Genomic DNA, 144,179 nt, shown 5'->3' on the forward strand with positions numbered 1-144,179 from the left:
GATGGCCTTGTTACGACCAAGAGCAGGCCATATGGATTTTGTACATATGTTTTTGTTTTGAAGGAGAAGCTTTCATTGTCGGTTTTGGCGTCGTCTTTCCCCCCTTCCCCCCTTTCTTCTTTGCTCGTCTCCAGGGTGTGTGGTGCCGGTGTGTGTGAGCGTGTGCATCCCCCCGGGCCCCCTGTGTGTGTGAGAGAGAAAGAGAGAGAGAGGTGTTGAGTTATGGAAGAGCTGGAAGCAGGCAAGATCGGTGTGATAGCTGTCCGAGGATTGTGCCGAGCGTGTGTGCGTTGGGCGAAGTGCAGGCGAGGCCCTGCTAGTGTGAATGGTCTTTTTTGAAGGTGTTTTCAAGAGGACAGGGGTGCTGTGAATACGGTGAGCTATATAGGGGCAATTGTTTGTGTGTCGGGTGTGTTTCCTATTCCCCCTCTCCAACTTCTGGATCCCCCACGGAGGAGCACATTGATTGATCCCTGGTGATACGTTTGTAAGGAAAAATGTGGCAGAGTGTTGGTCCGATTTTCAATGGTGATGAAGATGTGAATGAGTGGCTGGCAGATTTTGAGTTATTTATGCTCTCATTGCAAATGTGAAGTGATGAAGAAAAGTTGGAGACAGTTCCGTTGGTGCTGCGAGGAAAAGCGAAGGCATGGTTCGATGGTCTCGAAGCTGCAAGTAAGCAGGATTGGGTTGGTTTTCGAGAGCGGTTTCTCTAAAAGTTTCACAAAGTGGTGTCAGTTGCTGAAGCGGATGCAAAGATTAAAGGGCTGCGACAAGATGTAAGTGGAAATTTTGATGCTTTTGTTGATAAGTTCGAAGCTTGTTGGAGTGATCTGGTTGCTGCCACCCAAGTGGTCAATGCGGATGGTTTCAAGATGGAGAAATTCCTAGCTTGCCTGTGTCCTCAAGTTCGAGATAAGGTGGATGATGAAGAGCCAAAGACTTATGCCGAGGCAGTCAGAGTTGCCAGGGTAAAGAGCAAGAAAATGAAAAGAAAGCTGGAGTTAAGCTTGTTAAAGCCTGCAGATTGTGTGCATGTTGAAGCAGCAGTTTGTTCTATGGCCCCGTCGAGGATGGTGCCATTGATGCGAAGTGTGGAGCCTGTTAGGGTAAGGCCTATGATTGACTATGTTCCTTGGGAATTACCTGTTGTTGGTGAAGCATCTATTCCATTTGTGGAAGAGCTTGTCAATGAAGATGAGCCTTTTATTGAAGAGAGCCCATGTGTAGAGGAGTTAGCAGATGCCAAGTGTCCAATGCAACTTCAAGAGGTGGAGCCTGTTCTCGTGGAGTGCTTGTATGAAAGGGTAACAGATCGTGGCCAAATGGTTGGTGCCCATAGCTTGGGATTGGATGACGATGGTCCAGCTTTTGTGGAGTAGCTAGAGGATGATGATGCACGTGCCGAATCGGCCTATGGTAAAGATGATGATGCTACAAGCTCAATTTTCTAGGAAACGAGTGAGGAGGATAGAGATACAAGCTAGGAGATAGAATCAGAAGGGTCTATGTTGGTAAAGGTAAAGTTACCTTGTTATATGCATGAAGATGTGGTGGTTTCCACTATGGATGAAGAGCAGGGAAGAGTGTCAGAGCTTGGGAATAGAGACATGCAGGTGAGGGTGCTATGTGGCACCATGCTAATGACGATGCTCATCAAGGTAGCGATGGAAGGTGCTTTGATTGTACAGCAGATACAAAAGTTTCCCAAGAAGGAGAGTGTTGTTGCGGCTAAGGAAGAAGAACAGGTTGAAGAAGATGGCATGCAAGAGATATTGGACGCTCATAAAGAAGAAGATCATCTCTAGCTAGACATGGCTTGCACGAGAGATGCCTTGGATACGGGTGCTTTTGAGCAGGTATGCTTGGATGATGAGGTTGATTGGGGGTTTGATGACCCGGTGGGTCACATGGATGACGAGACACAGGTGCTTGCTGAGAAATCTTTGACCAGAATGCAGGTGATACGAGGGTCAGCCCCTCTACAGCTGACGATTCCTTTCGGAGAGCAAAAGTCTGCTGCTATGGTGGTGCCGACAGAGGCAGGTATGGAGGTGAATATAGAATTGATGGTGACTGGAGTGCCTATATTGAAAGAGTTGACCGTTAAGCGGAGTGGTCCTTTTGAGCATGAAGAGGCATCCAAGGGTGTGGACTTGTTCGAGCTGTCAAAGGAAATTTGCATATGGTGGTTGAAGGGGATGCTGATAAACACAACTGTGTAGTGGGCTGTCGAACAGGTGCAAAATTTTCTCGAAGAGGATCTCGCTTTATATGGCTGGGAGGGAGGGCATGGTATATTCAATGTGAATATGATGATGTACACTCGGAGAGTGGTGATGCTTTTGGTGGTGTTTTTTGGGAAGTGGACAATATTCCTATGGATGCTTGGAGCAATGGAAGAATGGAGAGAACAACTTATGTGGATTGTTGGCTAGATGCCTTGGTGCGGCAATATGTGAGCATGTTACAGGTGGATGGACATGATCAATGTCAGGTGTTTGACTCTGGTCGATGATAGTGGAAAAAGCAGGGGGTTGGGCAACCCGCATGAACAAAGGCAGCGGGTAGTAGATACCAGGTTTTGTACATATGTTAGGTGGTTTTGTGGTGTACAGAGAGTTTGTTTTGGTGGGGCAGTTTTTTTAGTGCAATAAGCGTGTTTGTGGTTGAACATAAATGTTCAACAAGGGGGTGGGCAATGATGGTACAGCCAAATGCTGTCGACAGTAGAAGATGGCCCACGCAGTGATATATATGCAAGCTGGTGCATGGTATGGTGATAGTGCGGCTATGAAGTGTGGCTGCAGCGAGGTGGATGTGGAAATGTATGTTTGATGTGGCTTTCTAGGCCGATGGTATGCTGCCAAGTGCTAAATTGGATGGTGGCCTCATGTGTTCGAAGTGATGGTTTTGTGTGCCGAAATGTGGTATTCAAGATGCTCTAGAAGCTTGTCCAAACAGCTTATCAAACGGAGCCCGGATGTGCCAAATATGGCAAGTGGAAGTGGGATGCGTTTGCAGATCCTCGCCGGATTGGGCGAGCACATGTGGTTAGTCAAGGTGGGTGTGAAATCATACACGGGAAGTGCTCGAGTTGTGGAGCACACCGGTCTCTTTGGATTGAGAATCGGGCTTATGGATGGAAAGTTATGGACAATCAAGTTTTGACAGGGGCCAGTTTTGTGGCAGTTGGGAGCCGCATGGGTAAGCGTGCCTACTGGGAGATTTTGGGCCTCGACTAGGTTCTTGAATTTTGGATGCACTGCATGGAGTTAGCCGAAATTTGCGGCTCACCGATCGGAGTCATGGTCACCGTGATGCGCCCACTTCAAGTTGACAAACAATCGCGACAGAGGGAAAACTTGGTTTTTTTCCATTTTTGCGGCGGCTGGTTATTTAGGGGTGTGAAGTGGTTGAAATGCGATAGAGCTCAAAAGGTTCAAAGCTGGCAAGGGGTATCTGGATGAGATGGGTGTTTGGCCAACTCGAGCGCACGAAGCACCAACCACATAGAAAACCGGCACTAAGCCCCCTTGGCTATAAATGCAAAGGAAAAAGCTGGAAAAAGGGAAGGAAAGTTAACTCATAAGGAGGAGGTTAAAAAAACAAAAGGAAAGCTTAAGTAAGTGAGGGCAGTGGCGCCGGGCTTCACTGCCAAATAAAGCATGTTTTTTCTTGGCCTTGGAAGAAGAAGGGAGAAAAGAAAAAGGCGGCAGCGTTTTCGACGAGAGGAGGTTTTTTCTTTTTTTCCTTTGGCTTGGGGAGAAGGAGGAAGGAGCTTTCGGGTGTGCTCGACAGTCAGAGCCGACACAAGATGGTGAAGTGTGGTCCGTGAAGTGACCCGAGAGCACGAGGGCTCGGAAGAAGAGGGAGCCAACGAAGGCTACCAAGAGGAAAGGCTGCTATCGAAGCGAAGCCAGAGTTGAATTTTCTCGTCGATGTGTGTGCCGACGTAGTCAAGTGGCGAGGGAGGTGTGTGCCCCTCTGTGTGAAGTAGGTGATGGCCTTGTTGCGACCAAAGGCCATATGGATTTTGTACAGGTGTTTTTGTTTTGAAGGAGAAGCTTTCATTGTCGGTTTTGGCGTCGTCTTTCTCCCCTTCCCCCCTTTCTTCTTTGCTCGTCTCCAAGGTATGTGGTGCCGGTGTGTGTGAGCGTGTGCATCCCCCCGGGCCCCCTGTGTGTGTGAGAGAGAAAGAGAGAGAGGTATTGAGTTGTGGAAGAGCTGGAAGTGGGTAAGATCGATGTGGTAGCTGTCCGAGGATTGTGCCGAGCGTGTGTACGTTGGGCGAAGTGCACGCGAGGCCTTGCTAGTGTGAATGATCTTTTTTGAAGGTGTTTTCGAGAGGACAGGGGTGCTGTGAATACCCTGAGCTATATAGGGACAATTGTTTGTGTGTCGGGTGTGTTCCCCATTTCCCCTCTCCACCGTCTCATAGAGCATCCCAAAGTACATCACCTTCCAAGGAATCATTCTTGCACTTTGGGCACCTCAACCTACCATCCAAATTGGCCCTTTTGGGATCCCTCATGGCCTAAAAAATTGCACCAAGCATACATTTCAACCACCACTTGCATATCGAGGTCCTTCATACTTGCTTTAGCATCTTGTCAAGCACGTGTATACACCCATAGCACTACTCTATACTTCTCGCAGCATTGACCAACTTTGGTTGCACCCACGTTGGTTATGGTTTTGGTTATATCCATGTGTACTCACTTTTGGTTTTGGTTATGATTATGAACATTGTTATGGTTATGGTAATGGTTTTGATCATGGCCATGGTTATGGAATTGATGTATGGTTTTGGTTCTGAAAATTTGTTATGGTTATGGTTATGGCTTTAGAATCTTGTGATGGTTATGGTTATGGTTTTGAACTCATGTTATGGTTATCATATGGTTTTAGAATCATGTTATGGTACAAGAGCAGGGCCAGTAAGCTCTAAGACATTTTTAATGGATGCAAAGCATTGGATTGCATTGGTCGCAAGATATGCACAACGATAGTGGGGCTAGTTGTGGGATGTGTGCAGCAAGAGTAACACTAGAGGGTGTTGAAAAAAAATATGGTGCTTACTATTGTCTTGGTTGATATGCATGTTGAATGTGGTGCACTTCAAAAAAACACAACAAGTGCTTGATGAGCTTCCTAGTAAAAAATGTCCCCTCTTGGAATGCACTAATTGTGAGATGTGCACAACAAGAACAACGCTAAAGTTCGAAGTGTGTACTACATGTATGGGGGTAACGCATGCAATGAAGAGGATCCATCTCTTTAATCCCACAACAGAGACCGTTTCCGACCGTTTCCATCCACTCTTCATGCACAATATCACTATCAGCAGCCCTGCGGCCCTCACAACCTTTTTCATCAAAGCACCTATTATGGAATTGATATTTACTATTTATTGCAACCGACACGTTAAAAAGGCTTGATCGATTCAGGCCTATGCAAATGGATATATATATTATGTACATCTTATTATTTAAGTGCTCTTATATGAGCTTTGGCCATTTATGACCGACCAGCCAGTTTGTACTCACTTTGAACATTCAAAAAATCTATAAAGTAAATGTGTGCAAGAGGGAAATGGTCACTCTTTTCGGGGGAGAGATTGCACCTAGTGTCTGTGTTATTCTTCTCTCCTCTCCACTCTTCTCTCTCGTCGTGCCCCCGTAGCACTCTGCTCTAGGAGGTGCACCTACATGTGCCCTCTCACTCTATCTTGCTCTTTGTCTCTCTTTGTTCACGTGTGACATTGATTAGGTACTACGATATTTGCTAGGTAAGCAGAGTTTTGCATTTCATGGACTGCAATATGTTTTTTTTTGGTATTTTGCAGGGACACCGTGCCTCCATTTGTAGAAGTGGTATCAGAGCTGAGGATACGCTCTTTGTAACAAGAAAACACCTCGTGTAAGATTTGGCTTTCAACAACATAGCTCCTTACGATTGTGTAATATAGATAAGTCTAATTATATACTTCTATTTTTTTAATGTAAATTTTTTGTTTAATCTTTCTTCTTAATGCTGTATATCAGTGGAAAATTTTGCGATGCAATTAATAGTAACTCATGTCGAGATTGTGATTATAGAAAGCCTACCTGAAAAGGACGACAAGAAAAATGATATTTATATAATTGGGAAATCCCTCAAGCATGTACTCAATAAGGCTCAATCTCAAAAAGGTACTGAACCCCTGACACAATACACAAGATAGCACTTCTTTCACAATGATTAAGACCCAAACCTCCGAAGCGAGTTGAAAATATGGTGGTGAAAGGACCACATTATCATGAATGCAAGAAACAACCCCAAGAGGGTTTCAAAAAAAAAAGGGAAGAAAGAAAAATCAGAACATTTTAGGCATGTGTGAAGAGGGTGCACGCAAGAAGGTCACAAATCATGAGCACCGACATGAGAAGTAGGTAACAACAACGACGGCGGGAAGTAAAAGCTGACAAGGGACAATGAGTTCTGATTGCAACAGTCATCGACGAAGCTGGCAGCTCCTTTGGCACCAAGCACAACTCTCTCTCTCTCTCTCTCTCTCTCTCTCTCTCTCTCTCTCTCTCTCTCTCTCTCTCTCTCTCTCTCGGCAAGCTACTATCACCAACTGTAACTCATAACAACCACACCTTTTACAACCACGAACTGCCCATAGCTGGAGATCTCTAGTATGTGAGACTAGTGTGATAACTAGCTATATCATCCACATGCGGCCCCTGTAGCGCAACACTACCAACCCACATGCCCTTCTCTTTTGATTCTCTATCACCAAACACATCATTCTTATCTTTCCCTCACACTCTCTTTATCAAAAAAACAGCCACAATGCAAAACTGCACAAGGAGCGGCCTCACCTGCAGTCCCACAGCCCCGCCACCTCATGTCACAGATGAGTTGCACTATCTCTCACTTCTACTATGCTAGCCAATCAACCCACCTTTTGCACTCTCTCTCTCTCTCTCTCTCTCTCGTAGAACATATGGCCGCCATTGAACTGTCTCTCTCCCTATGGCTAGCCACCATTCAACATGGAATCTTCTCTCTCTTTTGGCAGTCATCCAAGCGTTTCCCTCTACCTCTCATTAGGTGCATGCTGCCAGTAAAACAAACTCTCTCTTAAGCTGTCTCTAAGTTGACCTCACTCACTCTCTCTCCCTTACAACCCCACCTTGGTGATGCACTCCGTCATCCACACTTCCCAACCACCACATGGCCTTCTAATTTTGTGGCCACCCTTGCATGACCTGCAATTGTCGTTTCTATATCATCGTTTGCAGGCATAATAACCGCCATGCCATACTATCTCAACCACCACATCCTGGTGCCATCCACTTGAGAGCCGCAAAGCATCACCAACTTTAGTCTCACTTTTGTCACCACAAACACTTGTGCGTTCATCACTCTTCACTCAACCTAGAATCCCCCTTGCGTAGCAATTGCAGATACCGCCCCCATCCAACATCAAAGCCGCTCCACAAGACTCATTTTATTTATTTATTTATCTCTCTCCTTCTCTGTGTGTTTGCGCGCGGCCACTTTCTTATGAAGACGAACCACTCGCTCTTCCACACAACCACATAGTCTCGTTTGTTCTCAAACCAATTGAAACTCTCTCTCTCTCTCTCTCTCTCTCTCTCTCTCTCTCTCTCTCTCTCTCTCTCTCTCTCTCTCTCTCTCTCTCTCTCTCTCTCTCTCTCTCTCTCTCTCTCTCTCTGCCGCGGTTGTCTAAAGAGGAGAAGTGCAAAGTTGATTTGAGTACTCTTGTACCACAAATAGGAAGAAACTAGAAAAAAATGTGTGTGGAGGGTCTCATCCAGTACTTCTCTGCACTTCTAGAAGCAACACACGAGCTCAGATGTGTGTGCCCTCAACTATTTGGGGAGGGGCAATGGGAGGGCCGATTGCAGAGGGATTGATGCAAGGGTTTGCATGAGCACATGACAAAACTCTCAACAAGTCTACATGACTGCTTGCGAGGTAAGCCGCAGGGCAGAAGGACGCAAACAAAGCAGGAGCCCTTGGTTATGTGTCGGGATGCAGAGCTCCGGGGTGTCAGTAAGATGATGCGCATGGGGGCACAGGACCAAGGAATCCTGAAAATATTTGTGCTAATAAAATGTAATTGAACCAAGTCTGTCTTAAGTTTTTAGTATTTCACTTTCCTTGATTTTATTTTTGTACCCAACCATTGGAGTTGGCACACAAAGATTGTAATGAAAATTTAATTTTGGCCTTTTGAAGACGATCAATTTAAACTTTCATTTCATTTCTCTCTCTCTCTCTCTTCACACCACCCCAACCCCCCCCCCCCCCCCTTTTTTTTTAAATCCTGGCTATGATGCACACTGGGTGACATTCAAGCTCACCACCAACACTGTCTACCTCATCAAATATTTGCATGGCAACGCATTCTCTCCACCTTCATATAATTCTTTAAATCTTGACCTAAAAACTGTGAGAATTTCAAGTTTGCACTTATTTTCATCGGTTAGCAAAAAAATGTATTTTTCTAGCCCTGTCCATGTAGCCACCAAGATGGTTGGCCTCAACACCATACAACATGGAGACCATAGCTGGGCATGAAAATTCAAGATATTTGTTATACCACAGCTAGAGACCGTCCTCAACATAGTATTTTTGAACGTAGAACAAGGTATAATTCAAATCAAACACGGGAGAAATTGTGAGACAATTGGCTTAATTTGAACGTTTTACACTAAGTTTTCTTTAAATTATCTAGGGCTTCTCGCCTTCAAATTTCAAATGTAGAGGTAAATCTCACTTTTGTACATGAGATTACACTAACCCTAGTTTTTACTTCACGCATTGCTAATTATTTTACCTGGTCTAACCACCCCCACCAACTCAATCATGACTTTTTTTACTCTTGTTATGGACATAAACCTAGGGGCAGAGTTCCCAATGCTAAAGGAATCCCCAAACAAACCACTATCAATTGGACTAATATTGACACACACTATTCCTAAACCTACTAGCATGATTGGCACGCAGAGATAGACTTATCCATATCTAAGTTATATGTATTTTAGGTCAAAATTCAAAAATAATAATAATAAATAAATAAATAAGTTCACACACTATCACTGTATATTGAGAATAGAAAAGTCTTGAAATTTCTCTTGTTGATCATTGCATTAAAAGTGGTTGAACATTTATCCTTTGGTTTAGTTTACAAATTCTTTTTAGATAATCTAATAATTTATCTTGAATACCATTCATCAAATGATGGGTTTGCTACTGCCATTTATTTTTAAGAACTTTTGTAGCATTTGACAGTTTGCTACAAGCCATTTTTTTGATCCACCTCTAGTTAAATATAGGGGGACAAACTCATGCAGTTTGCAATAACAATGATACCATTGGACAATTTGAAATAAAAAATCTCTTTTGCTTATCTATATTCTCTTATGACATTTTGTGAATTAACCATCCCTAAAGTCCTAGCTTACGCTCACGCTGAATGTATTTTCTAGTGAGAGGATTTGACATTAAGCTATGCAGCTACTCACATGAGCTGAGGTGATTTGGGTCACTGAACAACATTTTGTATGTACTTTGCTACTCCAGTATACTCCAATGTGGTGTAGATTCACCGATTTAGGCAGCACCGATCACGAAATCATTCTACAGTGACTGTCCACCATTGTCCTTAATATGATTTGTTACCCAGGTATAGAAAATGAAGGATATTTGGATTTGTATTTGAAATGGGTATCTACATGTTGGCAGATATTGGGATTTGGACTTATATTTGAAATTGAATTTGGACTTGGTATATGATATTTTCCTATCACGACAATATTTATGGAATCCAACTTGAGATTGATGAGAATTGATTATTGAATGATGAGTGTGACCAATGATATCCTGATACATCAGGGTATGCAATATACTGCTTATTCTAGTGGTATGGGATGCTAGAAATAGGTAGTACGTGGATGACGACAGGCACACGGAATGTTGTTTAGTTTAATGAATTTTCTTTTACTATGTGATATTTCGACAAAGAATACTTAACACTGTTTTTGACAAATATCGTTTGCAGATTCTTATCTTTGCAACTGAGGACAATTGCTTTCCAACGGAGAGGTATGTTATATTTTACTATTTATTGCAGCTGACATGTGGAAAAGGCTTGACAGATCTAGGCCTATGCGAATGGATGTAATATATTATATACATTTTATTATTCAAGCGCTCTTTTATGAACTTTGGCCATTTATGCGCCGGCCGGCCAGTTTGTACCCACTTTGACCATTCAAGAAACTATAAAGTAAATACGTGCAAAAGGGAAATGGTCACTCTTGCACCTGGAGCGATTGCACCTAGTTTGTACGTTATTCTTCTCTCCTCTCCACTCTTCTCTCTCTCTGTGCCCGTGTAGTACTCCGCTCTAGGAGGTGCACATGCACGTGCCCTCTCGCTCTATCTCGCTCTTTGTATCTCTCTGTTTGCGTGTGACGTTGATTATGTGCTACGGTATTTGCCAGGTAAGCAGATTTGTGCATTTCATGGATTGCAATATGTTTTTTTTTCGGCATTTTGCAGGGACATCGTGCCTCCATTTGTAGCAGCACCAGCCATTGTTCCCCTGCACGACTAAAGACACCCGCATCATGGAAACAGACTGATAAGAGCTCTTGAGAGAGGTGGTGAGAGAGAGGAGGAAAGGGGACGCTGACTTTGAAGGAGCCCGAGGGCAGCTGGGAGAGATCAAGCTCTTGGAATCATTCAACAATGGCAGGGGAGTGCAGGAAGAGGCCATCATTTGCTTGGGACAACACTTGCAAGATACTGTCCTGAGATAAAATTGAAAGCGCCGTAGATTTAGCACTAGACCTAATGGAGGATCTCTCTAAGCTAGCGCAATGCACTTGCTCTTGGGATATTCTTCTGTGTTTGTGCCGATCCCGACTCAAGGTCTAAAACGAGAGAGAGAGAGAGAGAGAGAGAGAGAGAGAGAGAGAGAGAGAGAGAGAGAGAGAGAGAGAGAGAGAGAGCGAGCTACACACATTAGTGATGCAGAGGAGAGGTGATGTACGAGCTATATTACAAATCTTGCAAATCTGCTTCCTCCTATAGAGAGTCACTCACCCATCCACTCTACTCCAAAAGAATCATGTTTCCACGCACGAACGTCTTTTTGTGATGACCCAAAAAAGTGTAGTGCGTCATTTATGATTTCAAGAGAAGATTCACCACCACTTCGGTGCATCTGAAAACCTTTACACACACCACACTGCTCCCATAGACTGCATGAAAAAAGAGGACTATGTTTTTTAGCACATTGTAATTGAATAATAGAATCCTGAAAAAATCTCTTGTGTGAGTATTTTTGAAAGAAAACAATCCACCACTGCCACCCATAAATCTCTCTTGAGTGCTCACTATAACACTCACAATCATTTTTTTTAAATTTTAATTTTTTTTTCTATTTTTAGCCGACCAAAAAAAGAACTCATGTGAACTCTCTCTACACAAGACCAGTATTAACAATTCAGTAAAAGTTTACTTAAGGCAAAAGTTTAGTTCAAACTTCAACTTCTCATGCTTTTAGCCCAAAATACTTTCTGTGGTCAATAAGCGTTCACTTTTTATTTCAAAACTAAAGACACTTTTTAAGTCTATCATTAGATTTACACACTAGTCGTCAAAACGAGTGCCCACTATCCTATTTCAACCAATAGACCTTTTCAATCTATAAAAAAAAATTAAAAAAAAATATATATTTTTAAAAATTTTAATCAACAAAAAAAAAAGCATCTTTATAGCCTTTGCCTTTTGGACAAGCCGAAAAACTAAACCAAACACTAAGATCTTCGCCACATGCATGCCCCAAAAAACAATCATTTAGTGCTTCACATGAAAGGTGGAATTTATGGTGAGGGTTAGTTTAGAAAGGCAAAAGCAAGGGGTCGAACCATGAACAAGCGCCATCAATGGTCAGCCATGTGTGAAGGAATTATTATACATAGTATTCAGCAAGAGAAAGGTAGAGTGGAAGAATTGACAAAGATGGAGATGTACGAGGATAAGATTCTTGAAGGACAAGGTTGATCGAAGAAGGCTTCCTTTTTGGCGTGTTTTGTTTTTGTTATTTTGCATAATAGAGAGGACACTCATGTACACCACACTTTTTCCTTAGGTTTGCAACAATCGGGATAGAATCGGTGATACTTGGACCCTCAACCTTGACGAACCCTTAGCAACTAAATGAGCTATGACACGATTGTTATTGAAGAAGACTCAGTGCGAAAAGAGAACCGGTTCTTCCAAAAACTTTAGAAACCTATCTGTGAGAAATAGTAGAGGTAAATTGATTAAAATTGTCGGTATTTACACTAAATCTCTTTAAGTTTTGTAGATTTTCTCACCTTCAACAGAGGAAAAGCTCAAAATTTGTAGGTGGGATCACTGTGAGAAAAAAATTGGGTACAATGTATTTTAACCGGCTAAAAATCCTAAAATCCCCGTTATATTTTGAGCTTGCCTTCAAGAAAACCGGCAAATTTACACAAGTTTTAGTGTAAATACCGACAAAAGCTTCAAATTTTGACCTAATAAAAACGGGTAGAATTTCAAGTTTTCCCTTATTTTCTTTGGTTAAAGGAAAAATGTGTTTTCTAGCCCTGGGTGGGATTACACTAGGCCCAGGTGGCGATTCAAGCACTGGTGGTTAAAGTAAGACTAAAATCAGGAGGAGAGATGTGCAAATGTCAAAAGGTTCGAAAGCTATTTTCCTGAGATAAAATTGAAATAGACAGAGTTAGCACCTTTTAGATGTCAATTCTATCGATTTTGTCTTGAGATAAAATTGAAAGCGCCGTAGATTTAGCACTAGGCCTGATGAATCAAGGGTCTATGAGCTAAAATACTCTTGCAAGATATTGTCCTGAGATAAAATTGAAAGCGCCGTAGATTTAGCACTAGGCATAATGGAGGATCTCTTTGAGGCAGCACAATGCACCCGCTCTCGGGTCTTTCTTCTCTGTTTGTGCCGATCCCAACTCAAGGTCTAAAACGCGCGCACGAGAGAGAGAGAGAGAGAGAGAGAGAGAGAGAGAGAGAGAGAGAGAGAGAGAGAGAGAGATTAGTAATGTAGAGGAGAGGTGATGCACGAACTATGCTACAAATCTGCTTCCTCCTACGGAGCGTCACTCACCCATCCACTCTACTCCAAAAGAATCATGTTTCCATGCACGAACGTCTTTTTGTGATGACCCAAAAAAGTATAGAGCGTCATTTATGATTTTAAGATAAGATTCACCACCACTTCGGTGCATGTGAAAACCTTTACACACACCACACTTGCTCCTATAGATTGCAAGAAAAAAGAGGACCATGTTTTTTAGCACATTTATAATTGAATAATAGAATCTGAAAAAATCTCTTATGTGAGTATTTTTGAAAGAAAACAATCCACCACTGCCACCCATAAATCTCTCTTGAGTGCTCACTATAGCACTCACCAATTAATTTTTTTTTGTTCCAAAAAACATTACTTCTCTTTTTAGCTGGCCAAAAAAAAAACTCATGTGAACTCTCTCTACACAAGACCAATATTATCAATTTAGTAAAAGTTTACTTATAGAAAAAGTTTAGTTCAAACTTCAACTTCTCATGCTTTTAGCCCAAAATACTAGTTCAAACTTCTCATGCAACCAAGCACAGTGCACGGACACAAAATCTCTCTCTCTCTCTCTCTCTCTCTCTCTCTCCCCCCCCCCCACCGTCTTTACAACTGTCAACAAAAGTCTCATTTTATCTCTCTCTCTCTCTCTCTGTTCCTTTAGCACGTCCACTTTTTCTTGAAAACAAAAGGGGATCTTTCAAGATATCCCTTAAAACGCCCCAAAACCAAAATTGGCCCGGCCTACTCTTAACCCAAAATACTTTCCGTGGTGAATGAGCATTCGCTTTTTATTTCAAAACTCAAGACACTTTTGAAGTCCATCGTTAGATTTACAAACTAGTCATTTAAACGATTGCCCACTATCTTATTTCAACCAATCAACATTTTCACTCTATAAAAAAATGCTTGAAAATATAACTTAATTTTTTCTATTTTAGTCAACCAAAAGAGAGAGCATCTCTGTAGCCTTTTCCCTTGGAGCATGCCAAAAAACTTAACCAAACACTAAGATCTTCGTCACATGCATGCCAAAACAAAAACAATCATTTAGTGCTTCACATGAAAGGTGGAACGTATGGTAAGGGTTAGTTTAGAAAGGCAAAAGCAAGGGGTCGAACCATGAACAAGCGCCATCAATGGCTAGCCATATGTAAAGGGACTATTATACATAGTATTCAGCAAGAGAAAAGTAGAGCAGAAGAATTGACAAAGATGGAGATGTACGAGGATAAGATTCTTGAAAGGACAAGGTTGATCGAAGAAGGCTTTCTTTTTGGCATGTTTTTTTTTTTGTTTTTTTGCATAATAGAGAGGACACTCATACACACCACACTTTTTCCTCGAGTTTGCAACAATCGGGATAGAATCAGCGATACTTGGACTCTCAACCTTGGACAAACCCTTAGCAACTAAATGAGCTATGACACGATTGTTATTGAAGAAGACTCAGTGCGAAAAGAGAACCGATTCTTTCAAAAACTTTAGAAACCTATGTGTGAGGAATAGTAGAGGTAAATTGATTAAATTGAAGGTTTTTACACTAATCTCTTTAAGTTTTGTAAATTTTCTCACCTTCAACAGAGGTAAAGCTCAAAATTTGTAGGTGGGATCAGTGTTAGAAAAAAATCAGGGTACAATGTATTTCAACCGGCTAAATATCCTAAAATCTCGGTTATATTTTGAGCTTGCCTTGAAGAAAATTGGCAAATTTACACGAGTTTTAGTGTAAATACCGACAAAAGCTTCAAATTTTGACCTAAAAACCGGTAGAATTTCAAGTTTGCCCTTATTTTCTTCGGCTAGGAAAAATGTATTTTTTCTAGCCCGGGGTGGGATTACACTAGGCAACTCAAGCACTGGTGGTTAAAGTAAGACTAAGATCAGGAGGAGAGATGTGCAAATGTCAAAAGGTTCGAAAGCCCTTATCCACCTATGGACAATCAAAAAAGAATATTCCAATCTCCACTGGACGCAACGTCAGTGACAGCTCATGGTAGAATGGAAGGCGTGGCGTCAGTGCTTAGATCACTGTGCAATGATTGGCAGGGATGCTAATTTTGCGTGGTGCGTTCTGATTGGTCAGCTGTAGCGACCCAAAAGTCGTGTTGATTGGCCGACCCACATGCTTGCTCGCCACCTTCTGGAAGTTCTGATGACATTAAGACAGAGGTAGCTTGAGCCTTGGAAGGAGTCTGGAAGCCTCGAAGGGGCCCTTGCTGTTGCAATCACATTGCCACCTAATTTGCCTCTGATCGCGGAAGGATCTGGAAGCCTCGAAGGGGGCCCGTGCTGTTGCAATCACATCGCCACCTTGCCTCTCATCGCTAAAATCATTCATGTTAGGCCAAACGCCTCTCCTTTTCATACGTCTATTGCTCTTCATTCCATCCTAAACCAGTATCATTTTGGGGCACTATCCTTACACCTTTTCAGTTTTAAGCGTCAAATATAATATTAATTCTCCCTAATAAATAATACAACAAAGACTTATCATTCATGAACCTTCCTCGTGTTCACATAAAAAAAATCGTTAGAATTGACATCTAAAAGGTGCTACTCTGTCCTTTTTCCCCGTCTATTTCTTTATATATGACTTATAGATGACTCGATGGCCATATAATTTTTTTTAAGACCATTTTAGGTTCCATAATTTTGGAAAAAAAATGACAAACCTTGCAAAACATGTAAAATGCAAAAGTGAAGGGTGATGGTGTAAGAAATGAGAAGCCTTATATCCCGTATTGGAAATTTAAAAGAGTTTATATATCGTATTTATTATTTTCCCCTGATTTCTTCACCTTTCATTGTCTTCCAAGTTCCTTCTCCTTGAAGTTGCTTACTTCAGGGCCGGTGGTCAATGGTCTTATGATTTTTTCTTTGGCATTTGGTTTCCTTTACGGTGACGGAGTCGGAGGCTTTACCACTTAAACAAGCTTCCTTATGAGAGAGAAATAAAAAGTGACACTACTATTTTTAAACATGTGGTATCAAAATTATTTTAATTTTTTTGCAAAAAATTGCAACAAAAAAAAGCAAAGAAAATAATGTTTGACACAATAATAAATGCTCCTCTTCAAACTTTTTAAAGAAACAGAGACACAAATGTTAACACCCTCTTATAAGGGTCCGACAGAACTAACGACTACATATGTAGTCCACAGATAGTCTAAGATCATTCTCTATGAACACGGAGACTCAATCTTGTTCACATGTTTAGGTAGCATCCTTTGGGTTTAGTATTTTTACAAGATGCAATTGTAATCTTTGCCACATAATACAATACTTGCTCCATGGTTTTGTCTGCTTATAAATTTTAGTAGAGTACAACTACACTCAGCTCGTTGCATGTGAATCCATTGGTGCTTTCACCAAACAATCTTTCCTCGTCTCACAAAACAACATATTGATTGACCAAGCTTGTTGGAGGTGTGAATTGAATATAAGGAAATGGAGGGGGAGAGAGAGAGAGAGAGAGAGAGAGAGAGAGAGAGAGAGAGAGAGAGAGAGAGATCACGATGATGAGAAATTTGGCAAAAACATGCATTTTTATCCTTAACACTTATTTTAGAGACATTAGCAACATATCTTCTATTTAGAGCAATAACTTACAAGGTAAGCCTCCTGTAGGCTAATCTTCAACAAGGAGTTCTATAGCTTTGGGATAGATGTGGCGCGATCAACAATAGGCCCAAACTCATGCTCCCTTGCGCCAAAACAACATTTGATGACATAGGAGAAGCGAACAATATAACACTCAAACCCATAATGTTACTAACCATAAATTGGACTAACCACCGTGAATGGAGAGTAGCTCATAGACCCTTGATTCATTTGAATCCACATATCGTACATTATCACCAGATCTAGATACATTTTCAGACATAGTATCCATCATGGGATACGTAAGAAATAACCTCTTTGACTCTTTTGGGAATACTTTTTTGAGAGAACTTTATGGCACTCTTATTTGAAGTCCACCTAGTAGATTCTAAAAACATAATAGTATTTTTCCAACCCTTAACCAATACCTCTGATCTAGCCAATGAATCTCTCTCCCTCTCTCTCTCTCTCTCTCTCTCTCTACATTGTGGACAAAATCAAAGGACACACAAAATCTCTCTGTGTATCTCACCCCCACTCCCCCCTCCTCTCTCAATCTATCTCTCTATCCCTCTCTCTTCCTCTATCTCTATCTCTTAAGACCTTGCATTATGGAAAGCATCATGAGAACATATACCCTCTCTCTCTCATACACTTAGTAAACCCCTATGCCTCCACCTCTCTCTATCTTACTCCTACAGTATGGAGAATATCAATGGAGAAATATCTCTCTCTCTCTCTCTCTCTCTCTCTCTCTCTATACAATATGGACAACATCAAAAGGGACCCCCCCCCCCCCCCCCCCCCAAAAAAAAAAAAAAAACCACAAAATCCCTGAAAGATAATTAGGGAAAAGCCCCATTAGGACTCAATCAAAATACTACTTGGTAAGAAGAACTGTTAAGAGGACAAAGGCATATTTTTCAAATGATAAAACCTCTTAAAATGTTCCACAAATGGAAAGGGGTAAATCGGAGGTACTTCCATCACATTAAACCATGATTACTTCCTCCCTCAAAGAAGAAAGGGTGCATGCAAAAAACCATATAACGTGTTTCTTGGGTACCTTTTGTGCCACCATTCCACCTCTAAAATACACATGGAGAGATATATGCAAGGGATACACATACTATATAAAATTTGCGAGTAGGACGTACTTCAAGCATTAGGTAAAGAAAGGTCCCTAGGATCATACGGTCTAACTACTGAGTTTTTAAAGAATTATAGGACGAGCTGAAGTCTTCTATCATGATTATGGCCAACCAAGCCTTGCTTGATGGGGTCTTAGACCCAAAATCATTAAAAGAGGCCTCATTAAACCGTTCCCGAAGCAAGTGTGTTGCTCCCAACTGAAACACTGGAGGCTCATAACCATGATGCCAGTAGCCTACAAAATTATTGCCAAAATGGTATCCATTAGGCTTTCTCCCCCTCCTAGACATAGTTATCACTCCCCACCAGCATGGATTTATCAAAGGAAGGTCAATCTATGATAATATTCTGGCAGCAACAATCGGCATTGAGTATGCCACCTTCATTAAGCAAGAGTGTATCTTACTCCAATTGGATTTGGACAAAGCCAATGACAGGATCACATGGTCATTTTTATAGAAGAGGCTATGAAAGAACTGGGGTTTGGGCCTTGGATCTGTTAGCTAGTAAGCACACTTGGTGTAGGTAGCCAATCGGAGCTCCTTTTCAATGACAGAATCGTGGGAGCATTTGAGGTCAAGCAATCCATCAATCAGGGGTGATCACTTGCCCCTCTAATGTTTGCCATTGGATCCCATCCTCTGGTAACATTGCTCGATGATCGTGTTGTGAGAGGGGAGATTCAAGGACTGTCTCAACCTAATAACAACCAATTGCTTGCTAAGCTATTTGGGGACGACTCACTGATCTTTCTCAAAACTTGCCCCCAGGTTCTTAGAAATGCGCTAGAGATTGTGAAAATCCTTGCCATTGATTCAGGGAAGTGTAGTATTGAAAATCAAGGTTGATGTCTCTTACAGAGAGCGACTTGTTTGATCCCTCAATGTAATCCCGGGAAGTTGTGTCAAAAGGGAAACTTTTTTTGGCACCTGGGGGCCCATTGGGTATTGAAGTAACCCATAAAAAAAAATTCACTTGGGTCATGGAAAAGATTAGATGCAAGATGCACAGATGGGAGTATGTGCTTCTTCCCTTCTCGAGCAGAGTGAAAGTGATCAACTCATTCATGCTCCCCTACATAGCTTTTAATGATCCGCTACTTAAACTATCCAAATGCAATTGGAAAGATTTTCACAAACCGGTAAAAAGATTTCTATAGAAGAACAACACCAAAGACTTGATGTCATGGAAGTGGGCTAACTGGGAAATAATGGCAAGACCTATTGAGCATGGCGGTCTTGGGATTCTTAACCCTAGTGCCCATGCGCGAGCCTAGTGTGCTAAGTTTAAGGGTGCACTCGCTAAGAAAAGGCAGTCTTGGACAATAATGGCCAAGGCAGTCAGTGGAAAGGGCTAGAGATCCACAACAAACTGCTTGCCCCTCAGTGGGCTGGCTTAAAGCTCGGTGTTCGACGAGAGAGCTTGCTTGCAAATGCAAAAGTGTAGCAGAGACTTTGGAGTGGGGTGAGCTTGCAAGGTACTTCCATAACTCTTCAACTCATTGGTCCCCTTGGCTTTCTAAGGTAGGAAGCATCTTTCTTAACCCATATTGGAGGAAGGCTGCGAAAATATTAATAACAAAAATCTTAGATATCTAGGCCAACTATGGAATTATAATAGTAACCACTGGAAAGAAACAGAACAAGTGGCACGCTAGTACAACCTTAATGGTAGTGAGAGACTTTTGATTAGTAGAGTCCTAAAAAGGATTGACAGATGGGCTCTCCTTGTTAGGAAATATGAAGTAGCTAAGTAGATAATTGAGTAGATTACTTAATGGAGAGAGAGAAATTTTCACACGCGAGAGATTAGAGAGAGAGAGAGAGAGAGAGAGAGAGAGAGAGAGAGAGAGAGAGAGAGAGAGCACGATATATGTGGTTCACCCAATGTGGGCTACATCCACGAGAAAGCAGCCACTCAATGGATTTAGTATTTCAAACAGAAGTAGGTTACAAAGGAATTATACCCTTAATAGAGCACACAATATATGTGGTTTACCCAATGCTGGCTACATCCACGAGAAAGTAGCCACTCAATGGATTTAGTACTTCAAACAGAAGTAGGTTACAAAGGGATTATACCCTTTAATAGAGCTCCCACCTTGCTTCACTCTCACCACCTCACACCCACCTTGTTGCATCAACTTCACACTACACCACAATGCTTCACAATCCCCTTTTTGTGTGTAGAAGAGGCCTCCTTTTATAGGCCAAAAGGGTTGCCCCTTCTAATGAGAGGCAGTCGTGTGTAGCCTCTCTTGTGTTGACGAGTCCAAACTGGACCCTCCAATCTACCCCATGTGTGGCCGCCCTTGAGAAGACAAGTCCGTCTTTGAAATCGGCCACTGGCCATTGAATTTTGACCACCGGCCACCAACAATTGACTACTGGCAACCGGCCAAACGATCAGCCATTTTTCGACCACTTTTTGATTGCCGTCCGGCCATCATTATATTTCGACAAATCCAGTATCGAGCTTTGCTTGAGAGTGGCCGTGAAAATTTTGGTTTTCGACTAGTGATTTTCTTCACGCACGATGGCTTCTCCTTATAACAGGGGCCTTACAAATGTGCATTTTTAATACAGAAAGTTACAAGGGGTATCAGGCTCCATACTTAACAATCTTCCACTTGGAGACTAAGCTCCAAACCAAACGTGTAACTGCTTTCCATCCTGGCTTCTTGTCCTTGAATGCCGATTGAAGATAAGCAAAAGCTCAACTTCTCCTTGTTGACCACCCTTGTAAACATGTCTGCAGGATTTTCACTTGTATGCACCTTCCTAGCTTTAGTTGTCCCTCTTTCAAAAGCGTGCATATGAAGTGATATGATATATCTCAATTCGATATTCTTTGTCCTTGAATGAAAGGCTGAGTTCTTTGCAAGATGGATAGCGCTTTGGCTATCACCATACAAGACACAATTTTCTTGTTTGAATCCAAGCTCTTTTAAGAGTCTATGAAGCCACAAAATTTCTTTGCTTGCCTCTGTCATTTCTACACACTTTGCTTCTGTGGTAGAAAGTGAGACCACTTTCTGCAGCTTTGAAGCACAACTTACTGCTATGCCTCCAACCGTGAAGACATAGCTAGTACATAGATAGTAGTGCTCCTTTGAGTATCTTTGTCACCTACCGTATCTACATGAGCATACCCTTGAAGAAAAATATTAGTTCCTCCAAAATACAAAGCATTTTTTTCTGTCCCTTTTAGATACCTAAGTCTCCACTTCACAGCTTGCCAGTGCTCTTTACCCGGGTTGTCCATGAACCTACTTACAACTCCCACTGCATGTGCAATGTCTGGCCTTATCTAGACCATAGTACACATAAGAGAACCTCTTGTTGCTGCAGCATAGGGAAATTTAGACATATAGGCTATCTCCTCTTGTGTCTTTGGACACATATCCTTGGTTAGTTTAAAGTGACCGTCTAAAGGTGTAGAAATCGTTTTTGCATTTTGCGTTGCAAACCTTTCTAGTACATTCTTGATGTAATCCTCTTGAGATAGCTTTATTGTCTTCTTCATCCTATCCCTTGATATCTTCATATCAAGTATCCTCTTTGCAGCACTTAAATCTTTCATTGAAAAAGATTTAGATAAATCCTCTTTTAGGTCTTTGATGTCCTACATGTTAGCACTTGTAATCAACATGTCATCAACATACAACATTAGGATGATGAACTTCCCATCTCCCAAATTCTTTGTGTAGACGCAGTGATCTGAGTTGAATCCATGATCCAACATCCATCGATCGAGTACCACTTTCTTGATGCTTGCTTTAAACCATACAAGATCTTCTTTAATTTGCAAACCATTTTCTCCTTACCTTTTACTTCATACCCCTTTGGTTGAAGCATGTAAACTTCCTCTAGTAAGTCACTGTGAGGGAATGTCGTATTTACATCCATTTGCTTGAGGTTTAAATCATGAGCAGCCACAAGGCTTAAGACAAGCCTAATTGAGTTCAGTTTTACAACATGAGAAAATATTTCATTGAAGTCAATACCTTTCTTTTGAGAAAACCCTTTTACCTCAAGCCTAGAGTTGTATCTTTACTTCCCACCTTCTTCTTCCTTTAGCTTGTACACCCATTTGTACTGAAGTTCCCACTTACCTTTAGGCAATTCAATCAACTCCCATGTTTGGTTGCGATGTAATGAGTCCATCTCCGCTTGCATGCTCTTTATCCATTCTTCTTTGCATTCTTGGGGGGTTTACTATATGTAAACTATCTATACAACGTGCGTTCAAAGGGTATTTAAAAAAAACCCTTATCTGTGAATCTTGAACTAATAAAATAACCCCTCTTTCTTTATGAACTTATGGATTTTTTTCAAAATGAAATAAAAAACCCCTTATTTAAATATATTTATGTAAATTTACCCAAAGTTTTTGAATTAAAAAACCCTCATGTTGAACTCTCATGGTATACTTACATACATAGAGGTGGACCCCCCGAGTTTGGATTTGAGTTTCATAGCTTTCTCGTATGATTCCGGCTCTCCAGAATTTGAGATTAAGAGATGGTTGAAGGAAGGAACAAAACTTTCTGGAGGTCTACTTGCTATTGTAGATCTTCAGGGAATAGGTTGAGGCTCCTCATTTGGTTGACGTTGTTGTATGTTGTCACCGTTTGCACTCCTTGAGTCTTCACCATCCTCAAGATCCAAGTACTCATCACTTGTTTCTTTTTTTTGTTTTCTTTCCAAATAGTCTTTGTACATATTTTGTTCATTGAGAATTACGTCCCTACTTCTAAAGATTTTACCATAGGTGATACCCAAAGTCACCTTCTCCATAGCCAATGAAGAAACACTTTTTGGACTTTGCATCTAGCTTTAATCTTAGGCTTCTATCTATGTGAATGAAAGCCTCACACCCAAATACTTTAAAAAATCATCAGTGTACCTATCCATGCCTCCTCTGGAACTCCCCCATCCAATGTTGCTGAGGGTGACCAGTTGATCAAATACACAGACGTACTCATTGATTCTGCCCAAAGCTCAAGCAAGGCCTGCATGTAGCCGCATGCGTCATGCTCGCTCCATGATTTTCTTGTTCACTCTTTCCGAAATACCATTTTGTTGAGGTTTTCCTTAGGGTTTTATTCTGCATCCAAATGCCATTGCTAGCACAAAAGATTTCAAAAGCTTGGCTGCAATATTTGCCTCCATTGTCGGATCTGAGGTATTTAACCTTGGTACCTACTTCATTCTTCACAAAGGCTTTTCACCTTTGAAATATGGAAAACACATCAAATTTATTCTTCATGAGATAAACTCGTGTTTTTCTAGTTGCATCGTTTATGAATGTTACATAGTACAATGAGCCACCAAGGGATGGTATACTTGCAGGACCCCAAACATCAGAATGAACCAATTCAATTTTTTTATTTTTTCTTTCATTTATTGAATTTTGAAATTTCACCCTCTTTTGTTTACCAAACACAATCTTCACAGAACTCTGAGTCCACTTCTTTCAAACCTGGTAGAAGATTCTTTGACTGAAGGATTTGCATTCCTTTGGCACTTATATACCCAAACCGGTAGTGCCACACTGCACTGTCGACTTCTGTAGTTGTTGCACAAGCTGAAGGTTGTGTGCTAAAAGTACACAAGTAAAGTGTACCAACCTTTTCTCCTTTGGCAACCACCAAAGATCCCTTTGAGATCTTCCATTGCTTGTTTACGAATGCAATGTTGTGACCTTCATCATCCAATTGTTCTGGAGAGATCAAATTTTTGCAAAGAGAAGGAACATGCCTAACATCTTTAAGCTTCCATTCATTTTGATTAGCAATTTTGACACAAAATGTACCTTTGCCAACAATTTCACAAGCTTTGTCATCTTCCAAGTATACATATCCAAAATTAACTTTGGTGTAATCTTGGAAATGTTGCTTGTGTGGTGTCGCATGGAATGAAGCCCCGGAATCTACTATCCAAGAATTAGACACATTATCTATTGAGAGAATTAGAGCATCTTGCTCTACTTTACCTACCACATTGGCCTTCGATGTTGGCTTGTTGTCTTGAGACTCCGACTCCTTCTTCTTCTTGGACCAACAATCCTTCTTGACGTGGCCCTTCTTGCCGCAATTCCAACATTCAAGAAATGACTTTGTGCATGACTTGCTCCACCTTGAGCGATCACGACCCTTTTCGCTTTCCTCTTGTTTCCACTGAGAATGCATCACTTGATGATTCTCCTGTGCTTCTCCTTCACATTTCCTTGCTTAAGAGAACACCCACAACATCATCAAACTTAAGAGTATTGGTGCCAGAGATAGAATTACTTATAGCCATCACAAGGCTGTTACAACTATCTGGATAGAGATGATAGTATAAGGAGAGCTCGGACTTCGTCATCGAAATTGATTTTCACTGATTGAAGTTGACTTATGTTGGTGTTAAATTCATTTAGGTTTTCTACAATTGAACCATTCTCTGTCATCTTTAAATTGTAAGTGCTTCATGATAAATGCCTTATTGGATGCCGATGGTTTCTTGTAGAGTCCGTCAAGTGACTTCATCAAGTCCTCTGTGGTCTTCATCTCCAAAACATTGAAGGCCACTGTTGACGCCAAGCTTAACCGGATTGTTCCCAGTGTCTTTTGGTCAAGGAAAATCCATGTTTCATCTGCCATCATTGCTGGCTTCTTTGCAAGACCGCCTAGTGGCAAATAGAGGTCCTTCTGGTAGAGATAGTCTTCAATCTATATCTTCCAATGTTGGTAGTTTTTGCCATTGAACTTATCGATCTTGAGCTTCCCTTCCTTTGTCATTAATCCCACTCAAAAAAGGAATCCTTTGCTTGAGATACTTTTAGCTACGAGAAAACCTTGCTCTGATACCAATTGTTAGGAAATATGAAGTAGCTAGGTAGATAATTGAGCAGATTACTTAATGGAGAGAGACAAATTTTCATACGAGAGATTATAGACTAGAGAGAGAGAGAGAGAGAGAGAGAGAGAGAGAGAGAAGAGAGAGAGAGAGAGAGAGCACATGATATACGTGGTTCACCCAATTTGGGCTATATCCACGGGAAAATGACCACTCAATGGCTTTAGTACTTTAAACAAGAAGTAGGTTACAAAGGGATTATACCCTTAATAGAGCTCCTGCCTTGCTTCACTATCACCACCTCACATCCACCTTGTTTCATCAACTTCACACTACACCACAATGCTTCCCAATCCCCTTTTGTGTGTAGCCGCCCTTGTGTTGACGAGTCCAAACTGGACCCTTCAATCCGCCCATGTGTGGCCGCCCTTGAGAAGATTAGCCCGCCTTTAAAATCGATCGACCGGCCATTGAATTCCGCCCACCAGCCATCGGCCATTGACTACTGGAAACCGGCCAAAGATGGGCCATTTTTTGACCACTTTTTGACCATGGTCTGCCCGGCCATCATATTCCGACGAAGCTAGTCTCGAGCTTTGCTCTAGACTGGCTGTGAAAATTTTGGTTTTTGGCGAGTGATTTTCTTCATGCACGATGGCTTCTCGTCATAATGGGGGCCTTACAAATGTGCATTTTTTATACAAGAAATTACAAGGAGCTTGGCGCACTGGCCAAAGGAAAGCCACTTCTTTCAGCCTCATACTAAAGAAGTTCCCACACACTTATGGCATCGTTGGATTGGTTCTCTCCCTTGAACAAACAATGGGGTATGGACTGGCCAGAATCAAGATGGGTGACTATCACTAAGAACATTTGGTGCCCCTAATGGCTGCAGGTGATGAAGGTCTTCCTCGGGAAGGTACTTTGGGGAGCTTATCAATTGGGATTAAGGTCCTAGATAGGTGGATTGGCCTTCATACATGCTCTCAATGTAAAATGGCCAGTGAAGACCTCTCACATCTCTTCAAGGATTTCCCAACGATTTGCGGTCTGGTAGAGAAGGTCTGCAAGTGGGTCCAAAGGACTTGGAAGATAGGCTTCTTAAAAAACGATCTTTTCTTGGGAGGAAAGGCCTATAAGAGCCACAAGATAATCATTGAAACTCAAGTTTTTATATTTTGTTACTTCAAACAGATCTAGAAGACCATGAACAATCGGGTATTTTGTAATTTCATGGAAACAACTAGTTTCGTGTTTTCCCGGCGGGCCCGTAGGGAAAATTATAATACCCGGCCGGCCCACCGGGGAAACATAAAATCCCGGCGGGATTTTTGTGGGTTTGCAAGTCACCCTAAACCGGTTTATGTGTGATCATGTTTACTGTGATCATGGAAATGTGTCAACAAGACCTTGTGATCACACAAAATTTGACGTAATTACGTAAATATTAAATCCCTGGTGTGGAGCCATGTGCAAATGAGGGATCCTTCTCACTACAATGCTAGTAGTGTTTTGTTAACCTCCACACATAGTTCTCCTATGTCGAGTGATGAACTGCAGAGATGGAAGAATTTCTTCATCGATAATCGGTAGCTACTCCACAAGGGGAAAGTTTATGTACCGACAAACACGGACATTCGACGCCAAATTCTTTATGAATGTCATGACAGTCCAAGTGTAGGGAACTTGGGCATTAAAATGACTTATGCTCTCGTAAGACGACATTTTATCCAAGACCATATGGATATGTTGAAACTCGATCGTCAAAATGTTCGACAAGCACATGATCGGCATAAGAAGTACGCTGACAAGAAACGTCGGCAAGTTACCTTTGAGGAAGGGGAAGAGGTGTTTTTGTGTGTGCTAGAGCATTTAGAAAGTCTGAAGACTGGGCCAACACCGAAACTATCTCCAAGATATTGTGGACCTTTCAAGATACTCAAGCGAGTTGGTGATCGTGCTTACAAACTCTCGTTACCGACACACTCTCGTGTCCATCCGGTATTTCATGTAAGCTGTTTACATAAACATTTACACGGAGATGACAACGTCATTGACCAACAGATTCTAGTCTATTTGGTTGAGCCTCCTACCCCACCGCATGAACCTAAGCGAATTCATGACTATCATGATTTACGTACGCGTGATCATGTATGTTGTCAAGCTTTAATCAAGTGGAAAGATCGACATGAAGAAGGTGCCACTTGGGAAAACATTAGTGTTCTTAAGAAGAAGTTTCCCACTTTTTTTTTGAGGATGAAAACGCTTTCAAGTGGGGAGTATTGTCATGCCAAGGCCATACCCAGAGGGGTCACGGACCCAAGCCAAGAGGCCGTCTACCAATGTGGAATGGGGATTCAGAGGCCAAGGGCTATATATGGGAGGGTTGGTTGGTGAATCCATACAAGGCAGCTCCCTAGGAATTATACTCTGAGTTAATGTGAAGGAAAGCAAGACCTTCGTCTAAACTTTCTAACCTCGTGGGATGCAGTTCTGACCCTCTTTGGGATGGAGCTGTCAGTCAGTCACTCTCTCTCTTTCTGTGTCTCCTTCTATTTGGTAAGGAGAATCTCTGTCTCTCTCTCTCTCTCACGATGAAGGATACTCTATCTCTCCCTTTCTCTTTTTCTCTCTGTTGTGCTAGACTAAGAACGCCACCAGAATGTAGTACATGCAATAAAGTGATAATTTTACTTCTTTATTGAAACTGTGCAACACATCAAATGCTCACTAAATATAATTATAACTTTCACACCTGCAAGGAATGTATTTGTTAAAATAGCATGCATAGCAACAACGATTACATGATTGACTAGACTATCACACACACACACACACACACACACACACACACACACACACACACACACACACACACACACACACACACACACACACACACACACACACACACACAGACATACACACACAATGGGAAAAAGAGAGACATAGAGAGAAAGAGAGAGAAGGTTTGATTGGAGGTACTTCTTGCAAGGAAGATAGATACCATGATAGAAGTGTTCCAAGGGTACCCTTGAAGTGCTCATCTTTGCAAGGTAGACACGCCAAGCCCGGGAAAAGGTAACAAAAATGTATGGCTATGTAGAAAAATTTTGCATGAGGATTTTTATGTATATGATAGATACCTATGAGGTTTCATTTTTGTCTCACAGCACACGTGGATGCACATAGTGTTGATGTACTCTTCTACATGCATCATTGGAGTAAATATTGAGAGAGAGAGAGAGAGAGAGAGAGAGAGAGAGAGGAGAGAGAGAGAGAGAGAGAGAGAGAGAGAGAGAGAGAGAGATAAAGACACACAAACACAGACACAATGGGAAAAAGAGAGACAGAGAGAGAAAGAGAGAGAAGGCTTGATTGGAGGTACTTCTTGCAAGGAAGATAAATACCAGCATAGAAGTGTTCCAAAGGTACCCTTGAAGTGCTCATCTTTGCAAGATAGACATTCCAAGCCCGGGAAAAGGTAACAAAAATGTATGGTTATGTAGCAAAAAATATTTTGCATGAGGATTTTTATGTATATGATAGATACCTATGAGCTTTCATTTTTGTCTCACAGCACACATGGATGCACATAGTGTTGATATACTCTTCTACACGCATCATTGGAGTAAATATTGAGAGAGAGAGAGAGAGAGAGAGAGAGAGAGAGAGAGAGAGAGAGAGAGAGAGGTTCCCTTTTTCATCCCATGGTGCATGTTGATGCATTTACAATCCATCGATTGTCTTGCACACACACTATATATATATATATATATATTATATATATATATATATATATATATATATATATATATATAGAGAGAGAGAGAGAGAGAGAGAGAGAGAGAAGAGAGAGAGAGAGAGAGAGAGAGAGAGAGAGAGAGAGAGAGAGAGAGAGAGAGAGAGAGAGAGAGATAAAGACACACACACACACACACACACAATGGGAAAAAGAGGGACATAGAGAGAAAGAGAGAGAAGGCTTGATTGGAGGTACTTCTTGCAAGGAAGATAAATACCAGGATAGAAGTGTACCAAAGGTACCCTTGAGGTGCTCATCTTTGCAAGATAGACACGCGTAGCCCGGGACAAGGTAACAAACATGTATGGTTATGGAGAAAAATTTTGCATGAGGATTTTTATGTATATGATAGATACCTATGAGCTTTCATTTTTGTCTTACAGCACACGTGGATGCACATAGTGTTGATATACTCTTCTACACACATCATTGGAGTAAATATTGAGAGAGAGAGAGAGAGAGAGAGAGAGAGAGAGAGAGAGAGAGAGAGAGAGAGAGAGAGAGAGAGAAAGAGAGAGAAGGCTTAAAAGTATATGTAGGCCAACAAAACAAGAGACCAACACCTTGCTAATTGTCCAAAGATATGAACTCCCACCTAAGGCATAAACAACAGTAAGCTATGCTCTACCTAATTTTATTTGAATGCATTTATGTTTATTTTTATATGTGTGCCTATGGTATGTTGGTGAACCTTCTTAGTCCAAATAATTACCTATTATTGCATGCATTATGTATTTGTCAGGATTAAGATCTCACAGAAGGAAGAGGCCAAGAATAGATCTAGAGACTCTCTTTGGTCGACAAGAAGCACAAGAGAGACCAACTCAGTTACTTAGAGGTTTCTCAAAGAGAAATGTGGACTTTGCAGAGCCCAAGGATATATTTCTTGGCAAGGATATTATTGGGATTGCGGAACCTCCCAATGACTGAGAAGCATCAAAAATGAAGAAGTCCCTGTAATCTTGAAGCTTCAATTGCCTTGCACCAAAAAGATTGAAAGAGAGAGAGAGAGAGAGAGAGAGGAGGTTCCCTTTTTCATCCCATGGTGCATGTTGATGCATTTACAATCCATCGATTGTCTTGCACACACCATAGAGAGAGAGAGAGAGAGAGAGAGAGAGAGAAGAGAGAGAGAGAGAGAGAGAGAGATAAAGACACAAAAACACAGACACAATGGGAAAAAGAGAGACAGAGAGAGAAGGCTTGATTGGAGGTACTTCTTGCAAGGAAGATAAATACCAGCATAGAAGTGTTCCAAAGGTACCCTTGAAGTGCTCATCTTTGCAAGATTGACACGCCAAGCCCGGGAAAAGGTAACAAAAATGTATGGTTATTTAGCAAAATTTTGCATGAGGATTTTTATGTATATGATAGATACCTATGAGCTTTCATTTTTGTCTCACAGCACACATGGATGCACATAGTGTTGATATACTCTTCTACACGCATCATTGGAGTAAATATTGAGAGAGAGAGAGAGAGAGAGAGAGAGAGAGAGAGAGAGGTTCCCTTTTTCATCCCATGGTGCATGTTGATGCATTTACAATCCATCGATTGTCTTGCACACACACACACACTATATATATATATATATATATATATATATATATATAGAGAGAGAGAGAGAGAGAGAGAGAGAGATAAAGACACACACACACACACACACACACACACACACACACACACACACACAATGGGAAAAAGAGGGACATAGAGAGAAAGAGAGAGAAGGCTTGATTGGAGGTACTTCTTGCAAGGAAGATAAATACCAGGATAGAAGTGTACCAAAGGTACGCTTGAAGTGCTCATCTTTGCAAGATAGACACGCCAAGCCCGGGAAAAGGTAACAAAAATGTATGGTTATGTAGCAAAATTTTGCATGAGGATTTTTATGTATATGATAGATACCTATGAGCTTTCATTTTTGTCTCACAGCACACATGGATGCACATAGTGTTGATATACTCTTCTACACGCATCATTGGAGTAAATATTGAGAGAGAGAGAGAGAGAGAGAGAGAGAGAGAGAGAGAGAGGTTCCCTTTTTCATCCCATGGTGCATGTTGATGCATTTACAATCCATCGATTGTCTTGCACACACACTATATATATATATATATATATATATATATATATATATATATATATATATATATATATATATATATAGAGAGAGAGAGAGAGAGAGAGAGAGAGAGAGAGATAAAGACACACACACACACACACACACACACACACACACACACACACACACACACACACACACACACAATGGAAAAAGAGGTACATAGAGAGAAAGAGAGAGAAGGCTTGATTGGAGGTACTTCTTGCAAGGAAGATAAATACCAGGATAGAAGTGTACCAAAGGTACCCTTGAAGTGCTCATCTTTGCAAGATAGACACGCGAAGCCCGGGACAAGGTAACAAACATGTATGGTTATGGAGAAAAATTTTGCATGAGGATTTTTATGTATATGATAGATACCTATGAGCTTTCATTTTTGTCTCATAGCACACGTGGATGCACATAGTGTTGATATACTCTTCTACACACATCATTGGAGTAAATATTGAGAGAGAGAGAGAGAGAGAGAGAGAGAGAGAGAGAGAGAGAGAGAGAGAGAGAGAGAGAGAGAGAGAGAGAGAGAGAGAGAGAGAGAGAGAGAAGGCTTGAAAGCATATGTAGGCCAACAAAACAAGAGACCAACACCTTGCTAATTGTCCAAAGATATGAACTCCCACCTAAGGCATAAACAACAGTAAGCTATGTTCTACCTAATTTTATTTGAATGCATTTATGTTTCTTTTTATATGTGTGCCTATGGTATGTTGGTGAACCTTCTTAGTCCAAATAATTACCTATTATTGCATGCATTATGTATTTGTCAGGATTTAGATCTCACAGAAGGAAGAGGCCAAGAATAGATCTAGAGACTATCTTTGGTCAACAAGAAGCACAAGAGAGACCAACTCAGTTACTTAGAGGTTTCTCAAAGAGAAATGTGGACTTTGCAGAGCCCAAGGATATATTTCTTGGCAAGGATATTATTGGGATTGAGGAACCTCCCAATGACTTAGAAGCATAAAAAAATGAAGAAGTCCCTGTAATCTTGAAGTTTCAATTGCCTTGCACCAAAAAGATGGACATCGATTTTTCTTATGCCAGTGAGCCAAGTACAAAATGTAAGGAGGAAAGGGTGAAGAAAAAGGAGGTATTTGTTGTTTAAGGCCCTGCAATTATCGATGAAAGGTTGTTTGATTTTGTAGTATCTACATGAGCTACTGATATGTTTGACAAGGTCTCTTCTATCTTTGATGACCCATTCATTCTTGATGACCTTATATCTAATCACAGTGATTTCTTGAAGTTTGAAAGAGACAAGTTTGAGCTTGAGGTCCAAAAGGGCAGGGTGATTCTTATTGACATGGTGGTGTTGCACTTGAAAGATTGTGATTGCAAAAGACTGTCATCGTACAAAAAGTACCATCAACTACCTCTCTTTTATAGACCCTCATGGTGTCCCATGCATGAACAAGAGTGAAAGCTTATCCAAAAATCCTTTGGCTTCCTACTATTCTTGTATTCTCTATTTGCAAGTCTCATGAAGGAGCCTTTAGAGGTCATGGAGGAAGAGGATCTACCACCCGATGAACAGAAGGAGGAGGACATGGAGTTCAATGAGGTGGCTGAGATTGAGGAGGCTATTAATCTCAAGGTAGAGGCTAAAGAGGTGGGACAAAGAAAAATCCTCTCAGTTAGAACATTTGAAATCAAGCTACCTTTAGATGTGAAATATTAGTTGGATGTTGTTTAAAGTATCGTGTATTTAAAACTTGATAGCATGCTACAAAACCATGACCAAGTATTTTGTTATACATGGATTAAGGTCACCAAATTATGACAAGAGTGTTTAATAGTATTTGCCTTTATATATTATCTTTTTTAATTGCTGTAATCAATCTATATGCTGCTTTAAAATCATATCAATATATTGGTTTTTTTGACACCTCATTTTTTGAGAAGCTACTTCTAGAAGCATTTGTTGAATTTTGAAAAGCACTGATGTCATACAAATCCTCTTTCCAAAAACTATATTGGAGGTTTATTCTTAAATTTTATAGTAGAGAAATTAAAATAGACTCATACAATCATGATAGTTTATCTAAATTAAAGGCAACTAGAGCTTAAAAATCATTAAATAACACAATCCTAGCATACACATTTAGACTTTGGGAAACGGGATTTTCCCAAATTATCTAAAATGGTGTTAGATAACCTTATAGCTTTAGGACTAAAGGATGCACCTCTAGATTGGCACCAAGTGGACCAAGAGCCATATGATGCTCTTTGAGAATCTATGAGAGCTTAGAACATGACTCTCTATGGACTTAGGTCCATAGTGATAGGGTTCATATAGATATGAAAACAAAGAGAATTGTATAGCTTTGGGAATGTAGGGTGCTCTATAAATATTGACACCCTATTTCCCTAAGGCCATATGGGCCTGTATGGTGTACCTTATAAAAAATCTAGAATAAATTTACAGCCTTTAGGTAGTAGCAAGATGCAATTTAGTGGTATGAAAATAACTGCTTGGCCTATTTAATTAACACTACATGCATCCTCCGACCAAAGGTTTCCATCTATGTTAGTTAGGAACCCTATGATGTGCTAAAATTGGTGTGTTAGGATCATGCTATTCTACAATTTTTAAGCTCAATTTTTAATTAATTTAGATAAGTTGTCATGATTTTAGCACCTAGATTTAATTTTTCTATATTGATATTTATAAGAAAAATTTCAATATAGATTTTTGCAAAAGGATTTGTATAAAATAAGTGCATTAAAACATCAATTAAAGCTGATAAAGATGGGTTCTAAAAAAAAAAGGTGTCAAAACACACCAAATGATGTGACTATTAGGAAATATATATATTGATTATTCCAACCAAAAATATAGTATCTAGACACAAAGAGAACCAACAAATCTTATCATAGAATCGGTCATCTTAATCTCAAGTATGGGAAAACATCTAGTTGCATTTTAAAAACACTATCAAGTTTCAACTACACTACAGTATGTACAACACCAAAATTAACATTTGATAATCAAAAAACCTAATTAATATTGTGGAGTAGCATATGGCTCTAAGACCATAACTTGTCCTCTATGGCACTTATAGAGCCTATTAGTGTCAAAGAGTTTATGTTTGTGCCAAAGAATCTATATTAACATGCCACATTTTCATCAATACATGCTGTAAAACTTCAAAAAAGCTTTTAGATATGGTCTCTCAAAACTTTAATGCATGCTTTAAAACTTCATAGAGATGGTGTCTCAAAAAAAGGAGGTGTTTAAAAACACCGTTGATGTATAAGCAGCCTATGAATTGATTACACAAAATATATATTGGTTGTACTCAAAGATTACCAACAACTCATTCTATAAAATTTATGGCCTTTATCTCATGTACAACAAAGTACTGAGTGCAAGAAGTATAGTATCTTCAAGATAGAGGGTGTTCAACAAACACCATTTTTTGTAGTACTATCAAGTTTCAACATCATTTTGGTAGTTTCCATCACCTCACAAAAGACAAGTACTAAGAAGAAAATGATAGGAGCATCAAAAAATTATATTAGCAATGTTAATTTAGTGAGAGATGTCTCAAATAGGATGCACTTCATAAACCCAAAATTTAATAATTTTTTGAAGCTATTTTTAATTAATATGTTTTCTTTTTTTTGAAAGTAGTTGGTAGTTGATCAAACCATTGTTCCACTTTGAATGAGATACTTGATGTAATATGAGAAGAAAATCTTATAATTTATGAATTAAAAAAGCAAAACTTTTTTCGAAACACACCATGGAATGACAAAAGAAATCACAAAAAATCAAAGTGTGTTTAAAAACCAATAGACAACAATATAAATATAAGACTTAGTGTGTTTGAGATCATAGGATACCTTCTATGGTGAGTTATAATTAGAGAACCTTTTTGTCTTATAGATTGAAGATCATATGGTTATGATACCATATGGTGTGTTGGATTTCTATGCACCTGATTCTAAATGACATAAATGCTCTATAAGATTCTCTTGTACTTTTCTTTTCTCTTGAAAGTCTAAGATCTTCCCTTGTTGTCAATTGATGGAGCCTACGTGTGGCCTATGAGATTTATACTTTTCTTTATAGCTTAAAATTAAGAGGCTTGTTATTTTTATCATGTAGCCTAGAGATACCCTCCTATGATATCAAGGCTAAAGGGTTCTAATTCCAATCCACACATGGTAAATGATTTTTGGAATGACATAGGTGAAAATAACATCACTACATATGACCAGAATGAATAAAAATCTTGTAGAATATGAGATACCAGCCTTTGGCTTTAGGGTCATAGATTTTTGTGTGAATAAACTAGTGTGACCATATGTAGGATCATACAATGCCAATAGTATGACTTTCTTATGGCCACACTTTGTTAAAGTGTGTCCAAATATCAAGCGGATCCCTATGACCCATAGGCAATAAGGTGACATTTATTTTTGGAATAACATATGTCAACTTATGACCTTGTGGTCATAGGAAGCTAATGCCATAGATGCAAATTACACCGCTTCTTATGACCACAATTAATAAAAGTCTTGTAGAATATGAGATACTAGTTTTTGGCATGAGGGTCATATAGCTTTTTGTGAAGAAACTAGTATGGCCATATGTAGGATCATATAGTGCCAATAGTCTAGCTTCATATGACCACATTTGTTAAAGTGTGGCAAAATATCAAAAGGATTTCTATGACCCAAAGGCAATAAGATGCCATTTGTAAATAACACAAAGGAACCTTAATTACAATATTATTTGTGCTAAAAGGCCCATGGTTTTTATTAAAGCTATTCAAGGGATCTTTTTTTATTGCTGAAAAACTTGCAATATGTGAGTGTATTGAAGAAAATTCAAAAATTATACATACATCAAGATTAGGTCGTACCTTGAGGGAGAACATACTACAGCAAAGCTACATCAATCCTCAAATAAAGAAACTCCATAACCCACTTTGAGGTTAGTTCAACCTCGTTATAACGATTGTGGTGGTCCAAGCCCACATGTTTGAGTCCTTCCCTTTACCAAGGACTACAATTGAATCTTTGATTTCTTGTAAAATCTCTATAAAGCTAGCAGCTATGCAACATTCTCAAACACACAATAGTTTGTGGCCTTCCATATTTTCTTAAAGTAGGAAAATCTAACTATTTGAGTGCAGACAAGAAGAGCTTGGCTTTTTCTTACGCTCCCTCCTAGGAATAAATTGTTCTTGAAGAACACTATTCCCTAGGTACTTTAAACCCATTTGCATATTTTCCCTACAAGGCCAATGATAGCTATTTAGATATAGGGATCCTAAGCACTTTTTTGAAAACCTTAGCTTATTTTTTGACACCATTAGTGAGTATCTTGTGGAAGAACAAAAGCCAATTTATGGTGTTAGTCTCCTAGGGTGTTGATACAAAGGGTGCAAATTCCCTAAGCTCATAGAGTAACATATGGCCTTATGGCCATGTATATTTTTCTTGATGCCAATGGACACAAATTGTAAAACAACAAATATCCCCTAAGCTCATAGAGTAACATATGGCCTTATGGCCATGTAGATTTTTCTTGATGTCAATGGACGCAAATTGTAAAACAACAAATAATTGAATGTTTTAATAAACTTAATTAAGCATTTGTCACATCAAAGTCAATAGCAACATATACCATTGAAAGAAAAATTTGTATACACACTCTGAAAAATACACGTAAAGAGTCTTTATAGAGTTCATAATACTACAAAACTATACTCCCTCATCTCCAAAATGGAGACCTATTTGAGAGTACACTAAATTTTTAATTGTTTTATATAATTCTTGGCTTCATGTACTTTGATAGTAGGCTCCTTGTCTCCTGTGTTTGGGGAAGCATAATTGCTTTAATACCTTTTAAGGCTGTTAAAGGTTTCATATTCTTTAAAAGCCTCACTTTTTCTTTATCAAATGTTAGGATTTTCTTATCTTATCTTTGAGTGGACACTCCACTATTGCTAGATGTTGCACCTTTTTCATTGTCATGAGGACAAGAAGCTTCTGGTAGTCTACTTGTGGAGCTCGTGTGGAATAGGTTTCTTGTCCATACAAATATAAGAGCTTGTAATGGTGTGAATGTCGTTGACATGATAACAAGCTTGAATATATGGTAGTAGATGCCCCAGAAGGATATTGTCCTTCTCATCAACATTGAATGATGGCAGAAAAATACAATTCAATGGAGGATTAATGTATCCCTTTAAGGGTGCATCATATTCTAGAAGAATTATTTTTGCATCAATCCCAAATTTTGTTGATGTAATAGACAACGGTTTGAAAAGTGCTTCTACTCTTGGATTGTTTGGGCAAGTGATTCTTGTTTCTTTACATGATTGACATTGGCTTTGTCCCTAGATCATAAAGAGTGAAAATTTTTATCCAATCAGCTTGGATGCTATGGCTCAAAGCTTTTTGAATTTAGATCATTGGCTAGAGATTTATGCCACTTCTTGGAGATTTTATACAGACTTAGAGAAATTTTGCACTTTGGCTAGGGTTTTGAGATCCAAATAGCTTTATACTTCAAGGTTAGGCTTTTCTCAACAATCAAGAATTTGTTTGATATGATTATGGTTGGAAAACTGAAAAAGATACATGCATCATGATCCATGTTTGATAGCCTTTTGAGGTGAAACTTGGTGCACATGTTTATATAGCCTATCCTAATACACTGGTGAAATCTTTTTAGATTTGGATAAGATTTTTCTAAGGTTTCCCAATTTCCTAGTTTATGGCCCAATTTGGTATAAAGTTTGCCATATTTGGCTTTTGGTGACATCTTTGATCCCTCGTGGTTGCAATCCTATCTTTCCTATTGATTTTCACCACCATTAGGGTTTGTTTGGACCTTCAAGGGATTTTGGCAAGCTAGGACCACTTTTCAAGCATGTTTTTCATTCTCCATGATAGACTGAACTCAATGTCTTTCATTAGGGGAAATTTAGACTCACAAAGGGGCCTTATAAGGAGTTTGACTTCCTCTCTCATGTCCAAAACGGGCATGCAGTAAAATCTTTGCAAATCAACTCTAAACTTGGCAGAGGTTTGATAGTTAGAATCTACGCTTCAAGCTCTTTCTATTGATATATAGCACGCCATGAGATTCCTCATATTTTGAAAGATTCTATTTTTGATTCTCTTGTGATGTGACAACTCCGTCTAGAATCTAGAGAATAGAAAATAGAATCTTTCAAAATATGAGGAATCTCGTTGTGTGCTATATATCAATAGAAAGAGCTTGAAGAGTAAATTTTAACTTCCAAATCTCCGCCAAGTTTAGAGTTGATTTGCCATAATTTTACCGCAGACCCATTTTGGACATGAGAGAGGAAATCCACTTATTCTTAGTTTAACTCATTTTTCCTCATCATGTGTCAAAATGACCATTTGGAGACCGACTTTCCAATTTCCCTTTAATTTTGGTTAATCCATGGTCCATTTTGCCCAAAATTGGCAAGGCACATTTTCTAACACTATTCAAGATGTCAGCATGATCCTTTTGTTGATCTGACATGTTGATGGACATGGATCACAATCCATGTTCAACAAAATTTACTAACTATGATTGCATTAGTTAATAGGTGTTTTCAAGGCCATCACTTTGCACAACTCATTTCTGATTTTAAGGGTGGGGGGACATGGACCACGATCCATTTCCACCACCTTTGGCAATCATGATCCTACGCCCAAATTGTTCTCAATGAGGGGATCATATCTTGTGCATAAATAATTTGTTTTGGACTTCATATCCTATCCCAAATGACCCTTGACAATTTGTGAAAATCCTTGTTTTGATTTGATTGATACAATTTTTTGTGATTTTTTTTTTTGTTCATTCGGCAATTGACCATTTTTCTACACTCAAGATGAGCATATCTATGAAATATTGTGAGGTGTGGGTGTCCGGTGTCGCTGCCCAAGCAAAACTCTGATTAAAGGCTCTAGGTCACAATCTCTCCCTCCCTCTCTCTCTCTCTCTCTCTCTCTCTCTCTCTCTCTCTCTCTCTTTGTGTGTGTGTGTGTGTGACTGTCTCTATATGTGACTGCATCTGAATGAAAATGAGGCCTAATGTGTCCATTTTTCTATATGTGACTGGCTTATGCCAAATGCTAAGTGCATACTTACCTTATTTACTCACATTTCCCATGGTGTACCACCTATAGATCAGACAGCTCATCATTTGGATGCCCAGTCATTAATTACCCTCAGTTTTGCAATTCTAGTCCGTCGCAAGTTGGCTTGAATTTTGACATGTGCCAAATCCTTCCAAATTTGACATGTTCAAAACTCTTTCTTTGTAGATTTGGTGTTTGCTTTTAGAACTTGAATTGGACTTTCTTGGCTCTATTTATTAATTATTGATCCCTATTAAGTTAAAAAAGAAATAAATTAACTAAGAATTATTAGTACTTGGCCAAACATTTTCCCAAAATTATTCCTCACATCATATATACAATATACTCTCATTTTAGGAATTCTATTTGTGGAAACTTTTCAATATGGCTCATTATTATGCCTGATAAGTGTCAAATTTTGCTAAAAGACAATAAAAAAGCAATAAATTAAGTAGTAAAACAAACTTTATACATTATACACATGATCTTTCATCACCTTGAAGCCCTAGATCTTACAATATGTTGCTTCAATTACTAATACTCCCCCCTTCTCAATCGGAGTCATCCTAGATGAAGGCTTGTGCAATGTGTATGGGCACTAACAATGTGTGTATGCAAGGCCGGGGAATGTGGCCCTATTATGCTTATGGAAAAGATGCAATGGGTGACACGGTGTTGTGAATCTTTTGGGTATTGAATGGATTGTTTAGTGGTTTTTGTTTGCAAGGATCCATCTAAACTGCATTTTTTGAACAAAGGCCTTTGAACATGGTACACTCATTCCTGGATTGTTGGTTTGATCGATAGTGTTGGTGGGTTGTTGCATTGAGAGTTCTTAACTTTGGGTACCAACTTGTAGATTTTTTTGGGAGACTGCAAAGATTATTGTCAGCTAGAGTATTTTGATCTTAGTGCTAGGTTGATCCCTTGGTAGTTGTTGTATTTTCCGATTTGAACTTTTAAATCCATTGATACTCTGGTTGGTTTGATCAAGAACTAGTAGAATGTGTGGATTCCTTTGGCCATGAATAATTACTTCGAGTGATTCTTGATCCTTGTAAGCTTGGCTAGGATATTTGTGAAGTTGATTATAGAGGGTTGTTGGTTGTATCCAAAGGTGCTTTGGCTTGGTTTCAACGATGGATTTCTTTACCCAAGCTTGACGTAATTGCTTCTTTTGGTGTTTTGTTGATTGTTGAGGTCTGATTGTGCTTGTTGTCTCTTTTTGGTCTCGGTGTACATTTCAAATGTGGTCTATCTATGCCAAGGGAGTGACATATGCAATGCCCTTAAGATTGTACTTCAACTTGTTGTCCTACCAATATGAAACTACTTTGTACGTTCGCATCCATGAAACTCCCAAGATGATTTCTTCACTGAGATCCATGTCCGCCATGACATGAAATTGATGTGGACATTGGTTTTCATTGATGCTGATTGATATGCTGTCTTGTCCTAGCTATTTTCCCTTTGTTCGCTACCATTAGATCAATTTTGTTTAGTGTCACTCTTGTCGCTTTAGAATCTACAACCTTGCTTCCTCCTTCACATGATTTTGAATGGCTTGAGCTTTTTTCTTTTGTTGCTTTGCTTGATGATTTTTTTCCAACATGTGGGTTGTGAGAGGTAAAATGATACTTCTTTAGTGTGCAATCATTGATCCAACTAAGCATCTTCTCTCTCTCTAATGTTGCAAGTTTCATGGCACCACTAGGTGATATGTTGTTGATCAGAAATGGGCCATTACCTTGATTTTTCAATTTTTGAGAGTTTTGTTTCAAGTTATAGACTAATACATAGTTTCCCTTTTGAAACTCTTTTTTAATCATGTGTTGGTCATGGAACTCTTTCATTTTCATTTTTATGCATAGATGGATGCAACCGAATAGATTTGAAATTCATGGTATCTTTTGAGCTATGCAACTCTACCCAATAACTCATGTCCAATCCATCCTAAGTCTTTTGCCACTTGCAGTGCAGGAATCAAGAGTTTTAAGGGCAGTATGCCATTGATCCCAAACACCAAATTGAATGGTGTTTTTTTGCTACCCTATACACCCAAAGAGCTGAATGTAATTTATGGTCCCTATCGGCTCTTGACTCATTGACATTTTTTTGAGCACATTACATAGAATTTTGTTTATGCTCTCAGCTTCCCGTTTACTCGAGGGTGATATGGTTCTGACTTTAAATGAAGCACCATAAAGTTTTGCAATAGATAGTCAATCATATCATTTATGAATAAAGTCCCTTGATCACTCACTATCTCAATCGAAATCCCATAGCAAGTGAAGGTGTTCTCATATAATAATTGTGTTGTTGTTCTGCCACTATGATGTATTAAGCATGCATTCTATAGGAGGCCAGTGGTGAGATAGGTCCAACAAAGTCTATCCCCCATTTGGCAAGAGGCCTTGCACCCATAATTTCTCTTAATGGAATTTCATCATGTTGCGTAGGTGCTTTTGTGTGTTGGCAATCATCACATTGTTCTACATATTGCTCAACATCCATATAGAAAGTTGACCACCGAATTCGTGCAAGAGATATCACCTTTGCAATTTTGTCTATAGAAAAGTGACCTCCCACCGGTCCGGTGTGTGTTTATTCAAGGATTCACAAGCTGTTATCAACCTCCTACAACAAAGGTGAGTTTCAATTATGATGTAGAAATTTTATCTTCCTTATGGATTGAGAGTCGTCTAGGGTTTCTCAAGCTAGCTAGCAATACTCTTCTTTACAAGTACTCCACAATGTGTTTGCCCCACTTGGGTGCCTTTTTTATTCTGAAAAGTGTAGCATGTATGATTGGAATCTTAATTGCACAAGTATTGCATGAACTAAAATAATCATGGACACTTCGTTGCATATGAGACCAATGCACCCCAAGTCTTATCAGTCTTTGCCATGTCTATGTTTTTGCATTATGAATTACTGTTGTTTCTACATGAACTTGCCTCAAGTAAAAATCTTTCTCCGATGGCTCTATGCATAGCCTAAGTATCCCGTCCTTTCCATGATTATATAATTATCTTTCTATTAGCACAAGTGAAGATGTTTTCTCAATGAGTGATGGGTGCTTTTCAATTTGTAGAGAACCAATGGTAAGAAATGGTATTACATGTTTACTCCACCTCAGTACCATCCATATATTGAAAAGATAACGAGTCTGGTAGGTCATCACCAAATCCCAGAGATGCTTCTCCATGAGTTATTAAAGAGAAATGGTCTACCCTTTAATGAGTAGTCCCATTTTCGACTACTGTAGTGAAATCAACCATCAAACAATTCGTCCAATATTGCATGGTTTGTTTACTAAATGCAATAGCACCCGGTGATCCAAAAAATGTATAAATTTATTTGCGAGAAGGTAATCTCTAAACTTTTTGATACCATAGATTATCCCCAATTCCTCACTTTTTGTGTTTGTGTAGTTTCACTCCTGATAATTTAGTTATCTACTGGAGAATTTTCTTGAAAATTTCATATTGTTCTCTCCAGGTTGTGCTAAGATGTAGCAAATTGCATATGTTGATGCATCTACATGGACATGAAATGTCTTGTTTTAATCTGGGCCTTTCAAAATTGGAGTAAAAATCAGTCTCTGCTTCAATTTTTGAATCACTTTTTTGGATTCTTCAGTCCACTAAAGCTTTGTGATGAGAGCATAGAGAGGTTTTGCAATGACTACATACAGATAGATAAACCTTTGGTAATCACAGCAATGGCCCATAAAGGCTTGTTCCTCTCTTAGTTTGGTGGGTCTTCAAAGAGGAACAATCACTTGTATCTTCTTGAAATCTATGAAAATACCATTTTTAGACACAGTGTGCCCTAAGATTTTCCCTTGTCTTACCATGACGACGTATTTTTCATGATTCAAGAAAATACGATAAGTTTTGTACTTGTTACTTTTCAAATGTTCAACATGTTTGTTTCTCATTAGAGAATTTGCACACAAGTCATCCATATAAATTCTAAGAATTTTCTTAGATATTCTTTGAATATATTGGGCAAGCCCAATGGGATCAACCTACAAGAAAATATGTCCCATTATATTGCAAATTCCATTTTTTGTTGATCCTCTAGTTTTATCATGTCCATTATAACTTGAAAATCCATCAAGAAATATGTAAGCTTCCTTGTTCATGACTCTGTGAATCACATGATTTGTAATGGGGATAATGGGGATAAGGGATAGTTGTCTCTTATCATGGAAGCATTTACTTGCTTGAGGTTTAGACACACTTTCAATTTGCTATGCTTTTTGGGAGCTACCACAATTGGCAAAACCCATTACGTGTGTTTAATATCACAGATAAATTTTTTTTCTTTAATCTTGTCTATCTCTTCTTTGATTTTCTTTGTGAATGTCTCATTGTAAGTATAGGGACGTTGTCTGCATGGCTTAGCATCACTCATAAGGGGTACTGTATATTGACATATGCTTGGATCCACTCCCTTAAGATTCTTTTATGACCAAGAAAACACATATCTATACTTCTTGAGAGTAGCTAATTAGCACTAGGGTTGTGTGAACATGAGCCACTTTTGTGGCTATAAGCAACTTTTTTGTAAGTTCTTACTCTCATAGACCACAAAAAACCTCATCAAAACCTTTCAAGGATTTGTTCTCAAGGCATGTAGGAAGTTGAAAAAAGATAGAAATATATAATTTTATGTAAAATTGTTATTTTTTAATAGCCATCTTTTACGTACAATCGAGAAAAAAACACTCAAAAGTTTTGATATCCCATGTAGAACCCTTAAAAAACCTTCACCCATGTAGAACCCTTAAAACCTTCAAAGCATATTGACACGTTTTTGAAAATACATGGGTATGTGTACAATGAGAATCTATGAATGTACTATGTCTCAAAAAAAAATTGTCAACTTGTTTTAGGCCTCAAAAACATGTATGCTGTTAAATTTAGAAGCCATTTTTGTGGCTTCTTACTATTTTTAGGAAAGTCTATTTTTTTATTTTACATTTTTGGATAAATGGTATATTAGAATTTTCCTCTATGTCATAGGACCTCAATGATATCCTATGATCACCGTTTATTGAAAAATAGATAGTCTTAGAGCCAATTTTATAGAATGAGGTGCCAAGCCACTGTTGTGGCTCAAACAAAAACCTAGCGTTAAAGTTTCTCTTCCTCTTCATTGAGATCTATGGCTATGTAAGCTAGTTGTTTTTCTCTCCCTGGTTCAACTATATCAATTTTCTTGGCGTTTTTAGGTCCATCATATGAGGTACACAGTTCTTAAAATTTCTCATCGGTTATTGAATTATAATTTTCTTGTCTTGGGTCATGTACTTTTTATAGTGAGAGGGTGCATCAAATTTTTCTTGTGTTTGACTACTCTTCACTTTCCACCCTCGTTGTCCAAACTTCTTTCAGTGTCTTTTTTAGCTTTTGATATTTGCATTCTTGTCCAATTTTGGTCATCTTTGTTGATTTTTCTATAGTGTCTTTGTGTTTCTTTTTGTTTGTCTTCTTTGGGTTTGTCTGTCCAGATGGTGATTTTTTGTGGATTTTGTCTCAAACATAGTTATCTACTCCCACAAGCATAAGATACTATGTTTTGATCATCAATCGAGGCATTGATTTCTGAAATTGTTTTTGTTGTTTTCTCACTCTTTTCATATAGTATCTCCTTTGTCTTTTCACTTTTCCATTCGTTTCTCAAGTTGGTTTTGTTGTTTTATCTCTTTGCCTCTAGTGTCTCCTTTGTCTTTTCACTTTTTGGAGAGGAAAGTCATAGAAGATTGCCTCGTTTTGTTTCATTATGTCTTCATTTTTTGAGCTATTTGAGAGCTCATATTCATCCTAGTTTCCTAGCTCATCACTCTACAAATAATGTGGGATTGAGTATGAGGATACGTTTGTCATAGTATACTTCAAAAAAAGCAACAACTATGAGGTTATTTTGGGACGACCATTCATGCATCAATCAAAAATGGTTCAAGATTGGGGCTACGACCACCTCTTGAATCTGTACTTTCTTGATTTACTCAAGAGCTTATCAATCTATGAATCATGGAATTGAGTCTCTCTACAAATGCGTTTGCTAGTTGCAATTTCATTTGTGTCTTCTTGAGTGTTGGTCTATTCCATTTTTCCTAGATTTCTTTGGTTGCAATGGCTACCCTAGCTTCACTGCCTAGTATGTCTATTGTCTTCACTGTTACCATATACATGTGGTAGTGATGTGTGTGAACACACTAGGACCGCTGGGGCATTTTTTCCCTCTTTAAGAGTTTTTTTCCCCCGTGCATTGTATATACGCCAATCACTCTAGGGCTATCCATCTTTCCATTGCACACTAAGTAACACACTCTGTATTGTGTGCCTTGATCTTCCTTCATCTTCTCCAAGATGTGTGTGTTTCTCTGCAACCCTAATTCCAACAATTGGTATCAAAGCAGGTTACGTCCTCCCGAGCTTAGTCGCCAGCAGCTGCTCAAGCACACGCCTGCTCACTTTCTCCGATTACAGTGAGGTTTGGTGAGCCTTCGCAGGTCATAAAATATTTGGGTTCATTCCGGGCTCCATTTCTACTACAGGCAGGTCTCCACAGGATATTTTGTCATTTTGTGAAAAATTTCTCTCAATGCCATTTTCTGCATAATAGGTGCCTTACAGTCTTCTACGGTTTGTGCTATATAGCACGTGTTGTTCTCACTTTGTTTCTCCTCTTTTCGGGTAGTTTTCACATCAGGTGCAACATTTACCATGGCTGACAACGATGTTGAGGATGTTGCAAGTCTTGCTGCTATTAGAGTTGTTTTGCTTACAGCAAAACAAGCTCGTTGGGATGTACAAGATGCGTAGGCTCATGCATTGATTGTGTTGTCTGTGAAGCACACCATTGTTCCTCACATCCGTTCAGCAAAATCTGCAAAACAGGCTTGGGATATTTTGGCTGGTCTTTATGCAAGTCACAGTGAGTCTAAAATTACTTTGCTACGTAAAGAGCTGGAGTCCCAGATTATGCATGAGGAAGATGATATGGACACATTCCTTGCTAGTGTCAACGATATCAATGAGCAACTTATTTTTGCAGGTGAAGTCATTTTAGTCAGTTCCCTTGTGCAGGCTCTTCTTGATGCCTTACCTGATTCTTACCAGAGTCTTTGCTAGTACTTGGAGACTTATGACCCAAGAAAATCCAAAAGTTGTCAAGTTTGATGCATTATGCACATTGTTGCTGCAAGAGTCACTTTCCAAAAAAAAAACAGGACTAGACAGCGTGCAGTTGAACAGGATTTTATTGCTTCTCGAAGAAAGGGTGGTATTAGCAATGCAGCCACTTCTTATGGTTTTTCTGCGAGTGGCAAAACTTCTGTTCCCAATGCTTCTGCTGGCAGCACATCGTCTGGCAATTCGAGTGATAAGGGTAAAAAGAAGATGTGTTTCCATTATTGTAAAGCTAATGATCACTTGATCAAGCAGTGTCCTAAGTTGAAGGCCAAAGAGGCTAAGAAGAAACAGGGTGGTTCCATTTCAATGTTGGTTCCACTACAAATGCAGCCATTGTTGAGTCTTCTGTAAAAGGAGACTGTAATTCTGATGTTGATGCAGAATGGGCTTTTAGCGCAGAGTGACTTACAATCCTGCTGTCCATGATGCATGCTTGTCAGTTGCTACAGATTCACATGTGTGGTATTTCGACAGTGGTGCTACAAAGCACATTATCTCACATCGTGAATTGTTCACCTCTCTCGAGTTTGTCCCTCATGGGAATTCAGTCATTTGTGCCAACAATGCCTCTTATCTGGTTCAGGGAGTTGGAAAGATTGTGCTTACTGCTGCTAATGGCAGTTCTTTCATACTTGTTGATGCACTTTATGTACCTGGGATCAAGAAGAATCTTTTGTCTGTATCTGCACTTGCTAGACTTGGACTTGTAGTCAAATTTGTGGATGATAGATGTACAATTCATGATCTCAGTTTTGGTGATGAAATCGTTGCATCTGGGCTTTTTTGCCGTGGGCTATATAAGCTCACTTTGTATGACAAGTGTGGACAAAATTTTGCAAATGCCGTTGCCGATTCAAGGGCTATTTTCGATGCAAAACTTTCGCATGCACGTTTTGGTCATCTGAATTTTTCCAGTTTGCTACGTTTGCAGAAATCTGATATGGTTGCTTCTTTACTGCCTCTTGAAGCACGTGTCAAACATGTTTGTGAAGGATATATTTTGGGCAAGATGCAGCATTCTAAGTCTCCAAGGATGGTTCAGTTCGGGCCACATGCAGGTTGTAGCTTGTACATAGTGATTTTTGTGGGCCCATGCAAACTCCGTCCTTGGAAAATTACCTTTACTTCGTGACTTTAATTAATGATTACTCCAAGCATGCATGGTTATTTCCGCTTAAAGCGAAGTCCAAAGTTTTTATGTGCTTCAAAAAATTTCTGGCTATGGCTGAAAATGTCTCGAAATGTACTATGGGTGCCCTTTGTTCCGATTGAGGGGGGAGTATATGTCTCATGAATTCAATGCATTTTTGGCTAGTCGTGGGATAAAAAACCAATGTACAATGCCTCATACACCTCAGCAAAATCGTGTTGCTGAGAGAAAAAACAGGTCACTTATGGAAATGGCACGATGTATGGTCAAAAGTCAAGCTTTGCCGCATTCTTTTTGGCTTGAGGCCATCATGTGTGCCACTTATGTACTAAGCAAGTGTCCTACAAAAGCTTTGCAGTCTATTACTCCATATGAAGCATGGCATGATAGAAAGACTTCTATAGAGCACATGCGTGTTTTTGGCTGTTTGGCATATGCTTTGGTGCCACAAACACATCGCAGAAAACTGGATGATAAGGGTGTCAATTGTATTTTTGTTGGTTATAGTGCTGAAAGCAAAGGGTACAGGTTGTATCATCTGCAAACAAAACGTATTCTGGTTTCACGGGATGTAGTGTTTATGGAAGATTCTGTTCAGCCCTTGTTGTCATGTACTAGAGATAATAATGTAAGCTCACAGGACATTTATGACACTTTGTTGCCTCTTTTCAGTGGTGGAAATACGAATGTAAGTTCCAATAAGGCAAATGTACAGCCTATGGGGGTTTTTGAAAATGTTATAGATCAGCCTATTATTTACTGATGCAGATGTACATGATGTACTTGATGAGGAAAGTACTGAAAATGAGCAGGCTAGAGGTATGCCAAAATGGCTGGTGCACACTTTGCGTGATAGTAAACTGGATGCACCTTTGTCTAGTCCATTCATCTTATGCATCAGATTGTTATGCTTTGGCTACATCTAGCTTACATGATGTTGAGGAGCCTCTGTCCTTTGATGAAGCATAGGATTCAAAAAATTGGATGGCTGCCATGCAATCAAAATATGATGCACTTACAAAAAATGACACATGGACTGTATGTGATTTGCCTCCTGGCAAAAAGCCATTGGTACGAAGTGAGTTTACAAGTTGAATCGGAAGCTCGATGGTGAGATCGATCGCCTTAAGGCTCGGCTTGTTGCAAAGGGTTATGCACAACAAGAAGGCATAGATTATGAAGAGAACTTTGCTCCCACTTGTCGTATGACTACTGTGCGTTTTCTATGTGCATTGGAAGCTTATTTTGGTTCGGATGTACATCAATCAGACATTGTTACTACTTTCTTGAATGGTGACATATTTGAGGAAGCTTATGTAATGCAGCCTCGGTGTTTTGTCAAGAAAGGACAAGAGGACAAAGTATGCAAATGTATGGGTTGAAGCAAGGCTCCTCATGCTTGGTATGAGAAAGATGACAGTCATTTGGTTAAACAAGGCTTTCGTAACATTCCAACAAAAAGTACTTGAATGTAAAGCGTGAGGGTGATGTACTTCTCATTGTGGTTCTTTATGTAGATGATTTGCTGATCACTGCACCAAATGAGAGACATATTGTTGAATTTAAGGCTGGTTTGAATGCTACTTTCAAGATGAAAGATTTGGGGTTGTTGCATCATTAATTAGGGATACAGTTTAAGCAGTGTGATGGTGGTATAGCCTCGTGTCAGAAAATTTCCATAGAGGCATTGCTATGTAAGTTTGGACTTGAGGATTGCAAACTTATTGCCACTCCCATGGAAACATGTTTGAAGTTGAATCTACATGATGCTGGAAATCCTGCTGATGTTACTCTTTACCAAACTGCTGTTGGCTGCCTTATTTATATATGCAACCCAAGGCCAGATATTCAGTTTGCAGTCTCACAGGTTAGCAGATTTTTCCATAGCCCAGGGTTGAAGCATTGACAGGCTGTCAAGAGGATTTTTTGCTACCTTAGTAGCACTTTACATCTTATCTTGTTTCATCCCAAGGGGGGATCATTTCCACCAGATTTACATGATTTTTCGAACTCAGATTGGGTTGGTTGTTTTGACACGCGAGTGTTCACAAGTGGTTTTTGTTTCATGCTTGGCAGTTCATGTATATCATGGTTGAGCAAGAAGCAACCTACTGTGGCCACCTTGAGTTGTGAGGCTGAGTACACGATAGTCTTCACAGCTACGGTTGAGTTTGTATGGCTCAGACGCCTTATGGCTGATTTGGGTGTTGGACAGGACACTACCAACACTATCTACACTGACAGTCAGAGCGCATTGGCAGTTGTGAGGAACCCAATTTTTCATGCTCGCACAAAGCACATTGAGGTGCATTACTTCTATGTCAGGGAGAGGCTCTCAGCAGGAAAGATCAACTTGGCTTATGTGCCAACACAGGACAACCTTGCAGATCTTTTCACAAAGGCATTGTCTTGTGAGAAGCTCGAATCTTTCTGCAAAGCTTTGGGCTTATTCCCCTTTGTGGATTGATCATGTCCTCAGGGCATGGCACTTCCCTTTACTCATGTGCCAGCTCTCATTCACCGCATCACTCCAGGGGGGATTTGTTACCATATACATGTGGTAGTGATGTGTGTGAACACACTAGGACCGTCGGGGCAATTTTTCCCTCTTTAGGAGGTTCTTCCCCCCGTGCATTGTATATACGCCCTTCACTCTAGGGCTATCTCTTTTTCCATTGCACACTAAGTAACACACTCTCTATTGTGTGCCTTGAGCTTCCTTTGTCTTCTCCAAGCTGTGTGTGTTCCTCTGCAACCCTAATTCCAACATTCACTCCTTTGTACTCAAATGGTAAGGTGGTATTTCCTTCTTCTCCTATTCTATCTATTTTTTCATCTGCTGGTAGATCATGTATAGGAATTTTCAACCCCATTTTCTCTAGGTTTTTGGCCATTTGACCCTATAAATATGGTATGATCTTCAAAAGATCTACGTGCGTATATGGTATATCTTATAGGAGTTGACATCAATTCTTGTAGGCTTTTTGTGTCCATCATATATGAAACTGGACTTCATTGAGATGACACAATCTTCACCTCTAATATTGTCTCAAGTTTCTGTATAAAAGAAGGTAAATTTCTTAACATTTTGGGTTTACTCTCCACGGATACTTTTGTTCCTGCATCTCTATACAGTAATTGTACATCCCAAGGATAAATATCTTGGTCCATATTGTTTTTCGGTATTGGTGCTAATTGCAGTGTGGTACTACTATCATTTTGGTTTCTGATTGTCTTCCATAAGGATTGTGGCCACAAATGATCCACTTCAAGAATCGATTGTACCTCATGTGACATGGCCTTTTCTATTGATCTGTTGTGTTTGTAACCACCCTGGTATATCTAATGGATTATCCTATTCACCTCTGATCTTGTCTCAAGTTCCCATATAAAAGAAGGTAAAGTTCTCAACATTCTAGGTTTACTCTCCATAGATACTTCTGTTCCTGCATCTTTGTACAATGAGTGTATATCCCAAGGATAAATCATGGTCCATATTGTATTGGTGCTGATTGAAACGTGGTACTACCATCATCCAATGTAGGAATTGATTGTACCTCATGAGACCTGGCCTTATCTATTGATCTATTGTGTTTACAACCACCCTCGTATCTAATGGCTTATCATCCCCCAATCTAGTTGGTTTGCTCATTTTTTCCCCTTTTAGTGTGATTTTGTTCTCTGTTTTAGGTACAAGCACTATCTCTTCAGGGATGTTCAATATTTTAGACTGCATTAGAGCTTGGGTTGTCTCTATGAGGGGTCTGCATATTTCCAACCAACTTCTGGATGCTAATATATCAACAATATTTGTTCTAGTGTCTGATTTCTCTTCACTCTTGCCTCATAGACTTGCATCATGGCATCTAAGTGTTTATTTACTTTCTCAACCAAGATTGAACCACTTGATGCAGATTTTGACTCTTCCACTCCCTTGACTTTTTCTTTGTTCTCTTGTTGACGCTTGAGTTGCTCCTTTGTTTGGTGTAGTTATATCTCTAAGGTTGTATTTTCCCTTAGTATTTTTGCCTTCATTTTGTCTCTTTTTTATTTCCATGATTTTTCTTGAGTCCGTACTGATAAGCTTTCAAACTCAATTTTTTTAGGAGGTTTTGGATTGTCTACTTCTAGCTCAAGCTCTAGTCACCACTTTGATAGGAAGTGTTGCAACTGACTCGGATCCACTAGAACAAGGTAAAACCTTGATGACAATCATAGTTTTTTTTCCCTTGTTTTCTGGGTTCTTTGCACAATGTTGGATTAGGTATTCTTTTCAACATCTCTCATAAAATCCAAAAGAATTTGTTCTCTCAACTTTGTTTGAAAAAATTATGCCCAATGGTTACCTCCATATTCATAGCATGGACCTTCCGACTGAGCAACTGTTGGTGCCCCCATTGGTTGTTCCATCGTGGGAGGATACCCTCTAGGTTTGTAGTTTTGGTTTTCTATGAACTGAGCCTGTTTTTGTCTATTATGTACTAGATTCTAGTTGTTGATCCACATATGAAGATTTTGTAGACTCATCTACGCTTGCCCAAAAAGGTCAGTCCTTATATTTGTATATGATACTTCCTTAGGCTCTGTCATGTGAGTTTCTATATGCTCTTCATAATAAAAAGTTGGTGACATCATTTGTTGACTCATGAGTGGTTCTATCAGCTACGTGTATTAAACAATGGCTGGACTGTCTTGAGATAAATGTGGTTGTTGTCCCAACACAAGTTGTGGTTTGTCTCCCCCTTGTGCTGCAATGTTGGGTCCTATATGGTTCCTTGAAGACAGTGGCAATTGTTGCACCACTAGAGGTCCATATGGCCTTTCCCTCACATAATTCCAATTGTAAAGACACTCACTTGTATCGTGGTTGGTGTGTTTCTTCGTCAATTGTAGACCACTTCAATGCTCTTGGTATATTTGCTTCGTAGGGTTTTTGTTGTGGCAAATTGGGATTTTGTCGATAAGCTTGGTTCATTGTTTGAATTACTTCCTCTACCACTTGATCAACATTGTGTGATTGAAGTAGAAGTACTACATTTCATAGATGACTCATTGATGGTTGAAGAGGTACTATTGGTGGTTGAGTCCACATCTTCAGATACCTCTCTCTACATCTTATAATTGTCAACTAGACTCAATGCTTCTCTCGTGACTTTCTCAAATGTGGTGCACACCTTTAAGCACAAAATCCTTCTTGAGATCTCTATGAAGAAACCTGATATTCATTTATCTTGCGGTAGCTCTTGTATAGGACATCTCTCGATAACTTGTCTGAAGTGAATCAATGCTTCCTTCACTCTTTTGTTATCTTTTTTCTTAAAGGCATAGATTTGGAAAACCGTATTGTGCTTGATTCCTCTTTAGGAGAATTCCTCGACTAACTCTCACAAGAGTTGACTGATGTTTAGGAAATATTTGCTATTTAATGGCTGGAACCAAGTCAATTCTTTTCCTTCCAAGATCAAACCAAATCCTTGATAATGAGTGTGGCAATACGTAACTTGTTCAGCTCTTAAAACTTTTCTTAAAGAGTAAAACATGTGTCTATGGATCCCTTGAACCATTGTACTTTTTGGGAGCACATTTTGCCACTTGAGAGGGTTGCATTCTTCATGTTTTTGCTACCATTATCATAGTTCTAGGCTCTCCTAATACAACTTCTCTCACTTTGTATCCATTAAAATTTACTCTAGTGGGAGTTCAATCATCACTCTCTCAGCAGGTCATAACTCTCTGGCTTTGGTAGGTATCTGGAGCCCTTGTAGTTTGAATAGTGTCTAGAGCCACATTGCCCCAATGCATGGCCATTGAAACACTTGAACTCAAGGATCCCATCGGTCTACATATAAAAAAATGTGGTCAATTGAATGAATCTTCTATTCTAGTTCTTATAGGAGTCACCCTCACAGTTTCTAGTCTTTAGAGATAGTTGGTCTATATGTGCTAGGAGTGACATACTATTGATGAAGAGGTCTTCCAAAGTATGTATATTTCTCCAACTCCTTGTGGTCTATGATAGAGTATCATCGTCCATACTTATCAAGCAATATCACTTGGGTATCATTACCTTCCTTGTACTTAAAAACATATAAGCATTACTACTCCATTAGTTCCCCAATAATGGTTTTTTCACACATATAATAGAGCATTTTCTCTCCGTTGTTGAATTTATAGAAACCCACATGTGTATTGTCAATGTTGACTTGAGCTAACATATTTATTCACCTAAGATTCACATCAAGAATGTCCAGCTTTGGCGGCTTTTCTTTAGGCTCAACATCAACCTTATCTTTGGTGCCTGTTAATGCCCATTTTCCACAACTAGATACATGGTTCCCTCATCATCGAAGTATTGATCGCCACTATAGTCCACAAGAAATATATCCTTGAATTTGATAGGTCACTCTTCTAATTTCACACATAATGATCCATACCACCTTTGTATATTTTAGCACCCTATTCGTTCTCAAATTATTATTTCAAATGAAAAAGTTTCATGGTTGGTGCAGGTTCGGATGGTTCTGCCCCATGGTTGTTCCTTCTTTAAAGCTCACACTCTTGATTCCATTAGCCATATAGGTATACAATCTCTTTGAACAAGTATCAAAAATGATTTTCTCTATGATCAGCTCTAAGGTCCGCAACGGTCCTTGATTAACACTCTCTACTATTGATATATGACTAACTTGGTCTCTAACATTAGGGCTTCTACTTTGATATAGTCTACGTGATAAAAGTACACCAAGAAATCACTTTTGAAAAACCTTGACTTGCTACCTTTTGAGATGCATCTAGATCCTCCGCTTGAAAGCACGATGGCTGCACACTCTAGATCTTGAAATCTTTACAAAAGACACTTGGTGGCGATGAGTTTGCAATCACTCTATTAGTCAAAATTTGAAATCAACAAAATTTATAGCAGTTTTGGAAAAATCTTGTTTTGCTGCAAAATCAAAGAATTATTCAAATTTGAAAAGATCACTATGATCTTAGGAACAAGTGCTAGCTATAGTATAAGTCTCGACTCAATATGTGACAAAGGAACATGGATCATGATCCATGTACCTTTGTGTCAGATCTTAGTGAAACTTGGTACACAGCTTTTTCTTAGCCCACTGATCCCAACTATATGTCTTTTATTTGACTTGGATCAATTTAGGTCACCCAAAAGTCAAACCCTATGTCTGCTTGGTGATTTTTGGACTTGAAGTGGTTTTGCCCCCGTTTGACACACCTTTTGAAGGTTTTTGGCCACCTTGATTTAGAAGTTTTGTTTGTATTGGTCACTGCTACAAATCTATATACAATCTCTATCCAAAAAATCAGAAAAGGTACATGGATCACGATCCATGTTCCATCAGTTTTGGACCCCAAATTTGGCTTGATGATTACTAGTTGTTTCAGTAGTCTACTCCATCAACACTGAGTTTTAGATTTGAAAAACTTTGTGTCAATCAAAAGAAATTTTTTGTGTTTGCCTCAAAGTTTTTAAGTAGCTACTGCTTTTTTGATGATTTGATCTTTGTTTTTGCAATTTTTTCTATGGTGCCGTTTGTAACAGTTTCTCTAAATGTTGGTAGCTATCTACTACTCAAATATTAGCCTCATATGGTCAAAAGGTACATGTTGGTAGCTATCTACTGCTCAAATATTAGCCTCATATGGTCAAAAGGTACATGGATTATGATCCATGTTTCATAGCATTTTGGCATGAAACTTTTGTGCCCTATAGAGGTCAATTCTCACCCTTTTTCGAATTTGGATCTCTGAAAGTTAAAAAGGCCCAAATTTTGGTCAAACTCTAAGGTTTTTGTGCTTTTTGCCAAATTTCTTAATTTTGAGTGTGTTTTTAGTGCCAATTTTTGTCCAAATTTGTGGTTTGGTGATCCCCTTTTTCCATGAATTTTTGTGTTTGATAAGCTTTTAAGGTATGACCATCAAATTTTCCAATTTTTAGAGTTATGGTCAAACTTACCAAAATATGGCTTTTTGTAATTTTTGTCCTAAAATTTTCAGCCCCATCTGATGACAAAGGTTGTACTTAGCCTAGTCCTACATGCTCAAATGAATCTAGGAATAAAAAATAAACAAACTGTGCAAATTTGAAAGTGAAATGGATGACGTAGTAGTACTTTCAAAGCATTGAGAAAAAAGCAGAATGAAATTCCTTTCGTATCTCCTCACAACTCCCTATGCCTCTCAAGAGTAGATCTAGCAAGTCACCGACCCCTAGCCTCTACCAAACACTAAACCACTTGTCTAACTGCTTGATTGCTAAGCTGTAAATGAAACAAATATCAAAATCTAAAGACAAGAAATCTATGACTATGACTAGGTCACTCATCACCTAAGGATCACTATCCTTGATAATGGTACTGACAAGCGTAAGCGCAAAATGGACCCCATAAGCCTCTACGCTAGGACCGTGCACGTCGAACTCGTCATGGGTAGTGAACAGGGGGCACCACCTAGCTATGAGCATCTAGGACGCAAACAGTAGCGATGCAAATAACACTAATCATAGCACACCACACACACACACACACACACACACACACACAGATGATGAAAACCCCTTGTGATGTGACGAAAAACTTGATGCAAGGTTGTATTTACAGAAACCTTTGTTTCGGCGAGGTGGAGACCGTGGAGAGAGAGAGAGAGAGAGAGAGAGAGAGAGAGAGAGAGAGAGAGAGAGAGAGAGAGAGAGAGAGAGAGAGAGAGAGAGAGAGAGAGAGAGAGAGAGAGAGAGAGAGAGACTATAGTGCATTCTCTAGGGAAAATTCAGGTGTCCAGAGATCCCACCCCTCTGCGTAGCGCCCCTTGGAGTTAGTGTGTGTGTTTGGCTTCCCTCTCAAGTGTTGACACCCCGGATAGTGACCTCTCAGTGCTCTTTTATAGGTGCAGGCTTGCTTAGTTTAGGATAATATGATTAGGCTTGGGCCCTAATCAGGAGAGACAAAGCAAGGAGCCGGGTCCCGAAAGGTTGACCCTTGCTTTGTTTTAGGAAAATTTTAAAATGATATCTCCTAGGTGGGCCTTTGTGACCATCACCTAGAGAGAGGTGGCAATATAGAAATAGTTTCTTTACAGAGCTTGGTTGGAAAAAGGGAAATAGATTGTCCTACAGGTTGTTTTACTAGATAAGTGCGTTGTGGATGATTGCCGATGAATTGTAGGCTTCACTGGTGCATTGGTGTAGCGCGTTTGTCACTAACGGTATTTTCTAAACAATAGGTTTGTTTGGTAGACTTTCCTCTACCCTAATTTCAACTGGTACACTGGTTGTTTCTGGTTTGATGATGAAGACTAATTTGCATCCTTCCACGAAAATCATGTATGGCTAAGGGACGTTTCTTTCCATTGGATAAGTAGCATCTCTTGCGAGTTTTTGGGCTCGCATTCTCAAAGGATGGTATATCCCCTATAGTTTGGCTTCCAATAGAAAGCATCATACCCTATAGTACAATTTCATTAACCAGTTCTTGTCTATTAGTGGTCTATGCTAGATGCTAGCTTCTAAGAGTAGTTGGAGAAAAGTCAGGCATAAAACAACATTTGCATAGTGATTACATGTGAAATTGGAAAATCTACCTCCCAAGTGGATAGAATGAGAGCCTGAAAGGATAAAGAAAGAGAGATAGAGAAAGAAAGAGAGATAGAGAGAAAAGCATTGATAATGACTTCTTCATCCTGGTATATGTCTTTAGCATAGGCATCCGGCTCTTCTAAACTTGGTAAAAGTTCCTAGATCTGCTCAAAAGTAGATTGTAGCACATCACTAATATAGTTGTCTTCCACCTGTTTTCCCTTCACATCCTCTGTCAAAACCATAGCATCCTCATCCTTGTATATACACTCATGTGCATCTTCAAACGAATCAAAAGGAGCGTCCAAATCATCTATCATAGCTGACGAGTTTGCATCATCCTCTAAGTCGCTTTGAGCCGTTTCAGTCGCTTGGATAGCATCATGAGAGTCATTATCATGAGATACGAAGGTTACAAGACCTTGTTGACCGCTGGGTCAACAACACAAAATAACTCAAGTTTCATACCAAAGTCTTATCTTTTGCGAGTTATGAAATGCTACGGATTATGGCTATAAACATCATTTGTAATGAGTAGTTATTCTAGTTTCAGAAGCCGGGGTGCAATGGCACTTCCAGATTGTAAAAACAAAGCCATTTGACCCTTTCAACCCCATTTTTGGTTAAACCTAAGGTAGCCTTAGTATATAAGGTACCTAGGTCATTTTGTAAAGAGACTTTTATCATAATCAAAACGTTAGCGCTACCGTCTACTGTGTGTGAGAGAGAAAGAGAGTGAGCGTGAGCTTCATCCTCTCGCTACGCTCGGCTCGCTCAACACATTCGAGATCCGACTGCACCATTGCTGTAGGCTCGAGGAGAGCTACGCGATGACGCCAAGCATTCCACGCGAGACGAAGCGCACACGCCGACGCATCTACGAGCTATTTGTGGCCGTAAGTGTATCAAACGATGTTTTTTTTCTGTGTGCTAGTATTCTATAGAATCGTGGCGACATAAGCTACGCATAGGTACTCATAAATTTTAGTTTCGGGCACTTTCAAAATTATGTTCTGTCAGCCTACGCGTTTTCCGCAGATGGGTTTAGAGTGAGGGTTTTGAGTGTAGAAGCTTAGGGACAGGTGTATCCTAGTGAGGGGATGCTGTTCCTTAAGTTTCGTATGAATCTGGCATGACTAGGTGAGTTACCTTCTGCGTGTGTGTATGTGGCTAGGTGGTGTAGTTGAGAGCAGTGAGGTTCTTGATTGTGGTTTAGTTGGCCTTCCGCGTAGGATGTCTACAGGGTGATCTGGGCACTTTTTTGAAATTCTAAGTTAACCAGTGTGTTCAGAAGGTAGGTTTTACCTTATTTTCACCTGGAAAGGGGAACTTGACCATATCTTGACTGGATAAGGCCAGATAGACTGAAATTACCAGACATCCTACCCAAATTGTGCCAAGGCATTATTCCAAGACCAAAACCATAGGATGGCTGTAGGAGCATGATCTGCATGATATATTGAGTGACTGAGAGAGTTTTCATCTCATTTGGGGGAGAAACGGGGGTCCTAAGCAGACTTTAGCAATTTTGATTGAAAAAGGCAAGGATAGCTAGTTTTGGGGTCTTTTGACATCCAAACCGAAATCTAAGCATACCACTGGGTTACTGACATCAAGGGGAAGCTGTGGGACAAGTCTTGGGTCAAACAGGCCAAAAAGACATCCTACGCATAGGATGTCTTCTGTGTGATTTTGGACTCTAAACAAAATTCTGAGCATACCACAATGATCAGCATCTTAAGGAGAGTCTGTGGTTCAAATTTGGGGCAATTCTGAGCAGTTAGACATCCTACGCGTAGGACGTCTATTGCATAATTCTGAGACCAAAATTCTATTGTGACCATACCATGCTGTCATATAGCCTTAGATAAGTCTCCTAAGCAAATTTGGTCCAGTTTGGAGTTGATTTGACTGGTGAATTCATCAGAACAGACATCAGGCTTCTGAAGCAGATTCTTAATCATTTGACCAACCTATAGGTGTCAGAATCAAAAATTAAAAATAGCTGTGAGTTTAGCACATCAAGGGGAAGCTACAGTGCAAGTTTGAGCTGAAACAAAGAAAAAAGACATACTATGCGTAGTATGTCTCCAGCTTGATTTAGGACTCCAAACCAACTTATGAGCACACCACTGTGATCAGCACATCAAGGAGAAGCTCGGGTGAAAATTTCAAGTCATTCTGAGCAAAAAAAAATCCTACGCGTAGGATGTCTCAAGGCCATTTTAAAATCCAAATGAAATTCTGAGCATACCATTGTTAAGTATGGAGCCTGAATTATCCTTGTAATTTTCTGTGGTAAAAGCGCACATTTGTAAGGCCCCCATTATGAGGAGAAGCCATCGTGTGTGAAGGAAAATCACTCACCGGAAACCAAAATTTTCACGGACAAGAATCAGGGGCAACTTTAAAGGCCGGAATATTCTTTTTCGCCGGAATATTATGGCCGGACGGCGGCCGGAAAGTGGTCGGAAAACAACCGGTCGGTTTGCCGGTAGTGAATGGCCGATGGCCGGTGGTCGGAAGTCAATGGCCGGTGGCCGGTGGTCGGAAGTCAATGGCCGGTGGCCGGTGGCCGAATTCAAAAGCGGACTTGTCTTCTCAAGGGCGGCCACACATGGGCGGATTGGAGGGTCCGATTTGGACTTATTCGCACAAGGGCGGCTACACATGGCTGTCTCTCATAAGAGAGGGCAGCCCTTTTGGCCTATAAAAGGAGGCCATTTCTACACACATTTCATAGTGTGAAGTTGATGCAACAAGGTGAGTGTGAAGTGGTGAGAGTGAAGCAAGGCGGGAGCTCTATCAAGGGTTTAATCCCTTTGTAAACTACTTCTTCTTTTGAAGTACTAAAGCCATTGAGTGCCTGCTTTCCCGTGGACGTAGCCCACATTGGGTGAACCACGTATATCGTGTGTACTCTCTCTCTCTCTCTCTCTCTCTCTCTCTCTCTCTCTCTACTCTATAATATCGTGTATATAAATCTGTCTCTCTCCATTAAGTAATCTACTCAATTATCTATTTAGCTACGTCGTATTTCCCAACAACTGGTATCAGAGCAAGGTTTGCTCGTAGCTAAATTATCTCAAGGAAAGGATTCCTTGAATTGAGTGGGAGTTATGGCGGAGGAAGGGAAGCTCAAGATTGAGAAGTTCAACGGCAAAAACTACCAACATTGGAAGATGCAGATTGAAGACTATCTCTACCAGAAGGACCTCTATTTGCCACTAGGCGGTCTTGCGAAGAAGCCCGCAACAATGCCAGATAAAGCATGGATTGTCCTTGATCGAAAGGCACTGGGAACAATCCGGTTAAGCTTGGCGTCAACGGTGGCCTTCAATGTTTCAGAGATGAAGACCACGGAGGACTTGATGAAGTCACTTGACAACTTCTAAGAGAAACCATCGGCATCCAATAAGGTATTTCTTATGAAGCGCTTGTTCAATCTAAAGATGGCAGAGAATGGTTCAGTTGCAGAACACCTAAATGACTTTAACACAAACATAAGTCAACTTCGATCAGTGAAAATCAATTTCGATGACAAAGTGCGAGCTCTTCTTATACTATCATCTCTACCGGATAGTTGGGACAGCCTTGTGATGGCTGTAAGTAATTCTATCTCTGGCACAAATACTCTTAAGTTTGATGATGTTGTGGGTGTTCTCCTAAGCGAGGAAATGCGAAGGAGAAGCACAGGAGAATCATCAAGTGCTGCACTATCAGTGGAAACAAGAGGAAGGCCTAAGGAGAGGTTCAAAAACCAAAAGGGTCGTGATCGCTCAAGGCAGAGCAAGTCACGCACAAAGTCAGTTCTTGAATGTTGGAACTACGGCAAGAAGGGCCACGTCAAGAAGGATTTCTGGTCCAAGAAGAAGAAGGAGACAGAGTCTCAAGACAACAAGCCAACATCAGAGGCCAATGTGGCAGGTAAAGTAGAGCAAGATGCTCTAATTCTCTCATTAGACAATGTGTCTAATTCCTGGATAGTAGATTCCGGGGCTTCATTCCATGCGACACCACACAAGCAACATTTCCAAGACTACACCAAAGGTAATTTTGGGTATGTATACTTGGGAGATGATGAAGCTTGTGAGATTGTCGGCAAAGGTACAGTTTCTGTCAAAACTGCTAACGGAAATGAATGGAAGCTTAAAGATGTTAGGCATGTTCCTTCTCTTCGCAAAAATTTAATCTCTACAGGACAATTGGACGATGAAGGTCACAACATTGCATTCGGAAACAAACGGTGGAAGATCTCAAAGGGATCTTTGGTGGTTGCCAAGGGTGAAAAAGTCGGTACACTTTACTTGTGTACTGTTAGCACGCAACCTTCAGCTTGTGCAGCAACTACAGAAGTTGACAGTGCGGTGTGGCACTACCGACTTGGGCATATGAGTGCCAAAGGAATGCAAATCCTTCAAACAAAGAAGCTTCTACCAGGTTTGAAAGAAGTGGACTTAGAGTTCTGTGAAGATTGTGTTTATGGTAAACAAAAGAGGATAAAATTTCAAAAATCAGGAAATGAAAGAAAAAATTAAAAACTTGAGTTGGTTCATTCTGATGTTTGGGGTCCTGCAAGTACACCATCACTTGGTGGCTCATTGTACTATGTAACATTCATAGACGATGCGACTAGAAAAACATGGGTTTATGTCATGAAGAATAAATCCGATGTATTTTCCATATTTCAAAGGTGGAAAGCCTTTGTGGAGAATGAAACAGGTACCAAGGTTAAATGCCTCATATCCGATAATGGAGGCGAATATTGCAGGATACAAAGAGGTGCTACAAAGAGGATACTTGGTATGAAAATATCAAGGGACAGGACGAAGAAGACAATAAAGCTATCTCCAGAAGATTACATCAAGAAGGTAATAGAAAGGTTCGCAATGCAAAATGCAAAACCAGTTTCTACACCTTTGGCTGGTCATTTTAAACTAACGATGGATATGTGTCCAAAGACACAAGAGGAGATAGCCTATATGTCTAAAGTTCCATATGCTGCAGTGGTAGGTTCTCTAATGTATGCTATGGTCATGCAGTGGGAGTTGTGAGTAGGTTCATGGACAACCCAGGTAAAGAGCATTGGCAAGCTGTGAAGTGGATACTTAGGTATCTAAAAGGGACAACAACAAATGCTTTGTATTTTGGAGGAACCGATATTTTTCTAGAAGGGTATGCTGATGCAGATATGGCAGGTGACAAAGATACTTGAAGGAGCACTACTGGCTATGTGTTCACGGTTGGAGGCACAGCAGTAAGCTGGGCTTCAAAGCTGCAGAAAGTGGTTTCACTTTCTACCACGGAAGCAGAGTATGTAGCAATGACGGAGGCAAGCAAAGAAATTCTGTGGCTTCATAGATTTTTAGAAGAGCTTGGATTCAAACAAGACAATTGTGTCTTGTACAGTGATAGCCAAAGCGCTATCCATCTTGCAAAGAACTCAGCCTTTCACTCAAGGACAAAGCACATTGAGGTGAGATATCACTTCATACGCACTCTTTTGGAAGAGGGACAACTAAAGCTAGGAAAGGTGCATACAAGTGAAAATCCTGCAGACATGTTTACAAAGGTGGTCAACAAGGAGAAGTTGAGCTTTTGCTCATCTTCAATCGGCATTCAAGGATAAGAAGCCAGAATGGAAAGCAGTCATAGGTTTGGTTTGGAGATCAGTCTCCAAGTGGGAGATTGTTAAGTACGGAGCCTGATTTATCTTTGTAATTTTCTGTGGTAAAAGCGCACATTTGTAAGGCCCCCATTATGAGGAGAAGCCATCGTGCGTGAAGGAAAATCACTCACCGGAAACCAAAATTTTCACGGACAAGAATCAGGGGCAACCTTAAAGGCCGGAATATTCTTTTTCGCTGGAATATTATGGCCGGACGGCGGCCGGAAAGTGGTCGGAAAACAACCGGTCGGTTCGCCGGTAGTGAATGGCCGATGGCCGGTGGTCGGAAGTCAATGGCCGGTGGCCGGTGGTCGGAAGTCAATGGCCGGTGGCCGGTGGCCGAATTCAAAAGCGGACTTGTCTTCTCAAGGGCGGCCACACATGGGCGGATTGGAGGGTCCGATTTGGACTTATTCGCACAAGGGCGGCTATACATGGCTGTCTCTCATAAGAGAGGGCAGCCCTTTTGGCCTATAAAAGGAGGCCATTTCTACACACATTTCATAGTGTGAAGTTGATGCAACAAGGTGAGTGTGAGGTGGTGAGAGTGAAGCAAGGCGGGAGCTCTATCAAGGGTTTAATCCCTTTGTAAACTAATTCTTCTTTTGAAGTACTAAAGCCATTGAGTGGCTGCTTTCCCGTGGACGTAGCCCACATTGGGTGAACCACGTATATCGTGTGTACTCTCTCTCTCTCTCTCTCTCTCTCTCTCTCTCTCTCTCTCTCTCTCTCTCTCTCTCTCTCTCTACTCTACTCTATAATCTCGTGTATATAAATCTGTCTCTCTCCATTAAGTAATCTACTCAATTATCTATTTAGCTACGTCTTATTTTCCAACAACCATTGTGTTGCTGGACTTAAGGAGACTCTCTGGAGCAAATTTTGTTAAATTCTGAGCATATAGACATACTACGCGTAGGATGTCTCTAGGCTAGTTTTAGGGTCCAACTGTACTTTTGACCATACAGAAGTGTTCACAGTGTCACAAAGATCCCAAATCTTCTTTCAAAATTGAATTTGGACTCATTTTGACCAGTCTAAACTGCATTTCATTGTTTTGGCCATAACTTTCACAAACGGTATCGGATCGGAAAAAATTTTATATCAAAACGTAGCCTGAGAGCGGCTCTACAGATCTTAGAGCAAAACATGAACTAAATGGTTGCCGTACGATTTTGAAAAAAAAAATCGTTTAAGGCCTCAAAATTCATCCGCAAGTTAGGGGTGTTTAAAAGCGACAATTTGCGAGAATTGTGACGAAACGGTTGCGGTTTTGGACATAGTTTCGACTTTTTCCTAACCAAAGCACTTGAACACAGTGGACTAAGTCTACTTGAACCAAGCAAAAGCTCTTAAGCCCAGAAATCATGTCTACCCTAGATTCAAACGCAGCTTACACAAGCTTAGAGATCCCGACGATAGAGGAATATCCTCCCACAATGGATCTTCCAAAACTTGCAATTGATAAAGATCCATCGTATTGAGAGAGTTTGGATGATTGGTCATGAGAGTGAAGGACTATATAGATACATTGACTACAATGAGGTCAATCTTTATAGGTGCTTAGATCCATACCTAGAAGAGATAATTGATTACAAGCTCTTATATGTCTACACATATGGAGTCGACTGTCAATGGAGATCTATAGTTGTCGACAAGTATGGATGAGAATACAGAGTTGTAGAAAGCACAAATCCACAGACTGTACTAGAAAGAGGTGGATATTTGGTCAATGAAGGACCACAAATGCCTCCACCAAACACGAGAATTCCTATAGGAGTTCCAAGAAGAGAGCCACCAGGATTCCCTTCAAGAGCGATAACGAGAGAAGGATTGGGAGAGTCTCTGGTTAGACTTGTAGACAATCGACGAGTTAGACCATCCCAAGTCCAGAAATGGGTAAACATAAAATACTCCGGAGATAAAGATCCGAGAGATCACGTAGCGGCTTTTAGAAGAGTGATTAGAGCAGAGGAAGTTTCAGATTTTGCGACACAGTTTGCGGGATTTGGATTGACTCTAGAAGATGATGCAGCTACATGGTTCGACTCGGTGGAAAAATGGGATTTTGAGACCCTAGATGAGCTGTTTGAGGAGTTTATTGAAGAATTCTCGCCAAAAGGCATTGCTCACAACACGGTCTCGCAACTCCATAGATTCAAACAGAAAGAGGATGAATCAGTACGCAAAGCATAATTACGGCTCAAGAGATATGTTAAGCTCCGTCCGAGAGCGGAATTACCTACGCAAGCACGATTGATGTTAATCTTTATCCAGGGAATGACAGATGAGGGCCTTCAGAGGGATCTGCATATGATAGGGAGGATGACGCTAAACGAGTTGATCAAAGAAGCTCTTTATCTAGTGGATAACTGTGAGGCATACAAAGAAAAGGACTTAAAGAGTCAAGGAGATGACACATCCTCTCAGCACAGTGTTTCACAGATAAGTGAGTCCATTGACAAGCCAATGGCACCTATTGATCAAGAAAAGCTTATTGACGACTTGGTCAAGAGGTTGATTCCTCTTGTAAGGTCTGATTTGGGAGAGCTGAAGTGGTGTGAAATTGAGAGAAAATGGACGAGCCATACGGGAGAAGAGTGTTATTATAGCATGGAAAATGCTAGGGAGAGGTATGTACAACCTATTCTAGAAGCACCTACACCACCTAGATACATTACGGGGAATGCGCCAAAACCAGTAGGAGTTTTAAGGCCACAGCTTGTCTTAGGACAACAACCTCCGCTGCCAAGTGCTAGAATGCCGGTAGACATGAGATACATGCCAATGATGGAAGCATCAAATAAACCAACGCCAGTACTAGCTACAATGTGGTATAGCAACCAATGTGAGTACTACCCTTCAGAGCAACAAAATGTGAGAGAAACACATGGAGTGGTGAGGCCTGTACAACCTCCACCTCCTGGGTTTCAGTCAAAAGAAAGAAGGTATGAAATGGACGAAAGGACATTGCGATTCATTGCAAATAACGGCTTATCTAGGTCAAAGCTTGCTTATAGCCAAGAGAAAATGCTAAAAGAATCTGCTCAACAAGAGACACATTGTCACAAAAGTTGTGACAACCACTTGGTCAAACAATGTCCTCATACGGAGATCACTGAAGTAAATGTCTATTGTCTTGAGTGTGGCATCACTCACTTGATCCCCGATTTCCCAAAAAACCCTAACCAAATCAGGAAAATCATGACAAATGTATCAGGGATTGTTCAGCTCCCTAGTAGCTCAAAAAATGAAAATGTTGTACCAGTGCAAGTGGTTACGAGAGCACAAGCTCAAAAGAAAGCTAATGAGAATCCAGAGACAAAGAACACGGAAAGTGACACGAGTCCAAAGACAGATGATGGACCAAAGACATACGCACCTAGTCAGAAAACCAAGAGCAAACGAAATAGTTGGAAAGCTAGAAAGACTAGGATGAAAGCACGCAGGGAACGAGAGCAAAAATCACTAGCTGAGAAGCTTACCGAAGCTCAGGAGAAGATAAAACAACATGAGGAAAAGGAGGCACCTTCTCTTACACAGATGGTTAAACCTCTAGAAGAACCATCCACGGATGAGAAACCGAGAAGTGCTTGTTCGGGAGGATCTGTGTTGGTAGAGAAGGTTAATGAGACATTAGATGCCCTCTCGAAAGCCTATGATGCGAGGCTCAAAAACAATCAAACCCAAGAACACAGGTGGATGACATATCCCTATGCGGAACTAGAAAAGCAAAGGTTTGAAATGTGCCATAAAATGATTCAAACAGCCCAAGATTTACTAGAACCACCAGGTGCAAAACCTGAGGATGTGATCCGTGTCATGCCTACACAAGTAATCCCACCAAACCAGGAACTAAAAGAGCCACACTCTAGTCATGAGAACAGACCAAACCTCAAAGACCCAGCATTAGAACCAAGGATAGTACTGAATACCACGGATAACTCTTTCGAGGGATTTCACCAAGCTATACCTGAGGATTGTAAAGAGATAGATGGTCTTGACGAATTGTGGAAACAATTCAGAGAGGCCAATGAATCCGATGACCTAAGAAGACGAGTAGACAAGACTGGTGATGAACGAGGAGTGTTTCTACCACCAATAGAGGAATTTGAGACTGGATCTCAAATGAATCTAGACGTGCGATCATACTGGGGTGACAAAGGATCTGTACAATCTATGGATAGTCAACCCAATTCGCTAAGAACACTACCGTCCTACATGGGAGAGTACGAGACCAAGTCAGATGTGGTTGCAGTCCCATCATAGAGACTGTCTCCCAACAAAGCCATCGATTCAAAGGGGCTAGTAGATATTCTATCTACCCCAGTCACTTGTACAATAATGTTAGCCGAGTTGCTCAGAATAAGACCAAACATGTGGGCTAATGTGGGTAAATGTCTAGAGAAATTTGGTGTAAAAACCCTAATGACTCAAATCAAGGAAGGCATCAAAGAGCTTGAAATTCCTCAACTAAATACTAGGCCAGTGCCATTAAACAAAGTAGGCGAGTATTACGAGGGAGAAGATGGAAAAACCACCCTTCCTGTGGAATTCAATGGTGTAAAAACCATGGCAATCCTTGACAGTGGAGCTGGCGTGGCCATTGCAACCAAAGAGGTTTGGAAAAAATGGGGAAAACCTGCCTTGATATCCACACGAATGACCCTGCAGCTTGCAGACGGACACAAGGAAAATCCCATAGGACTTCTAGAAAAAGTACTTGTTACTTCTTGTGGCATTGAATATGAACACACTTTTGCTGTTGTTGACTTTGGCAAGAAGAACAACTATGACATCATTCTGGAAAGACCATTCATGCGACAATTGAAAATGGTCCAAGATTGGGGTTATGACCATATATACCTGAGACATATGGAAACCATAACAAAGATAAACTTGAGGGACCATAGCTATAGGGATGTGACGAGAACACCGGTTGAGGAGTTTGATTCCGCCACAGTAGCAGGATCAGAACCTCCAGCTTGGTTAGGTAAGCCTAAAGAATTGTGGATGTGTGGAGCTTCACAATGTGGTAGCTTGAAATGTGAGGAATGTATCCTAGAGCGGGTTATAGAGGATAAGGACTATATCCCAGAACCATTTCCTGAAGAAGAGTTAGAGCCTTTTGGATGGGAACACATCTTGGCTACTCTGGACGTGTGCGCCCTGGAGGATGCTCCCAAAACAAAGTTTGTGATGAAAATGGCTATGATGTCGTTCCTTATTTTGCAGTGAGTGTAATCCAAGAAAACGAAGAGAACCAGACATCAACAAGCTCTCGAAATAAGGAGCACACAAAGAAATGTGGAGAATCAAAAGATGAAGAAGACGACGAGTTCTATGACTCCGTAGAACACTTCGAGCTTCAAGAAGATCAACGACTTGGGAATCAATGTCATCGCTACACAAGTAAAGTGCATCAAAAGTGGATTCCAAAGTCCTTGGTGAAGACACAGCCAGCACAAGCATCCTCATACATGGCTCCTAATAAGGATGCAAAGACTCAGCTAGGAGGAATACGACCAGAGCAATGAGCTAACAATGCTCTAATCAATGGGCTAGAAAAGTACTCCAAGAAACTACCACCCACGAGCAAACAGACAGTAACTATCCACTACCATCCAAAAAATCAAGGGAAAGTACAAGAAGTCAACCTTGTTGAGGATAGTAGTGATAGTGATGAATCTTACGACCTCCCCTATCATCAACTCAGGCCATCACTATCACCAACCCCTTCAGCAACAACCACGACAGGTCAAAAGAACATGACAACAAGTCAAAGCCAAAAAGCTCGACAAATCTGGATACCAAAAAGCCAGATCGGCCAAAAACAGATATGGATCAAGAAGACAAAGATCTCTAATGACAAATCACAAGATCCAACACCAAAACAAAAACAAGGAAAGCGTGCACGAACAAGTAAGAATATCACAAAGTCGCAACATTTCAAAACTCAGTTTGGGCTCCAAAGAAGTTGATTCAAGCACCAAAAAGTCAGGAATTCATTTGGATTCCAAAACAACCACAGTATCAACTTTCAAAGCCAGCATCCCATCACCAACCAAGCGTACAAGGGCTGAAGCAAAGACCACTGTCGACTCACACAACAAAAAGGTGGATCCCAAAGAAGTCTCTTCAAACACAAACGAAGCACGGGCAAGTATGGGTTCCCAAACGAGAGCCAGCAACAAAACAGCCAATAATCGCAAAGAAATGGGTCCCAAAGAAGAACAACAAAACTGCTCTCAGTGCATCGCCGCTTGAATTCTTACAATTCTTCCTACGATTACAGTACAGTTAGAAGAGAGCAAGTCGCTTCAATCAAGCAACAATACAGGAGCATCAAAGACCATTACATTGCTTAGAATAGGAAGCCTCACCAACAAATGCCAATAAGAAAATTGCTTATACCCACATCTTGCACAACATAAATCTTTTCCATGCATTGACTGTGTATGCATAATAGGGATACATTACAAGGCCTACATAGGCACAACTTTTAATTACCCAAGCACAACACATACCCTTTGCGATACCCTGTCATAAAGGATGACTCCAAATAGGAAGGGGGGAGGCATTCTGAATGCGGACCTAACATTATGACTATTAGAGGGCAATGTTTTGTGAGATGCATTGAATTTTTGTGTTTTATTGTGATAATTATTGACGAAATTTAGAGTATATGCCCTCATAGTAGAGTTACAGAGGAGTATGGGGACAAAATCCATATATGAGCCCCTAGGGACATGTGTATAGTGTACATAGCATTTAGATTTCTATTTGAATGATATTTCTTTTGTTGAGTTTTTTTAAAGATTTTCTTTGTTTATTATTAAGAAAAAATAAAAAAAAATCCATAATCCACATGAAGAAAAGACTGACGAAAGGTCTGTGCACTACAAAGAGACGAAGGTACAGGCAAACGATGAAAATTCACAAAGTATGTCTCAGCAGCCACTACAACAGCCGAAGAACTTGTCACAAAGCAGTGTCAACATGCAACCGACAAGTCATACAAGTCAGAGTCGAGTAGCTACGCCACAAAATGAGTGAGGTGTTAGTCCCAAAGCTTCAAGTAATATTCTCTGTGGTCTAAGCGTCTTAGCTATTCTAGGTTCTGCTCAAGCTGGAAGAGTTGAGCATATTTACGTTGTGTCGCTCATGCTGGTATAGGTGAGCAAAAGAGTTGAAGTCTAAGTACTTAAGTCTGGTGAAGTGAAGCACAAGGTCCAAAAGACACTCACGTACTGAGCATTGTGAGATACGAGTGGAGAAACTTCTACATCGAAAACCCTTCTTGGAAAGGTGGAAGCTATTGGGACATCTTTTGATGTCACATGTGCTACATTTATTCCTCGAAACACCCATCATTTCCTTCATTCACATGGCATGCTTTTGTTGACAAATTTCTCATATGCATATAGAGTGTCCCATAATCGGCACTTGCATCAGGCACTCTTTCCGTGTTTCACCCAAGCACTCACCTTTCATAAACATGTACTTCACATTCAACTGCTCAACTCCAATAAGAGCGTATACCAAAGGCATTTTTTTCCCACCGGGTTTTTTCCCTTTGGTCATCCAGGTTTTAGACCCTAATCTAAAGACACCTATCACCATCCTCTTGTACATACTCCTTCTACATTAACAATAAGGAAATACTAATCAAATCAATTGACAAATGAATTGGAGCAACAATTTCATATCATAGCATACTTCTCCTCAATGGCAAGTTGAAGAATGGCCTACAATGACAAAGCTGCAGACAACACTAACAACATGATTGCACAGGAACAAAGAAGTCCCCAATGAAGAAGAGGAGACATAAAAGAAATCAGAGGATCTCAAAAGATGAATGGTTACGATGATAGACGTCCGCTCTAATGGATCATAGTTCTTGTTGTGGTTCGACAAAGATACAAGCAGTGCAACAGATGAAGCCAAAACAACAGCAAAGTGTTGACCGCTGAGTCAACAACACAACATAACTCCTTACAACGTTGTCATTGGCTCACAAGATCAGAAAGCCAATCACTCAATTCTACAGATTGTAGAAGTTGTTTCTGAGAATCACAAATACTCCGAATTGACAGATTTTCTGGAGCAAGTGATGGATGGAGCTTTCTCTATCCCTGATGATAAGAGTCAAGTTAAACAACATTGGGTTCTTTTTGAATTTAGATCTGGCAGTAGACCTATAATGACAGAAGCAGATGCTGCAACTCGGAGCGTGGATGTGAAAGACATAAAGTTCGTCATCAATTATGATTTTCCTGAATCATGTGAAGACTATGTACATCGGATTGAACGAACAAGACAAGCTACTGCAATGGCTATAGTCTATACTTTCTTTACAACAACAAAACGACTGCAAAGACCACATTGCCATCAACAATCAGGTCATGTCGGGGACGACATGAACGCGGAAGGGGGGAATGTTGACCGCTCGGTCAACAACACAAAATAACTCAAGTTTCTTACCAAAGTCTTATCTTTTGCAAGTTATGAAATGCTGCGGATTATGGCTATAAACATCATTTGTAATGAGTAGTTATTCTAGTTTCAGAAGCCGGGGTGCAATGGCACTTCCAGATTGTAAAAACAAAGCCATTTGACCCTTTCAACCCCATTTTTGGTTAAACCTAAGGTAGCCTTAGTATATAAGGTACCTAGGTCATTTTGTAAAGAGACTTTTATCATAATCAAAACATTAGCGCTACCGTCTACTGTGTGTGAGAGAGAAAGAGAGTGAGCGTGAGCTTCATCCTCTCGCTACGCCCGGCTCGCTCAACACATTGGAGATCCGACTGCACCATTGCTGTAGGCTCGAGGAGAGCTACGCGACGACGCCAAGCATTCCACGCGAGACGAAACGCACACGTCGACGCATCTACGAGCTATTTGTGGCCGTAAGTGTATCAAACGATGTCTATTTTCTGCGTGCTAGTAGTCTATAGAATCGTGGCGACATAAGCTACGCATAGGTACTCATAAATTTCAGTTTCGGGCACTTTCAAAATTCTATTCTGCCATCCTACGCATTTTCCGTAGATGGGTTTAGAGTGAGGGTTTTGAGTGTAGAAGCTTAGGGACAGGTGTATCCTAGTGAGGGGATGCTGTTCCTTAAGTTTCGTATGAATCTGGCATGACTAGGTGAGTTACCTTCCGCATGTGTGTATGTGGCTAGGTGGTGTAGTTGAGAGCAGTGAGGTTCTTGATTGTGGTTTAGTTGGCCTTCCAGAGTGTTGTATGTGTAGGATGGTCTCAGCCTGACAAGCTAAAGAGATTTCCTTCGTGAGCCTATCGTGTCATCTGTGTCCTTGATTGACATTATGTTGATCTAGGTAGTGTTTGCATGCACTTCATGGGTGTGTGAGTCTTTCCCGTCCAAAAGACCCAAACGTGCATAAATAGCTTCCACTATGTCTGCTTCATCTGCATACAATAAATTTGCATCTTGCAAAAGATATGCATCTATTACTGCTTCTAAATTAGCCTGTATGGATGTGTTGATACTTGCATGGCTTACAGGAGACACCAACTCTAGCTGGTCACATCCACTTCCACTATGCTCCATCTCTTGGTCTTGATGTTCCAAGCATACTTGTGTTATAGCTGTAGAAAACTCACCCCAGTTTCTTGCATATACACTTGCATAGTCTTGAACTTGGTGCTTGAAATCATCACTCACAAGTTCAACAAATGCTGCAATCATCCGAGCTTCTGGAATTGCTTGAAGCCTCATCTCTGTCACATAGCACTCAAGATATCCTTCTGGATCATAGCCTTCGAATATATTAAGCTTATTATATACGGATTGCCTAGCGCTTTCAATCGCTTTTTGAATCCGGTCTTCTTCTTCAAGCCATTTGCATCTGTCTGTAAGCTCTTTCATTTCAGCATATAGCTGCTCCACTTTGCTAGCCATCTTTATGTACTCTCACCCCGGCTTGTTCACCTCGGGTTCACCAAAAATATGTCGAGAAATTTGCGGTCTTGCCAAGAAAGCACCGGGCTTATGGCTGTGAGAGTTTGTGAGAGAACTCAAAAAAAACTATATGAAGGAGTTAAACCATAGATGCCATGAAGACTAGGGTTTGGAAGGAAGTGCAATCAACGAAGCTCCACTCTTTCTCTCTTGCACTCACACACACAAAAAAAGAACACAAAAGAGAGTGTCAAAACAACACAAAGATGAAAACATCAAGGCTATGGTCATATCGTATCATGGGTAATATGAAAGGGTTAATAGATGATTTAATAGCATTCAATCTTGGCTGACCAAATAGGCTACGAATTGTTCTTTGGAATTGTAGTTTTGTGCTTACGATAATATATATTTTTTGTCTAGTGATTGGGATTAATTGTGTGTACAAATCCTCTTGGTTCATAGAAAAATAACTACGCTTACGTCAAAAGAAAAGTTATAGTTTATGACAGGTAGTATGATGGGATCTGTTGATAGAAGTATTTCATTGAGCCTTTCTGGACCAAAGAGAAACACTATACGTTGTTGAAAGTGTATTTTACGGCTAATCCATACGTTAATTCTAATAGATCGTACAGAGTGAAAGCGATAGAAATTATCATTATGTGGGTTATTCATCTAGGATAGTGTGTGAGAAATGTAGATATGAGATAAGTGAAGAGATGAGAACTTTCTCTCCCAAGCCCTATTCTTGCCCGTAGGCAATAAGGATACTGCGGGGAGGGATGTATCTGTAGCAAGGAGAACCTAGAATTTGTAGAGAGGATGAATTACTAAGAGTGAGAGAGATAGTTTTGGTTAAGGAGATGAGATTAGATATATATATATGCTGGATTAGAGATGAAAAAGAAAACAACAAGAAATCAAGAAAACATCAATGTAGAACACATCTTACTTGACAAACCCTTCGGCACCATTATTGATGGAGAGAGAAGAAGAGGGGAGAATTAAACTTTGATTGATACGCCAAGTCCACGCCCTTCTTCGATTAGAGTTGATCTTCTAAGGATAGCATGCAAGGATGGCTAGTCTTCCTCTAGGAGAAAGTGTAGGCTTAGGCTTATGTTAATGGCTAAGTACAATTTGGCATTACTACTCACTCTCTCATGAATTCCTCTCATCAATGGCTTGAATGCTTGAGTTCCTTTCAAGGAAGAAGAGGTCCCCTTTTATAGGTGAAGGGAACCCCCAAGGGTTTACACAAGAAGAGAGGAGCTAGTGTGAACAGAAATTGGAAAAGTTGGAAATGAGATGTCCCTGCATGATGTGGGCAGACTGGGGTCCAGTATTTTGATCATATCTCCTCAACCGTGGCTCCAAATAAATAAGTATAAATATGGGCAAAAAATTCAGCTCATTAGCTACGATTTTCATTTTAAAATCGTTTTCCAATTCAAATTGGAACCTTGTGTAAAAAAATCATCAAAATAGGGTCCATTTCTGGCAGCAAAAGTCTTCCTGTGGTCCCCTTAGCCTAGACTTTCATTTGATTCCAAAGGACACCTCATGCCATATGAAAGCATGACATTGCTCTTTGACAAAGTTTTGTAATCATGCTTGCAATAATGCATTAAAATAAGTGTAACTTTGAAATCATGCCACCTAGTGTCCCACTAGGATTTGATTCCCTCCTAGTAGCTATTTAAAAAGAAATATATGAAAAATATGAAAAATACATAGAATATATATATATTGGAGTTTACCCTAGATATAGGATCTAACTAGGGTGTGAGATGATAATGAGATAGTAGAAATAAAGAATCAATGCTTTTTGCCCCAAGTTAAAGAGGCGGAGGTATTGATGCTTTTCCCATAGTATTTTATGATGATAAAGTAAGAATAGGTTACCCTTGAGAAAAATAATAGGATGAGATAGAAAGCATATTAGTATACTTAAATATGCATATGTACATTATAGAAAATATAACTATGTATCTAAAAAGCTACAAGATAACTCTTGTAGGATGCGTTCCCACAATGTACATGTCACAGCACGACAACGTATCTAATTGAAGCCTTTCTAGATCCAAGATGTGGTTGCAGAGATGGGAAATTGCAGCTGTAACTGACTAGCCATGACCGGAAAATTGGCTATCTGTACCTGGATGGGTAGGATAGTCTCTTTTCCATATACCAGATGGAAAGGGGTGAAACCTAGTGATGTTCAAAATGTCGTGAGGTAGGCCCAAAGAGCATCCAAGAGATGCTTATCCCAATCACTTGTATGGTTATTCACCTGCTTTGTGATGATCTTATAGATCATGTTTTTTATCTTTTCTACTAGACCATTGCACTAGGGATAGTATGGAGTGGAGTGTCCGCATGTGATATTCAATTTCTTCATAAGTTCTCCCACCAAGTCTCCTCTAAAATTTGGCCCTCTATTAGATATCATCTCCAGAGGTGTGCTAAAGTGGCAACAGATGTGCTTAAATATGAATTTCACCACTTCTTGGTCAGTAATGCTTATGGTGGTTGCTGCTTTTGCCCATCAGGTCATGTATTCTACACCAAGTAGAATGTACAGTTTACCCAACTGGGCCCTTTGTAAAGGACCAATTGCATCTATTCCCCACTCCTCAAATGGGCCATATAAGATAATAGAAGTCTGTGGCTCATAGGTTAGTGTTCGATCACTGGATATTTGACAAGCTCTGCACGTTTTACACCAATGATGCACATCCCTATTCAGACTAGGCATCCTGCATGTAGAATCTTCCTACTAGTAATATTTAGAGCAAAGTGGCCGCCACAAACACCATCATGGAAGCTTGAGATCACCTCCATGATTTCACTGGAGATTGGCACTCGCCTGAGAATCTGGTCTTTGCCCTTGCAGTACAAGGTGTTTTTTATAAGGTGGTATCTTGTTGCCTTTTGGACAAGCCATTGTTTCTGGCCCTTGGTATAGCCTTCAAGACATTCTCTTTTATCTAATAAGATGATGATTTTAGGCATAGCATCAAAACCCTAAAAGAGAGGCAGCTTCAATTTGGTTTCTCCTATGGGAACATCTTGTATTCTCTCCTTGGATAGAGCATCTGCTTCTTGATTTTTTGCCCTAGGGACATGAAATAATTGCACCACTTCAAACTTTCTTAAAAATCCCTTAACTTGGAATAATTGGCCAAGCAAAACCCGATTCTTACAAACCCAAGTGCTATTTATCTGCTTAATCAAGAGCATTGCATCACCAAACACATTTAGGCGATGAACCCCTCGCAAAACACATTGTTCTAATCCATGAATTAGGGCCGTTACTCTGCTTCATTGTTGGAGTGGTAGTGCAACAGTTGCCCAATAGAGAATACCTTTCCTTTTGCTCATTGAAAATGAAGATGACAGTGCAGCCTGCTGGTCCACTATTCTTTTGTAAGCTCCATCAAAGGAAAGAGAGTGAGCTCCTTCTAGCTTAGGAATTTCTACCATTGGTGTCACTCCTTTGCCTTCTGAGCTGACCTTTAGCTTCTTCATGAATAAGAATACCTGCTAGACTAGCTCTGGTGGAGTTTTCCACCTGCATAGTGTAACCGAACTCTTGTAATCTAGCAAGCCACTTAGAGATTCTAGACGAGACATCCATGTGTTGCATCACATACGAAAAGACCTCTTCCATTGTTATAATTACAATGAGTCTAGGCAATAGACAAGAGTGGAACTTTTTAGTGGCAAACATCAATGCAAGCACCATGTGCTCTATTGTGGTGAATCCTTTTTTTGATGGGGTCATGACACGACTAAAGAAGTAGATAGGATGCATGAAAGAGGTCTGCATTAGTGTGGCTCCAAGTGTATCACTTCCTACACTAGGGTTAACATAAAATGGATTGTCCCATATAGGGGGTGCAATGATGGGAAGTGAAGCCAGGATTTGTTTCACTTTGCTAAATTGTTGCTCATTTTCTTCACTCCATAGGAAGACACCCCTATGGGTGACTTGTTGTAAAGGTTGAACCACTTGAGAGACCAGGGGAATGAACCTGCTCAAATTCCTTACCTTTTGAAGGAAAGAGACCAATTGCTTAGCTATTGTGGGTGATGATAAAGACACTAAAGCTTGAACCTTGCTTTGGTTAGCCTCAATTTCTTTGGATGAAATTACATGACCGAGAAGAGTGACCTTGCTTTCACAAATGTGACACTTATCTATGTTAAGCTGGCCATCCAAGGTTTGCAGCCTAGCCAAGCCATCATAAACCTTGCTCAAATGGAGGGAGCGAGAGCTGTAGATGCAGAAATCATCTACGAAAACCCATATTGACTTACCAAAGTATGGCTGGAAGACAAAAGTTACATAGCATTGGAATGTGGCCGGAGTGTAGGGTGAGGCCAAAAGGCATACTTTGTAAGCAAAACATCCCCATGGTGTTATGAAGGTTGTCTTTTACTCGTCTTTTTCTGCAATGCTAATCTGGAAGTAGCCTGAGTAGCCATCACATACTATGTAGCACTCATGACCTTCTACCTCGTTGAGAATCTCGTCTTGGAATGGGAAGGGAAAATAATCCCTCTTTGTTGCTGCACTGAAAGGTTTGTAGTCTACACTAACTCTCCACTTACCGTTGTCGGGGGATAATTGTGCGAAAGGTGAGCTGAGAAGGCACCGGGCCCCTGGCTATGAGAGGTGCGGGGAAAAAGGTGTAGCAAACACAATTAACGACAACAGAGTTTAAAACAAGCAGTCCGTCTAATTCCAGTTAATCAACAAGATCCATGGTTAAACAATTACCTTGAGGCCTAAATGCTCTTTACAAGAAGAAACCTGGCTTAAACCAGGTGCTTAAACAAGAAAACGATGATGCTATGCTTACTCTGCCGTCTGCTTCCCGATTCGAATGGTAAATAAGCTTCGAGCAGGTTTGGAATGGCTAATGAGATTCGAGCAGGTTTCAAATGGCTAAGGAGGCTTAGGGAAGGTTTAAGATGTCTTAAGAGAGCTTATGACTCGGTTAATGAAAGCTTCGAAGATTAGGCTTGGTTTAGGGATAATATGATTAGCTTGATTAAGAACGAGGTTAGGCTATGAAGTTTGGCTTATGAGCTTGGGAAAACTTTTATTAGCGAGATTAAGCTTTAGATTAGGATGGCTTCGATTAGAGATCTTAGGCTTGGCTAATGAGCTTACAATTAGGATTGCTCAAAGAGATCAAGAGCAAAGTTGGCTTGGAGAGCTTAAGGTTAAGATAGCTTATGAGTTTGAGAGGCTTGGCTTAAGGAAATTTAAGAAAATCCGAGCTTAGTCTTGGCTAAAGGAGATTAGCTTAAGCTTATGGACTCTCGCCTCCTCCCCAAGAGAGAGGGCGATTGGCGATTCAATGAAAAGAGGAAAGACTCAAATTAACCACATGACAACTTTTCTAGGTTGCATGGCCCCTTTTTCTATATTTGGCTTACCCATTAGCGACGTCGCTAATGGGTAGCCACCCTTATGATGTGGTAGGGCCGAAATCAAGTAGCGCGGATTTCACCGCGAGTGGTTCCAAAGTTGCTTGCACTGGCGTTCTGAGCCATTTTTGACTCTGCAGCGGGCTCGCCCGAGCATCATAGCGCCCAACGCGATGCATTTCGTCTCCTCCTGCCTCTTCTGCGCGTTGCCATGCCATGGCTTAGTTTCATTTTACATTAGGTTTAAAAAAGACCTCTATTTTTCCCATTTGGGCGGGCATTGGCCAAGTGGGTTGGCTTGGGCGGTGTTTCTATTAGCTCCTTGGGTGGCCACACAGTAAGGCTTTGGGCTTTGGGCAGCATCCATTCATAAAGGTACCACATTTGGCATGCAAGTTTACCAAGGCACCGGCAAAATGAGCATTATCTGCACTCCACGAGACTTCAATTCGGATAATAATCTCTTCAAGATCTTTTTGTACTTCCGTAACAGCACCACATTTTGTACACATATCGAGCAAGCATTGCTATCTCAAGCACTTATTCTGCTGTATTCAAAACCCTTGCTGCTACTCAAAACTCCCAGACGGAACACCGACCGAGCAGAATGGACAGGTACGGATCCGGCCCCCGGTGAATCTTTATTGGCCAATATCTTGGCGACCGGGACTCCGATCACTAATCTGAAAAGACCGACATGCTTCTGAAAGCGACCACTTTGGACTCATGCATTCATTTCAATTCTGTCACCTTAGCTATAGTTGCCCAATCCGGTACGGATCTGCAATTGACTGGAACTTTAAGCTTCCATAACTTCTTCACCGTAGCTCCAATCGATGAGCCGTAAAGACAAACCGGTAGAGCACACCGGGTACTTCATCTTTGATTTAAAAAATCCCAGCTATAACCACTTCAAGCATTCTCACTGTTTAGCATTACCAAGACATCTTTTGGCCCTTTGAGCCGCATCCGGCATACTTTCAGCTTAAAATTGGCTTGTTAGCAAGCCCTTATAACTGCTGAATACTCATGCAAGATTCAAATACTCTTGATTGGCATTCCTTTGCTCATTTTCTTGTCATGGGAGCGGAGCGGCACGGCATTCACCCCCTCTGAACCTGCACAGCCTCCGGTCTGTGCCAACCGGGCTTCAAGCTGCATCTTCTATAAATACCTTAAGCTACTTGTCATCAAGCTCACGTAGTTGATAAAGGTATGTAAAACAAAAAGAAGGTGTAAATCACAACATCAATAGTCTAGCTCAATTATCTCGTAGCTGTCCCTTAACAAATTCTTGAACTATATTGGTCGTATCTCCAAAGCATTCAATTATGAAAAATCTGTTTAGTGAAGCCCGCCAAACTCAAGTGCTCTAGTTACTTATGCACACAGATTGACCATCATCTCTCTTTAGGGAACCCTGTCAAGCTCAAGTATGCCTTACTCTATCTGCACATGGAATGGTCGTCAAGTCCTTTACTTCAAGTTCTGGTAGCAGAACCATCTCAAAAGATGTGAAGATACTATAACAATTGTACAAGATGTCAACTGGAAGCTATCCATGTAAGATTATTGATCATATAACCAAAAATACATCTGTCTCAGCATACATCCAAAAACAAATCTACTGTCAAGTAACCTGACAGGAAAATAAATGACATCTTTGAATCTGCAAGTTGCTCTTCAATAGCTCCCAGGATCAAGTGGAATAATAAGGAATTTCCCCAATAGTGGAGAAACATAATATCCACATAAGATCACACATCTTGTATCAATCAACTTCAAGAATTTTTTATCCAAATATGTTATTCCTGGATCTAGCAGAAAGAAACCACAATGTAGAAACAAAAATACCCATCCATAGTGAACCTACTTTTGAAGATCTTTCAAATCACCCAGATCAAATACCATTAAGATCACATAGCATTGATGCCCTCTGCAATATACTAGACTCACCTGAAGCATAGTGCAACAGCCACATCTCATAAACTTTTGGTAACTTAAGGTCGTTACCAGCAAGAATTAAAGAACTATGACTCCCTTGTACTGGTAGCCAGAACATCACTGACATAAGAATTAGGATTAATATCCAAACCCAGCCACATTTGGCACATTGCCCAAGAAAATGAAAAATCTTGAGCACTTTATGCTGTATCAGGGATGATTTAGCAACGTCACCCCCTCTAGCTTCATAGCCATCACAAAAAATCTTAGGACTTTCTGGACCTGTATCATCAGAGAGATTTTTACTTGACTCTTCAGGTTGATAATGAATAATAGCTTTGTTCTGAAAATCTTCATCCATAATATCCTTGGGATTATCACCCTTGGAAGTCTCATCATTCATCAAAGCTATAGGAGTTGGCTCCTCTTGCAGCCCGTTTATAGATGTACAGTCAATGTCAATATCCTGCTCACAATCAACATGATGTAGGCAATCTTCAATATCGCCCTTTGCTTCCTCATTTGCATCCATGATACTTAGCAAGCCATTATAACTTCGAAAAGGTTCATCAAGCACCTCCTCTAAAGGGGTACATGCATCACAAAGCTGAGCTATACTACTATAACCTTCTTCTTCAGATTGGGTCCAAAACCCATCAATTATGGAATCTGCTTCTGTGATAATAGAATCGGCAAACATATTGCCAGAAGCAACCATAGGTCCATTGGCATTATCAAGTACATCCTGTGTTAGGTTTACAGCCTCGGCCACTTCATCAGCTATTGTATATATAATAGATTTGTTTGTGCAATCATTTGTAATAAATCTGTTGCACATTGTTCAGCTATAATGCTGATAGAATCATTAGAAGCTTGTAGTGTCTCATCTTCTTGATAGACTTGTTGAGAGCATCCCATGCCAAGGTCAGTACCTTGAAAAAATTTTGATGTACAGTTTAGCTCTTCACTAGAACCATTATTCGAAGTAACTTCCACGCGAGTAATCTTCGAAAAAAAATCATATATTTGCATTTCAGTAGTAAATTCATTATGTACCTTTGCTCGGTTGCTCAAAATATGGTCCTTTGTCGTTGAATCTGCTACCTCCAAAGCTGTATTTGCCTTGTCTTTACTTCTTGAAGAAATATGATCCCAAAATTGATCATAATTAAGGAACTGCATATGATCCCCTTCTTCTTTATAGAAAATAATCTGGCCTCGTTCGTTAATCTCCTTCATCGTTAACTCGATAATTCTTGAGCTTCATGAACAAACCCTTCTGCAAAATGATCCCACTATGTGGGGTATGTCTCTGCCAGTTCTCGAACCTTGTCTTTAAACTCGGAGGTTACAACTTCTTCAAAGGTCGAAATCATCCGACCTTCTGGAATTCCTCGGTTCTTCATCTCCACTTGATAGCATGCAAGGTGTCCATCTGGATCATGCCCTTGAAAAATTCCATACCGCTCATGCACGACATCAAGTGCCATCTCCACAGCATCATCAAGCTGCTTTTTCATCTTCATAGCTTTTACTTCTTCCAAGCATCCCTGAACTAAGCCCAACATTTTTGGCAGATCTGCTGTTGCAAGATTTTTATCAAATCTATTGAGGTTGTAGTCTTCAATAAACTGCATTAGCTCTGCTAGAATCTCCATCCTGACCTCCCACCTAGGCTCGTTTCACATCGGGTTCACCATGAATGTAGGGGGATAATTGTGCGAAAGGTGAGCCAGGAAGGCACCAAGCCCCTGGCTGTGAGAGGTGTGAAGAAAAAGGTGTAGCAGATGCAATTAACGACAATAGAGTTTAAAACAAGTAGTCCCTCTAATTCTAGTTAAGCGGCTGGATCCATGGTTAAACAATCACCTTGAGGCTTAAATGCTCTTTACAAGAAGAAACCTGGCTTAAACCAGGTGCTTAAACAAGAAAACGATGATGCTCTGCTTACTTTGCCGTCTGCTTCCCAATTTGAATGGTAAATAAGCTTCGAGCAGGTTTCGAATGGCTAATGAGGCTTAGGGAAGGTTTAAGATGGCTTAAGAGAGCTTATGACTCGATTAATGAAAGCTTAAAGGATTAGGCTTGGTTTAGGGATAATAGGATTAGCTTGATTAAGGACGAGGTTAGGCTATGAAGTTTGGCTTATGAGCTTGGGAAAACTTTTATTAGCAAGCTTAAACTCAGGAGCTTTAGATTAGGATGGCTTTGATTAGAGAGCTTAGGCTTGGCTAATGAGCTTACAATTAGGATTGCTCAAAGAGATCAAGAGCAAAGTTGGCTTGGAGAGCTTAAGGTTAAGATAGCTTATGAGTTTGAGAGGCTTGGCTTAAGGATTAAGAAAATCCGAGCTTAGGCTTGGCTAAAGGAGATTAGCTTAAGCTTATGGACTCTCGCCTCCTCCCCAGGAGAGAGGGCGATCCAATGAAAAGAGAAGAGACTCAAATTAACCACACGATGACTTTTCTAGGTTGCATGGCCCCTTTTTCTATATTTGGCTTACCCATTAGCGACGTTGCTAATGGGTAGCCACCCTTATGACGTGGCAAGGCCGAAATCAAGTAGCGCGAATTTCGCCGGGAGTGGTTCCAAACTTGCTTGTGTCGGCGTTCTAAGCCATTTTCGACTCTACAACGGACTCACCTGAGCATCATAGCGCTCAGCGCTATGCATTTCGTCTCCTCCTGTCTCTTCTGCGTGCTGCCACGCCATGGCTTCGTTTCATTTTACATTAGGTTTGAAAAAAACCTCTATTTTCTCCATTTGGGTGGGCATTGGCCAAGTGGGTTGGCTTGGGCAGTCTTTCCATTAGCTCCTTGGGTGGCCACACAATAAGGCTTTGGGCTTTGGGCACCATCCATTCATAAAGGTACCACATTTGGCATGCAAGTTTACCAAGGCACCGGCAAAACGAGCATTATGTTCACTCCACGAGACTTCAATTCAGATTTAATAATCTCTTCAAGATCTTTTTGTACTTCCGTAACGGCACCACATTTCGTATACATATCGGGCAAGCATTGCTATCTCAAGCACTTATTCTGCTATATTCAAAACCCTTACTGCTGATAGCCGTTTTTCGGCTTTCCATAATTGCCATAGTAAGCTACCTCACCCTATCAAATCACTCAAACACTGTGGCTATGCCTACCATTTCACTGTACATAGGCATGTGTGAGTTAGGGGACTTTTCCCATATCTTCTTAAAAACCCTCAATTAGCTAGTCACTGGGCTGATTGAGCCAAAAAAATCATAAAAATAAAAAAATATAAGTATATTATGGCCCATTTGTGTGTAAATATTTTATTGTATATAGGGCCTAAATAAAATGATTTTTCATAATTATTTTGGTATTTATTTAAATATTTATACGTAGGTGTGTGTTACTTATGCTATGTACATTGACTCACCATTACCATATTTTTTCTTACCATTTTGCATACTCTTTATTCCATATAAAAATAATTTCATGCAAGCTTCTCTTATTTTTGGTGTAACTCCATCCCAAAAAAAATCCAAAAAAACTAGTTTTATTTAAGTGTATATTTTTTCACTATTGTCATTTTTTCCTTCCTACATCTATTCTCTATTACTCTCATAAATTAGACCACAAAAAATATTCATCTTTTTATGGTAGACTTATAATGAGAGAGATTTATTTTGACTCCTTTATATTTTTCCACCTATATTATTTATATTTGACATGTACATAATTTTTTAGACCCCTCAATATTTGATTTTCTTAGTTGTACTATTCACTTATATCATGATCTCAATAATATCTTCAATTATAGATCTACCAAATAAGGTCCAGGGTATGTGGCATGCATGCATGCACCATGGGGAGCTCACTCTTGGAGGTATTCAAAAGAATCATCCAAAGAAGGACCTCACAAGGACTTTGTGCAGTGGAAAAGACAGTCGGTTTTGTTGAATTTTTAAAGATCACATGCTCCCCGAATTTGAAAAGGTGATACAAGCAAAATTTTTAGCTCGTGGGTTGAACTTTCACCTCAAAATTTTCCATATTTTTTTGAGCTACGAGCTGTGAGCTATGATTTTATTGGTGGACCCCAGTTTGCCCATGCTATGCAGCCACACTCCCTCTTCCACTTTATCATTTTCCTCTTTTACACACACCTCTCCACTCATCATCCCCACCTCTCTCACCACTCCTCTCTGCACCCTACTCACCTTCTTCTAAACCTTGAAGAATAAGAGAAACCATGGTGAACTCATGTTTCCTACACACACTTCCATTCCAAAATTGACCACCTAGTCTCATTTTTCCTCGTCCATATTACCCATATCTATCAAAAAACCATAAAATTCAGCCTCTTCTCTTGAAATGCAGCATCATGGTGATTGATTACTCATATTTAATTACCTTGGCTCCCAAAGGAAGGTCAAGAGTGAAAAAACGTACCGTCAAAGCTAGTGGACCGTCAACAAACATCAAAATTGACCCTACTCAAGACACTTGGAGCATCAACATTGTAAGAAATCCATGTTTTCTTACCTATTAAGATTTTTTTCTTCCTTATTTGTATTCTACTTGGATACTCCCATTGTAAATATCCAATTCCATTTGTAAATCAATAAAATAACTAACTCTACTAATTTACTAACACTAACCTACTATGAAAAGTCCTATCACCTCCACTTCTCTCCTCTCTCTCTTCTTCATCTATCCACACCAACTTCTTGATAATTCCAAGCAAAAGAAATTAGATAAGTGCTGAAAATCTAACCCAACCATGGTTAGAGGAGTAACCCTAGCCTTCAAAATTGCTATAAAAGGAGGGTGTAGCTAGCACAAAGGGAGAGCCATAAGCAAGAGCACTATGCTATAGCTTGAGAAGCCAAGCTCAACCTCTCTAGAAGGATCTCTTGAGTGGAAGCTCATTGTCGTATGCATGTGCATGTGTTGTAATAGGGGTGATTAGCACGGGAACTCTATGCCATTGTAAGAGAGAGAGCAATCATTTAATTGAGAGTGGGAAATCTATCATTTCTCCTACTAGTGTAAGCCCAACATTTGTTGAATCAAGGAGGGTGGATTTGGACTAAGCTTGGATACTTTGTCTCTCTTCCAACGTGAAGTAATGGACAACAATGATGTGTAAGTGTCTTGGTGATTTTTTTAGTTCTTGATAGCTTGTGTCTGGGTGTTGTCATCAATTTAGCCATAAATCCCACATATTGTAAGAGGGCGACAGGGTGGAGAGGACTCCCCTAGCCTTAAGACAGTGATTGGGGTGGCTTTTCTTGTGATGTGTTGTGGTGAAATTTACTCAAGCTATGTTGAACAAATACTAATCTCACTTTGATCGGTCATGACAGATTTGTAAGAAGGTATGAATGCAACCAGCACCCCCTCCCTCTTCTCTCTCTTTCTTACATATATAATTGTGTTTGCTTGATCATTGCCGATACATTTCAAAGCAGCCCGAGCACTATCTCTCTCTCTCTCTCTCTCTCTCTCTCTCTCTCTCTCTCTCTCTCTCTCTCTCTCTCTCTCTCTCTCTCTCTCTCTCTCTCTCTCTCTCTCTCTCTTTACGCGTCCTAGTTCGCATCCAAAACTAGGTGGTGCCCCAAATTTATGTAGGGTTAGGTTGCGGGTTTGTGTGTGTGTTTGTTGTTTTTTCCAACCCCAACCCAATTGAGCAGCACGGGAGCCTAGAAGGGTGCTTAGAGGCTACTCTTCTTGTTGCCCGCCCCGGACCACCTCACTGCTACTCAAAACTCCCAGACGAAACACCGACCGAGCGGACTAGACTGGTACGGAACTGGCCCCCGGTGAATCTTTATCGGCCAATATCTTGGCAACCGAGACTCCGATCCACTAATTTGAAAAGACCGACATGCTCCTAAAAGCGAGCACTTCGGACTCATGCATTCATTTAAATTTTGTCACCTTAGCTGCAGTTGCCCAATCCGGTACGGATCTACAATTGACTGGAACTTTAAGCTGCCATAACTTCTTTATCGTAGCTCCAAGCGACGAGCCGTAAAGACAGGCCGGTAGAGCACATCAAGTACTTCAACTTTGATTAATAAAATCCCAGCTATAACCACTTCAAGCATAGTCACTATTTAGCATTACAAAGACATCTTTTGGCCCTTTAAGCCGCATCTAGCATTCTTTCAGCTTAAAAATGGCTTGTTAGCAAGCCCTTATAGCTGCTGATTAATCATGTAGGATTCAAATACTCTTGATTGGCATTCATTTGTTCATTTTCTTGTCATGGGAGCGGAGCAACACGACACCGTTCTTCTTTGGCGTGACCATCATTGGAGAGACCCATTCAGAGTCTTTGACGGGGTAAATGAAACCTGCCTGTAGCAAATTTCCTACCTCTTTGAGCAATGCCTCTTGCTGAGCTACCCAAGCCTTCTGAGCTTTTGCACTACATGCTTACTTCCTTCCTTGAGTCTTATGCGGTGTTGCACTACTGTGATGCATGTGATCTTGTCATAACCATCAATAAAAAGTGTGGTGAAGTTACCTAGCATAGAGATATATTCTTCTCTCTCTTCACTAGCTAACTCATTGAAGAGCATCCGCTGTAACTTACTTGTATCCACCAAGTGTTGCATACCTGATGGTCCCTCTTGGTTCTTTGGTGGTTCTTCAGATTGCGTCAATCTCTTTGGATCTCTGAGGATGACTCCCATCACTTTGATTCTACTGTCACTCTCTTCAGTTGTTGTCGTCTCTTCTCTCGAGGTGGTCGAAGAGTCACTGGTGAATTCATCTTCCGATGCCTCCAAGATCATGTTGTGCTGCTTCACACTCTTCATGTCGTAGAATATGGGCTTCCCTTTAGCATTCTTCATCTGGATCATTCCAATACTCCAATCCTGCTTAGCTGCCATATCCACGATCCATGGTCTTTCGAGAATGATAGGGTAGCCCTCCCCTTTGTGTGGCATGACAAAAATGTCTACCTCCACTTCTATGTTGAATGCCTTCACCTTGACTGCATTCACAATGCCTATGCACTTCACTTTGACGTTATTTGCCATTTTAGCTCGGGAGGATGCCGGCATACTTACCTCTAGGCCTAGATGGTGCATCATTTTTTCACTCATGATGCATATTTGTGTGCCACCATCTATGTAGATGTTTGAGATACGTTTCCCCTTGATGTAGGCATCCATGATGGGTAGGATGTCTTCTAAGTTTCTTCCAGAGATAGCCCCGGCTATCCTCGGTCTTGACTTTCTAGTACTTACCATCTTCGTCCATTGTCTCCTTATCCTTGGTGCAAGATGGAGTAATTGGGGCCAGGTTATTTTTGGATTGTGCATCAAAACATCTTGAACTAGGCCATATGGTTTAGCATACTCACCCATCAAAAAATCCATGATGTCGATCTTCCGCAAAGGCTTAGACACATGCTTGCTAGAATCTCCTTTTCCTTTCATCTTTTCCTCCCTTTGAGAGGCCTCTTCATGCTTGGCACGCTTTACTCCTATGGCATCCACTTCTTCTACTTTTCCTAGATTTCCTTTGTCCTTGTCTTTGATATGATCTTCTACCTTCGCTTTTCCCTTAGCTTCAATACTGATGACACTTACTGCTTGGTTTCCAGCAGGTGGTGGAGGTAGAGGTGGAATGAGAGGTTGCGGTGGTGGTGGTTGTACGGACGTTCAAAGGATTTGGACCAGTGGAATCTGCTCTGGTTGTCTGGGCGGTGGTGGTCTCGCCCTTGGTAGAGAAATTTGATTCTGCCTTGGGCCTCTATTGAAGTTCTACCTTCTTCGATGAGGACAATAGTACATTCCATGGCCGTCCTCTCCACAGTTGTAACAATGGTAGTCCTGATTTTGTATTTGTTACCCTCTTCCTTGCTCTTGATTTGTGGCAAGTGCATGCACTTGCTGCACCAGATGTACTGAAAGATTCTCTAACTGGTTGGTGATTCAGTTGAGTAGGTCTTGTTGATCTTCAATCGGTTCCTATGACTGATTCCTTTGGACGGCTGCTACTGCAGGTACAATTAGGTGTGGTCAGGCCCTTCCCTGTTCCTCTTCCTCAGTAGTTCTGGCTTGTAGACACAATGTCTTTAGCTTTGAGGCGGGCTACTTCACTTGCTACCTCATACATAGCAGGAAACCTTTCCTTCACCTTCTCTTTAAGAATTGGCCATAAAACAACCACAAACCGATCTTTCTTTAGGGAATCGGGTCCGTTCGCCATCCCTCAGCGATGCAATCCATTGTCCCCATAGATATACAAACTTTGATTCGTATGCTGCATATTCATCCATACTTCCTCGGTTCAACTCCATTAGCAATTGCCACAATTTTCCAGATGTGGTGCCTTATCTAAAGCGCCTTAGAAATGGTGCTCTTAGCAGGTCCCACCTCTCCTTGGTGGCTGGCGCGAAGGATTTGTACTATGATCTTGCTTCTACTTTCATTAGCAGTGGAAAATAATGCAGACCGAAGCATCGTCATCCCTTCCAGAGATGACACATGCTTCAGTATGTATGGAGTGATGGCGACGTGTTTGACCACTCATAGCCTTTTAGCTACCAGCAATTGCAAGTAGTTACCGTAATCGTCTTGTTGCATGTATTCCACACCATTTAATTGTAGCTCCTCTCCAAGCCACTGGGTTTAACCCATGGTAGACAGTTTCTTCGGGATGAGTTGTATGGAGAGAGGAGGAAAGCCCTCTACCAACCCTCCAAAACAGCAAGGATAGTAGACAAACAACTCCTCTCTAGGGAATGGGAACCTTCTTATCACCTTCACTTCAGGGTTGTCGGAGTAAATTGGCAGCACTCGCATGCCCATCATGAATTGATAGGCGATCTTTCGCCGCTTTGCTTTGGATGACCTTCTTTTTGGTAGCCTAGGCACAATTCTGCTTTCCAAACTTGAAGCACTCGTGTGGCAAGGTGTTTCTCCTTCCTTGGGGGTCATTTGATTTAGGATTGGTCTAGCCCTCCTTTTCCCTTGGCATGAGCAACCCCTTTGGGCCACTTACGAGCACAGGCTACACTTTTATTCTCAGATTTCTCTGGGAAGAGAGGCTTCACTAACCTCTTCCCTTCCTTAATATGGATGATTTCTTCGCAGTGGACGTTGACGTAGAGGATTTATGCTTCTCCTTTACTTCCGTTGATGGCACTCATTGATAGATTGCGGTGGGCGACGACAATGAGAGCAACATGCTGCCCTCCTACTACTGGATCTTGATTTACGGTTAGAATGAGAGCTGCGAGATGGAGAACTTACTTCCTAGATGTTGACGACGGTGTATTTTGGCAGCAGCACTTCGATGAAGGCTATTAGTGCTTCTCAATTTCTTCCTCCTCCGTTCTCCAATTGGATAATTCCCACAACCACTTGTCCTTGGTCGTTGACGTGCATCGTTTTTAGCGTTATAAACTGAAAATTTCTTCCTCCTCCGCTCTCCAATTGGAGAATTCCTGCAGCCACTTATCCATGGTCCACAACGTGCATCATTTTCAGTGTTGTAAACTGAAGGGTTTCAAGAAGCCCTTCTCCGTGGGGCCACCAAATGACAAGTGCAAGCACAAAACGGACCCTTGCAACCTCTATGCCAAGACAGCGCAAGTCAAACTCATCACGGGGAGTGAACAGGGGGCACCACCTAGCTTTGAGCGGCCAGGACGCGGACAACAACGATCCAAATAACACTAATCATAGCACACCACACCACACACACACACACACATAGATAGACGTAGATAATGAAACCCCTCGGGATGTGAGGGCAAACTTGATGCAAGGTGGTATTTGCAAAAACCTTCGTTTCAATGAGGTGGAGACCATGGTGATGGAGAGAGAGAGAGAGAGAGAGAGAGAGAGAGAGAGTCTATAGCACGTTCTCTAGGGATAATTCACGTGTGTAGAAATCACACGGTTGTGTGTAGCGACCCTTGGAGTCAGTGTGTCTGTATGACTTCCCTCTCAAGTGTTGCCCTCCCCCCCCCCCCCCCCCCCCCCCCCCCCCCCCCTCCCCCGCCCTCGGTAATGACCTCTCAGTGCTTGCTTAGTTTAGGATATATGATTAGACTTGGGCCCTAATACAAGAGAGACAAAGCAAGGAACCAGGTCCCAGATGGTTGACCCCTGCTTTGTTTTATGAGAATTTTAAAATGATATCTCCTAGGTGGGCCTTTGTGACCATCACCTAGAGAGAGGTGGCAATATACAAATGGTTTTTTTACAAATCTTGGCTAGAAAAAGGGAAATAGATTTTTCTATGGGTTGTTTTACCGGAGAAGTGCGTCATGGATGAATTGTCGATGAATCGTAGGCTTCACTGGTGCATTGTTGTAACATGTTTGTCACTTTTGAGGCTTGCCTTCGACGTCATTTCTTGATTTGTTGTTGCCATCAAGTGATTTGGCCGTTCTTCTTCGTTGCTTTGGGTGCCGATATCGAGTTTCTTTGGTTTCTCTTCTTGTGCGTGTGTATGCCATGCGTGTGTTTGTTTGAATGTGTGCGTGCAAGTGTGTTTGTGTGGCTATATTTGTAGATTGTGTGTATAGGGAGAGGGAGCATTTGTGAGTGGTGTGTAGAGAGGACGAGCGAGGGGGTGGGTGTGTGTATGTGTGGTGAGAGTGAGTGTATGTATGTGTTGGCGGGTAAGAGAGAGAGAGAGAGAGAGAGAGACAGAGAGAGAGAGAGAGAGTCTCTGTGTGTGTGTGTGTGTGTGTGTGTGTGTGTGTGTGTGTGTGTGTGTGTGTGTGAGAGAGAGAGAGAGAGAGAGAGAGAGAGAGAGAGAGAAGGTTACTAGAAAGTTACAACATGAAGACACCACTTTAACCATTAAAACACAGAGGTAAGGAATGCTCAAAAAGACTCTTATTGGAAGCAATTATAATGAAAAATGCTTGTCTACAAACAATGGAGAGAGAGAAAAGATTAAACTTTGGGAGCTTGAGCTAGATTGCAATGTTTTAGCCAAAGGAAGACCCTCTTACTTGTCCACATCACCATCAAAAAAAAATTTTAAAATGTTAGTAAATGGTGGAAGGCATGTGTCATAGCATGATCCTACATGTCATAGATGTCAAGCTAAAAAAGGACAATCAAAAGCAAGTGTAAGCTACAAACCTGAGAGGAAGATTCCATTTGAGCAGAGTGGTGAGAGGATGTGGTGAGATTTCTCTTTTTTGACAGCTTGTTTGGAAACAAATATCACCTTGAAAAGAACAACCAAGCCTCCATATTTATAGGCTAGAGAGAAAGAAGGAAGGGGGCAACCTCAAAAAGATAGGGAGGCCCAAAGGGTGCACGGTTAGGGAGGGGTGGAGTGGGGGTAGTGGAGTCTTGATGTTTTTTATAGAAAATTGGGGGGTTAGGTTGAAGTAAGAGTTACTTCCATCCAAAATCTTGTTACCCTATAAGCATCTTGGTCTAGGCTTTAAGGTGTGCACTAGATTATCCTTTAGAGGTGGTTTTTGTGCTAGTCAGAGAGACCCTCCTCCGCCTGCACTAGAAAGGATGAGGATTTGTCCCAAAGGGGGCACTAGGCCCCCCAAGGGGTCCTAGTGTCCTCCAAAGTCTAGCAAGTCCAAGAGTAGAGTGGGGTGGCATGACAATTTTATAGCTTAAAACTTTGAAAGGAATATTCTCACAAGTCTCCAAAGCTTAGCTCTCTCGAAACCATTTTTACAAAAAGAGTCCACAAGCATTTTAATGTCTTTAGTGGCTTCCGTAGCATTGGAGTTTCAATAGAGTATTGGTTTGAGTTGTGAGATAATGACCTTATGTGCCCACTCAGAAGGTCGGCTGGTGGATCGTTTGAGGCATCTTATGGGTGTGCACGGGATTTTATCTTCTTTTGGTGTAAATCTTTTTGTGAGATAGCCAAATTGGGTAGAGAGATGGAGGTTTAGAAATTTGGTAGAGTTACCAATGGTGGTTTCAATGGGTAAGCAATTCGGGTAGATTTTGTGTTGCTCTATGAAGAACAATGGGTTTGTAGAGTTTATGAGTAAGATATCGTCATAATATCTAAAGGGATGGCCTAAAGTTGAGAGAATCTCTTTAGCATTATGTGTGTGTTGAGAGTGTCAGAGAGGAACTCAAACTCTAGTGAGTGGAGGTAGAGATTGCACCATAGGGGGGAGCATGCAAGTCCCATTGGCATTCCGTTGGTTTTCCTATAAATCTTCCCTTGACATTGTAAAAACATGTTATTAATGAGCCAGTCGTTTAGTCGGAGTACTTCTTGAGGTTAAATGAAAGGCTTGATTTGTATCTATAGGAAGACCAAGTGCCCTCTATGCATTTGGAGGGGAATCTTTTGAAAGAGATGAACGTTTCTAGAGATGTGGAGAAGGCATGGGAAATTAACAAGGTGATATGATGGATTAGGCCTTGTACCCCTGAGTGCGGGATGTTCTCGAAGCATCTTTTTACATCCCCTGAGTAGAATTGTGTTGCATGAGAGGGGAGGTTGAGGATGCAATCGTAAACTGAATCTACAATCCACCAAGATTGTAGATGAAGATGGTGACATAAAAGTGCTTTTTTGTTAAGTTTTTTGGCTCGTTCCTTGAGTAGTGGTATACAAGATTTTAGCAAGCAAGCCATAAGTGTAGAGATTTCTGAGTAACAACAGGCAGCTCCACATGTTATCCATCTAAAAGAGGCCTTATGAAGTTTGTATATTCCGGTGAGATAGGGGAGGGAGAGGTGTTCGAGAAAAGTTTACTGAGAGAGAAATGTTAGCACAAGGGAGGTAACCCCCTCAATCCCAAGAGGAGATGGTGTAAAATCATTGCCTTATAGGAGTTTTTGGGCTTCAAGAAGAACAAAGGCCTTACAAATGATAATCATATTGTTTGGAGCTTTGTCAATGCAAGTAAGAAAGAATTTGTTCCTTAGTTCTTTAATTTCTCTTGTGAGATCATTATGGATGCGGTGTTGTATTTTAGAAGGGAGGAATTTCCCACAATAGGCTGAGAACGCATTAGTTAACTCTCCATGTGTTAGGCTAGAAGGTAGAGTGATGCAACCAGATTTTATGAGATATAAGAGCGCTTGATTTAGCTCCTTAAAAGATTCTATGAAGTTAGGTGTCTTAGTTGGTATGTGCCAAGACCGTGGCCACAAAGGTGAGCAAAAGCGGTACTCATAAAATAGAAAGCAGTACTCGTAAAATAACACAAGTTCGTGGAGATTACGTGTTGTGCGGTGTTTTCTAAGTTACAAACACACTCATGGGGTGTGAGAGAGGTGAAAATTTCCTTCGCATTACAGAGTGTTACTTTCAACGGGGGGTCAAAAGCCCAGCTAAAAATGCATTCATCCCATAGGGGAGTGGTGGAAATGCCAAGCCAAAAAAAACAAGCTAAAGAAAGAGGTGAGATTTTTGATATCTAGCAAGGGGTTGAAAAAATGAAGGGGTACAAAGGTTCCCTTCGCCTTGCTCTTGGGGATGAACCGAAAGCGTCCATGCACATCTTTGGAAACCTGCATTAATCATGCACATCTTGGGGATGAACCGAAAGCGTCCATGCACATCTTTGGAAACCTGCATTAATCATAAAGGAGGGATTTAGCACTAGTTACGCATGCCTGAGTAAAGGTGTTTTTGGTTTTTGGAGTTGGGATGGGCGTTGGGGCAGAAGCTTGTGCAAAGAATGGTGGGAAAGTGGGGGTGGGGTGTTGAGGGGTGTGGCTACTAGCGGTGGAGTTGGCTGGGGAGGTTGTCTTCCATCTTGGAGGTCTAGTAGAGGTATTCAAGCGTTGAGAGGGGAAGTTCCTTCCCCTTCCGTGTGTGGTTTGATTCCTGAAGGGGATCGGGGAGCACCACAAACGGAGAGTGAGAGAGAGAAGGAGACACACACACGATGTGGGTGGGGAGACTGTGAAGTGGCAGCTCCCCCTATACAATATACTCACTATAAGTATAGGGTAACAGTGGGCGGGCGCCCATGACCTGGGCGACCGGTCAAGGCACATAGGCCTTAACCCCAACAACCTCCCACTTAAAGGCCAATGTGCCTTTAAGCAAGATCTACTAGTGTACAACTAATAGAAGGCGAGATATTGTCTCAACCTATGCCCATTGACTCTCGATGAGCTAGTGCATCCGGCTCTACTGGTAGACAAACATCCCACTGAGGAAGCCACACAGAGCTAGCTCCAAGCTCTGCAAAGAGTCTACAAGAGCTCATGCACTCCTGCAAGTATCGGTCCAATACCTGCAAACCTCCCCTATGCTCTATGCCGAGATCAGTCATCGAACAACTAATCAACCCTGCTGCAAATGCTCCCACTGCAGCTGCTATGTCAGGCCTCGAGATCAGCATCTCGTACATGAAGACACCGAACGTTGATGCAACCCTGGCAACCTCTGCCACCTCCAACTCATAACTCAACTCATGGCAGCCCTGTCCCCTATCATAGAGACCATGGCACTCTGACTCCGAGCTCTGGAGTAACTCTTCGTGCCCACCACATATCACATGTGTACCAAGAGTATCCATCTGTCCTGAATCTGCATCAAGCTCTGGCATAAGCATATCAAGAAATGACTCCACAATAGCCGACATCTCAACATCCATGTGAGTCATCTCTGTCATCACCTCTGATGACTCATCCTGCTGTGACTCACTAGAGCTATCCCGCTCTACCTGTGCATCCGTAGATGCAACCTGCACAACAAGGTCACTGCTTTGCACTCCATGAAAAGCATCCTGCAATCCACAAGCAAAAGAGACTCGCTTGCTCTCTCGCTCTCTACCTGGCTGCATGATCACAGAGACAACACCGTCTCTCCCGTGATCCACATGCAATGGGTAACCTGTACCACTTTTGGCACCTCTCGCAATCACTAGCGAACCCATATGCATCACAAAATCTCGCTCTCGTAGCGAAATCTGACATCCACAATCTCTAAGCTGACCAATCGCGATCAAACTCACTGTCAAATCTGGTACATAGCGCACATGTCGTAACAAGTAAGATGTACCACTCGGTAATGACAGTCTCACATCTCTTGCACCTGCTATCGCATGCACCGATCCATCGGTCAAACGTACACTACCAAGCATCCTGCTAGAATAGCTACAAAACCATTCATGATGCGGCGTGACATGAAACATAGCATCTGCGTCTAGCAACCACTGCAAAGGGAGTGAACTATCCACATGTATAGCATCTCGTTCATAGCTCGAGGTAAAAGTGACATCCCCGTCACTAGTATACTCCGACACTACATCTGCCTCAACTGTCAAAGCAACTGAGTCCATGGCATCACTACATACATCTCTGAGACTGTCATGTCTCCTACGATGTCGCATACGATGAAAACAGCGTCGTCTAACGTGTCCAGAATGACCACAATACCAACATATCACCTGTCGGCGTGCTCGTGAATGTACATGTCTCACACGAGTCCTTGATGACTCAGATCTATCATACATATCATGTAATCTGCGCCAAAGTGTTCTCGAAGTAGTCTCATACATAACAAGAGCATATACAGATTCCGCAAGGTGCAAAGAGAGTGTAGATACTGCCATCTCCTCTAGTTCCTGCCACTGATCGTCAGACATATTTGAAGGTCTACCTGCATCACTACTCAATGGTCGATGCAACCCTCGCTGTGTCAATGCATCAAGCATACTCTCTCTCCATGCTGCAAAGTCTGACCCATCAAACACGCACATTTTGGAGAGATCATAATCTGAGCGATCACATGTCTCTACCATGAGCACAATGTAGCAAACTAGAAAGCAAAACCACCTCACCAACAACACCTGGAAACTGTCTACAAATGTGGCCAGAAACACAATGTAAATCCTGTGAGACACACTCCAAAATAGAGCTCCCTCAATGTCAATACAAGCCTCGCCTGCTCTAGTATCACACTGCAATCTGTGAGCTAATCACCAAGCCCACACTATGCGATATCGATGCATACACATGCACAAATCTCCCACCTGCAGAGAACACCGCATGCAAATGCTGAGTGCAACCCGCAATCTCTACCTAGATCGCATAAATGATACGCATAAAACTCCTTGGAAAATTTCGCCAGAGTTTCGACGCACAATGGCTATCAACACAAAATAACCATTGTCCTGCAAGCTCAATACAATGAGCAATCAATGCGCATCAAACTACACTCAACATACATGCATAAGCTCTGCAAAACTATGGCAAACAATGCTCGAGATCACAAGACTCTCCCACCTAAGAGCAAACCACTGTCTCAAGCAAAGAAAGATACACAACTCCTCACTCTTGCAAGAGTGGATACAAAAAACACAAAACTGTGTCCAAACTGACAAAACCAGTGAAAGTGAGAGTAAACACTCGATCACAAACTATGGCGAGAATCTGGAAAAATCTCGACAGAATTTCCCCTGAAAACTGAGCAAAAAACTCAAGTACAATCTCTACAATAAACCATAACCCTACTCAATGCCAATGAGTAGAAATGTCAAAATGGCTCCACATTTTCACATACAATGGCAATCCGCACTCAATGTACATCAACGGAGTGACCGCGCATAAGCAAGCGCCAAAAGATTTGCAATCCAAAAACTTGATCAATGCGAGAACAATGCTCTCAAGAGAGCTCACCGGCACTTGACAGTGCTCGCCAAAATGCATGTATAATGGGCATCAACCATGCGCCATAACCATATGCAAACCATCCGCAAAGACCATGAATCCAAGCACAAAATCACTGTCAAAGTATCCTGTGAAAACCAGTGAAAGTAGCTCCACCCATGTGCTCCAAAAAACTGTCTCTCAAGAGACCGCTTCGGTGGTGTGTAAACGCCTCCGTACTTCGTTGCCCAAGTCTACCAAAAAACCCTCAAACCACAAGCTTAACACAAACTGCAATTGCATCTTCAACTCAAAATTTATGCACTCAACTACAAGCATCTCCCGTGCTTCCAAAAGTGCATCAAAATCGCACACAATGCGACAACAAAAAATCTGGAATTTCTGTATACAGTCAGTCTGAGCTAAATATCAGCAAAACGGTGAGGAATTTGCAAAAAGTTTCTTCTGCAAAGTTGTAGACCACGTCGAAACGGATGGACCATGAGGACAGAATTCTCAGATCTCCATTCTACAAGGAGAAAAACGAATCTGAAAACAGTGTTGTTGCGCATACAGTTTTAGGGCAGCACCTTCACTTACACACAATCTTCCACACTCCTTTTTGAGCTTCCACAAGAGCATACATCCATCTCAACTGAGCTCACAAGCTCCCATTGCATTCTCACAAAGCTTCCAAGCTTTCTTAATCTCTCTACCGTCGAGAGCGAGCGAGCAATCGCCTCGAAGCTCTCAAAGCCGTCGTGCTCTCCGCGGTCACCATAGCTCTGATACTAATTGAAGGGGATCGGGGAGCACCACAAACGGAGAGTGAGAGAGAGAAGGAGACACACACATGATGTGGGTGGGGAGACTCTGAAGTGGCAGCTCCCCCTATACAGTATACTCACTATAAGTATAGGGTAACAGTGGGTGGACGCCCATGACCTGAGCGACCGATCAAGGCACATAGGCCTTAACCCCAACAATTCCTTTCTCCACATGCTTTCTTTGCCTAACAAGTATCATGGGATGCCTTCAAAATTGGAGCAACTCCCGCATTCAAAAAGTGTCCACTTCCAAGGATGAACTGCAAGAAGGTGCTGTGTGACTAAACAAAACAGAATGAGTGATAGCATCTTTTAGCTTTTGCCTATAGAATACATGGAGGAGGAGAGCTTTAATCACTTCTTGGGCTTCTTTAGCTACCCAACTCATAAAGGCAATAGTAGACCGCTTAAGGTTTGAGCTTGGGAAGAAGTGAGATAATTGATTAAGAACAAACCATAAAGTATGATCGAACCACAAAACATTGTTGTCCCGGCAATGATCCCCTTGTCCAATATGCTCGCAACCACACGTAAGAAAAGGTCGGTGCACATTCCATACTTGTATAGTATAATTACTATCTCGGTTTCTGGTATAGATGACAACCTTGACCCCAACCACGCAGCCAAAAGTTGCATTACAATGGCGTAGGTTGAAAAATGACATAGAGAAGGGGGTAGCAATTAGAGTGTTCTCAAAGAGGTTGGAGTTATTGCCCTCAAGAATCCGCATAAGACCTTGCTTGACCACAGTCTTATCATGATCATTAACTAGAGTAAGGAGAAGATTCTTGGGGAGGGGATCAAGTAAAGTAAAATTACCGAAGGACCAAGCCTCGTGGTGAGCTTTTCCCAAAAACATTTCCAAAAGCCGACTCCGGATGAAGGGATAGGTGTAGGTTTCAAAGGGCTTTGTGATGAGGCTTCGACTCGGTGTAGCGATGGTGAAGTCTTTGTTTGCAAACAGTTGCTCCTCTTCGTCAAGATCCATAGGTAAGAGTGAACTTCCGGTAACGGTTGGTGGCATTGTGATGATCTCTGAAAAAACATTAAGTAAATTAAGTAAATTCCTCTTTCGCTGTTAGGCTAGTGGGTCATTTCGCAACCGCTTTTCATTACCCTCCATGAATCGACGCATCAAATTTGGTGCATGCTTGGGCCTCTCTTTCCGCTCACACTCATCTGCATCAATAATTGCGGGCAGATTTGCCGCCAAGTCACGTAGGCGGGTAATCGCAGCAGGTGGCTTTTCCCGTGCCATGGCATACAAGCAAAACCATGCGGGATGGTCAAGAGTAGGTAGGATTGTTGTATCTTCAGCTTGCTAAGAAGGGATGGCTTCATCAAGTTCGAGCAGAGGGGAGTGAGAGACAGGGTCGCTAATACAAAGGAGCAAACCCTGGAAATTACAGAGGGGGGAAAATTTTGTGCAGAGTATCCTAGAGCCATAAGGTTCTCATTCCATCCTGAGTAAGCCGCAGCTAGCTAGCTGTAAGGCATGGAAACAAAATTTAAGATGATTCCAAAGCTCATAAAACTTTGAGTCTGCAAATACAGTAGTTGTGCGGAGATACATAAAAAGTTAAGAGAAGGATTCTTGACTGTGTTAGGTGCTAGGTATAATAAGGGAGAGTCATGCTTGCAAAAATAAACATGCAGATAAAGCAAGAGAGAGAGAGAGAGCGAGAGAGAGAGAAGCACGCCATAGGCATGGCTTTCCTGGCCACAGGGAGGCGGATGCGTAGATTGGTTAACCCAGCGGGCGGACAAGCCGGAGCCGCATGTCTCCATGCTCTGTCCAAGAGAAGGTGGTTCTTACAGGGTTTCGGTCCATGAAATTCGATCAGCCAGTAAGCACCAAAAAAAGGGTTTAAACCTTCTTGCTGTGTGCGTTCAGGTCCAAAAAAGAGGAGAGGCGGTGAGAGTTGTCCGGGTGCCATAGTAGCCGAAAGCATGTGATTAGGTCTGTTAGAATCGAAAAAAGCAAGACCTTGTAGTGTGCGTTCAATAAGGAGGCGGGGAGGTGAGAGCGGTTCAGGTGCCACTGTAGATGAAGTCACAAAGGCAAGGTGCTGAGCAATGTAGCGCAGCCGGCATGGTCGCTTTACATCAGCCGGTTTTCTTGCGTGTGTGCAACATGAGAAGTAGAAGGGTGTTGGCACGCCTTACTTAGGAAAAAGGAAAGGTAATAGGGTTAGCGAGTGCAACAGAGAATGGCGATGGCTAGAGAGCCATTGAACAGAACTCACTCCTTGAGAGGGAGAGAGACTAGTCACATCTATAAAGTGCGTCCCCGAGTAACCCAATTGGACATTCATTAGCAGCTCGCCGCTCACTGGGTAGGTAAGAATGAATTATGGTGTAGGGAAAAGCCAGAGCGTTGTCAGGAGTAGGACCCTTGAAGGCTACTTCTAGCTCTCCTTCCTTATATTCAAGTAGTGGGTTGACAAGGCGCGCGCCTCCAGACTAAATAACACATAGCATTAAAGAGGGGGGGGGTAAGGGGATCAAGGACAGAGAAGTGCGCGCACAAAAATCGGGGAGATTGCAGTCGTAGATGGACACTTAAAAACTAAACCCAGCCACAGATTAAACCCGGGCAGCGTCTATGTTTTAATAATAAAAAGCGGGCCATGGTAACAGCATGTGCGCGCGGGTGGGATGGTTATCCCATGCGTCTCAATCTGAGCGACGAGGCCTTGGGTTCAAATCGAGTCGACGCCCATCCACATTTTCGCGTTGACTTGTCGCGCGTCCGGGTTCAATCTGCCTCGGGCTTCCCGCGTCCACTTCCGGGCCGTCGATCCCATCACCCCCCTGTCTTTAATGTCATGTGTTACTTAGTGTCGTGGGGGCGCGCACCCGCAATATGCTCCACGTCTTCTATGCGCTGAGGGGGATTGTGTGCCTACATAAATGTTTAGGGTGTGGTATCCCACTTTCTAGAGAAGAGAAAGGTAATAGTTTTCAAAAAATGTTGAACCACAAGTGCATCCAAAATCCAAAAAGCCAGCCGGGATAATTTTTCAAATGGTTGTGTGTGTGCCAAAAAGGTACCCTGCTTTCAAGGTTATCATAAAGAGGGTGTACCAAAAAAAGAGAAGAAGGCGAGGTCCTTTGTAAGCCATGGATCCTTGCAAAACCTTCCATAATAAGACCTTTATCCCATGTGGCCACTATAGGCGCTCTACGTTCTTCACGAATTGTTCCCATCTTGACTCCAGCCTATGCTTGCCCCACTGCTTGTTAAGCGGGGAGAACCAACCTTTCAAAACCATAAGTATGAAGTACTTACTTGTTTTGTGGTCTCAAGAAATGTCTTTATTTATGCCACTACCATGCTTTCCATTTGAACTTGGATACATAGTTCGACATATACCACTTGGTATGCCATTCTAGGGCTCTCTTGGTCAGTAATCTTCCAATCCCAATGAGGTTAAACTGGAGAGACAATAGGTCTATTCCTTTCTAGCTACTTCTTCTATAACCCTAAACTTGGCGTGGATGTTTAATACCTTTGTTATTAATTTTTTTGGCAACTTCCCTCCAAAAAGCAGTCAAAAGGATGCTTCTAGCCCGGGGGGATTCACTCTATATACAAAATGGGATGCCACCTACGAGCGGACAACTTTGATAAAACCCTTATATACGACTCATATTAGGGAATATGATCCCTCTTTATACGCTTATACGACAATCAATGCAGAAAACTATCATACCCCTATCTTACATATAAAATTTTGGTTTCACATGATCTGATTGAGTAAAACTAGTCAAAGAGCGTGTAGCATAGTGACTGGCAACGTACTAAGGAACCACTTCTATTGATAACTAGATTTGTCTTAGTTTGACTTTCAGACTATGTACCCATTCAGTCTGCACTCTAGCTACTCGTCCAATTTTGACCCATCTAAATTATTCAAAAAACATGGATATAAAGTTGTGTTAGGTTCTCCGCGTAAACGTGCATCTATACAAACTCTTTACAGCTGTCATCCCTCAACAAATGAACTATAATCACAAAACAAGCAATTGATACAAAGTAGTGTTAGTTCTTGCATGTATCTTTGTAGCTATTGATTCACAAGTTCACCCTCCCCCCCACAAATATGATACCCCCTCCCTTATTTTTAAGCTTGGGAGATAAATTATTGGGGACCTGTCCCTAACTTATAGGCTTATGTAACTTGTAAAACAACCCCCCTCCCCTACACTTACATGATGCGATAATTTTTCCATGGTGAATTTCCCGGGGCTTCTAGCCTTCGAGAGCAAGGGGACTAGTGAGTTATGGAATTGTGAAAATACCTTGATATCTCTCCCCATTCCAAGGACTCTATTTTCTCTGTTGCATTTTTGAGTGATCTTGCTTGTTGAAACACCCAAGTATGAGGACAGCCCATCAACGGGCAAGCAGCTTGTCTTTCACCTCGAACCCTTTCCATATGCCACAGTGTGAGCATAATTTGGAGTTGTCCATATCCTTAGCCATAATATAGTCCAAGTCTAGTCTTTCTTTGCGAGTGCTACCACAAACTCCACTTGAGTGCTAGGGTTGAGAATCCTGAGATTTCCATATTCAACTATCGCAATTGTATCACATTTAGCCCACATCCAGGGCATCAAGTCTTTGGCATTTGTTTCCAAAGAAGGTAAAAGCTTCTTTTTTTTATAAGCATTAGGAGATTTCGGAGGTCTTTTGGAGGGCCTTTTGGAAGAGAGAGGAAAATAAGCTCCTCCAATGAGAGAAGAGTCTACGTTACGTAGAAAAATAGATTGATATTAACAAAAATATAAAAGGTGTCCCTCTCCTCATTTAATAATCTAGTGGTCCTTGAAGACGAGCACTCTCTTTCATTTAATGCGAGCACCTTTTTCAGAAGGTAGATGCGGTGCATTTGATATGGGCTACGTCATCACTAGAACTCAAAAAGTCACAAAACTATCAAGTGGTGGAAGATTTTGAAACTTTTGATATTGTCAATGCGTCCGGAATGCCCATATCTCCTAGAAATGAATGTCCAATTGCCTCGCTCAGACATCCAAAGAGGCAAAAAAATGTCAAAATGCCCTAAAGGAACATTTTACTAACGGCACGCGAGGGACCATTCCAAAATTTTGTAATGCCTCTTCGCGCGCCGTTAGTAAAAAGCCCCTTTTTCCTCTTTTTTGGGAGCTTTTTGAAAGAAAAATGTCCAAAAACCTCTAAAAAGGGGCTTTCTGGAAAGATAAGTGTCCAAAAATCACTGAAAGGAGCTTTGTACTAATGACGTGCAGAGGGGCATTCTACAATTTTGGAATGCCTCCTCGTGCGCCGTTAGTAAAAAGCCCCCTTTTCCTCTTTTTAGGGAGCTTTTTGAGAGGAAAATGTCCAAAAACCTCTAAAAAGGGGCTTTTTGGAAAGATAAGTGTCCAAAAATCACTAAAAGGAGCTTTGTACTAACGGCGCGCAGAGGGGCATTCTAGCATTTAGAAATGCCTCCTCGCGCGCCTTAAGTAAAAAGCCCATTTTTTGGGGTTTTTTGATATTTTTTGTCTCTCCGGTTGTCGAAATGAGGCAAGTAGACATTCATTTTTAGGGTATTTTGGCGTTTCGGACGCATTGGTGGTGTCAAAAGCCTCAAAATCTATCACTATTTAACAGTTTGTGACTTTTCAACTTTTAGTGATGACGTAAGCTGCATTGAATGCGCCGCACCTGCCTCCTGAAAAAGACGCTCGCATTAAATAAAAAAGTGACCGTTTTCAAGGACGATTGGGAATATAAATCTACTTTTTAGAGTGTCTGGTTGTCCTTTTGGACGTACTCACAAGGTGCAAGTGCATTTTATAAAAAGTTTCTAGAGAGAGAAATACAATTTCTTACAAGGCCCTCCAAATGACCTACGAAATTTTCTAATGAGTGCCTCTTGCTTCATCAATGGAAGTGGAATTATTTTATGGTCAAACTTTTTGACTCCTTCATGTGGCTTTATCATGAGTAGGACCGATGACTTGAGCACTTTGAGGTCATATAGCATGCACTCTTTGTGAGAGCCGTCAGGCATATACTCTATTTATTTCTTGATCTCTTTTTTCTCTTCTTCAAAATCATGTAGACCGCCCTCTATTGATGTGCTTGATAGATCCAAGGGGGTTAAGTATGTGCTTTCAAAATCTACCATTTGTTGTGTCGCTCGGCGATTACTGTGGCTTTTGATTGTAAAGCATTGATTCCTATATCTTTACTTAAACTCTTTAGCATGCCTCTGTGCTTGACTAGATAAACCTGATTTATCTTTTGCCAATTTTTCTTGGAACTCTTTGATCTCCTTTGCTATGGTAGTAGGAGCTTGATAGGTAGAGGTAGACGCAGGCACTTCTTAAATGGCTAGAAGAGCTGACAATGAATGTTTGACAACATCATGGGATTCACACAATTTGGATACTTATTTTGATTTCCTACTAGAGTCTCTTCTAGTGCATGTTTCTCTACTTGCAACTTGTTGTTTGCCTCAATTTGCTTTTCCAAACCATTGAAAATTCTTGTCACATCTTTCTTTTCTCGTTCTAATGTAGCCCTTATATTTTAACTCTCTTCTTATAGGCATTATTTGTTGGCGTACTCATTCAATTTCTCTCATAGCCATGTTTGCTTCTTCTTTTGCATCCTTGGCATACAATTCTTGCAAATTTGATATTGCCCTTTGGCATCAAAATTGGAGACATATCATTTCCAAATGCTCTTAAACTCTCTTATGAGTTTGTTTGCAGCTTCTTCTTTGGCTATTGAGAGATGTGGGACTACTTGGCATACTTGAGTGGTAGGTTGCCAAGAGCCAGCATTTGCTCTTTTGTTTCTTGATCTTTCTTTAGATGGCCCTCCGGTTACCCTTGTTCTTCCACCGGCTTATCTTGATCAAGTTTTGCCATTTCAATTTACTTTTTCTCAATGTGAGTGTACTCTTTCTTTTCTTTAGATTCTTTCCAGTCTTCTCATTCCTTCACTTTTTCTTGATTCTCAATAGCAAGAGAGGGAGTTGTCACTTTAGGCAAGACTTTTTGTTTCTCTATCTCAATTTCTTTCTCCTCTTGCTAGTCTATGGTGGCTTTATCTTTGGTAAAATCCCCATTCATTTATTGTCTACTTTGAGGGGAGTCCATTGGTGATTCTACCTCTGATATTTTTCTTACCTTTTGGTCTCTTCTCCTTCCCTTTATTTGGCTTTAGAACATCATGAATTTGTCTTAAAGTCCTAGCTAGCTCAACTTCTTTCTCTGTTTCCTTGCATTTGTGTTGCTTAATCTTTTTGAGTTGCTTAGCTCTGTTCTTCTTGAACTTGGTATCATCATCTTCATCTTTGTCTTCAGAGATGGATTCTTCAACCTTTTGCTTCTTAGTGACCAACTTTGTTAATATTTCTTCTCTAAGCCATTGCACTTCCTCCATTGATCTCTATACTCGCATCTTGGGAATCTGCTCCATATATTTTCCTTTCTTGTGGATCAATGGGATTGTAACATCTTATTCCTCTTCAATAGATTGATACTCAAAGGGAGTATTGCGGATTCTTCCTTTGATTTCCTTGCTAAGCTCAAAATTGGAGTTATATGGCCTCACTATTTTGTGTTTTGTCCCCCTTGAACTCTTTTGCCCGGTCCCTTTTGTGGGTGTTGTAGATCTTCCCAACTATCTGATAGCATGATTTTCTTTGTGAATGAATTCCAATAGTGTCTCAACATCAGGTAATAGAACTATCATTCCCAAGGCCTGATATGTTATCCTAGTGAGAATTGTGCCTACATTAATGTAGATTTTCAATGGGGCCATAGGCTCTCTCAGTACCTATGGCCTTTGAGCTCATACATTTATACCCTATAGTCCTAGGGCTATAGGATCTCTCATTACAATAGAGGGCAATGTATGGCGCTAGCGCCACAAGGTGGGATATGTGTCAATGTAAAATCTCGTAAAGAACATTTAGGCCATTCAAGGGAATCTACATGGGAACCATCACAGGCCTAGGACCATACGATCTCTTATAACAATAGAGGGAAACATGTGTCCCTTAAGCTTATACATTGGAATCCTATGGCAATAGGGCCATAGGATCTCCCACTAGAATAGAGGGAAACCTATGACCCTAGAGCCAGAGGGTGGCCTAGGTGTTAATGTAAAATATCTCCAAAAGCATTTAGGCCAATCGAAGGAACCTATATGGGCACCATGGAAGCCCTATGGCCTTAGTCATAGGGCCATAATATCTCTCATTGGAATAGAGGGAAACATATGGTCCTTGAGATTATACATTGGCACTCTATGGCCATAAGGTTACATGATCTCTCATTACAATAGAGGGCAAACTATGGCACTAGGGCTAGAGGGTGGCCTAGGTGTCAATGTAAAATCTCTCCAAAAGCATGTAAGCCATTCAAGTACCCTTACATGGAAAACATGGCAGCCCTATGGTCCTAGGGCCATAGGATATCTCATTGGAATAGATGGAAATCTATGGCCCTTGAGCTTACACATTGGTAATCTAGCCTAAGGCAATAGGATCTCTAATAAAAAATAGAGGACAACCTATGGCCCTCGGCCAAAGGACGGCCTAGGTGTCAATGTAAAAGCTCCCAAAGAGGATTTATGTCGTTCAAGACCACCTACATGGGCACCATGGATGCTCTATGGCCCTAGGGCCATAGGATCTCTCATTATAGTAGAGAAAACCAATACAATTATGGACAGTGTCTTGAGACCATATTTGGGCAGATTTTTTATTGTTTCTCTTCAAATATTTGCGTATATCGTTCCTTTGAAGAAGAGCACTTATTGAAGTAGGTGTTTGAATTGTTACAAGAAAATAAGTTATATGCCAAAGAATCAAAGTGTGATTTTTTGGGTTTCATGTTTGATTTAGTTCTAACACCCTAACCAAAGGGTGTTGGACATTTTGGCAAAAGGATAGTCACTTTTTGTGATTTTTAGCCTTTACTAAGTACATATGGTTGGTTGGCTACAATGTTCACCCATTCATTGGCTAGACCCGCTTCAATTCCACAACTTTGGTTTTCATGTTTGGTTTAGTTCTAACACCCTAACAAAAGGGTGTTGGAGATTCTGTGAGTGTGATTTTTTGAAGGAGAAGGTTCACTATTTACGGCATGTTATTGCAGCTAATGGGTTACGCATGGATCAATCCAAAGTGGATGCCATTAGGAGGTAGCCTCTCCTAGAAATCTCAAAGAGTTCCATATTTTCTTGGGATTTGGAGTTTCTATCAAAGGTTCATTAAGAACTATGATCATATTGTTGTTCGAATGACAGACTAACTAAAATCCAAGGGAAAACCTATCTCCTATTTTGGCTATTGCAGATCCTTTGGAACCATATTCTTTAGAAACAAATGCTAGTAATCGTGCTATTGTACATATGGTTGGTTGGCTACAACGCTCACCCATTCATTGGCTAGATCCGCTTCAATTCCACAACTTTGGTTTTCATGTTTGGTTTAGTTCTAACACCCTAACAAAAGGGTGTTGGAGATTCTATGAGTGTGATTTTTTGAAGGAGAAAATTCACTATTTGCAGCATGTTATTGTAGGTGATGGGTTACGCATGGATCAATCCAAAGTGGATGCCATTAGGAGGTGGCCCTCTCCTAGAATTCTCAAAGAGTTTCATATTTCTTGGGATTTGGAGTTTCTATCAAAGGTTCGTTAAGAACTATGCTCATATTGTTGCTCCAATGATAGACTAACTCAAAGCCAAGGGGAAAACCTTTCAGTGGAGTGCAACTAGTAATAGCAAAGTTTCAATGCTCTCAAGGACGTATTAGTTACATCTCCTATTTTGGCTATTGCAGATCCTTTGGAACCATATTCTTTAGAAACAAATGCTAGTACTTGTGCTATTGGAGAAGTCCTTCTCCAAGAAGGAGGGCCAATTTCATCCAAAAGCAAGAAGCTTGATTCAACACAAAAGAATTATTATGCTTACAAAAGGAAATTCTATGCAATAGTGTATGCTTTGAAGACATGGTGGTATTAATTGTATGGAGCTCAATTTGAGATTGTTTCTGACCATGAAAGTATAAAATGATTTCCACAGCAAAGATATTTGAAACCCAGGTGGATTGAGATTCTTTAGGAGTATAATGATAAGCTTCGGTATTATAAAGAACAATACAATGTGGTAGATGAGGCTCTTAGTCAAATGCTTGAGATCAACTCTTTTCTTTACCAAGTTTTTAGCTCCGCAACATATGAGCAGGACATGGCATACTACAAAGTGTGGAGCCATGTGCAAATGAGGGATTCTTCTCACTCAAATGTTGGTAGTGAAACATTTATCTCCGCAACATATGAGCAGGACATGGCATACTACAAAGTGTGGAGCCATGTGCAAATGATAGATTCTTCTCACTCAAATGTTGGTAGTGAAACTTTTATCTCCACAGTCAGTTCTCCTCTTTTGAGTGATAAGCTACAGAGATGGAAGAATATTTCCATTATATGATGTGGGCATTCTGTGCCAAACTCCTTATGAATGTCACGACAATACAAGTGCAGGGCAACTAGGCATTGATAAGACTTACACTCTCATATAATGATAGTTTTGATGGCTAGGTTTACATGGCTATGTTGAAGACTATGTTTTGCACTGCCAAAAATGTCAAGTTAATAAAGTATTGGGGTGGTAAATCCCAATGTGCCACGCCTAAGTGTTGGGCGGTCGGAGACTAATCGGGAACTAACACTGACCATTCATTCTACATAAAACAATAAGGACTCATAACCTTAACACTATTGTGTTTGGAGTCCATCCAAACCTATGTCTCCACTCTTCTTCTCTATTCTCCGTTGCTGCACACACACACGCTCTCACACGTGCACTTCAACTATGTCTCCACTCTTCTTCTCTATTCTCCATTGCACACACACACACACAAACACACACACACACACACACACACACACACGCTCTCACACGTGCACTTCAACTTGTATCAGAGCTCAGGTGTTGGGAGAACCATTGGAGCTCGACAAGGAAGCAACAAAAATTATAGCACGTTTTTGCAGATTTGCTTTGGCCTATCAAAACATCTTCATTCAAGCCAATTCCCAAAATTCTTGATCGGTATTTTTTCCTCTTCAACTTTGTAGAAGAAAGTTTTCTCAAAATCTTCACTAATTTTAAGATACATCACTCAGAGTGCCTGTAGTACGAAGCTGCAAATTTTTACAGATCTATTTTGACCTATAAAAATAGTTCATTTTATGTCCATTCGTGCAATTCCCCATCATTTTTGTATGGTCTACAACTTTGTAGAAGGAAGTTTATTGCAAATTTTGCGCCGTTTGAGAGATATTCAGTTCAAATAGCAAGATGGTCTACCTTCATTGATTCTTTTGCATAGAGGTTTTCATTGTAGACTCTTTCTGCAATCTCTATCACATGCATATTTGATGCAAGAGCTTGAGGGTCTTTTAAATCAAACAAACTACCACAACGGTTACAGAAAATTCAAACAAACTACCACTACAAGAGGTTGTGTGCTCTTGTGACGCTGTTAGCGACGGAAATACACTGGGTTTTTATAACCCCCGGCGTCGCTAATAGCGTCGCTACGAGAGCGTCGCTATATGCGTCGTTATAAGAGTCGCTATATAGAGACACTCATAGCGACGCTCATAGCGACGGTTATAGAGACGTTTACACAGAAGTCTATAGCGACGCTACAGAGCCATAAATAGCGACTGTTATAGCGACGTCCGAGAGAATTTTTTTTTGGTGACAGGGCATTGAATGCCCTGCCACCCATCAACCATATTGTACTTGATTCACTTTTTTAAAAAAGTGCAAGGGTAGATAATAGACCCAAAATAGTCACCCACAAGACGCATTGTTTGCAAAATTGACAAGCGTAAAATTGACAATTGTACACATCATAGGCAAAATAAATTGATTGGCAAATGTAATAATGACAATTGTACAACATCATAGGCATAAAGAATTGATTGGCAAAATGAAATGCGGTGACAAATGTAATAATATACATGGTTCAAAAAGACGTATAAAATCCGTCTCATGATACATAAGCTATGAGAAACCCTAAACTAATGCTATCTAGCTACGGCTAAACTGACGTCGTCTAGTCAGACGTCTCATCGCGTCCAAGCGGCGTATCTGTCGGATTCTGCAAAAAAAGACAATAAGACAGCTTTCAGTAAGTATAAACATATAACGACATTTATAAAACAATACAAAAAATAGAAAAGAGTAAACCCTAATACTAACCATGCCGCCGCGAGAACTGAGAATGTCCATCAGGGCATTTAAGCCCTTCCTGCCTGCGTACTCGTGCTCGTACGGTGTGGGATCACGTCCTATCATCGACCACTGTCAAAAGATACAAAGATTTCATTATGTTAGAATTAAAAAACTCATAAACCCTAAACTATCGAACATAAAGAGCAATGCGAAAACACTTACAAAATCAGACTCAAATGATGCCCATCCACCGCTCCCCAAGTGGTGCGAGCTCCCTGCCTCTACTCGCGCTCTGGCTGCATCCTTTTGTTGCTTCCACTTGTCAGGATTCTCGCGCGCTGCTTTCTTCGCATTCTTCCAATCTTCTTTGGCCAGCCAATCTAGCCTATTCCACCCATGCTTGATTGCTTTTTGCACTTCGGAACGCTTGTGTTTGCAGTATTCGCGCATTCGAATCTTCATCAGGTCTTCATTGAAGCGCTGATCCCGTGTTGGAACGGGAAACTCATCATGAAGTATGCTGATGACTCTGTTTTTTAAATCACTTGGTACTTCACTCCATTTGTTTAGTATGTAGTGTCTAAACAACTGAGAGCAAAGACCACGCATGCGCGAGATCACCTTCTTGCCGTCATCATCCATGATGATGCCGCCGCTGAAGTCGACGGAGTAAGGCAAGCCCTCTGGCCGGTGACGCGTGAACCTGGGTGTCCCGGCAGGGGTCTCTAGCGGCGTGTCGATGGGGGTACAGACGTCAGGTGTCTCCACCGACGTCTGGGCCCCGAAGCGAGGAGTGTCGAGTGGGGTGGCTCCTGGCGGAGTAGGTAGAGGTGTGTAGCTGCTAGGAACAGTCAGCCGTGCAAAACTTGGCGTACATGGAGATGCTGTGGCTGGTGTGGGGGCGGGCAAAGAAGGGGAGGGTAAAGAGCCTCGTCGAACACGAGGCGGTGTGGAGGCATCGGTGGCGGAATCCCCACAACAACCGCCACCGCCACCACTAGAGCGCCGGTGTCTAGATGAGTGTGAAGCTCGTCTCGTCCACGCCGAAGCTTCGGAGCATGCCGAATGCTCCGAAAGAGAGGGAGATGCGAATGGAGTAGGAACGCGCGATGATGCGCCAGAGCGATGACGCTCCACGTACCAGTGTCTCTGCTACGGTGACAAAGAAGAAAGAAACTCCTCATCATCCATACCTGCATTAAACACACGAATATTTAAACTTAATATTGAATGAATAGAGTAGACAATGATGCAAAGACCATTAAATACAATGACGTAATGACGCATATAAATACAATGACGCAATGAATTGAGTGATAGAAGAGGCAAGTCGAAAACTCAGAATTTTCAATCAAAAGATGTGAGCGCGAGTAGAAAAGAGCGTTATACACCATGGAAGGTACTTAGAGAGCCAGAGCTTTTACAACACGGAGCAAAATTGTTCAAATACAATATTTGTGGCTTTAAGAGATCTCTCTCTCATCCTCGCATAACTCAGCATAGCTTCCTATATCTATATAGAGCTCTCCGTTTAAACACATATCCTCTGTTTCATTTTGTAGCTCCTCTGCATGCACCCCATATAGAGTAGTAGCATCTTGATGCTCGTTTGGCACCACCGCAGCGGCTTCTGATTGAGCATCTTCTCTGATCTCCTCCATTGATGCCGTTGTGATTGGCACATGGTATCCTTCATACGTCCTTGCACTACGAGGGGCTACCTCTATGACGTACCACCAGTTTGATGTAGACTTTGTAGGATGAAATATTACCTGCCAGAGCCACATAACTTACATCAGAGCTTTCAAGCACATAACTTGTAAAAGGGGGATGTTAACTATTTACATACTTACTTGTTCACAATGCTCGAGTAGTACGAAAGTGTCTCTTAGGTCAGTCCATTTCTTAGTAGAATCCACCTCAAGAAAACCAGACTCTCCTCTACCCACAGTAGCGTTGCGACCCTCCATGATTATCTTGAACCATTGCACGTCGAACAAGTCGACCAAAAATCCTCTGTAATCGATCCTCAAAATCTCTTGCAGCGTGCCGAAGTAAGTGAGTTCCGCCACCATAGGATCTGCATCAGAGGAACGTCGTCGACTAGACTGTTCAAATTTTGCCATGATTCCACAATCTTGAGTAAAACGCTTTTTGTCGATTCGTTCCACCCTAAAATGTCAACCTTTACACCATGCTGCTGTGTATGACTTATACTACAACGAACAAAGATTATGAGTGGCCAGCGTCAGAGTCCGACGAGTTATAATTGGCAACAACTCCATCTATAATAGATGGATCGAACTCGCCAAATTCGCGAACGTGCTGCAAAGAAACACGTCTTGTCCGTCGCACAGCATGCTTGCATTGATTACAAGGACATAAGACCCTCGTTGAGAGATAGGTGTTTCGGTTGGACGGTCCCACATCCTCGTCACTACTCATAATGAGGATAAAAATCTTATAACCTGGACAACAAATTTAATATTCTATTGGCATTCTTCGTCTTATCTCTCTCTCTCTCTCTCTCTCTCTCTCTCTCTCTCTCTCTCTCTCTCTCTTTACCTCACATTCTCTAGTCATGTCCAATCCCCGCACACCTCGGTCTAGAGGTGCACGGAGATCAGAACCACCGGGTTATAATCTCGTCTTTATTGGTCAATACCTATATTTGTGGGTACAAGAAATCTACAGACCCACATCTACATGATACTGCATGTAGTGGACAAAACCCCTTTGCCTCTTCTCTAGTTGTAGCACTTCACAGCATCTTAACATCTTTTCACAGTAGATCTTTTCACTGTTCGTCTAACTCTAAACCCTAAACCGTAAGTAATTCTTGCGTGGACTCGATCTAACGTAAATAAGCGTAAATCTAAATAAACGTAAATCTAACTAAAAATAAACCTAAATCTAATTTAACGTAAGTCTACATCTAACCTAATCTTTAACGTCTTTTGGGATAGTTTCCTACGACGTTAAAACTCTCTTCTTCTTGTGTGTGTGTGTGTGTGTGGGTAAACCTAAATAAACCTAAGTCTAATCTAATATAACATAAATCTAAATCTAACGTAAATTATGTTATATTAAAAACAAAGAACTAAACTAACAGGGATTATAAGAACCTTAAAACTGATTTAACACATAATTTTTCACATAACTCGGCAAGAGTTGGCATTCTCATCACTAAAGATGTGAGAGTTAACTTCCGGCGGTGACGCTGCCTCATCTCCATCCACATCTGACGACAGCAATTGGCCCTTTAGACCGTTCTTGCTCTTGTTACTAACTTTGAAGTTGCTGTTGAATGACTAGAGGTTGTCTAGATGGTCATTGTGTCGGGGATGTAGTGGCTCTTGCCGCCCTGAAGATCCACCTTCTTCCCTATCTTCTGAAGACATTTCACCAGTACTTTTGGATCGACGGAGCCCACCATGAGTGAAGGCAGCAATACCCTATATTCCACTGAGGGCTTTCTTCACCCGCTTCATGCAGGCATCGCAGTCTATGGAGACCTAAATCTAATCTAATATAACGTAAATCTAAATCTAGCGTAAATAAACGTAAATCTAATTAAAAATAAACCTAAATCTAATCTAATTTAACTTAAATAAATCTAAATCTAATTTAACGTAAGTCTACATCTAACCTAATCTTTAACGTCTTTTAGGATAGTTTCCTACGACGTTATAACTCTCTTCTTCTTGTGTGTGTGCGCGTGTGTAGATGTGTGTGCCAATAAAAAGAGATAAATGGTATAACCTTTCTATCACCCATGCCAAGTATGATAGATTGGTTATGCCATTTCCCTCTTGAATAATAGGTCTTGAGTTCAACTCCTCGTCGGCTAGATCTTTAGGTCTTTTAATTTTAATTAGTTTCCTACGACGTTAAATTAGTTTCTCTCTCTTTCTCTCTCAATGTGTGTGCGTTTTTTTGTTTATGCATGTTTTCTCTCTCTTTTCCTCTCTCAATGTGTGCGTTTTTTGTTTATGCATGTTCTCTCTCTCTTTTCCTCTCTCAATGTGTGCGTTTTTTGTTTATGCATGCTCTCTCTCTCTTTTCCTCTCTCAATGTGTGTGTGCATTCTTTGTTTATGTATGTGTGTGTGCGTTTTTGTTTATGTTTGTACTCTCTCTCTCTCTCTCTCTCAAAAACACTATGTGTGTGTGTGTGAGAGAGAGAGAGAGAGAGGGAGAGAGAAAGAGGGGAAGGGAACATGAGAGTGAGGAGAGGGAAGGAGCATACCTGGCTCTCCTTCCTCTCCTCGTGTGTGTGTGTGTGTGTGTGTGTGTGTGGAGAAGAAAGAGAGAGAGAGAGAGAGAGAGAGAGAGCGTTACCTGCTCCTTGCTTGAGGGCGCCGAAAAACTCAGATCTGAGATCTGAGTTTTTGGGCGCTCTCTATTATTTTTTTAGCCCAGTCGGCGTCGCTATGTGCGTCGTAAATTTACAAGTAAATTTGCGACGCTCATAGCGACGCCGGGAATTCTTTTTTTTGAGCGTCGCTGTGTGAGCGTCGCTAATATGAATAGCCTCTTGTAGTGTACCACAACGGTTTATGTATTATGATGGAAATATGCAAAGCCTATTGTTGAGGTTCGTTGTAAGGTTTTATTGAGCTGGGGGATTCTCAAATGTGGAGATCCTTTCGGTGATTTTTCTGCATCGACATAGGATGTATGTTTATGTCGTTAGTTTATTATTGGTGTGCATCTGCTGACCCGCCATTGTTGGCATTGTTGTCATCTTTATGCGTATGTGTTTGATAGGGTTCAGTTGGTCAGAGACACTCTTCTAGAGTTGGAGACAGTGACAGTGACAGCTCTTTGAGATTCTATCTTGCCAGTTTAGCCAATTTGATCAGCGTTTTAGTCATTGTACACATTTTTTTTGGGTTCAAAAGTCAGTTTTGTAGGGGAGACTCTATCAAAAAATTTCAGGTTTTCTATCATCTTCTTTAGTGTAGCAGATCTATCACTTTTGTTCCTTGTCAAGTGATGGCTTCACCATCAGAGAACTCTTTGTTCAACATTGAGAAGTTAGATGGCACTACCTTCCCATTTTGGAAGGAACAAATTTGCAATGTCTTAGTACAAAAGAACCAGATCCGATCGATCAAGATAAAGGGGATGAACCTAAGGATATGGATGAATATGATTGGTAGGAGTTGGATGAGCTTGCCAGCTCCACCATCATGCTGACTTTGTCAAAGAATGTGTACTTCATTGTGAACATGGAAATGACTAGCTATGAGTTCTAGAAGAAGTTATGTGAGTTGTATGAGAAGCAAAGTGCAACATCACAGGTTTATTGACTAAAAAAGTTAGTTGATTTGAAGATGGATGAGGGCACAACCATGTGAAACCATCTCAATGCGTTCAATACAATATTCAGTCAGCTTTCTGCACAAGGAGTCAATTTTGAGGATTCGATCGAAGCAATGTTCTTGCTAGTTACATTGCCAAAAATTTGGGATACTTTTTGCACATCCATAAGTAAATCAACACCTCCTAATGGTTTAACATGTGCTGATGTTGAGGGCAATTTCCTTACTAAAGAGGTTAGCTAGAAGAATCTTGATGCTTCTTGTGGTACTAGCAATGCTCTCATTGTTTGTGGTCGATGGAAAAGGGCAAGCAGAATCAGAGAGGAAAAATCTCGTGGCCAAAAATACATTGAGTGCTATCATTGTCACAAAAAGGGTCACATGAAGAAAGACTACCAAAACTGGAAAAAAGAGAAAGGTAAAGACAAGAAGCATGAAGAAGGAAATACTAAGGAAACCAGTACAAAGATTGAAGAGATAAAAAATGTTTTTGTTGAAGATTTAGATGGAGACATCATGGATTCATCATTTTTGGTTGCCATTGATGACTATGCTTTACAGGATTGGTTTCTTGACTCAGGTGCATCGGTTCATGTGACTCCTCACAAAGAGTGGTTCAGTACATATGATGCAGCTTGTAAAGGTCGAGTTTGTCTTGGCAATGATTTTTCTTGTGACATAGTTGGTGTTGGTGATGTGCAGCTAAAATTTCAGAATGTTTCTTCATTCATGCTCAAGAATGTGTGCCATGTACCAAAGCTTACCAAAAGCTTGATTAGTACAGGACAATTGGATGACGCAGGATATTACTGCACATTTGGTGATAGTTCATGGAAGATCACCAAAGGTTCTTTAGTGATAGCACATGGTTCAAAGTCTGGGACTTTGTACATGCTACATGTATCCGATGTAAAATACTATGTAATTTGTGTAACCAAGCAGCCAAGTGTTTCTTTGTGGCGTCGCTGGTTAAGACATATGTCTCAAAAGGGAATGAAAATTTTGTCTCTTTTTGGTTATGTTCTTGGTTTCAATTTCTCAAACTTTTCAGTTTGTGAGCATTGTCTTTATGGTAAACAAACACAATTACCACACAAAAGGGGAAGCACTAAAAAAAGTGAGAGATTAGAGTTAGTGCATAGTAATGTGTGTGGACCTATGCCTAACGTATCCATGGGAGATTCATTGTACTTTGTTACATTCATTGATGACTTGTCAAGGAGAGTGTGGATATATCCTCCCGGGAATAAGGATGAGGTTTTTTCAAAATTTTAGAATTTTGTGGCATTACTAGAGAATCAGTCTTGCAACAAAGTCAAGTTCTTAAGGTCAGACAATGGTGGTGCGTATGTCACTAAATAATTTAAAAATTTATGTGATTCCAAAGGCATCAAAAAAGAGTTGACTGCTCGATATAACCCTCCACAAAATGGTGTTGCTGAGAGGATGAATTGTAGGGTGAAGGTTCTCTCTAGGGAAATTGGTCTAGGTAGATGCTCACAATGCAAAACGACTAGTGAAGACCTCTCTCATCTCTTCAAGGAGTGCCCAATGGTTTGTCGCCTAGCAAGAAAGATTTGCAAATGGGTTCAAAAGACCTGGAAAATAGGATTGTTCAAGAACGATCTCTTCTTAGGAGGAAAGGTATTCAAGAGCCAAACGCTGCTCATTGCAATGCAAATCATGAGATTTTGCTACTTCAAACACGTTTGGAAGGCAAGGAACTGTGGATCTTCGAGTACACCATGGACACAACTAAGTTCACAGAGATAATCCAAGAAAGCAGGGGGTGGGAAACAAGTAAACTCTGGTGAGTGAAACAGTGCCATGGTCATCGCAATGAATGACTTGCATGGGTAAAGGTATGGGCTCATTCATTGTGGTGGGGTGGCTCCCCTATATGCCAATGTATCTATGACCCTTTGAAGTTGTCATGGGTCCTCACTAGCATGGTGGGAATTTGTAAATTTTTTATTATGCTAATATAATCGACTCACCATTGCATTAGGAAAATTTTGAACTCATTTTTGGGCCTTTTAAGAGTGCCACATCATCAAAGTTGTACAAAAGAAAGCAACCCGGTAGACCCCTCTAAATATTGCTTAGAACCCCATGATATGACCTATCATTGGAAAGTTCTTGAAAAATGGATTCTAAAGAGCCAAGGTCCAAAAAGTTTGGATGACTTCTATGAAAGTTATGCCATTTTTTTTCAATCGGCCAGGTTTTGTTACCGTTACGATAATCTAAAATCACCTTTTTCTAGATCTACATGAAGGCAATGTCCGATACATGCATGCTATATATCAATAGATAGCATTTGAAGAGTAGATTCTAAATATCCAACCTCCGACAAGTTTGGATCTTATTTGCAAAAAATTTATCGATCCCCACTTTTTGAAAGCTATGCCACATCAACAATTCTTACAAAGCCCATTTTTGAGTCCAAACTTTTCCTAATGTGAGTTTTGCAAAAAAAAAAAAAGAATGTGCTCCAAAATAAAATTTCTCAAACATTTTCCTTCAATTCTGCAATCTATTGGCAAGCACACATGGATCAACGATGCAAAGCTTGACTCAAACTTGTCAAAGAATCCTCCTCCTGTTCTCATAAAATCAAATATACACATAAGCATGTAATATATGGCTAGCCATGTGTGGCAAGGTTACTGGGATCTGCATACAATGTGTAAACTCGCATATGGATGTAAACATGCTAAAGGTGTCATTAGATGGTCAACAGAATTGTATGAAATTGGGAAAAAATAGTTGTATGCCCTTCCAATTTGCATAGAGAGTAAAGGGGAGTTTTTTTGTGGCCTTCAAAAGGAAAACTAGAGTCACTCATCAATTGAGAGGGCTAGTACGGCCATGTGTGACAATAGGCTATAAACTTCCTTTTTTAAATATTTTTATTTTTGCTATACTCACACAACGGGCTTTGTTTTTCAGACGTTATCAAGTGTTTGGCATGCCCACATGAAATGCTGCTTGCTTGCTTTAAATTACATCATCAAAATCTTTTCTTTTATCCAATAAAGGTCTTGTAGCTTTTCATTCAACCCATGAAAAGTATCATCATTAGAGGACTACGTAACGTTATCTTTTCTAAGGTGATGATTCGACTCTTTCAAAAAATCTTGGCTTTCGGTAATTAAAAGATCTTAGAAGAACATGATAATGGACCTTATGTATCAAGGATAAGGGGGAGTGTTGGTTGGGATGGCTGCCCTGATAGCTGATGTAATTTTGGTCCCTGGATGATGTCATGGCTCAACACGAGCATGACAAGACCTTGTAATTATTTGCATTGATTAATATAATTCACTCACAAATGTGAGTTTCTCTATTAAAAAAAAAAAAAGGGTGATGATTCAACACTTTTGAACTGCCAAGAAATATCTTCTTTGAAACATTTGACAAAAAAGGCACGTTCGTCAATGGTACTGATAAAAATATAAAGATGTTCATCACATGTGATATAATGCACATGGTCAATTAAAATAAAGGTGTTCGTCACATGTGATGTACGCAAAGTAAGGGATACCATAATGCACATGGTCAACTAATAAGAATCTTAGGAGATGCCTTGGAGGATTCGAAGCAAAAGGCAAGGCAAAGGCCAGCTCTTGAAGAAGGGTGAAATGGACCCAGGACATACTATGTATCGTTCATTTTAATAACATTGTTAACTTCCCCATAGAGTTAGAATCATGGAAAATCTTACTATGTTTATTGCTCGGTCTGGGAGATGGGATCTTAAGTGTCTCAGATTTTGGTGTGCTATGTGTCCTTGTGCAAAGGGGGCTGCTTACACAATAAGGGCTCGTTGCTAGGTTTTGTGCGCAAGGGGCTCGACTCGTCTCTAGTTGATGTGGCCCTTGTGGCCTTGATAGGGCTTTTTGTTCCCAATCAAGCTATGCTAGTTCCTCCTTCGGGATTGGGGGCTCTCGAAGTTTTGTGCTTAGTTCCTTTTGCATTGACATGCCTATTATCCTCTACAATAGCACGCTTATTAACCTACACTTCATTATGAGGGCGCTTATTTTCACTTTGCCTACCTTACCATTAGGAGGTCAAACCCATTTTTTTATTTCATTATAATCTCTTACTATCTTGCTCATTGGGTTGGGACTTTGTCACACCTTCTTCCACGTGGTGCATGACCATGGGATCTTTGACTAAACCTACACATGCAGAGGCATTGCTAGGTCCGAGGAAGGCCCTCATGCCCGATCAATTGGCTATCAGGTCGGAGTGGACCAACAAGGACGTAAGGTGGTGATAGAGAAGGAACTTCCTGAGATTCTCAATGCACTCTCTATAAACAAAGGAACCCTAGAAGAGGCAAAGACACCATCCATGCCCACTGATGAGTCTAAAGGGGACAGAGCCTTCCAAGTACATAAAAAAACGCTCTCGCAAAGATTAGAGATTGAAGATGCATTCACAATTGTAGGCCCACCGGTCTTGATAAAGGGATAGCTCGCGGAGCTAGCAAACGTGGTTTTCGGCTTTATGAACAGGGTTCTTGCCAAAGCCAAATTGATTAGCTGGCTATATAGCACTAATGTCCTCAATCATAGTGGATTGATGGTGATGGCACAATACATGGCCAAGGCTTCTTTCATCTATGTGTAGGTCAACGCTGAGATATGAGTTTCCAAAATCCTAGCAACAAAGAGCCCACTCTTCTTCAACAAGGCACTAGTATGTGTGCTCCCATTGGGACCTCTCTTTTGAATCCACCAATGCCGTCATTGACATGTGTTAAATGTGGGTTGCGTTTGTAATCCTGCCAATGTGGTTAAGGAGCCATTTAAGACCTCGCAACGTCCATCTCTACCTCGCTTTTTGTGCCAACTGGAAGTGCCACTTGGTGAAACCTCAAAAAGCCCCAACCCAAGAACCTAGTGTGGGCTGGGGTAAAGCTTTTTCAATTCAATTTTGGCACCCTTTTTGGTGTGTGCTTCAAGTGCAAAAAAAAATTACACTCTACAAGGGCTTGTCCCTTGGCCTTGACTGTAGCTACATATTCCAATGAAGGGAAACAAGGAGAAACCTCAAGCTCTTAGGTAGTGGCCTGAGTAGAGGGTCCACCACAGAAGGATGTTGAATATATAGGGAAAGAGCAACAAGCTCAAGAGACTCCAGCTACCAAGTAGAACCTTGTAAAGCCTTTCCAATCCCAGAATAGAAACAAAAAGACCTTTTTATCTCGACCAAAATCTTCAACTCCAGTGGTACAAAAATATTTTGTTGGCACCCTCATTGAGTAAGAAAGAAGATCGTTGGCAGTAGATATCCACCAACATTTCATGTAAGTGGGTCAAATCCCAAGCTAGAGCAATTGGGATACTAAGAGAGACCCCATTGGACCCTTTCAAATCCCATCCTCTACGACAACTTGTTTAAGGTGTTGAAAGATGTAATGTAAATGGTCTATGAACTTTGAGAATAGCAGAATTAAGAAAATTACAGTGAGCATTTTTGTGAGATTACTTTGAGAGCTTGGAGGGTGGACTTAATTGATGGTAGCAACATAGACATAGTACTTAATTAACTTGGAATGAACAATACTTTTTCAAGAGAGAGAGTATTAGAGAACATGACAATAGATGAGGACCGGATTTACTTGGAGCCGGTCCCCCCTCCAAAAGGCGTTTGTATTATAGATTCTCCCATCAAGAGAGACTTTGTTACAATACAATCTTTATGTTCCTTGTGACCTTGGTGATGCTATGAAGATGGAAAGCCTCATGCATAACGAGCTTAACATAAACTTTGCAAAATGCATTAACTATCCCAAGCCTCAGTCCCAAGGCCTCAAAAACACCTTCAAAGGTGGAGAGAGCTAGCAGCGAATGAGGGTAGGGAAGAGGAAGAAGAAACATTACATACGAGAAAGAAATAGTTCCTTACTTATCATCACTCTTCTTGCTTAATAGCATAAAAATGAAGATGAAGAAGATGGCAAGCTTAAGCATTGAAGCATGGCTCTTGGTTGGATTTGCATTCTATAGCCAAGAGTGTTGGTGTAGGCTCTTCACTTCTCAATAAACTTGGAGAAGGAGATGGAGCTCTTGCACTTTGCACTCCACACAATGAGAGAATGTGTGTGTGTGTGTAAGAGTATACCCTCCCTCTCATGCTTGGTCCACCTCTCTCTCTCTCTCTCTCTCTCTCTCTCTCTCTCTCTCTATATATATATATATATATATATATATATATATATATATATATATATATATATATATATATATATATATATATATATATATATATATATATATATATATATATATATATATATATATATATATAATCTTACTCATTTGGACATGTGTCCTATTTTTCCTCTTTGAGAGAAAGAACTTAATTATATATTTTTATGTATCTAAATTCTCATTGGACCCCTTTAAAACCTAACCAATAGCATTCAAGTACATTAGGAGGGCCACATGCAGAGGATCATATATTTGAACATGTGTCGTTTATGCTTAGAAAGTCATTTGGTTGAATTGAATACTTCAAGGACTTAGTCAATCAAGAAAGCATGTGTATTTTATGCTTCTTAAGTCATTTGTTTTGAATTGCATACTTCAAGCCTTAGTCAATCAAGCATGGACGTTCATGCCTCTTGAGAATTTATCTTTGAATTTAACATTTCAAAAACCTTAGTCATTTAAGCATAAAAATCGCCTCAAGATTTGGGCAAAGTTCCCACAACCATCTTAAGCGTCTTAGCACCTCATGCTTGGGTACGATTCTCACCTCGAGGTTAGCCCTATCTTGCGTAAGGTCAAAGGACTTTTTAACACTAACTTTTGGAGGTCTTTAATGAAGCTAACCCTAAGGTATTTTAAGCTCCATTAGATGCATATTGCTCTTTGATAGACTACATCCGTTTGGACCCCTTTTGAGATGTAACCATCTCTCCTCTTGGTCCCTTGCTGTGGTAAATCTAGAAGCACTTATTGTACATTGCTATGTGGTAGACCATCTCCTTTTGGACCCCTGTTGAGATGAAACTATTTCTCCTTTTGGTCCCTGTTGAGATAGGTCTAGAAGCACATATATACATACTAACTCTTGTTCCCCTTTTATCTTCCCATATTAAGTGATCAAATTAATATGAGGAAATCATTTGGTAAAGTTAGATATTATATTTTATGACATTACCTCTCTCTTGAAATCATAGTCACCCTCGACTATGAGGTAGAGAAGATAAAGCCTAGTCATTAGTCCATGTTTCTTAATGGATAGAGGATCCCTTTTTACCCTACGACATCATTCGAGAATGGATGACTAATCCATTTGGTGCTTGGGAGACGTAGGTGCTGCAAGCATGTCTTCTATTTAGTCCATATCATACTTCCAAAGTAGAGTGACAAGTTCTATTTGGTGTTTGGGAGACGTCGTCACCACAAACATGATCCTAAGCATGCATACTTCTTAAATTTTGTGCACAATAAAAGAAAGAGAATGAGTCTCATAAGACACAAACATTGTTCATTTAAAATGTATTTTCATTTGCTTACTCTAGTGTAGCATTGTAAGCATTGATAAGGTTCATATTATCCTTAAGCTAGGCTCCTTGCATCCATCTAGCATCTTTAAAAGGATAATTCTTAAACTTAACAAGATATCATTGGATAACGTTACCGTTTCCTTTTACCTTGTCTTTGTGTGTCGAAGAATTGATTTGGGCTGCTACACCTCTTCTTGATCTGTGATCTCTGGCAGGTCCTCCATTGTTGGTTCTTTTGGTGGCTCTCCTTTGTAAGCTTGAGTAGTCTCACATGGTTAGCATTGTGAATAAGCCAATGGTTGGGAAACTTTAACTAATAATCCATCTCATTGATTGGCTTAAGAATTTTAAAAGAAACGACCATAGTTTCTTTTTGCTAGTTTAGCATAATACTCTTGGTGGTCCGGAGTATTTCTTAGATGAGCCTTGAGAAACTTTAGCAAGACCCAATCATTTTTCTTAAAGACTAAGGCTCTTTTGTGCTTATTAGCAGCAACCCTTTTTACCTTTTCTGTAAGATGGATATAACCCTTTTTACTCTTTCGAAAAGATTCTTGTAAGTCTCGGCTATATTCATCAGCAACGAAGATCTTCCCATAGACCTTAAGTAGTAGGGGACTTTTGTATCTTCCCTCTTTAACCTTGAAAGGTGCTTTCCCCATAGAAGTATGTACAATGTCATTGTACGCATACTCTATAAAAGGTAGGTACTTCTCTCATTGAGAACGTTGATCTACTTCCTTGACATAGTCTTTGAGTAGATTCAAGAATTGTTAGATTAGTTATTTCACTTTGGTCATCCGTTTGTGGATGATAGGCCAAAAGAGAAATTTAATCTACTTCCTAGATTTTCAAAGAGATCCTTCTAGAAATTACTGGTCATTCTAGGATCTTTGTCTGACACTATGGATGTTGGCGAGCCATGATACTTGAAAATTTCAGATCTAGAGAGGGCTACCATTTGATGTGCTTTAATAGTTTTTTTGACAGGCATAGAGTGTTTTTTTCCTTGCTAAGTCTGTTGACTGAAACAATCCAAGTTGCTTTCCTTAATCAAATTGTAGTTTTTTCTATACCACGCATTTTGAAACATACTCTTGTATGTTTACTTTTCATGGTAGACCAACAAAAATACATTTCTACTCCTCAAAGAGTAGATTATGGAATCCCTCTTTACCTTGCATAAGGAGAAGCATGAGATTCATACATGACTTTCTTATTGTATGGGTGAGTAACACATGGCCTATTGCCGTTTGGAAGATAACCATCCTTCAAGGTGAGTGGTTCTTTTTTTCCTCTTCCCTAATGCAAGGCTGTAATTACCTACTTAAAGTCTCGGTCAGTAGCATACTCATCTATCATAAAGATAGATCATTGTGAGTTGCTATAGACACCACATTTACCCTTGGCCGTTGTGAAAGTGCATCGACCACTTGATTGTGCTTGCCAGCAATGTGAGCAATATGAAATTTAAATTCCAAAAGAAAATTTTCCCACCTCATTTGTTTGTCGCAGAGCTTGATTTGCGTCATGTATTCTTGAGGCTTTGTGATCCATTCGTAAGATGAATGGAGCCCCCAAGAGATAATGCTTCCATATGTCTAGGGAATGTAGAATAACTAAAAGCTCTTTTTCGTATATGCCCAAGACCGTTCATCAGCATTGAGCCTTCGACTCTCATATGCTATGGAATGCCCTTCTTGAAGTAAAACTACTCCAAGGCAATCACCACAAGCATCACATTGGACCTCAAATGGATTTGAGAGATCCAAAAGCACGAGGATTGATTGAGAGATAAGCTTCTCTTTGAGCTTGTCAAAAGCTTTTTGTTCTTTAGCAGTCCATGAGTCCTTAACGTTCTTCCTTGTTAAGTAATGCAATGCTCCTGCTATTTGAGATAATTTTTCTATGAAGCGTCTATAGTATGCACACATACCAATAAAGCATCTTTGCTCATGTAGATTCCTTGGACTAGGCTATGCTTTTATTATCTCCAACTTTGATGGATTCATACATATACCATCTTGAGAGATAATGTGACATAAATATTGAATCTATTGTAGGAAAAATTCACTTTTCTCTTGATTAATGAAAAGCGTATTCTCTTTCACAACTTGAAAGACTACGTGGAGGTGTCACTTGTACTCCTAAAGAGAATTTGAGTGGCTTGAAATTTTTTGTCCATCGTAAGTTTGAATGCGGCTGGAGATTTGTCAAGCCAAAAACGGCGGCACGGGAAATCTTTTTTTATAGTAATCCTATTTAGTGCTCTATAGTCGAAACACATGTGATATGTGTCATCTTTCTTTTGCACTAAAAGTACTGGTGAACTGAATAGAGAGGAGCTAGACCTCACCATCCCTTTTTCCACCAATTCATGCAATTGCCTCATGATCTCCTTTTGTTGAGCTTGTGAAACTCAATAAGGAGGTTTATTAGGAGGTGAGCTTCCTAGTAAAATCTCTATTGCATGGTCTCATCATCCCCTCGTTTTGGAGGTAGCTCACTAGGGATGTCATCATTGAAAACATCTTGGAATCCATTTAGGAAACTAGACAACTCTAATTTCTCTTGATTTCCTTTATTGCTACTTGTGAAAACATTAGAATCATTTACAGATTCTCTAACAAAAATCATATATTTCAAAATAGAGCTTTTCATTGACTTATCAAAAGCAAGAGTATTTACCAGGGATATCATGCTCCCCAGCTCCTTAGCATCTATGTACATGCTCTTTTTCCTGTAGGTGAAGTAGATTCTCCTTTCAGAGAGCTTCATGTTGGTAGCCATGCAATTGAACCATGGTGCCCCTAGGACAACATCCTCATGTTGGAGAGGAGAGATTTAAAAAAAATTCTTCTTTGTCGACGTAGCTTTGGACATCAAGCCTCAACTTCCCAATCAAGGGAGTCATTAGGAGATTTCAGAGGTCATTTGGAGGGCCTTCTAAGAAATTCTATTTCTCTCCCTAGAAAACGTTCTTAAAATATACTTGCACTTGTTGCGTACATCCAAAAGGACAACTGAACACTCTGAAAAGTGAACCTAACTTTTCAAAAATCCTTGAAAATGATCACTTTTTCATTCAATGCGTGTGTCGTTTTCATGAAGTACACGACGCTCATTCAATATAGCTTTCGTTACCATTGAAATTAAAAAAATCACAAAATTGTCAGTTAGTGTTAGAATTTAAAGTTTTAACACCGCCAGTGCGTCCAAAATGACCAAAAACTTAGAAAACGTCTATCTACTTGCCTCAATCTGACACCCTGAGAGGGAGAAATTGTCAAAATACCACTAAAAATGAGATTTTGTCTCACGGCCCGCGGGGGGCCATTTAGAAAATTCCAAATGGCCCTCTGTACGTCGTGAGGCAAAAAATATAAAAAATGGATCACGGCGCACAAAGGTTCATCTAGAATTCTCCAGAGAGTCCTTCGCGCGCCATGATCCAAAATCCCCTTTTTAGGGGTTTTTGGGTGATTTCTTCCTCTTCGGGTGTCAAATTGAGACAAGTAGATAGGCATTTTTTAGGTTTTTGGACGTTCTGGATGCATTGGTGGTGTCAAAGCTTCAAATTTCAACACCAATTGACAGTTTTGTGTGTTTTTTTTAAATTTCAATGACGATGAAAGCCATATTAAATGAGCGTCGCCTAGATCATGAAAAAGACATTCACATTGAATGAAAAGGCGTCCGTTTTCAAGGACCATTGACACCTTTTTAAAATTTTTCTTAATATCAATCTATTTTTCTACGTAATGTAGGCTCTTCTTTCTTTGCAGGAGCGCTTTTTTCTCTCTCTTCTAAAAGGCCCTCCAAAAGACCTCCGAAATCTCCTAATGAACGGAGGCTTGCTATCCCTTGAAAGCTGTGGCAGCAATTACAGTATCTCCCATCTCAAAAGCTTGAATGCCCAACTTGGTGGCCAACTCTGTTGATATGAAGTTGTGAGTAGAGCTAGGGTCAAACAAGATGAAGGCATCATGCTCCCTTACTTTCCCCCAAGTATAGGAGAGGAATGAGCCTTTGCAATGAGTATCCTCTTTTGGAGCTTCAACCATGGAAGCTCTAGGAGTGTCATTGCAAACATTTCTTTTGGGGCAAGAGCGGTAACCATGTCCTTGCTCCCCACACTTAAAGCATTTATGGTCTTTACGAAAGTCCTCTAATTCTTTGGGAGAGAGCTTATATTTTTAAAACCTTTGTAAGATCTTTTCTCCTTGGCCTTGTTGTGGTTGGTGCTGGTGTTGCCTTGGGAAGAGTTTTGAGCATTTCTCTTCCCTTTAGATGCATTTCAATCCTTGTTTTCCATGGTCTTGAAATTTCTCCTCACCCCTTGTTGGAAATTGATCCTTGAAGCAACCATAGTGTGGTGGATGGCTTTGGTCATAATGCTAGGCCATTGTGAGTTGACATACTCGGCCATTTCTTCAGATAATACCACACAAAATTGTTGCTTTTGTTTGACAAAGTCTATCCTTTGATAGGCTGTAGCTTTGAGATGTAAACCCCAAAACTTTTCTACATATTTGTGGATAGACTCGTTGAAGAGTAGCTTCAAACTCCGCCATTTGGTAAGCACTTTGTCCTTTGCATCACTTGCAAGGAATTACTTCATGATGGAAACTCGTAGAGTTTTCCATGTCTTTGCGGCTGTTAACTGAGTCAACATCAGTTAACAGGAGCTGCTAAATATCGAAGACGTATGAATACACATCGAAGATCAAAGTGAAGAAGCAGTAAAGATTGGAGTTACACATTTTCCTGAAATGGTCATGTATTGTAAATTCCCGATTTATTTCAAGCCATTGTAATATTTTAATGTGTTACGGGCTCAATGGGAGTTCCAAGCTGTAAAGAATAGGTCAGTTTTTATTGTGCCTAGGTTGCAGATTCAGTAAGTGATAGAGCCTTAAAGGCCTTGGGCACCCGGACATTGCATATTTTTACCCTAGGTATATAAGGCAGTGCGTAAAAGAAAATTAGGGTTCTCAAGCTCATTTGTTGAGAGCACTCTTTGGTGAGAGCTCTTGCGGTGTGTGGCTATGGAGCCCTTGAGCTTCTCCTTGCTCATGAGACTTGATTAACACAAATCAATGATTCATTCTCTTTCACTATGCCTCTCTCATGCTTCTTATGATTGTCTATGATGCTTAGATTAGCTAGATCTTAACTAATTAGTGGTTAATCCCTCTCTAATCTTTTTTGATTGCTCTCTTTTTCTTGTGTGTGCATGTAGGTTTGATTGGAGTGTGGTGCTCGATAGATCTTTGTGTGTGTGCTTACGAGTAGTGTGTTGCATGATAGGATTAGTGTCGTGTGTGTCTTGCAATCGTAGTGTGTGTGATTGGGTTGACTAGAGGTGAAGAGAAGTGGATGTGGAGATTGCCCTTCATTGTGGCTTAGCTCCTCCATAGGCCGAGAAGATCACCTCGTAGAGTTAACCATTTGTGCTACCATAATTAGCTCACTAACCGTGTGAGTGTCTCCATGCCCTAGCCGGGTAGCTCATCCCTCTGTATTTTGTTGGGCATTGAAGCTATTGCAACGATTGGACCACCAACATTTGGCGCCGTTATGAGGGATGATGGCCTATGCCCTAGCCGGGTAGCTCATCCCTCCATATTTTGTTGGGCATTGGAGCTATTGCAACGATGGGACTGTCAACATTTGGCGCCGTTGCTAGGGACGATGGCCTATGCTAGTGTGATTGTGGCATAATCGAATGCGTTGCCTCGCTAATTTCACTTGTGTGTTTATGTTTTTGTGGATTTTGGATGTGTGTGCATGAAGCAATGTGTTCATAATTCTCTAATTTGTCACCGTATCTTGCCAATTGTGTGTTTACACACTCTAATTTCACACTAGTCCCTTGCTAATTTCACTAATTTTTAATAACTTACCAACTTGCTATAAAGGATTGGAGCATTAAACCATTCAATTGATCTTCAATGGAAAGGTAATCAAGGTGGTATTCTCAACCTCCCTAGAATCTAAGGATGTGTAGAATTGTGTAGAGATCCCACCATGATGCAATGTAATGTTCATGCAATGTGGATTGAATTTATTTTTTATTTTTTGTTTTCACGCCGTCGTAATGTCAAAATTTTTAAGAATTGTTGGTGTTGTTAGAGTGAAAAAAAGAAGGAAAATGAGAACCTCTATAGCCTTGCACACACTACACCGTCGGAAAGAAACACCTCAAAGCTGCGAAAAACACCTGTATTGAACACCTGTAGAGTCAGGCGGGAAACAGTCCTAACCCAATCCATGATTAAAATTGATGAAAATCAAGACCATAAAAATGAATCTTGTGTCGTGTAGACCTCCATAGAGTATCCATATGCTTGACTCCGACACCAGACGAGAGAGTTACAAGCTTTCGAAGTTGGGGTATCTCTCAAAAACTCCCAAAAAGATAGTCTCCGTTAGGAAAAAAGGTGTGCATGGAATTGCAAATATTAAAAGGGGATTTTTTTGGCTCTTATCCCAAGGGATTTCATCTCTCTTCTTAGCCAACATGGTTCTCTCCTTGTACACCTTTTAATTGGTCCAATTTTGGCCTTTTTTGGGTAAAAAATGAGCTGTCGGTCACTTTTCGACCAAGGCAAGTGGGGAAAGGGGATGTCCAGTGGACCAAAATGGTGGCTAGGTGCCTGGACAGCTGGTGTGGACTCAAAATGGCACCCCCTCTCTCCCCCAACACCCACGTGCCCTCACAAGCAAGGCAAGGAAACTCCATTAGCTCCTTTGAGACACCCTTAGGGGGTACCCACTCCCTCCCTTATACCCTCCAATTTCCACTTGCTCCCCCCCATGTGGGATTACTCCATTGCCACTTGGCACCATCCTCCCACCTCCCCACTTAAGCCAATGAATTTTTTGTTTTACCCCCTACATCGACCAATCTTGGCGGAGGCGTGGCGGGTGACTCCGAGCACCGAATGTGATGCTGTAAAGCCCGGCTCGGAGCTTATCACTTCGGCTATTTCCAAAAATCCTCGGCCACACCTTTTCTAATTAAATCTATCAAATCAGCCCATTGGACTTTCTTTGCATGCATCCGCACCCACTTTCTAAGTAAGGAACCGCCCACTTCGAATTCATGGAACTTATGATGTATGAGTCCGATTCACCGGTTATCAAGCATGATTGAGAATACTCATTGAAAACAACCTTTTAAGAGTTTGACCAACTCAAGACTCTTGTAAATGACTAGGAAAAACCAAGCCTTTATACATAATTTTTACAAGAGCACTCTGAAAACTCAAAGCATTATGTACATCTATTTACTCGAGGCTAGTGAGCAAGCTTTTTGGCATGACATAGTGACTTTATGCTTATCCAAAAAATGCCTCATAGCATTTGAATTTGACAAGTTTCAATTGCTAATTGGTGAATGTGTGTTGCTAGTTGGGTGCCTAATTGAGTTAATTGCATGCTTGGATGGTCAATTGCAAGTGTGTATGCACTAAAATCAAGTGTATGTGAATTCTAATTGAGTGTGTGTATGCCTAATTTTAGGTGTGTGTGCACTATTTTCCCCATGTTTATGCATTTAGAAATTAATGTGTGCTTAATGATTTTTCAATTGTGATGATTGATTTGTGTTGTGCTCATGCCCAACTCATGATTTGTGAAGCCACATTGCAAATTCAACAAGTTTAACCCTTTTGTGTGCGCACCTAAAGATTGCTAAAAACTGCCAATTTTATTAGTGTGTGTGCGCCTAAAAAGTGTTTAAATTGCATGATTGATTAATTTTTGATTGCATGATTGATGTGTGTAATGGTTAATTGATGCGTTTTTGTGCTCAAAACAGTGATTTACACACTCCAATTGCGTCAATTTTGGACCTAATTTTGTCGTTAATTTTGCCGGTTTAATTGCCTAGTCTTGATTTTATTGATAAAATTATTGGGCAATTGAGTTGATGTGATTTGTGTAATTTTATCTAGTTGCACTATTTTCCAATGTGTGGACAAGTTTTAGAAAAAATTTGGATATTTTTTGTAATTTCTTGGTAATTTTTTACTAATTTTTGCATTAATTTTTGGTTAATTCCATAAAAAATTGATATTTTGCGATCTTTATGAGCTAATTTTTGGTCAAATTCTGGCACTTTTGGAAATTTGAAAATAAAATAAAATAAAAAAGGTTGGTTTCGAGCTCGATGTCCATGCCTTGCGGCGCATAAACTTCCGTGGCGGATCTTTACGATCTGCTAGGATAATTATCACCGGAAATAAAATACTTTTCGTCTTCTTCTCTCTCCGAGTGAACACCACCCATCACGCACACACACACACACACACATTCCCATTCTCTCTCTAACTTTCTATCTCTCCGTTTCTTTGTCTTTAACTCTCTCTCTCTTCCTTTGTCGCCTTCTCTTTGTCCGGTCAGCTGTCACGCACGTGTCCCCTTTTCCCTTGTGTCTCGTAGCTCCAACACACGCACACACCACTGATTTGCACGGGCTGCATAGTGCTCGGAAAAAAAAAGTTTTTGGCAAACCTACATATGTGAAACATCAGAGGTAAATTCACAAAATTTGAAGGTTTTTACACCGGATTACACTAATTTTTTCAAAGTTTTGTAGGTTTTCTCACCTTCAAATGTAATATTTAGAGGTAAATTTCAAAATTTGTAGGTGGGATTACACAAAACCTAGGTCTTTACGGTGTCATCTCTCTCTTTTCTTTCTCTCGCTTGCGTGCACCTGCCCAGCCACGTCAGCGCAGTCCTTGCGTGTGCACCATCTCTCCCCCCCCCCCTCTCTCTCTCTCTCTCTCTCTCTCTCTCTCTCTCTCTCTCTCTCTCTCTCTCTCTCTCTCTCTCTCTCTCTCTCTCTCTCTCTCTCTCTCTCTCTCTCAGTCATCCCACCTGGGTCTCTCTCCGCTGCGCTGCCGCCTGTCAGTGCGTCCCACTCTCTCTCTTCATCTCGTGCAACGCGCCACCCACCTCTGCTGTCCGCCGTCAAGTGTGCTGCTGGTTCTCGCGGAATCAACTCTTGCACGCGCGCTCTCAGACCTCCGGACGCACGCAACTGGTCAAACTGCCATGAACCAGGTCAGCCTTAAGTAGTCTTTAGAATAAAAAATCCATGAAAACAAAATTTAAAGAAAACAAAAAAACAAAAACAAAAACTCAAAAAATAAAATTATATATATAGAAAAGATCAAATAAAAATTCACAAAAATACCAAAAAACTCATAAAAAGATTTAAATAATCCCCAAAAATTAGAAAACTCATTAAAAATAAAAATCTCACAAAAAATCCAATCAAATATAATTTTTTAAAAAAAAGACTTAGAAAATTAACAAAAAACTAAAATTATAAAAAATTCAAAAAAAAAATCACATAGAAAATCATAAAAATTTCAAAAATTCCAATGATAAATCACAAAACACTGTTAAAAAATCTAAAATTCAGGAAAAAACATAAGAAAAATTCACAAAAATATTATAAAAAATAAAAACCTTCCCAAAAAATTATAAAAAATCATAAAAAGATTAGAAGAAAAAAAAATCAAAATTTCACAAATAATTAGAAAAAATAAAAACGAAGTGGCAGAAAGTGCCAAAAATAGTAAAAAAGAATCAAAAGACAAAAAAGGTAGCAAAAGCCAGAAAAAATCAGAAAGATCCATAGAAAATTAGAAGAAGTCAAAACAAGACCGAAAAGCAAAATAACAGCCTGGAAAATTATACATTGGAAATTGAAGCAAAAAAATAGCCGAAAAAAGCAAGCGTAGAGATCGACTTGAAGTTGTGGGCGGCAAAAAGTTGCACATTAGGCTAGTACATGCAACATAAATTTTGCTATTCAGCACTAAAATCTGCTAGGAGATAGTTTTTTACAGAACAAGCCAACATGGACTCAAAGGGAACTGAGAATTTAAGTACAACAGAACAAACTAGTAGTAGTGGCAACACAAGTACAACTGCAACATACCAAATTTTACAGCTATATGGCTAAAATGGAGATAACGTCTTATACACAGATTCCGAAGGCCAGATATACTTGATGAGCAGCAAAAGCAGCAAAGGATCGAAGATCCTATTGATCAGAGTAAAGCCAGATTCAGAGAAATCCCAGATGTTCACAGAATTCAGTGGAGCTATTGCAAGCTCAAAGATAAAGTGCAGATAGAAGTGCAAAAGATCAACCCAAGTGTTTATCCAGAAACCTGCACAAGTCTGCAAAGCATCCATTTACTTCATATGCAATCAGGGTCATTGTAGATAGATTATAGTGGTCAGATCTATAGTCAAGAGCTAGAATTGCAAGATCAACAAATCAACCAATAGAAGCCAATCTAATTGGAGAACCGACCAAAAGACGGTATAAAGGTCAAGATGGACAGTCTACAGCTTGATGCTTAGTGTTTTAAAAGAAGATGACGACAACTTGACAAGCATAGAAACAGAAGCTTCTCAGTAAAAGCTTGACATGACAGAGCCAGTTAAAATACCACCATTCATGGTATATTTCTCAGATTGTGCAAAGGTGGACATTTTTCTGAAGATTGTCCAAGAAATCCAGACAACAGGGATACATCAACCGCCAAGCAAGGTACAGAGAAAATTGGAAATGCGAATCTTGATGTAAGTGCATTTAACTCGTCACTTTTAATGCAATCAAATGATTCTGCATTACCATTAGAAGCACCAGTAAAATCACTGGGCAAGTTCAAAATCAGCATAAAGCTACACAGACACGTGAAAAGCTTAAAATTGATTCTTTGAACGATAAATTCTTGCATTAATTTATTAAAGGTGTCAAGATATCACCAAAGGTTGAAAAGTTTGTTAAATTTGCAAATGATTTTGCATCCACTGACACAAGTGTGCAATCATTCACGAGTCTAAGGGACACATCAGACAGAATGCTGTTAGCATTGTATAGTACACATAATTCCTATGCACACTATGTAGACCAAAAGAAAAACTTTACAAAAAAGATCAACCAGTGTTTGAACGGCCCACATACCAGCTCATAGAAGTGCGCCCAGTGATAGATAAAAAAGGATGGTTCATTTCAAAGGAAAGAATCTATTATAGCCCATCCTCTCTAGAGCTGAAGGATATTACCCGAGTGAACTCAGGAATCTATTCAGAGCCAAACTCTCCTCCATTGGAAATCAAGCTTCGATGTTGTGACCAAAACAATCATAGATACAGACGAGAGTCTACATTGTTGGGGGTCCCATCGTTGCAATAGCTCCAATGACCAACAAATTTGTCAATACGGAGGGATGAGCTACCCGGCTAGGGCATGGAAATACTCACATGGTTAATGAGCTAATCGTGGCAACACAAATGGTTCACTCTATGAGGTGAGCTTCTCGGCCTACGGAGGAGCTAAGCCGTAATGAAGGGCAATCTCGATATCCACTTCTCTTCACCTCTAATCAACCCAGTCACACACACTACGATTGCAAGACACACACAACACTAATCCTATCATGCAGCACACTAATCACAAGCGCACACACATATATCTATTGAGCACCACACTCCAATCAAACCTACATGCACACAAAAGCAAAAGAGGGCAATCACACAAGATTAGAAAGTGATTAACCACTAATTAGTTAAGAGCTAGCTAATCTAAGCATCATAGGCAATCATAAGAAGCATGAGAGAGGCATAGTGAAAGAGAATGAATCATTGATTAGTGTTAATCAAGTTTCATGAGTAAGGAGAATCTCAAGGACTGCATAGCCACACACCTCAAGAGCTCTCACCAAAGAGTGCTCTCAACAATTGAGCTTGAGAACCCTAATTTCTTTTACACACTGCCTTATATACCTAGGGTAAAAATATGCAATGTTCGGGCACCGAAGGTCTTTAGGGCTCCACCACTTACTCAATCTGCAACCTAGGCACAGTAAGTGCCCTATTCTTACAACTTAGAACTCCCATTGAGCGCGTAACACATTAGAAATATTACAATGGCTTGAAATAAATTGGGAATTTACAATACGTGACCATATTGGAAAAACGTGGAAAATGTGTAACTCCAATCTTTATTGCTTCTTCACTTTGATCTTCAATGTGCATTCGTATTTCTTCGGTCTTTAGCAGCTTCTGTTAACTGACGTTGAATCAGTTAACATTCCCCCCTTTTGATTTTAGTGCCCATCCTGGGCACTGTTGAAAAGTGTCCATGGAGGCTGTGGAGGGTTTTTGATTGATTGTTGATGGTCTGATTGTCTTCACTTGTCGTTGAATTTGTTGATGAGGTTCAATTTGTTGCAGCATCTTCATTGGTCCAAATATGTCTCATGTGAGAGATGAGGTTGCATTTGTCCGTTGTAATAGCATAATGATGAGGCTTCTCTTTATTTATGAGAAGTATGTACAAGAGAAGTAGAATGATGAGGTTTTAAATTAGGGTCTAATACCTGGATGACCAAAGGGAAAAAACCCAGTGGGAAAAAAGTGCCCTTGGGATATGTGCATCATTATTGGAGTACTTATTAGCATGGGAAACATTAATAAAGTACTCAAGAGATTATTTGCTGATAGATATGGAATCAAAAAGGCAACAAATAGGAAAGGGTAGCATGATGGATCATTGATTTGCCTGTTGTAGTCCACTCAAGGTGCATAGGTGAAAGCGAAAAAGAGTGTCTAATGCATATGTCCAATGGTGGGACATCCCATTTATGCATACACAAAAATGCATGGAAACAATATACTGTGCAAGAAGGATTTTGAGGGGTTATTCAAAAAGTTGGTGTAGTTATAAAAACATGTGACATGGCTTTGCAAGCTGGCACCCCTTTAAGAATGGTTTCTGTTGACAAGGATATGTGCTCTCATCTTACTGTGCACTGTGAGTGAGTGTTGGACTCTACGACACCACCAATTGTAAGTTAATAGACTTTGACTCTTATGCTCATCTCATCCAGCACGAGCAATATGACTTTAGATATGCTCAACTCTTCTAGCTTGAGCGTAAGCCTAATAACTATGACTCTAGAAGAGAGTTTAATATGACTTGAAGCTTTGGGACTAATGCTTTGCTCATTTTATGGCTCAATAGCCCAACTCTGACTGTTCCAAAGAGTGTTTTTTGCACCATGGCGACTTGACTTTTAACATTCTTGTGCTTACTACAAACATTTCTTCAGGTAAAAGTAAGCTTGAATCCTCAAAAAGAGGATTAGTGAAGGACCAAGTTGGCATTGAAGGTTTCTTTTGTCATACCTGTTTTATCATCTTTGAATTTGCATTTACGTTGGTTGGGTCCTCCTTCTTTGACTGTGAAGACTCCATTACCTGTTTGATTCTCCAACTAGGCCTATTGATAGGAGTCTTTGATGTTGTTATAGGCCTCTATTGGCCGCCGGCATCTGGCTTTTGACTAGGAGCATTGGAAGACTTAGGAATCCAAATCTCTTGATGACATTTGTTTCTCCATTGTTGACTTTGCTTTGTTTTAGGTCTTATTGACTTCTTGAGATCTTCATGCAGGTCAGATGTAGTTGCAGTTGGCTTGTGGTTGACTGGTAGCCAAATCTTTGTATACCCTGTATAGAATCCTTGTCTAAGAGAAAGATTATTTGGGATCATATCTTTTTGGTATCCTCTTGACAGTTGTGGTAGACTTTAGCATCATTCAATGTTGTTCTGTTGTATACTTGCTTCTTAGGTATCCTACCTAGGATATTGTTGAGGTTGATACCTTGAGGGCCTTCTAGTTTCTTGGGAGGGTCCTAACTTCATTTCATATGCTCTAACCTGCGGTTTTGGTACCCATATTTGTCTGTTACCTTGATAGTACTCTTGTTCCTTTAATCTCCATTTTGATGCTATCTATCCCATGTGTTTGTCTTTTTGTGTTGAATTCATATCTTTAATCCAAATCGGATCATTGACTTTGACTAAAATTCTCGAAACAAACACTTGCTTGACTTTCCTTTATTTTCTTGAGTACTTTGGCTAATATATCTTTGCTTTTCTGGGTGTCCCCTTAGAGGTTTCAGTTGGTTCAGTAATTGACTTGAAATTGTGAAAGCCTAACTTTCTTGAAGAAGCTATTCCATGAGGGCTCTTTGATGTAGAGGCATATGCTGTCACAACTTCTTTGCTAATCGGTGGAGGGTTCAATTTAGCTTTACCTTTGTCTGCAAGATTTTTCTTTGATTCTTGTATCTTTTGCAACTCTGAATCTAGCGTTAATGGTACCTGTAAATGTTGTTTTCTACCTGTTAGAAAAGAGAGTATTAGCATTTTATCTTCTTTGTAGGCCTTGTGGTGGTCTAACCACTGATGTCCAAGGATGACATCTACAAGCATTTCCTTTGAAGGCTTCACCTGAAACTTCACTTGCTCTTCATGATTTTGGATGCTAAGGGTAGCAACCATGTATTTTTTACTTGTAGCCTTACCCATGATTTCTCTATTATCTGGCTTGCCTTGAGTAATCTCTATAATACTCTAGATGTTATTTGCAACCATATTGCAGTTTGCTTCTTTATCCAGTAGAGCATTGCAATTGACACTTGCTCCTTTTGTACTGTTGAGAACTACAACTATTCTCATTGGTGGATCTATTGAAGATCTTTTTTCAACTTTTGTCACGATCTCATCTTGCTCTAGATGTGTCTTTATGGAAGGTGGCTCGAGAATCTGTTTTCCAATTTGACTTTCATTAGCTGATTCAGCTGGCAATGAGTGATTGATCTTTGGACTTATTATTTCTTCTCAATTTTTGCAACCTTGTTCTTCTTAACTTCTGGCTTTGGTGGCATTCTCTCCTCAATAGCTATCGTGGTTGCTCTTTGATCTCTTTGATTTGCACTTGCTATTGCCTGATCTGCTTTAAGCTCTTTTGAAGTTCTGATTGATGGAGATGAATCATCTTCAATAGGATCTTCTTTGATATAAGTTTCCATTCTACCTGTCCTTGAGGACTTTGTGCTGTCATCTGCGGGTGACCTGTCTTGGTCTTCATTCTTTTTATTCCATCCTGTTTACATTTTGTATCTCTAACATCTTCTTCTGGGCCATTTGCATTCCCATTATGATGTCATCTGGCATATCCTTTGCTGTGATCACATGTAATTGAGCTGTGATGATTTTTGAACTTACTTTAATGGTGGTGGAGATGATTCCCCAGGATTGTGCTCATTTTTCTCCAGATATGCTCACAAATTCAGGAGCATCTTCCAGCTTTGGTTGGCCACACCTCTTCCAAGTGCGAAAGAAAATGAGGTTTTTGTCTAAATAACAATCTAGCTCTACTTCTCTTGATAGCTTTTCTTCGTTCTCACCAACGATGTTGCACTTGATTGTCTCATGATTTTTTTCTGCATTGAATGCTTTTGTTGTGGCAGTGTCCTTTGATTGAGCTTTATCTGTATTTTCTTTGTTTGGATCACTTGCTTCAATTGATGTTGACTCCATTGTCTATAATATTGCACCTTTTTGCAATTGTTGAGCATTGTCCTCCTGCATATGAGTAACCTTTGTCCTTAAAGATCCATTGTACTTTTTGGGAATTTGTCTCTTTGGAGAAGATTTTGGTGGTGACCTTGGTGTAGCTTTCTAGACTTTAGCTTTGATTGACTTTGAATTTTTTGTCACCTGTTTTGGAAGCTTGAGGCTTTGCATCATCTTCAGATAGTGTTTGACTTCGTTGTACCATCCATATGGGTTTGTACAAGGTCATGATCTTGCTGATATTCATAACCATGTGCATCTTGATATGAATATGTGAGCTTGATCACAAGTAACTGTTTGAACACTATTGGATTTGTTGGCTTTTGACTCTGGCTTGTGGAGATCAGCAAAAACTTTTGTCCTTGATGATCTTCATATAAGCATTTTTCTGCAGATTCTGTTGGAATCTGGGTCAATTGGAGACTTCCAAAAACCATATGATCTTTCAATGTTTTTTGACTTGATGGGGTCTGCTGGCTAGAGAATTTCTTAGTACATAAGCTGAGCTTGATGGATTTACAGCTCCCCCCTTCCTAGGGTGATCACTATAGCCTGCTTCATTGTAAGAGTTCAAAATTGTTTGGCTCTGGTTTAGTCTCACCTTCAAGGATTGTGAAGGTACACTTTGGGTAGCATTATTGATATTTAGCATATGTAAACCTTCTGCATAGTTTCCTATGTATCTCCACGAAACATGACAAATGATTCCCCAAGTCAAGTTGTAGATAGAATTATCTTTGCCTTGATATGTCTATCCCATGGGTCTCCTATGATATGAGCTTCTGTGGTTTCAGGATCCAAGGCATCATAGATGCTAGACTCTTGTCTATATCTACGACTGTTTTGGTCAAAGTATATGATCGTTTGGTCACAACATTGAAGTTTGACTTTTGATGGAGGAGAGTTTGGCTCTAAAAAGATTTTTGGGTTCACTTGGGTAATATCCTTCAGCTCTACAGAGGATGGGCTATAATAGATTCTTTCCTCTGAAATGCACCATCCTTTCTGATCTATCAGTGGACGTACTTCTATGAACTGGTATGTGGGCCGTTCAAACACTGGTTGATCCTTTTTGTATAGTTTTCCTTTTTGGTCTACTAAGTGTGCATTTGAATTATGTGTACCATACAAAGCTAACATCATTCTGTTTGATATGTCCCTTAAACTCGTGAATGATTGCACACTTGTGTCAGTGGATGCAGATTCATTTGAAAATTTAACAGTCTTTTCAACCTTTGGTGATATCTCGATACCTTAACTAAATTCATGCAGGAATTTGTTGTTCAAAGAATCAATTTTAAGCTTTTCAGGTGCCTGTGCATCTTTATGCTAATTTTGAATTTGCAATGCTTTTACTGGTACTTCTAACGGTAATGCAAAATCATCTGATTGCATTAAAAAGTGACAAGTTAGATGCACTTACATCGAGATTCATATTTCCAATTTGCTCTGTACCTTGCTTGGCAGTTGACATGCCTTTGTTGTGTGGATTTCTTGGACAATCTTCAAAAAAATGTCCACCTTTTCGTCCACAATCTGAGCAATACGCCATGACTGGTGGTATTTCAACTGGCTCTCTCATGTCAAGCTCTGGCTGAGAAGCTTCAACTTCTGTGCTTGCCAAGTTGTTGGAATCTTTATTTTAAAACACTGAGCATCAAGCTATAGATTGCTCCATCTTGACCTTTGTACTGTCTTTGGCTTGGTTCCCCAATTAGACTGGCTTTTATTGACTGATCTGTTGGATCTTGCAATTCTGGCTCTCGACTATAGATCTAACCATTGTAATCCATGTACAATGACCTTGATTGCATATGCATCAACTGTATGTTTTGCTGGCTTGTGCAGATCTATAGATAAACAATTGGGTTGATTTTGTACACTTCTATATGCACTTCATCTTTAAGAGTACAATACCTGGCTTTACTGAAGTTTGTGAACATTTGGAAGTTACTAGAATCTGGCTTTACCCTAATCAATAGGAACTTGGCTCCCGTGTTGCTTTTGCTGCTCACCAAGTATCTATGGCCTTTTGAATATTTGTACAAAAAACTATCCCAATTGTAGCCATATAGTTGTAGAAGCTGCTCTTGTGCAGTTGTGCACGTGTTACCACTGCTACTGGCTTGCTCTGATGTACTTGAGCTCTCGGCTCGATTTGAGTCCATGTCGACTTGTTCTATAAAAACTATTTCCTAGCAAATTTTGGTATCCATTAGCAGAATTTTTGTTGCCCGTCTTGATAAAACTGCTTGTGTCAAAGCACTTTTGCAGTTGACTGCTCTTAAATCTCACAAGAGTTGATTAACTCTAGCTTGACAGTGTCAAAATTGATTTGGGCCTTTGAAATGATGAAAATCTGGGCCTTGAACAGCTTAATTTTCAAACCCATGTGATTTGTGTCTCTGTTTGTCCGATTGGAATCTAATTTGCATCGCTGCCCTTGCACCTTCTTGTTTCTCGCATGCAAAATTTTTAAATTTTATTTGCCCTTCTGCTGCTTCGAATTAGTCGTTTTGCTCGCTTTTTTTTGTTGATCTGATCCGCTTTGCACGGTGTGCGATACACTCCCCGGCTTTGCTTTTGCTATTTTTGACTTTTTTCAGGCTCGTTTTGGCTTTCCTGGGTACTTCTGACACTTTCTTTTTATTTTTCCTGATTTGTTGTAAAATTTTGAATTTTTGAATTTTTTGTTTTTTAATTTATTTTTTATGATTTGTTTTGAAAAAGTTTTGATTTTTTTACAAATGTTTTGATAATTTTAGAAAAATTTTTGTGAGTTTTTGAAGATCTTATGATTTTTTGGGATTTTCCTGGTCAATTTTTGAACTATCTCTGGAGAATTTGAATTTTTTGTGATTTATTTGTTAATTTTTGGATTTTTTAATGATTTTTCTATGTGTTTTTAATTTTTCTATGAATTTTTTAATCCCTTTTATCAGCTTTTTATGAGTTTTCTATTTTTAATGATTTTTTTGTAAAGTTTTGATTTTTTTCGTAATTTTTAATGAGGTTTTTGTGATTTTTAAAACCCTTATTTATTTATTTTTAATTTTTTAAAATATTGTTTTTATTAAATTTTTTGTGAATTTTTATTTGATTTTTGTGATATTTTATATTAGTTTTGATTTTGTGTTTTTTGAATTAATAAATCTCTTTTTTTAAAAACAAATTCTCTCTTTTTTGAATTTTTGAATTTTTATTATTGTTTTTTTCCTAAGTAAACTTAATTGACTAAAAAACAAAAACAAAAAATAAAACAAAATATATAAAATTTCTATTTACCTCGACTCAGCAGTTGCGAGATGGCGGGTTCACTTCCAACTGGCGGGTGTTGACGTGCACTGACAACGTGGATTGCGGGGTAGTCGGGGCTTGTCAGCGAGAGTGAAGGCGGGGCCAGGTTATGGTGCGCAGAGGAGAGCGAAAAGAGAGACTGCGTGTCGCGTTTGGCCTTAATGGCACCGGACAAGAGGGGATTCGTACTTGGCTGCAACCAGCGAGGGGGTGGGTGCGGGTGCGTGTGAATGCTAAAAAAAAACCTAAGTTTAGTCACTTTAGTGTATTCCCATTATCCCACCTACAAATTTTGGAATTTCCCGAATTTTGTATTTGAAGGTGAGAAAACCTACAAATTTTTGAAAAAATAGTGTAAGTCGGTGTAAAAACCGTCAAATTTTGTCAATTTACCTTTGTTGTTTCACATATGTAGGTTTTCCAAGTTTTCAAAAAAAAGACTTTTTTCAAGCATTGGATGGGGTCTAGCACACAATACGAGGCTCAGCAGAGGAGTGAAGGCATGCACGTGGGGCAGACAAGAGTTAAAGAGAGATAAGTGGATGGTAGTGTGAGGGGGAGGGTGGGTTCACACAGATAGGGCAAAAGAAGAAGAAAGAGAATCTTATTGTCGGCAAAAAATATCGCAACCGATCGTAAAGATCTAGTCGACGACAAACTTTTATGCGCTGAAAGGCACAACATGAGCTCGAAACCGGTCTTTTTTTATTCCCGAACATGCAAAAATCACCAGAAAATCCCAAAATTTGCCACAAAAATCCAAAAAATCCCTAGAAAATTTTAAGAATCTTTGAAAATCATTGTCATTCACAATTGACCATTTACGACACACAAAAACACACCAAAATAGCAGTTTTTATCGGAACGCGATTTACGACAAAATTGTCTACCTAGTCCCCGAAAATAGCAAAACGCTCAAAACTTGGCCACAGAGGGCACAAATGCAAACAAAATGATGCCATAAATAAGCACACACAAAGTAGCTCGTAAAGATGGCAAAATCATATTTTTATGAAATTAACCAAAAATTAATAAAAAAATTACCAAAAAATTACTAAAATTATCCGAAAAATACCCAAAAACATTCTACAAATTTTCTATACATTGAGTAATAGTGCAACCAAATAAAATAAGAAAAATACATCAATTTAATTGCCAAACAATTTTATGAATAAAATCAAGACTATGCAATTAGACCGGTAAATTTACCGATAAAATTAGGTTAAAAATTGACGCAATTAGAGTGTGAAAATCACTGTTTTGAGCACAAAAACGCAAAAATTAATCATTACACACATCAATTATGCAATCAAAATATGAATCAATTATGCAAATTAAACATATTTTTAGGCACACACACACACTAAAAAATGGCCAGTTTTTACCAATCTTTAGGTGCGCACACAAAAGGGTTAAATTTGTCGAATTTGCAATGTGACCTCACAAATCATTAGTTGGGCATGAGCAACACAAATCAATCATCACAATTGAAAAATTGTAACGCACAGATTGATTTCTAGGTGCACAAACATGGGAAAAATAGTGCACACACACCTAAAATTAGCATACACACACTCAATTAGAATGCACACACACTTGATTTTAGTACACACACACACTTGAAATTGACTATCCAAGCATGCAATCAACTCAATTAGGAACCCAATTAGCAACCTACAATCACCAATTAGTGATTGAAACTTGTCAAATCATACACCACCAAATCTTAAAAATTTTGGCATTATGACGACGTGAAAATGAATAATCGTAAAATTTTCAATCCATAACATCAACATTGCATTGCATTAACATAGCATAGCATTACATTGCATCAACATTACATTGTATCATGGTGGGATTTCTACAAAATTCTACACATCCGTAGATTCTAGGGAGGTTGAGAATACCACCTTAATTACCTTTTCTTGAAGATCAATTGAATGGTTGAATGCTCCAATCCTTCATAGTAGCAAATTAGTAAGTTAACAAAAATTAGTGAAATTAGCAAGGGGTTAGTGAAATTAGAGTGTGTAAACACACAATTGGCAACATACAATGACACATTAGGGAATTATGAACACAATGCTTCATGCACACACATTCAAAATCCACAAAAACATAAACACACAAGTGAAATTAGTGAGGGAACCCATTCGATTATGCCACAATTACACTAGCATAGGCCATCCTCCCCGGCAGAGGTGACAAATGTTGGGGGTCCCATCATTGCAATAGCTCCAATGACCAACAAAATTGTCAATACGGAGGGATGAGCTACCGGGCTAGGGCATGGAAACACTCACATGGTTAATGAGTTAATTGTGTCAACACAAATGGTTAACTCTATGAGGTGAGCTTCTCGGCCTATGGAGGAGCTAAGAAGAAATAAAGGGCAATCTCCATATCCACTTCTCTTCATCTCTAATCAACCCAATCACACACACTACGATTGCAAGACACACACAACACTAACTCTATCATGCAACACACTCATCGCAACCCGGGGGATTCACCATGGAAAACTTACAGCACCACGTAAGTGCAAGGGAAGGGGTTTTTCAACAAGTTACGTAAGCATATAAGTTAGGGGCGGGCCCCCAATAATTCATCTCTCAAGCTTAAAAATAAGGGAGGGGGTATCATATTTATTGGTTTTGGGGGGGGAGAAGTGAGAAAAGGGAAAAATAGAGGTAGTTTTTGTGTTTCAAAATCATGGATTCCCAAAAGAGTCTGCCCTTGAACTTTTGAGTCAATAGCTACAAAGATACATGCAAGAACTAACACTGCTTTGTATCAATTCCTTGTTTTGTGAGTATAGTTCATGTGTTTAGGTATGAAAGCTATAAAGAGTTTTTATAGATGCAAATTACACAAAGAACCTAGCACAACTTTATGATCATGTTTTTTGAGTAATTTATATGGGCAGAATTGGACGTGTAGCTAGAGTGTAAGCTGACCGGGTACATAGTTTGAAAGTCAAACTAAGACACATTGATGGTACATCTGTTATCAACATAAGTGGTCCTTAGTACATTGTCATTCACTATACTAACTGCTCTTTGACTAGTTTTACTCACTTAGATCATGTGAGACTTAAATTTTATATGTAAGATAGGGATATGATAATTTTCTGTATTGATTGTCGTATAAGCGTAGAAAGGGGGGTCATATTCCCTAGTATGA

General features: G+C 40.4%; 1 protein-coding gene across 3 annotated transcripts; it reads right to left on the reverse strand.

Moving 5' to 3' along the window:
• Nucleotides 1-11,196: 11,196 nt before the first annotated feature.
• On the reverse strand, nt 11,197-99,434 carry LOC147451378 (uncharacterized). 3 transcript variants are annotated; one of them, XM_086520314.1, is made up of 3 exons: nt 98,250-99,434; nt 97,953-98,168; nt 11,197-11,288 (listed from the first exon to the last, which is right to left on the reverse strand). In XM_086520314.1, the coding sequence occupies exons 1-3, from the start codon at nt 98,389-98,391 to the stop codon at nt 11,212-11,214; spliced, it is 435 nt and encodes a 144-aa protein (XP_086376440.1). In that variant the 5' UTR covers nt 98,392-99,434; the 3' UTR covers nt 11,197-11,211. The 3 variants fall into 3 exon arrangements, with proteins under 3 accessions (XP_086376440.1, XP_086376441.1, XP_086376439.1); XM_086520315.1 differs by lacking the exon at nt 11,197-11,288 and adding an exon at nt 92,974-93,274 and having other exon boundaries at nt 98,250-99,428; XM_086520313.1 differs by lacking the exon at nt 11,197-11,288 and having other exon boundaries at nt 96,092-98,168; nt 98,250-99,433.
• Nucleotides 99,435-144,179: the final 44,745 nt, after the last annotated feature.

Source organism: Adiantum capillus-veneris, chromosome 9 (assembly GCF_014529385.1).
Source record: "Adiantum capillus-veneris isolate H3 chromosome 9, ASM1452938v2, whole genome shotgun sequence".
Taxonomy (NCBI): domain Eukaryota; kingdom Viridiplantae; phylum Streptophyta; class Polypodiopsida; order Polypodiales; family Pteridaceae; genus Adiantum; species Adiantum capillus-veneris.

Coding starts and splice junctions, on each gene's coding strand:
- LOC147451378 (XM_086520313.1), bottom strand. CDS start 98,391: ATGGCACGGGAAAAGCCACCTGCTGCGATTACCCGCCTACGTGACTTG. Junction 98,169..98,249: donor GATGCGTCGATTCATGGAGG/GTAATGAAAAGC, acceptor ATGTTTTTTCAG/AGATCATCACAATGCCACCA.